The sequence below is a fragment of the Fusarium mangiferae genome (genome assembly GCF_900044065.1).
Source record: "Fusarium mangiferae strain MRC7560 genome assembly, contig: FMAN_scaffold001, whole genome shotgun sequence".
In the NCBI taxonomy this organism is placed as follows: Eukaryota; Fungi; Ascomycota; class Sordariomycetes; order Hypocreales; family Nectriaceae; genus Fusarium; species Fusarium mangiferae.
The window spans coordinates 3,279,847-3,416,456 of record NW_024573921.1 but is presented as its reverse complement, the minus strand read 5'-3'; the positions used below and the strand labels follow the sequence as shown (position 1 = coordinate 3,416,456).

At 49.5% G+C, this 136,610-nt stretch overlaps 36 protein-coding genes across 36 annotated transcripts in view; 19 read left to right on the top strand and 17 right to left on the bottom strand.

Annotated features, from left to right (window-relative positions):
• The window catches only part of FMAN_01573 (uncharacterized protein), a gene marked incomplete at both ends in the record, with an annotated part of 1,604 nt that extends 1,287 nt beyond the window's left edge, over positions 1–317 (bottom strand). Inside the window, one exon of the mRNA XM_041820478.1 lies at positions 84–317. Within this exon, the coding sequence (XP_041676914.1) occupies positions 84–317 (234 nt within the window). The remainder of the gene's footprint in view (positions 1–83) is intronic.
• A 3,960-nt stretch (positions 318–4,277) lies between these two features.
• FMAN_01572 (uncharacterized protein) lies at positions 4,278–7,291 on the top strand (the record flags this gene model as incomplete). Its single annotated transcript, XM_041820467.1, has 5 exons — positions 4,278–4,401; positions 4,468–5,025; positions 5,095–5,274; positions 5,323–5,867; positions 5,918–7,291. The coding sequence occupies 5 exons, from the start codon at positions 4,278–4,280 to the stop codon at positions 7,289–7,291; spliced, it is 2,781 nt and encodes a 926-aa protein (XP_041676913.1).
• A 3,676-nt stretch (positions 7,292–10,967) lies between these two features.
• FMAN_01571 (uncharacterized protein) lies at positions 10,968–13,335 on the top strand (the record flags this gene model as incomplete). The annotated part of the gene is made up of 5 exons (XM_041820456.1): positions 10,968–10,971; positions 11,211–11,235; positions 11,465–11,543; positions 11,620–13,243; positions 13,295–13,335. 5 exons carry the CDS (start codon positions 10,968–10,970, stop codon positions 13,333–13,335), a joined length of 1,773 nt encoding a protein of 590 aa, XP_041676912.1.
• Positions 13,336–13,891: 556 nt separating this feature from the next.
• FMAN_01570 (uncharacterized protein) lies at positions 13,892–15,697 on the bottom strand (the record flags this gene model as incomplete). The annotated part of the gene is made up of 1 exon (XM_041820445.1): positions 13,892–15,697. The coding sequence occupies one exon, from the start codon at positions 15,695–15,697 to the stop codon at positions 13,892–13,894; it is 1,806 nt and encodes a 601-aa protein (XP_041676911.1).
• A 1,135-nt stretch (positions 15,698–16,832) lies between these two features.
• Positions 16,833–18,853, bottom strand: FMAN_01569 (uncharacterized protein; the record flags this gene model as incomplete). The annotated part of the gene is made up of 4 exons (XM_041820434.1): positions 16,833–17,526; positions 17,580–17,596; positions 17,653–17,913; positions 17,963–18,853. 4 exons carry the CDS (start codon positions 18,851–18,853, stop codon positions 16,833–16,835), a joined length of 1,863 nt encoding a protein of 620 aa, XP_041676910.1.
• A 2,175-nt stretch (positions 18,854–21,028) lies between these two features.
• FMAN_01568 (putative peroxisome assembly protein) lies at positions 21,029–22,345 on the top strand (the record flags this gene model as incomplete). The annotated part of the gene is made up of 1 exon (XM_041820423.1): positions 21,029–22,345. One exon carries the CDS (start codon positions 21,029–21,031, stop codon positions 22,343–22,345), a length of 1,317 nt encoding a protein of 438 aa, XP_041676909.1.
• A 678-nt stretch (positions 22,346–23,023) lies between these two features.
• On the top strand, positions 23,024–24,936 carry FMAN_01567 (uncharacterized protein; the record flags this gene model as incomplete). The annotated part of the gene is made up of 3 exons (XM_041820412.1): positions 23,024–23,401; positions 23,455–24,317; positions 24,372–24,936. 3 exons carry the CDS (start codon positions 23,024–23,026, stop codon positions 24,934–24,936), a joined length of 1,806 nt encoding a protein of 601 aa, XP_041676908.1.
• A 6,047-nt stretch (positions 24,937–30,983) lies between these two features.
• On the top strand, positions 30,984–31,720 carry FMAN_01566 (putative APT1-adenine phosphoribosyltransferase; the record flags this gene model as incomplete). Its single annotated transcript, XM_041820401.1, has 2 exons — positions 30,984–31,506; positions 31,575–31,720. The coding sequence occupies 2 exons, from the start codon at positions 30,984–30,986 to the stop codon at positions 31,718–31,720; spliced, it is 669 nt and encodes a 222-aa protein (XP_041676907.1).
• Positions 31,721–32,388: 668 nt separating this feature from the next.
• Positions 32,389–35,607, bottom strand: FMAN_01565 (putative glycosyl hydrolase; the record flags this gene model as incomplete). Its single annotated transcript, XM_041820390.1, has 2 exons — positions 32,389–35,346; positions 35,404–35,607. The coding sequence occupies 2 exons, from the start codon at positions 35,605–35,607 to the stop codon at positions 32,389–32,391; spliced, it is 3,162 nt and encodes a 1,053-aa protein (XP_041676906.1).
• A 2,734-nt stretch (positions 35,608–38,341) lies between these two features.
• On the bottom strand, positions 38,342–40,060 carry FMAN_01564 (uncharacterized protein; the record flags this gene model as incomplete). Its single annotated transcript, XM_041820379.1, has 3 exons — positions 38,342–38,830; positions 38,881–39,816; positions 39,935–40,060. 3 exons carry the CDS (start codon positions 40,058–40,060, stop codon positions 38,342–38,344), a joined length of 1,551 nt encoding a protein of 516 aa, XP_041676905.1.
• Positions 40,061–41,965: 1,905 nt separating this feature from the next.
• Positions 41,966–42,206, top strand: FMAN_01563 (uncharacterized protein; the record flags this gene model as incomplete). The annotated part of the gene is made up of 2 exons (XM_041820367.1): positions 41,966–42,018; positions 42,071–42,206. The coding sequence occupies 2 exons, from the start codon at positions 41,966–41,968 to the stop codon at positions 42,204–42,206; spliced, it is 189 nt and encodes a 62-aa protein (XP_041676904.1).
• Positions 42,207–50,210: 8,004 nt separating this feature from the next.
• FMAN_01562 (uncharacterized protein) lies at positions 50,211–52,609 on the bottom strand (the record flags this gene model as incomplete). The annotated part of the gene is made up of 3 exons (XM_041820356.1): positions 50,211–50,536; positions 50,641–52,327; positions 52,391–52,609. 3 exons carry the CDS (start codon positions 52,607–52,609, stop codon positions 50,211–50,213), a joined length of 2,232 nt encoding a protein of 743 aa, XP_041676903.1.
• A 1,354-nt stretch (positions 52,610–53,963) lies between these two features.
• FMAN_01561 (uncharacterized protein) lies at positions 53,964–54,239 on the top strand (the record flags this gene model as incomplete). Its single annotated transcript, XM_041820345.1, has 2 exons — positions 53,964–54,102; positions 54,169–54,239. 2 exons carry the CDS (start codon positions 53,964–53,966, stop codon positions 54,237–54,239), a joined length of 210 nt encoding a protein of 69 aa, XP_041676902.1.
• Positions 54,240–55,000: 761 nt separating this feature from the next.
• FMAN_01560 (uncharacterized protein) lies at positions 55,001–56,487 on the top strand (the record flags this gene model as incomplete). Its single annotated transcript, XM_041820334.1, has 2 exons — positions 55,001–55,452; positions 55,506–56,487. The coding sequence occupies 2 exons, from the start codon at positions 55,001–55,003 to the stop codon at positions 56,485–56,487; spliced, it is 1,434 nt and encodes a 477-aa protein (XP_041676901.1).
• A 455-nt stretch (positions 56,488–56,942) lies between these two features.
• On the top strand, positions 56,943–57,288 carry FMAN_01559 (putative mitochondrial import inner membrane translocase subunit TIM10; the record flags this gene model as incomplete). The annotated part of the gene is made up of 2 exons (XM_041820323.1): positions 56,943–57,040; positions 57,096–57,288. 2 exons carry the CDS (start codon positions 56,943–56,945, stop codon positions 57,286–57,288), a joined length of 291 nt encoding a protein of 96 aa, XP_041676900.1.
• Positions 57,289–57,709: 421 nt separating this feature from the next.
• Positions 57,710–60,457, bottom strand: FMAN_01558 (uncharacterized protein; the record flags this gene model as incomplete). Its single annotated transcript, XM_041820312.1, has 2 exons — positions 57,710–60,167; positions 60,219–60,457. 2 exons carry the CDS (start codon positions 60,455–60,457, stop codon positions 57,710–57,712), a joined length of 2,697 nt encoding a protein of 898 aa, XP_041676899.1.
• Positions 60,458–61,279: 822 nt separating this feature from the next.
• Positions 61,280–62,678, top strand: FMAN_01557 (uncharacterized protein; the record flags this gene model as incomplete). Its single annotated transcript, XM_041820301.1, has 3 exons — positions 61,280–61,430; positions 61,479–61,612; positions 61,668–62,678. The coding sequence occupies 3 exons, from the start codon at positions 61,280–61,282 to the stop codon at positions 62,676–62,678; spliced, it is 1,296 nt and encodes a 431-aa protein (XP_041676898.1).
• Positions 62,679–63,493: 815 nt separating this feature from the next.
• Positions 63,494–64,918, bottom strand: FMAN_01556 (uncharacterized protein; the record flags this gene model as incomplete). The annotated part of the gene is made up of 3 exons (XM_041820290.1): positions 63,494–63,991; positions 64,045–64,507; positions 64,563–64,918. The coding sequence occupies 3 exons, from the start codon at positions 64,916–64,918 to the stop codon at positions 63,494–63,496; spliced, it is 1,317 nt and encodes a 438-aa protein (XP_041676897.1).
• Positions 64,919–67,898: 2,980 nt separating this feature from the next.
• FMAN_01555 (uncharacterized protein) lies at positions 67,899–70,139 on the bottom strand (the record flags this gene model as incomplete). Its single annotated transcript, XM_041820279.1, has 1 exon — positions 67,899–70,139. The coding sequence occupies one exon, from the start codon at positions 70,137–70,139 to the stop codon at positions 67,899–67,901; it is 2,241 nt and encodes a 746-aa protein (XP_041676896.1).
• An 896-nt stretch (positions 70,140–71,035) lies between these two features.
• On the top strand, positions 71,036–72,606 carry FMAN_01554 (uncharacterized protein; the record flags this gene model as incomplete). The annotated part of the gene is made up of 3 exons (XM_041820268.1): positions 71,036–71,112; positions 71,166–71,754; positions 71,803–72,606. The coding sequence occupies 3 exons, from the start codon at positions 71,036–71,038 to the stop codon at positions 72,604–72,606; spliced, it is 1,470 nt and encodes a 489-aa protein (XP_041676895.1).
• A 355-nt stretch (positions 72,607–72,961) lies between these two features.
• Positions 72,962–74,782, bottom strand: FMAN_01553 (uncharacterized protein; the record flags this gene model as incomplete). The annotated part of the gene is made up of 1 exon (XM_041820256.1): positions 72,962–74,782. One exon carries the CDS (start codon positions 74,780–74,782, stop codon positions 72,962–72,964), a length of 1,821 nt encoding a protein of 606 aa, XP_041676894.1.
• A 1,194-nt stretch (positions 74,783–75,976) lies between these two features.
• FMAN_01552 (putative RAD50 homolog uvs-6) lies at positions 75,977–79,962 on the bottom strand (the record flags this gene model as incomplete). The annotated part of the gene is made up of 2 exons (XM_041820245.1): positions 75,977–79,693; positions 79,756–79,962. The coding sequence occupies 2 exons, from the start codon at positions 79,960–79,962 to the stop codon at positions 75,977–75,979; spliced, it is 3,924 nt and encodes a 1,307-aa protein (XP_041676893.1).
• A 2,755-nt stretch (positions 79,963–82,717) lies between these two features.
• Positions 82,718–84,363, top strand: FMAN_01551 (putative zinc finger protein white collar 2 (wc-2); the record flags this gene model as incomplete). Its single annotated transcript, XM_041820234.1, has 3 exons — positions 82,718–82,840; positions 82,974–84,168; positions 84,224–84,363. 3 exons carry the CDS (start codon positions 82,718–82,720, stop codon positions 84,361–84,363), a joined length of 1,458 nt encoding a protein of 485 aa, XP_041676892.1.
• A 968-nt stretch (positions 84,364–85,331) lies between these two features.
• On the top strand, positions 85,332–86,410 carry FMAN_01550 (uncharacterized protein; the record flags this gene model as incomplete). The annotated part of the gene is made up of 5 exons (XM_041820223.1): positions 85,332–85,392; positions 85,568–85,702; positions 85,756–85,935; positions 85,995–86,176; positions 86,231–86,410. The coding sequence occupies 5 exons, from the start codon at positions 85,332–85,334 to the stop codon at positions 86,408–86,410; spliced, it is 738 nt and encodes a 245-aa protein (XP_041676891.1).
• A 156-nt stretch (positions 86,411–86,566) lies between these two features.
• On the bottom strand, positions 86,567–88,537 carry FMAN_01549 (uncharacterized protein; the record flags this gene model as incomplete). Its single annotated transcript, XM_041820212.1, has 5 exons — positions 86,567–87,616; positions 87,660–87,676; positions 87,726–88,212; positions 88,262–88,364; positions 88,416–88,537. The coding sequence occupies 5 exons, from the start codon at positions 88,535–88,537 to the stop codon at positions 86,567–86,569; spliced, it is 1,779 nt and encodes a 592-aa protein (XP_041676890.1).
• Positions 88,538–89,527: 990 nt separating this feature from the next.
• Positions 89,528–91,117, top strand: FMAN_01548 (uncharacterized protein; the record flags this gene model as incomplete). The annotated part of the gene is made up of 2 exons (XM_041820201.1): positions 89,528–89,579; positions 89,631–91,117. The coding sequence occupies 2 exons, from the start codon at positions 89,528–89,530 to the stop codon at positions 91,115–91,117; spliced, it is 1,539 nt and encodes a 512-aa protein (XP_041676889.1).
• A 395-nt stretch (positions 91,118–91,512) lies between these two features.
• On the top strand, positions 91,513–91,939 carry FMAN_01547 (uncharacterized protein; the record flags this gene model as incomplete). Its single annotated transcript, XM_041820190.1, has 2 exons — positions 91,513–91,760; positions 91,810–91,939. The coding sequence occupies 2 exons, from the start codon at positions 91,513–91,515 to the stop codon at positions 91,937–91,939; spliced, it is 378 nt and encodes a 125-aa protein (XP_041676888.1).
• Positions 91,940–92,900: 961 nt separating this feature from the next.
• Positions 92,901–94,851, bottom strand: FMAN_01546 (putative D-lactate dehydrogenase (cytochrome); the record flags this gene model as incomplete). The annotated part of the gene is made up of 3 exons (XM_041820179.1): positions 92,901–92,993; positions 93,047–94,494; positions 94,542–94,851. The coding sequence occupies 3 exons, from the start codon at positions 94,849–94,851 to the stop codon at positions 92,901–92,903; spliced, it is 1,851 nt and encodes a 616-aa protein (XP_041676887.1).
• A 969-nt stretch (positions 94,852–95,820) lies between these two features.
• Positions 95,821–97,916, bottom strand: FMAN_01545 (uncharacterized protein; the record flags this gene model as incomplete). Its single annotated transcript, XM_041820168.1, has 2 exons — positions 95,821–97,738; positions 97,801–97,916. 2 exons carry the CDS (start codon positions 97,914–97,916, stop codon positions 95,821–95,823), a joined length of 2,034 nt encoding a protein of 677 aa, XP_041676886.1.
• A 921-nt stretch (positions 97,917–98,837) lies between these two features.
• Positions 98,838–99,746, top strand: FMAN_01544 (uncharacterized protein; the record flags this gene model as incomplete). The annotated part of the gene is made up of 1 exon (XM_041820157.1): positions 98,838–99,746. The coding sequence occupies one exon, from the start codon at positions 98,838–98,840 to the stop codon at positions 99,744–99,746; it is 909 nt and encodes a 302-aa protein (XP_041676885.1).
• A 1,216-nt stretch (positions 99,747–100,962) lies between these two features.
• FMAN_01543 (uncharacterized protein) lies at positions 100,963–102,375 on the bottom strand (the record flags this gene model as incomplete). Its single annotated transcript, XM_041820145.1, has 1 exon — positions 100,963–102,375. One exon carries the CDS (start codon positions 102,373–102,375, stop codon positions 100,963–100,965), a length of 1,413 nt encoding a protein of 470 aa, XP_041676884.1.
• Positions 102,376–109,826: 7,451 nt separating this feature from the next.
• FMAN_01542 (uncharacterized protein) lies at positions 109,827–110,444 on the bottom strand (the record flags this gene model as incomplete). Its single annotated transcript, XM_041820134.1, has 1 exon — positions 109,827–110,444. One exon carries the CDS (start codon positions 110,442–110,444, stop codon positions 109,827–109,829), a length of 618 nt encoding a protein of 205 aa, XP_041676883.1.
• Positions 110,445–114,243: 3,799 nt separating this feature from the next.
• FMAN_01541 (uncharacterized protein) lies at positions 114,244–116,052 on the top strand (the record flags this gene model as incomplete). The annotated part of the gene is made up of 4 exons (XM_041820123.1): positions 114,244–114,377; positions 114,481–115,335; positions 115,388–115,682; positions 115,747–116,052. 4 exons carry the CDS (start codon positions 114,244–114,246, stop codon positions 116,050–116,052), a joined length of 1,590 nt encoding a protein of 529 aa, XP_041676882.1.
• Positions 116,053–122,177: 6,125 nt separating this feature from the next.
• On the bottom strand, positions 122,178–123,419 carry FMAN_01540 (uncharacterized protein; the record flags this gene model as incomplete). The annotated part of the gene is made up of 2 exons (XM_041820112.1): positions 122,178–122,377; positions 122,441–123,419. 2 exons carry the CDS (start codon positions 123,417–123,419, stop codon positions 122,178–122,180), a joined length of 1,179 nt encoding a protein of 392 aa, XP_041676881.1.
• An 835-nt stretch (positions 123,420–124,254) lies between these two features.
• FMAN_01539 (uncharacterized protein) lies at positions 124,255–125,824 on the top strand (the record flags this gene model as incomplete). Its single annotated transcript, XM_041820101.1, has 2 exons — positions 124,255–124,356; positions 124,427–125,824. 2 exons carry the CDS (start codon positions 124,255–124,257, stop codon positions 125,822–125,824), a joined length of 1,500 nt encoding a protein of 499 aa, XP_041676880.1.
• A 5,501-nt stretch (positions 125,825–131,325) lies between these two features.
• FMAN_01538 (uncharacterized protein) lies at positions 131,326–134,737 on the top strand (the record flags this gene model as incomplete). Its single annotated transcript, XM_041820090.1, has 3 exons — positions 131,326–132,192; positions 132,243–132,836; positions 132,890–134,737. The coding sequence occupies 3 exons, from the start codon at positions 131,326–131,328 to the stop codon at positions 134,735–134,737; spliced, it is 3,309 nt and encodes a 1,102-aa protein (XP_041676879.1).
• Between the last annotated feature and the right edge of the window lie 1,873 nt (positions 134,738–136,610).

Sequence of the window (136,610 nt, the reverse complement as noted above, 5' to 3'; positions counted from 1 at the left end):
GGGGGGGGTGGCTGGTACCTGGGTCGTAGTGTTTGACCGAGGACGAAAGACACGAAATACAAGATGAAATGGTGTGAACCTACCGAATCTCTCACGCGCAGAAAGCTATCTGCCTCAACGACGCGTTGAGGCATAACAGCCTGAGGTTGAGGAACTCCAACAGGAGGAGGCATGGGCATGGACATCGCAGGCTGAGGAACAGCGGCAATGGGCTGCGGGTGCTGAGGGTATTGCTGAATGTGCTGAGGAGGGATAGGAACGGGAGCAGGCTGCTGCTGCTGCTGCTTCTCAACAGCTTGCTTCTTGGGGCGAGCCATGATGATTCTGGTGATGATATTGGGGATAATGGGTAATGTTGTTATTTGAGCTTCTGGTGCTTTTCACCTGAAGTTTTGGGCTGACGATTTGATGGGACGCGTTGAATGAGTAGTGGGACGCGATGCGCTGTTCTGTTATTACAATGGAGTGTCAAAGCGTGCAAATCTAGGTGGTTTTGGTGCGTTGAGGGGAATGGAAATCCAGTGATTCACTGAGAAGTGCTGGAAAATGAGGGTGCTGGGAGTACTGAAGAACGGGGGAAAAAGAGAAAACGGGCGCGGGGTGGGCGATGCGCTGAATATGTAGGGGCCAGCACCAAGCGCAATCAGTAAATGGTTCTCTAGGCGGGGGCGCAAAAAAAAATGGCAGCGCCTAATAAAAATAAAATCAGCGCCCGCCTTCCTACCCGAAAAAAAGGGAAAAGCTGCAGCAGGCGCGCATTCTTAGTGGCCAACCACTCGAGTGACCCTCCAAGTCCAGCCAGCACCCGGAGCACAATGGCGAAAATTTCATCACCTCAGGGCGGGGGCCTTGAAAACGGGGCTCGAGGGGATCGAAGTCGATTTTCTCTTGGGACTACAGCAGCACCCACGGGCTGCTGCTGTCCACGATATTCCCGCGGCACCCGATACCTCTGAAGCCCAGTGGCCTCTTGCACCTCTCAGTAGCCTCACCAGATCCCCCCCGAGTCGTCGCCTACCTCCCCGTACTTCCCACTCTCGTCCAAAATAAGGCAACCCAGCCCATCCATCCACGCCTTCTATTACTAAGGACATAATGACCACCACTGTAGCACCTGCCTAATAATTACAACAGCAGATGCAAGTGCCAGCACTATAGGACAGAATGCAAGAGCGATTCAACGCAACTGAACAACATCGGTGCCTTACTCGTGACAAGCCTCCATGACTGAACCCAAACGCTCCAAGTTGGGATCTTTTCGCGTACATCACTCTTCTCTCACTCATACAGAAACCAAAACACAACAAACGCAAGCCCCCGACGCGCAAACGTTAACAAGGCCAGATGAACTTTTGCGCGGGCAGCGCTGACTGGTCAATCAGCCAGTCGCAGCGAAGGAACAAATTGCCCGCCCGCGCTCAGTCGTGCAGCCTTTGGGTGCTACTGATGCAAGTGCGGAATTCACAATGTTGTATGTATCACGACTGTACTCGTCTAATATTTTTCAGTATTGGGCTTCAGAATTAGGGGAGCTCCCTAGGTATTTCCCTCGTTGAGGGTGTTGTCATTGTGATACTACAGGTGTTGGCTGCTTGTGCATCGCAAATTCGTTGTCAATTTCTACTTGCACCTGCGTTGAGGGCCCTCGCAATTGCAATCCTTAGAGCTGTGATATTTCAGCGATACCAACGAAGGACTCCTTCAGCGGCTTTTCTAGCGCTTTACGTGACCCCTTCTCAGGGCATGCTGAAGCGATGTGTCACTGTCACACCCTACGGAGTGTGTTGCCCTCCACTCACCGCTTCTCAAAACCCAATCCGAGGGTGCCGCCACTGGAAAGCTGCTGAGGACGCTGGACGTATGTCCAGGCGGGGTCATTCCAGCACCTTCACCCTTGACCTGTATATTTCAGCACGGTGCATCCAGGGGCACATGGATGGAATGACGACCACCACCACGGGCGGCTCAAGGTTCGAGCCTCTTTTTCAGGCACTTGGCGCCCCCCCAACGTCTCGCTGTGCGACAGAACCTTCGCAACTCTCAGAAGAGCCCAACCCCAACCGGGCCACAGTCTTCCCATTCCACCTAAGTCACCTGAAGCAGGGAGGTTTATTGTTTGCTCCCGTCAAGTCCCATCTTGTGCCCTGGGCTTTCTGTTCTGGGTTGTAATGTCATTGTTGGTCAGAGTGCTGAGGTCCTGGTTTCAACAGGAGGGCTTCAGCACAGCCAGGCAAGTTTACCTTCAGTGCTCTCTATTTTCACATCACAGCCCAGTATTTTCGCCTTACAGCGCGGTCGTGAGAGTCCCGAAGCCACCATCAGACGATTTCAGCAGCTGCTAGCATCCTGTGAAGAGAACTGGCATGCTAGCCAACCTTTGCCTGTAGTTTCCAATCTTCCAAATACGTGTAGCATCAGATTCTCATCCACCTGGACGCTGATCAGACTACATTGCGTAGTGCCATAAACACTTATTAGACTTCTACTGTACTCTCGTCACTGGAATACAACGATAACTGAGATGCGAAACAACCATCTCATCACGTTGCTTTTCGTCACTTAGTATTTCATCCACTGCCTTGGTCTCTTAAGCCCCGGAGGGAAACACCTTGATGGTTCTAATCTACTCTTCTGATATCGTGTAAACTCTTTTACCTTGACAGACACCTCGACCCCGCACAGCCATAGATTGTATATAAAGGCATAGGTATGACATGTCTTTACCGAAATGGCCTTTCTTTAAAACTGATCCCGTTGTTCACATGGCGGCCCATACCGCCAGTAGCCCCATGTTCATTCAGAATATTGTATTGTTGCCTGACTACACCAAACATCCTATGAGCATAACCAAACAGTGATTAGCACATCAAACGCCAGCAAACGCGATGGCTTTTGTGTCCCGAGTCAACAACACACGTCGAAGCGAGGTTCATTCTTCATGCGCATAGTACTGAAATTTGGCAGTGAGACCATTGCTTAGCACGTCTCCCGCGTCTTATCAAATAGTTATACTTGTGTCTGGTGTCTATCGCCGATAGAAGTCACTGTTTCCTCTTGTCGCATCTACGTCTAGCAACCAGACGCGATGAGGGGTAGAACGGCCCCTCTATATCACCGAAAGAAAACCAGCAGATGGCTTGACTGGATCCTTGACATATGTGCTATGGCAAGGTAAGTATCGGATCTTCAAAAGATGGTCATGACATCCAAGGGCCTTTCTAATGTATCCTGATCAAGCTACATTTGGCTTATCTCAACCGTTACCGGTGCGAAAGCTAATGTTTGATCAGTGATCAACTACGTTATTCCTTCAGCCACGCGCCCTCTTAAGCTTGATTCGACGACAGTCCATGGTCCCGCCGGCTCGTGTTACAGACCCCTGCTACTGGTGAAAATGGAGGGGTGAGGTACTTGATCTTGCGTGATGATCACACTCAATGGCAATGTACTGGACCCCTGTCACAGCTTGCAAAAGCTCCCCCCAGCTCCTCTACCCCTCGATGATTCTCTGACAAAAGTTGCGGGCCCTAGGCGCGTATGATTTCATGCTTGGCATGATGAAGCAGACCAGACCAGACCATCCTGCCACTGCCGACCATGCCCAGCGGATCCACGGGAAAAACTGGACTTAGCAGGATTAAAGCTGCTATCGTCAGATCGAGCGAGCTTGGCATGAAGCAGGTCAGCTCGGGAGGGAGCCCACTACCGTCCGTCCGTCTCACCATTCTGCTGTGTTAGCGCTGGACATGTGCAATAGAGCGAGGTGTGGTGGTGGCTTGACTTGTCTTGTTAAGCTTGTCTTGGTCTCGTCCAAGGTTGCAACGCAATTGGTACGTATCCATGGAAATAGCGTAGGCAAATAAGGTCATGTCTAGTGTTTCGTTTCTGCTGGTTTGCCCTAGACTCCCACTGTCTGTTACTGTTATTATGGAGAGCACGGGCTTCTTTTATTCGGTTGCCAGCTGAAGCTGCGTCACTTGGAGGCCCGGCCAGACTGAGGTTGCCCCTCAGCTCCCCTCCTCCACCTTTAAGCATAAGACAAGGTAAAGCACCTTAGATCCCTACTAATCTTCCACCGTCTCCCTGTTTTTCCCCTTCTCCTCCTCCTTCAGAACGACCCTCCCCCGATCCTCATTCTTTTCCTGTCTTCAAACTGCCCCAAGATAATATCGTGTTCCCCTCTGCTAGCTCAGAAGGGGTTCTTTTCTTTCCTATCCTTGCAGCACAACTAGCTGACATCCTGGGACACTCCCAGCTTGAGGACGTGAACCACAGCCATGTCCACATTCAGATCTCACAGCCTCCTGGTGGGGCTTGTTATCCTCGTTGCTCTGGCTTCTCCAGCCTTTGCTTTCGGTGCTGGTAACATTGCTTCAATCTCCAAGGTCGAAGGCCAAAACTGTGAGTGATCATGACCATGACCAAACACTGTCCGTCCACGCAGTGGCTAATCAAGCTCTCTTCCAGGGCGTCACGGCGATATCACCGATGCACTCTTGATCCTTTCGCAGGCTAAGGCCCTCAATGGCAAGAAGTTCAACAAGATCAACGTTTCGCGAGTCTACTTTGGAAACTGGCTTCGAGATTACTCTCAGGCCATCGATGTCGGTACTGTAAAGTCGGTCTCCGCTGAGGCCATCCGTCTTCTACTCTGCGTCCTCGGGTTCATGACGTTCGGCTACGGCTCTGGAGAGTTCGAGGTCACCGCTGAGCGACTTGGATGCTACCGCCCTGAGGACCACATCGACAACCCCAAGGACTACGCCGAGAATGTCGATGCCCGCCAGTATGATGAACGCCTCCGTGGGCCAGTCGACGAGAATCGAGAACTGGCTATCGACCCTGAGACAGGAATGAAGAACTACATTGCGAACGAGCGTGCACGTATCATGACCTCCGCTAGGCACGTCAAGAAACTCTTTACTGGCACTATCGAACTTGGTCGTCGATACAAGGACTCTCAGCGAAAGGCAGACAAGTATGAGGCTCTCCGACTCATGGGAACTGGACTGCACTGCTTGGAAGGTCTGTCATCCCGATTTCTCAAGCTAATTGGCTTGTTTCTAGGGTCATATAAAGCTAACTTGTCTGCAGATTTCTTTGCCCACAGTAACTACTGTGAGCTGGCCCTCATTGAGCTCGGCGAGCGTGATGTCTTCCCCCACGTTGGTCGTAACACACAGATCGAGATTGAGGGTGCCCGTGGTCCCGTCTATCCTATTGTCACTGGCACCTTTGGTGGTGTTGACTTCTTGCACTCAGTTACTGGTGAAGGTCAGTTCTAATGCTCCATATGAACGATAGGAGAGCTAACAGGTTCAGTGTCCGACAAGCTCACTCAGAATGAGATTGAGGAGCTCGAGGGAACTCTCCAGCAGGGTGCCAAGTCTGACACCAGCATGCTCCGTGACCTTCTGGATAAGATCCCTGATGGCATCTTTGGTGATAAGCACCAGAGTGACCGTGTCGACGAGCTCCAGAACAATGCTGCTGCTGCTCAGATGGAGAACACCACTGTTTCTCCTCGTGACCCCGAGGAATTCACCACTTACATCCAGAATGTCTTTAAGCAAGTCATGCCTGCTATTGAATTCCATGACGACATCATGAAGAGCATTTCGGGTGCCATGGAGAAGATCCCTGTGCTCCCTAAAATCATCGAGCAACTGGAGGAGCAGCTCTCCGTCTTCATCTTTTCCATCATTGCTCCTTTCATTGTTCCTCTCATTCAGCAGATCCGCAATGAGCTCAAGACTGGTTCTGATGAGATCATTGCTAGCAGTGAGCGTGAACAGCACATTGTCTTCCACGACGATGATTCTAGCAACCCCACTCACTCTATGCTTTCCAAGGATCACTTTTCCAACGTAAGACAAACCACGCAATTCAGTATGTCCAGCGGCTAACTTGGATGTAGATCTTGAACGAGATTGCTGGTCGAAACGCTGCCGCGGTGGTGCAGTGGGTTGTTCCTCAGCTCATGGATGCCATCGATGACGAGAGTGTCGACGTGGATAGACTCCTCGACGACATCGTCAACGGTGTGATGCATCATCCTGCTCAGCGTGACCTCGGAAACCGCAAGGTTCAAGAGGGTCGTCGCCGCTCCTACGAAGGTGTCAAGGAGTGGTGGAACAACATGGGTGACCGCCAGCGTGACGATTACCGTCAGAAGCTGACCCGAGAAGGCGTTCAAAATGGTGAGAACCACAAGGAGGGTGTGGTGGACACTGGTCACGGCCACGGATGTGCTGGCAAGCTACAGATGCGAAAGCTATACGGCGGTGGCCCTGAGACCCTCGAGGACAAGATTGCCGGTGCTGCGGCCGACGCTATCTTCAAGGGCGCTACCGGCGCCATCTCTGGCATGGTTGAGCAGAACACCGGCTACAAGATGCCCTCTTCTTCCCATAAGGAGGAGAAGGAGGAGGGTGGTCTCAGCGGTTTCCTCAGCCAGGCCGGCTCCATCCTTGGCGGTGCTTTCGGCAGCGACGAGACTAAGAGACAGTCCAGCAGTCGCCGTGAGGATGATGGCTCCTACACTAGAACTGAAGTAGAGTATGGTCGCCACGGTGATCGCTACGGTCAGGCTGAGTATTCTCAGACACAGCGCCCTGATGGTAGCCAGCAGTCTGAGTACCGTCGATATGAGCAGCAAGACTCCTCGGACGGCCGTCACACCGGTGGCTACGGCTATGAGGAGCGAACTGAGACTCACCAGAGTTACTCTGGAGGCTACGAGCAGCGCACTGAGCGACATGAGTACTCCGGCTCGACTGAGAGTCACGGTCGTCGTCGTAATGATGATGACGGTGGCTACGGTGGTCGTCGTCACGATGAAGGCGGCTACGGTGGTGGTAGCAGCTACGGCCGACAAGAGGAGAGCAGCTATGGCGGAAACAGTGGTTACGGTCGCCAAGAGAGCAGCTACGGTGGCAACAGTAGCTATGGACGTCAAGAGGAGAGCAGCTACGGCCGTCAAGAGCAAAGCAGCTATGGTGGAGGTTATGGAGGAAGCCATGAACGCCGCGATGAGGGCGGTTACGAGCGTCGTGAAGAGGGCGGGTATGGCGGCGGTGGTGGCTATGAGCGCCGAGAGGAGAGCGGCGGTTACGGTCGCCGTGAGGAGGGTGGATATGGGGGTGACAACTACGGACGCCGAGACGACGGAGGCTATGGGGGAGGCTCTGCTGATGAGTATCTTCGCCAGAGCCAGGGAGGCCATGGACGTGAGCGCCGTGGCAGCAACGAATATGGCGATAATGGCTATGGTGGTGACCGACGTTGGTAAATTGTTGAACAACTCTACGGTTGGGGAAGCTCTCTGTGAGGGGAGCTCCAATCATGCTTAGATATCAGAATGTCGAGCCAAATGAAGGAAAAGAAATGAAAGTAACTATTGAATTAATTGCGTGTGAAGAAATATCCTGTCCGATGTCCCACGAGAGATTTGTGAAACGACTTTTCTCTACAGTTCTTAGATTATGTTTGAAGACGCTTCATCCGAAGCGCTTTTCCAGAAGACACATTCAAACCCTCAATCAATGCCTGAGTACACGAAGGCAAATGCAAGGCGTTAACTGAACTTGCAAGTTTGTATCAGGATACTGTAAATGGCCGGGCTTGGCCTTCTTACTCAGACTGTGCGTTGCTGATCTGTGCAACATAGACTGGAGATCTCGCTGCAGGCAGTGTCCTATCGCAGTGATCTCCTCTTTACCACCTGCACAGTATGAGTCTATGTTTGTTGGTCTCACGTCTCAGTGGCATCGATTGTCCCATCCATCACGCTTGTGTTGGCAGTCTCAATGCAGTGAGGACAGAATGCCAGTGTCATGAATCAGGATGTTATGACGAGTGTAGTTTAGATGAGAATTTGGGTCGTCAGAAAGTGTACCTAGTTTTCGTTTGAACGTCCCGATGTTCTCATGCTCGGATCCTAGCAAGGCACAGATCCTTATGGACGAGACCTTATCTCTGAGTGAGATTCGGCCCTGGCTGGAGGTGTCTGCCTCAGGCTGCTACGATCTGGACAGGATCGCCCGCTTTTGATTACGTATTACGTCAAGTGGCGTAGCACGAGGAGGCCGGGATCTTCTACCCTCGAACAAGCTCATACAGGGATGCGTCAAGGGGAAACAGTCGACTAGCTGACTTGTCCGAAGTTCTGCCTTTGCTAATCAGTCAGAAGCATGAACTGCCAGTATCTGCAGACAAACCAACAGTGGACAAGACTGTATGTACCAGTATGTATATGTATGTATGTATGTATGTATGTATGTATGAATGAATTGTTGCATTGAAAATTCTTTCACGTTTGATCGTCCTTTGAAACCCCGATACTTACTACATACGTAGATGCCGTTTGCCGAGATAGCTCCAGCCACAAGGACCCTCGAATAAATGATAGGCATTCGAATTGCCTGCCTCGGCTTGCTTCCAGGATATCGAATGCAGTGTAGTGAGTCGCGCACCCTGAACGTGTAGGGTCGTCTCATTACGAGTCCAGGGTTCGTCAAACGACAAGGTCCTTGAGTGGGCGACAGCGCTTGATTGCCCTACCCGTTTGTCTCTGACGGTTCGACGGGTGAGCTCTTGGGGTGTCAGCCAGTCATTGGCGCCCAGAGACATAACCCTCCTTATCCATCGGGCAGTAGGATTTTGAGTGCGCTGCGCCTCCCCGTCTCCGCGGAGGAGAAGAGTGACGGTGACACGAGCAGGGGTTTAAAAGAGAGTGAGGGTCAGGGAATGGGCCTGTCGACAATAGCCACGATAACTCACATCAGCAGTCTAGCAGTGGCCGGAATTAATTGTCATCGACGGATCAGCAATATGTACGTATTGCCGTTGATCATTGAGTTTAGGTTACAGTGGATGACTGAACGTGTCGCGGAAGACAAGCTTTGGTCACAGAAGCTTGGCTGGGTACAAGGTTATGTTAGGTTAGATCCGAACCGTTTCGTCAGGCCACAGACTTCGAACCTCGAATTCTTTCGAATGTAGTATTCGGGATGTGCTCTGAAAGCTTCGACGAGTCATGTAAACTCGGTGACGAACTGCTTTCTATCTCTGGAGAGTCCATTGATTGACTGGTAAATACTATGTTTGAAACTCGGCGTCGTACTAAGCTACATCAATTGACTATTCAACTGTTACCGTTACAGTTAAGCTCACGGCACCTCCCTTGTGTCTTAACTCTGTAAGGACCACGAGGTGATGGTGAAAACTCTTTCAGCCTGCATATCTACACGGGTTGCGTCCGAGTGATACGGTAAAACATCCATGTCCTTGGTGGTGAGAGATAAAAAAGGGACATTCAAGGATTACAACTGCGGGTCAAGTATCCCAATACGTTCAAGTCTTGACCAACAAGCTTTTGGTTTGTGGGGAAGCGGACGGGACAAATCTTGACTGCCTGATCTTATCCTTTTCTATCCTTTCCTATTCTGAGGCAAGTTGCTGTGATTGATGGAGATGGAGAGCATAAGCTTTGTTGTACCACTAATGCAGATTGCTCTGTTAGGTTATTCTAGACTGTTTGCTACTCTCACACTCGTCTGATATCAATAACACCAACTGGAATTTCGAAAACTGAGACATTGGCTTGCTCTAACTCACCTGGACCTGGCCAACTCCGTTATTATTCCCGACTCGGGCTTTTACAAGCATCCATCTGGTCTTAAAGTCCGAGCCAAAATATGAGGTGGGCTGTCTAATTGGTCACCCCTCAAAAGTCAATGAGATTATCAGAGACAGCTACATACCAGATCAAAAAAAAAAAAAAAAAATAACGACGAATCTCTTGATTTTCCTGTTTCCCAAATGCTCGGGTCGTCAAGAGATAGCCGGCTTGGCATCAGCCATCGCTTTGACTTCTTTTCCTTCTGTTGCTCTTGTTCCTGCACCTAAAACAGAGCTAGCTCAACGTAGCTGTAGCTGTTCCTGTAGCTCTCTTTTGATTTGGTCGATTTGCATCGTGGCCCCCGACACTTTTCGCACCTTTAGAGTTGGGTCTCGAATCGGGCTTTTATGTACGTGCCTGGACCGACTCGTCATTTCTGCCGGATCACATCGTCTCGCTTTGGTATCACTATTTTGCCATGGAGTCCTGATTCTGTCAATTATTAATTCCTCTCGATTCTTTTGCTCTTGAACGTAGTTGATTCATATCTCTTCGATAACAGTCCCTGCATAAAATTGTCTTATACCCTCACACCCTTGTTCCATCGTCACACTCCGAAAACCGAAACGCGCCACCAACGAAACTGCCCAAATTCACTCAATCGCTCAAACCACTCTCTCCACCCCCAACCCTGCCTGCCCTGCCATTCATCGAATCCAGTTTCCCAGTTCAGGACTCCCCCTCCCTTTTCGCGGCTCAGCAGGAGGCAGGAGACAGGACAGGACAGCCCAGGCAGGTAGGTTCACTGCACTTCAGTTCGTCACCCCCCAAAAACACTCACTCGCGCTTTCTCCCTTTCGTATTGCCTCTCCTTCCCCTTCTCCACCTTATCCATCCACATCCGCTCCCTCCCGTGCCTGCCTGCCTCTTGCTTCTTTCCCTGGCTTGTCCTTCTGTTCTTCCTCACCCCAGCGGCGGCAGCCACAATCAGCGTCCGGCCCATTTCCACCCTCCGTCCTGGTTTCCCAAACCCAAGTCCAGGTCAAGTCAAGTCCACCTTACTTACCTACTCTCGCTTGATTCTCTCGCTCTTTCTCCCCCCCCAGGAACGCCAACTCGTTTGCTCTTACTTTTTTTACTCATTCTCATACTCAGTTTCAAGTCTCAATTCCAATTTTCACCAGACTCCTCCAAACGTCACTTCGTCCTCACAAACTCGCCTAGGTACACCAGATAACTCATCATCGAATCCTCACTGTCACCCTGGGTCGTCACTTGGATTTTTGCGCCTTTGGTGCACGCCATATAATGCCTACGATTCCATGATTGAATATGTTTTAGAAGCATGTGTAAGTTATCTCACTCTCTGTTCAACCAACCTTTGTCATAACCTCTTATTTCCTCTCTCCGTCTCGTCTTGCACTACATGGCCATTAATTCATTCCTCATTGATCCTACCCGTTCTCCCCGAAGGGCGTCTGTCCCTTTCCGTTCCGTTCCTGCTCATCCGCGTCCGCGGGTTCGAGGCCAAGAACCTCACATCATACCCCAGTCTTGGCATCCCACGAACTGACATCAAATCGTCCAGCGCTCACCGAGATACGAAATGTCGTGTATGTCTTTACTCCATCCATTATGTCTCTTTACCTGCAATGTCGTTGTATTCTTGTGGCCGTTATTCTCATCATTGTCGCTGGCGTGACATAACGACTACGCCGCTCTCGACTCCCCGCTTGCACCAACTCGGCAAACCACACGACATCGCCTACGACCCTTCGATCAGACGACGACACTCGCCTTTCTTGATCAAAAGCTGTGAACATTGCTAACCAATTTTATCAGCCTCCTATTCAGTAACCCAGTATGGAGCGGCGCCAGTACGGTCCCGTCGACAATCATCCGAAACCTCACGGCTCTTTCGGTGCGTTGATCCACTTCATTCTGTTGCGACGAGGCAACTACAAGACTCGCCTAGCATTAACTGACCACACAAACAGTCCGACATAGCATATAAGGAGAGGATTTCCACGAACATCACCACACTAACCTCCACAAATGCCGACTCGTCTAATGGCCTTATCACCGGCCTTCTCTACGTCCCCGACCTCGACAACGATCGTGAGTGCGACCAGCAACAATACCAGTTTATTCCTCGAAATGTCACGCGCCGAGATAACCTCCCTCCTACCAATTACAACCTCATCGCTCTTGCGCCGTGGTTCAGCATCGACTGTACCCTAGCCTACCTTGCTTCTGCGCGTCTCGACCCCATTCGCGCTTTCATCTTTTACAAACCTAACAACTCGTCAAATCAACCGCAAGATGCGGACTCGCCTGTTTGGAATCTGGAAGATGGTGGAGCCTGGATGACCGTCAACAAATATCCGATTTACGCTATTTCTGGTCAAGAAGGCCAGAATATGATGCGACAACTCAGTTACTATTCAGGCAGCGTGGACGACATACCTTACGGCGAAAATATCAGCACACTATATGGCCCGAACCCGAAGGATTATGTCCGTATCTGGACCGAACTCAGCGTTCAGGACGAGTCTGATATTCCACCGCTATGGGCGTTCTTCCTCATAGTGATTGGTGCCTTGCTTGCCATATTTGCATTCGTCTCGATAACAATGCACCTTGTTCAGCGAAGACGACGTATATCACTTCGAAAAAGAGTTGAATCTGGCGAAGTCGATCTTGAAGCCATGGGAATTAAACGCCTGACAGTACCTGCTACCCATATCACCAGCTTTCCTCTATTTACTTACAACGCGGACCCGGACTCGACAGCGCCTCCCCCTACCCCATCTTCTACACGACGCATGCGAAGTAGCCGAGGATTCGATCAGCGCAGCGTACGATCCGGTGCCAGTGTCCGGAGCAAAAGATCCAACATCGGAGCCTCGGGCGACAACGCTGCTACTAATTTCCAACCTAGTTGTCACATCTGCCTCACCAATTTCGAACACCGAGTCACAATCATTCGGGAGCTTCCTTGCGGTCACATATTCCATCCCGAATGTATCGACGAGTTTTTGTCGAAGAACAGTTCTCTCTGTCCTATGTGCAAGCATTCGATGCTGCCCAGAGGCTACAGCCCAAGGATCACGAACGGAATGGTGCGTCGAGAACGTGCTCTGAGAAAATTACGTCAAAGAGTCGACCTCGAGGATTTGTCTGAGGAAGGTGATAACACAACGATGAAAGACTGGAGTAAACGACTATTCCGAACCTCACCGTCACCTTCACGGCCGTCCTCATCGCCACTTGTTAATTTGAAGCTACCTAACTTCAGACGACAACCTGCTACCAATACAGCAACAAATGATGAGGAACGAGTAGAATCGCCACCAGCATCGTCCACCCCCGCACAATCCCAAGAACTAGAGCCAGAAGCAGAAGCAAACGCCCGCCCACCAGCTCCAGCCCAGATTCCGAAGACAAGGAGACCTAGACCTCGACTTTTGAATATGCTCCCAACACAGCCAGAGAATTCCGAGTTGAATACGGATCCAACGCCAAGACGTGGAAGTCCTTCTTCGTTTGCTCGACAACGCATGCGTGAAATTGCAGCCAAGAACGCGCCTTTCGACGATCCGGACTCTCAAAGGGCGATATGTAAGTCGTGCATCTAAATGGACGTAAAAGCATACACTAACGTGATCACAGGGCTACGAGCACTCTCAAAAGTTTTCCCAGGCTATTTCTAATTCTGCTTTGATAAATATCATGGTCAGAAATCATCTCTTGCATTTGATGGGGCAGCATAGGTCAGGCGTTCATGTGATGGGCAGGGTTTTGGGATCTTGGCCGATCTGGTAAGGCCATTGATTATACGACTTTTTTTTCGGGTGCATTGGTGCATTGGAAAGGCATTTAATGAGGCGTTGGTTGGATTTACGAGAATTGTATATACAGGGTCTCGTTGAGACGGTAGGAGGTGCAGAGCAGTGGGCTAGCAATGGCATCCCATCTAATTACCTGTGTTGTTCACAATATGCATCAATAAAGCATATACCCAAGCAATATACAATCACGATATGAAACAAAACGAAGAGCACTATTAAATAACCAACATTTTTATATTGTAGAGCAGACTATCGTGTGTTTCCAAGTAGTAGCCATTCCCCTGCATGCACCAATACATATATATGAGGGGTCGAATCGTCCATATTTCTCGCTCTAGGTACGCTCCAAACGCCAAACATAATCCAAGTCCAATGATCCAAAGTTCCTAGGTTCTGATTTATGGTCATAGTGCACCGTTCAATTCCCTTCACCACGCTTTCCTTTACCCTCCAGCAACGGGTCATTACGGACTCCGCCTCTAGCAAGTGCATCTCGAACGCGATCATTCTCGGCAGCACGAATCCTGCTTCTTGCATCCTCCAGACGTTCGACGCCTCGATCAATAGTCTCAATATGCACGCTCAGGGGGATTGGGGGTCCACTACCAATACCATTGCGGAGCACCTCAGGCTCAGCGACACGGTCACGCAAATCGCCGAGACCGGCTTGAATGCTCTCGAGTTCGAGGATAAGCGCGTTGACCTGCGCAACTGCTGAAGAGCGCTGTGCGTCAACCTGGCGCAGAAGAGCCAGTTGGCGGGAGAGGCTATTGAGTTGGTTCGAGTTTGCACCGACAAGTGTCCAGATATTCCAGAGGACGTTTTCACGACGAGATGCTGTATCGGCAGAGGAGCGAGAACTGATGTCGTAGATGAGCATCAGATGATCCTCGGCTTTTGTAAGCAGGCGCAGAACGGCCTGCGCTTCAAGGATAAGGGTCGCGATACGATCCGAGACAAGAGCCGTATGTTCAATATACTTGTCTAGGAGAACTCGCTCGTTGAAAATATGATCTGTAGTTGGCTGGAATGGATGAAAGAGCCACGACGCCCAGCCAAGAATAGGTGAAGGTGAGGAAATCGACTTCCCATCGTCTGTTTCTGGGGATAGAGTATCGAGATAACGAGATGTCCAGCGATTGATGCTTATGACAGCATCAACAGCAGAGCCAACATGGGTGTTGAACTTCTGCAAGTCCGAAGATGTCTGCCTCGCCGTGTCGATGTAACCGTCGAACTCAAACAGCAACTCATCGCGAGCTTGTAGATCGCTGTGTCGCACAAGGCTGCGTAAATCTCGGATGGCCGTTTCGGATCTTTTCATCTCGAATGGGAGTGAGACACCATCAGAGCTCTTTTCAAGAACTTGCTCGAACTTTGACTGCACATTCATGAGGTCATCGAACTCAACGGGCGATCCATCACCTCCAGCAGGTACTATCGTATCCAGAGAAGGACAGAACGGAAGATTCAGTAGCGATGCGCCCGGAATACGGCAAAGAGGAGATAGGGATGCGGCGATAGAGCGAGTTGCCATGTTCTGTGCAATAATAAGACCACCAAAGCAAAGGTAGATAGCCAGTAGAATCGCAAAAGGTTTCTGAGCGTAGCGGAATGCTAGCCCGATAACGTTGAGAAACCATCCAAGTGTGTTGTATATCGCCGCTGGGACGCTTTGAGCGATTTGATTTCCAACTGTTGGCGGTGGCTGTTCGCGGTATTGGCGGCGATGATATTCATCCTCGGTCTCATATCTTGCGCGCGCATTCCTCTGCTTGGGGGGACTCGAAGGTAGTGGATTCCCTCTTCTCCTCACACCTTCATTGCCGCCATATCCTATTCCCAGTCCTCTTATCGTGCGCTCACTCCTACTACTGCTCTCACTCGCAGTATCGATGCGCGGCATGTGAAATTCTGGATCGGGTGATCGAAAGACTCGCTCTCCGCTTGCGCTCACACTTGCGCGCGAAAGACTCGGCCTGAACGGCTCTCGTAGAATTACCTGCTCGTCGTCTGGGTCTGCCCCAAAGTCGCGAATGCTGTCCTGCGATGCGAAGCTAAGATTTCCTTGGGAAAACGGTTGTGAGGGGACGTTGCCTGAGGATGTAGGTGGTGATGATTCCCCAAGCGATGGGAGGATACTTGTGTCGAAACTGTCGTTCTCCCCTTCAACAAAGCGCCAGGAGTCCTCGGGTCGAAGCTCACGCTGGCGCGAAGATCCCATGTTGTTCACCTTCGGCGCCCGAGTATGGCAGAGTCGCAGACGAGCAGACGTTAAGGTCACGTCACCTCAGTCCAAGAAGTATACGAACTCGACGTCCGGTCGCATCAGATAAGCGGGATGTATGGTAAAAGTGCCGTATTTATAGTGTAGAATGTGAGATAACAATATGCGCCAAGTTAGATCGTGAAGCGCTGACTGGCGGCGCCCTTAGCGTGGGCAGGTGGAAGTTTCAGGAGCGGTGAGTCATCGGCAGTTGTGATGATCATTCACGGTGATTATCGACGGGAGTGCGCTTGATGTTCCAGATCGTGAATGGGCGTCAAAATGAGGTTGATGTAGTTAGGTTGTTGTCTTTATAAATGATGTAAGAGCCAGGTATTGTTGGCGAGGCGGCAAATGGACCTACATGGCCTAGGTACCCACCAAGTCATAAGGTACCTGCGGGGAAGGACAGGACACTGAGGTGAGGATGGAAGGAAAGGTAGATGATACTGAAGTTTGATATTTATTACACTACCTATAACTCAGCTTCTGAGTTCAATTAACTCTATATTTAATATCAGGTATATTTAATATAAATTACAGTCCGCGGTTTGTTGTGGCCTTTACTGATCAATCGATACCTGAAGACTACTAGCTTCTATCTTATCACCAAGTATCTATGCTGCCGACCCTTGCCGCGCTGCCTACCTAGCGCCGGTCAATAGTGGGGACATATAGAGGCTGACCGAGACCTCGTGGCCAATTTTAGTAGTTTAAGTCTAGGGTATCAACGGTCACCATCTTAATAATTCGTCAATAAAAGAATAACCAACACCAACTTCTTTCCAGCTGTCAACTTACCAAGGTATTCATGGATATTACCGAATTTTCCTCAATGGTCAAGTTTACAGTTTTCAGAAGCTACAATATTGCCAATTGATCTCAAAAATATCTAGGTATTCGAGCCCCGTAGACAAAATTGACCCAGCAAGTATTTAAACGTAAACCGACCTTCCATTTCTCGACCATATCTCTTTTGTGTCATCAATTTGAACGCAACTTAGGAATCCGGGTTAAATTCACTAGCATTTCTCCTCCAGAGCAGGTCAAACTATTATCTAGTTATTTACATCCAACCAAGGACACATTGTCGTCACTTCTCTACTTTCACAGGAACTAATCCTCCCGTCGGCTTGTCACCAAAACACCCTGCTTCCATGTAAATATTCGGTACTGAACTTCCTGTTTCGGCTGATATATCCGGGGCTGTCATATCTTCGCCAGGAGCTTGAGTTAGATTTCCTACCCAAGCCACGTCTCTCGTCTCTGGCTCACATTGTAGCGAGTATGATGGCAGCCCCGACCAACCACCCATATGCTCTAATGTGGGCGACCTGAGCCAGAGAGAATCTCCTTCGGCTGTAGACGTAGGTCTATCACCAAACGCCGATATAGCTTGAGAAAGTTCCATATACACATGCTCATGACCACCTCTGCCCAGTGTCTCCATGAAAATGTCAGACAACACCTTCGACCTGGGCCAAAATTCCCCAGACTTTTTCAGGAACTCTGCCAGATACAAAACCCTGGATATGTAATCTGGCTGCCCTGCACCGTGGAGCACAGCATGACACAAAGGCGAGGCTGCTTGTTCCAGATCAAGTAGGCATGAAGGGGAGAACTTCTCTGGTACAAGCTGAGAGCCAAGAAGAGCCATCAGACGCAACGGTGCTTGGAGAGCCAGTGGCGACTGAGCGTCGTGTTCTGTAGCAGCACTGTGAAGTAATGAAGCCGCGTAATGTTCATCCCAGTGCCCGTAGAGATGGGCCTGCATCCGGATCTCGAGTCTTTGGAGAGATTTAGCCTTCTGAAAACGACTTTCTAAGGAGATTTGACTTACCCAAAGGAGACAACTAACTGCAAGATAAACTGTGAGTAGCCGAACTAGCTCCTGAACAAGTCAAAGAACTTACCGCATGATATAGGATCATATCAAACATACCATCTTCCCCAACGTGATATTTCTTCCAGTCGTTGATTCTAAATCGCCAGGAATCGATACGCTGACTTGCATACTTGAGGTTGTGCCGGGCTGCCTGACTACAATCATGAAGAAACGGGGCCACATGAATATCGTATATGCGAATAAGATCAACGAAGTAGGCCCAAGAAGAGTACTCGCGAGAGAGGCCGAGGCGATCGTACTCTTCAAGAGTTATTGGGGCTGGAATATTCTAATGGAAAGTCAGCGTGAAGTGGCTACCTCGAACGAGAAACACGCACACCGGTCTGGTAGTCCCAATCCTCACATGGAAGTCCTACCACCAAACTGGGCCCACGAGGGCAGAGTGTTGAATGAGACTGAGTCTGTCGCAAACCAAGCAACATCTCGTGGGTATATAATCCCCAGTATGTCCGGCGACATGATTCAGCGAGGACTGGATCTGTCTCTCCCTCCGCAAACTCCTTGCTCTGAAGTCCCATAGAAGAAGCCAGCGCCCAGGCTTTGTTGAACATACTTTGGCCAACATTAACATGCAGTTTCCCGAACGCTGTGACAGAAAGACACAGCAGTGCCTGAACAGACCAGATTGTTAAAGAGAGGGCGCCATGCGACATCTGGTAGGCATTCTGTTGTAGCTGTGTGTTGTCGACCTTGTCCAAGTAAAGAGACCCAATGTAGGTAACTGTGGCAATGAGGAAACGCAAGTTTTCTGGTTGCGTTTTGCAGAGATCCTCCAGTTTCTTTCTTGGGGGTAGCCAAGAGTGGGCGACGTGAAAGTTGGTGTAGTAGAGGTCGAATGGATGTATAGTACTGCAAGGTGTGGAAGGTATCATTTGGAGGAACGGAATGCCGGGCCTAGCAAGGCCTGGCGATGGTTTGCTCTCTGCAGTGTCATTTTGATCGTTCACCAAAGCTTCTCCTTTCTTCATACTTGTCTTCTTTGTGTTTCGGAACCCTCGACGTGACTTGGTATAATGACACAGTTTGCCTTCTTCTTTGCATCGAGTGCATGTCTCCCGGACTCCATCGCACCTTATATGCTTAGAACGGCAAGGATCGCAAGCTGAAGAGACACGCTTCTGGGGTTTTGAGGTTCCCGTACTAACTTGTTTCTGACTCGAGTTGAGTTCAACCCCATGTGAAACTTCGCCTCGTGGTGAACTTGCCATAGTTTGATCGACGAACCTGGCCTTGCAAGTGATGGCGAAAGGAGATCTCAAGACACCGTAAAGTTTCGCTTGGTTGGCAAACACCAACGGTAGGGCCTAATAGGTAGGCTAGAATCTATAAAGGATGTGTTGTGGCACCAAACTAAGCTTGCTTGTCAAGAAGCAACAGGTTGAACAGGTTTTGTGGCAAGTGCCGGAGCCATGGAATATATGCACGCATAGTAAGGAATTAGAAATGGGAAGAGGTGGATGGAACTACGAGTTCAATACAAATACATGGTACAGGTGCAACGTGGTGGAGGCGTAGGGCAGAGAAGATGGTCGTCAGGCTTAAACAAAAGCAAATGATCCAACGCATCATGATTGGAAGAGGTGGGTAGTTGAGTTAGATTCGAATCTCAGAACCATGTTGCAATACCTGACTCCTCCAGTCATGTTGGCCCAGGGAGGTATGTGGCGTGGATATATGTTCCCAGTCAAGGACCAGGTAGAGGGAAGATCTGTCGGAAAACGGCCGCCTGCATCTCCATTTCGGCCATTATCCATTGGTAGTTATGACAGCTGTGACTCAAGTGACCATGTTATTGGTCTCACGTTGTTAGGTTCGCAAATCAAGAGAGTGAAGAGGGGCCAAGAATGGGCCGCTCCCGACTCGATGATGGCAACCCTCGCACGAGAACCGGGTTGCTGGTACTTCTAGCACTCGGGGATTTTCACAGAGACATAGCAGACGGCGTACGCGTGTTGTTCGATTATGCGTTGAAGGGTTGTCGTTAAAGTGAAGTCTAACCAGCAAAAGCAGGCTAGTCTATACTGTTGGATAGCTCTTGAATCGCCGCTCGGAGCGGGCCTTTCAAAGCTCCCGTCTCTCTTAAGACAGTAGACAATATACATAGTCACTAAGAGCAGCCACTGTCTCATCAGCTAGCAACTCGAGCTCTGATTGTTTGAATGGTATCCACAGAGGAGGAGATGCTTGGTCGCCGGCTGGAGGATTCACGTTTCTGACGTGTAAGAAGTCATCAAAAGAGTCGTGATGCAGATGCAACTGCAGCACAGCCAATATAAAAATTGCCTTTTCCAAAGGAACTCTGTGTAACACAGTGCCCATGCAGCTAGTCGTCAGTCCCAGCTCCCAGGTGTCTGGGACATACTGGCTGCATACAGGGCTATCGGAGATATCATAGCGCCATTGATTGCTGGTCGCTGGTCAAGCCTCAAACATAGGTACGTCCATAGCTGAAAACTGCCAAGTAAGTGTGGCTTATCTTTCTCAGAGCCTGCTTAACGTTTGGTTTATCGACGATTTGTGATGCTCTAAGAACGAAGTGTCTCCGAGTTCCATGATTTGATGGAATCGGCCAAAGTTTGTTGGAGGAAATGTGCTTTCCGGAGGCACAGAAGTTTGGAGACGGTTTGGGACGAGTTGAGCCGCACTTGCCATCTCAAGTTCTGTGTAACTGCCATTCGAGCTATGGCACCCTCTCCTCATTGGAGCAAGGGGGGAAAGAGAGGGTCCCGGCTTATGACCCGGCCCCAGACGGCACAGTGGCTAAGGTACTAAGGTTAGTACGTAAGGTACGGAGTAGGTAGGTAGGAATCCAAGCCAGCAAAAAGACTTCGGTAAATTCAGTATAAATTCAGGAGACCTTAGGCTAGTTAGTTTTGGCAACTCGCCGCAAGCTCAGAAGTTGTCTCGCTCTCTGAAGAGTGGAAACAAGCGCCAAAGCAAGTCTCAATGAGCAAGGAGTAAGACAAGCGCGTGAAAATAAAAAGTCCCGTCCTCTACTCTTTTACGAGCAGGTACCTATCGGCCTGGGCAGAGAGACGGGAGGCACAAGGGAGGAACATGCACGCACGGTATGGTAAGTAGCCGATAAGGCCTAGGCACTGTAACACCTCGGCTCGGCTTCTGCTCAACAACCCCGGCCCTGGCGTCATGGGGGGATTTTAGCATGGGCCCGCACAATCCCCAGATGAGATCCAATGCGATGCGCCGAGACGAGCTGAATGAACTGCGTGCTTCCTTTTTGCTTTTATCACCTGCAACAAACGAATGCTCGCTCTACCCAGCTGTAACCGGATCAACCCACCACCAAATCGACCGATAGACTCCCAATCAAATACCCGAAACTCAACCAACGCCCTCATCCTCATGTGCATGCGCCAGGTCAAATGACCGACTCGAGCTTCGTCCAAGCCCAACGCCGCGTCGCTGCGCGTCGCCAAACCCGTGAGGCCGAAGCTGCTGCTCGCATCGCTGCACAGCGGCAATCTTCTCGACCTAGAGCCAACCTCGAGCGCTTACCTTACCCCCTGAATCGCATAGGATCTGCGTGGGATGCTGTGTCGACAAGGGAGGGCACGCGCCCTGCATTTCGAGTAGGACAAGTCGATGCCGAACTGCTCGATGTAGAGCTCTTGGACATTCTCAAGGACCAGGTTTGCGAGGGTCTCAAATATTTTGGTGGAGGGCATCTGCATGATGACTGGTCAGCCGAGATTATGTTGGTTCTGAGGGCGGTGCTTTTCAAGCTCACTGTCTGGGACCACGATGCCACATACGGAGCGGCTCTCCAAAACCTCAAATATACTGACGCCAGAAACGATGGGCTTATACTCAAAGCACCCTCAAAGGTGCAGAAATCACTCTATGGACTTGTCACAGTATTTGGAAACTATGCTTGGACGAGATGGGAGGACTGGCTTCTGGAGCATGACGATGGTTACGACGAGCCAAGTCCCCGAGTAAAGCGACTATCGAAATTGACATCTGCCCTCTCAACTGTTCACTCGGCAGCGGCATGTGTCTCATTTCTAGTCTTCTTATTGCATGGACGGTACCGAACCCTCCTCGATAGAATTCTCAGAATGAGACTTGCGCCACCCACAAGCCAAGTAAGCAGAGAGGTCTCATTCGAGTATCTCAACAGGCAGCTTGTTTGGCATGCCTTCACCGAGTTTTTGCTTTTCGTACTACCCCTAATTGGCATCCAGCGATGGCGACGCTGGCTGACCAGGACATGGCGGAAAACAAAAGACATTATCAGAACGGGGCCTCAGGAAGAGGGCAAGGCCAATGGTGAATACGCGTTCCTCCCTGAAAGAACATGCGCAATTTGCTACCAGGACCAGAATACGGCAACTTCTGAGAACGAAGTGATGGCAGTAGCAGCATCCACTGGTGTTATTGGCTCAGCCCAGACAGACATAACCAACCCATATGAGACAATACCTTGTGGGTGTGTATACTGTTTCGTCTGCTTGGCCACTCGATTGGAGAGAGAAGAGGGCGAGGGCTGGACCTGTCTGCGTTGCGGTGAGCATGTCAAAGAATGCAAGCCTTGGAGTGGTGACTTGCTTGAGCCGTCTACAAAGCATGCCTCGGCCAAGACGGTGGCTTTCTCAGATGATATTACTGGGGGTGTGCTTGTAGATGAGCAGGAGGATGATGAATCGTTCGTGGAGAGTCTGAGCACAACCTCAGAGTGAGGGGTTATGGGAGGCGTTGATCTGCGGCGTTAATGAACATGTATGGATAGCTATATTTTGTAATATCAAGCGCAGCGAAGGCGTTGTTGTTCTACTTGCTTCCATTTCTCACTACCCAGTTCTCCCACTCATAGTGCCACCGATAAAGGGTGTAGTAGTCGTTGCTACCCTTGACTGCATTTACTGCCTCGAAGCCCTCGGAAACGTAGACTTATGCGCTAGGAAAGCAAAGGAAACTCTTGATTAAGGAGTCACTTGATGAAAAGATATAAAAAGATATGGATTTTATGAAAGAGAATCTGAGCTGAAAGTCCACCCCAAGTTCTTTAAAAAGACCTGAAGGGACCCTGAAATGGCCACTAACACGGGTAGCGCATCATAGCAGGGGAGATGGAAACTTGGACCCCTGTTCTATTCCTACCATTGTCAGCCGAGATACGGACCAACATCAGCCCAATCTAATGCTTGGACAAAACAACACCAACTTCCAAATTCACGATACCGACATTTCACCATAATCATTCTTCTAATACTCGACGAATCCAATTACCGCGCCTTGGAGAACTCGAGACGCAATCCATCGACTTACTATACAGAATACGCCATAATATATAATCGAAGCCTTTCAATGTAGCCCGATATCACAACTCGATTACACCGACTCCCTCCCTTCATCCCATGCCCAGCTTCTTCCAGTTCACGCAGGGCACCGAGTCGCACGTCCGACCCAACGACTCGGCCCCTCTCCTAGGCCGCTTCCGCGCTGTTCCTCCGCGTCCTGGCGTGGTATCTCGAAGGCGCAGTCAACTTGGCCTCTTCTCGAATACCGCAGACAACAGAGGCAGCGTGCATATACTTGGATACGGTGCTTTTCCTGCAGATGATGACGATACGGACAGTGATTATGACCTTGAGGATGATAGGAGCTTGTGGCAGCGTCTTTGGCAACGATGGGTGTTGGATATTTGGGTTGATCCGAGACAGTCGGCGGTGAAGAGGGTCGTTGATAAGTGGTGGAGTCGGTATGCATTTTTGGTGTTGATGCCGGCCTTGTTGGTATGTGCTGGAGCTCCCATGAAACTACAAAGAACCAACTGACTCAAGAACAGGCTGTGGCGTGGTGTTCTATACCTTTTCCTCAGTATAGAATTCCCGACGACCATATCGGTGATGGGGACGAGGATAGACTCCCCGACGGATCTAAGACGCCTGGTCACGGAGCTGCTCGAGTCCAGGTCAACTTTTGGTTCTTTCTATTCGTCTACTATGGTTTCTACAACCTTACTGCTCTTATATGGATCACAAAGGTGTTCAACCTTTACAGCCTCAACTGGTGGCCCCAATCTCTGGGTTTCCCGCTTACCGTCTCACTCATCGCCATCTTGTCCATTGCCGTCCCCATACCCATGTACTACAATGACAGGGCGCGTTATTTGCTCGTACACAACACAGCATGGATTTCATGGACCTTCATCATCATGGCCTTGCCTGTCACGATCGCCTTTATCATTCTCACGACTAACGAGCGGCACATCGGGCTTCGTCACTCGCTATCAGAAACTCAACGCATCTTTACCACATCCTGGTGGACCGGAGAGCCAGACACGTTCAACGGTAGGGACCGCCGGCGTCGGAATGTCACGGCTGATCTATTCGACGCCGACGCAACTCAAGTTGAACCCGAGCTGAGGCCACAGGGCGTTAGGATGCGCCGACTGTGGTTGCCAGCAAGCTTTGTACGATTCTTATGGTTCTGCGTTGCTCTGTTTATTGGCCTCATGGCATACGTGATCGGAGAGGCATACGCAGAGATTTACCTCCGAACCTTACCGCACAATAACTTGGAGACAGTAGTGTATGTCTATGGCTGGGTAGCAACGGTGCACCTCCTGGACGCGCTAAGCGGCTGGGTGCTAGGAATTCGAGAGGGTGAGCGTGTTGGAAGTTATCCTTTGAGCTGGATCTTTAAACTGTAAGCCTCGATCGATGCAAATACTGTTGTTTCCACTGCTGACACCACAGCCAGATACTTCATGTTGACCTACCAGATGTACGTTCGTGCGCTATATGCACGACTGCGTTCACCACAACAATTCATAACCCTCCAGATCTTGTCATCAACAGGCCTGGTTGTCATCACACCCATCATGATGACCTCCTTTGTGCACAAGCTCTTGACAATTCTTGGGCTGAACTCGCAAAGCTTTGGTTCATACCAAAAGCTCCAGACCCGCAATGTCTTCATCCGCTTTCTTGCCGAAAACGTCTCAATGGTTGCATTCCTTGGAAGTATTCTAGTACTGCACTTCGGAGCCAACAAAGACGTTTACCCATATTTCGCTTTCGATACGGAGGGAGAGGACTACAATTTTGGTCTCACTTTCTACGCCTCATCGGTAACGTGGGCGTGTGAGTTGGTAGCGAGTCTCGCCGTGCGGGGACTCATCCGACTATTCTTCCAAATTGATGTCGGCTTGGAGGGGAAGCTGGACTTGGCTGTCTGGCCAGAGTTGATGCCAACCTGTGTGGCAGTCATGCTGCACGTGCTGCAGAACATGCTATTTTCCATCATCCGACTACAGTTTCAATGAGTGGAGAAAGGATCTACTGTGGTCTGGTGTGAGTGAGGACCGATAATCCAGGGGCTATTTTTCATAAGGATTGATGAGTGAGAGGGTCGGAACGGCCCGAGAAAGGTCGCCGAGAGGTGCGGCTATTCAGATGGTGCACCCATCGACACTCACACCCGCTCAATGGACATGAGTTGGGATGTTTGGCCTCTGCTTTGCTTTTTTCTGTTTTTGTCACTATTAATCTGTGAGCCGTTGTCTTGAGCTGTCTTTCACAGGAGCGACTTCTTTGCATACTTTGCGATGGCCTTGGACTGGGGAAGTTGTGCTCTTGATCCAAGTCGATACCCATTAGAACGTTTCTAGAGAGTTTTGATACGTTTCATCTTTGTTACAACGCATTAGATACCACATACTGTATGCCGACACGTTAGTCATTGCCGTTAATAGCAATTCCGAGTTGTAACTTTCTGAAGTGGACCGAGATAGCGACCATTCCAGATCGTTAGGTCGACTTTTCTATGCAGCCATATGGTTTCAGGACTTACAGGCTGACAATGATTGGGCGACGGAGTTCAAATAACCATTTCCCGTGCCCTGTGTTTCATAAAGTTTATCTGGCAGAAGCAAACCTGGGTCATGATTGGGTCGGTGCAGCTTCCGTAGAGTGGCCCTTTTGAAACCCCATGCTGAAGATTGAGATAGTTACTTGCCTACCTTACTGCCTGCTGTCTTTCAAAACAAAGGCCATGATGTGCTCTGTAGTAGCTACGGGATGCAGCAGCTCTTGAATTGCCTGACTCGCAGTCGGGCTGTCCCCAAACCGATCGCTCGTATTGTCTCGAAAGGAGTAGCTCAGATTGGCTGTGTGCTTATGTTGGTGCCTGCACAACAGTTGTACTGGTGCGACGGACCCAGTTCTATCAACATCCATCCATGGCGACATCGTCCATCAAGAAAGATGGAGACGCTTGTATCAAAATCTCGCGCCGAGCGGCCCGTAAGGGCGCCAACACAGAAACGCGCACCTGCGGCTAATGCAAGCCCCAGCCAGTCTTTTCTTCGGTGAATGAGTACAACAAACGGCGGTGTACGATATTCAAATAATATCAACAACCGGTCAATATGGCAGAGGAAGGAGAACTGATGACGCGGCGATGAAGGGGCAGCCGGTCAGCGAATGCTGGAGGGGAGGATATGCAAGACATTGGGTGGAGAGCTGGGGAAGCATGAGGCACAGCATATAAAAAGGAACTACTACAACCACAAAGACAACGCCAGATGGTTGCGCGATACCGATAAGGCAATGTATTCCGGAACGGTCAAGAGAGAAGAGAAGAGAAGAGAAGAGAAGAGACACAAGAAGCAAAGCAGGCAGGCAGGTCGATGCAGAGGGCGGCACGAATGCAGCCGAACATCGCATCGCATTACATTACATCGCATGGCATCGCATTACATTAAAGACGCAGAAGATTGCTGCATGTTTTTCAGGAAACGAACCTGGTGGCCGGGATCAGGGCTGAAGGAAGAGATCGCAGCGCAACACATGCGCTGGCTGGTGTGGTTTGAAATGGCTTGGTGTGGTGTCGGGCACAAGCTCGTGATTCGCGATAGTGACTTGCAGCGAGCTGAAGCGGTAATCCTCAACCGTCTTACATGTCGCCAGAGAGCTCAAGATGCGTCCTATTTCGATGGGTCGCCGGCTAAAAAAGGACCATGTCCTATCTTATGCGGGTGTAGCGTAGTGTCGTGTAGTACCTACGCTTGACAAGATAGACATCTGCCTGGTCTGAGTGCGTATAGTGTGCCTCATCCTCAGCAGCAAGAATCCATATTGGGCACAGAAACGGTCTCAGCTATCAGGGCCTGTGGGGTTGCATTACAATCGGCATGAGAGAGATAGCAACCGATCAGTCATGATTGAAAAGGCAGACGGGGTCTCGGTCGTGCAATAAAGACGAGATCAGCGTCTTTCAACCCTTGATAGGCCTTGAACTTGTGTTATCTCGGCATGATATAACGTCGTTCGGGAGCCTGACGAACCCGAGCCAGTAAGCCCGGCCTAGAATGCCCTCGGTTTGGCCGCAATGGACTCATCGAGATGCTCTCTGTCATGTTCGAATACCGGAGCAGAATTGCGATATCGTCTTATTTAACAAGAACAATAGCATGTGTCGCGAGACCCTCTTATGCAACAACGTCTGCCTAAGGTACAATGTAGATATGAACCCATGCAAGGAAACTTGATGTCGTTGCGTAGCAATGTGAATGGCACAGCTACATACAAAGAGCGAATGGGCGTGGGGAGAGCTTGATAGAGGGTTGCTAAGAAACACGGGTTTGGCCATTTAAGAACGCCATGAATGAGAAGTCATGCGATCAAAAGATAATAAGACTCCATGGCCCTTATTCTTTTGTCATACATATGTATACTTCTCCACAGATTATCATCGGCCAGAGACGGATCATGAGCGAAACAAAGCTCTCATGAGCCATGCATTTGGAGGCGCTATGGGACGATGGCTGGCATGGGTTTATGGCGCCGCCTCCGGTCTTGACCACGGAAACACAGTGGAACAACGGTACTTGAGCGGAGCAAGTGGATAAGTTGTAGCTAAAAGTTTCTCTGGAGGAACTCGTTCATGGATCGTATGTTGGGTATCCGTACATTGTTATGCATGTTAAATCAAGCGGGTAGAATTGCCAACTTCGAAACCTCCATGATACAGCTTCCGGAACGTATCACTACGAGAAACAGTGGTTCTCGGATGTACCTTGGAGAACTTCCAGCGAACTGATTACTAGGTAGTGGTGTGATGGTTGATATGGTTAAAACGATGGACTAACTTAGTACTGAGATAACATCGTATCATGGAGACATTTGTGTTAGACATGACAGCCCGGACAGGCTACAGCTGCTTCGTCTTCGGCCTTGAGGGTTGTCCACCAAATGGAAGCGGGAGTAAGCATGGCAGCCACTAAGAAACTACCTTAGACCAGTTGAAGAAGAAAGGGTGTCCAGAGACACCCATCGACGGTAACCTTGCCGCTGCTTCGATCCTTTGTTCGAGAGAATTGCCTAAAGAGGCAGTTCGTTGAACAACCTCCCTCCACATTAGTATTCATCCCTCCTAAAACAGAAATAGGCTGAATCTGCCTCGATTGTTTGTTATAGAATCATCTTGGAGGTACGTTCAGCGAGGATGATGCTAGGTTCAGACCTAAAGAGCTTGTATAAAGCTGTAATCAACACCTCATACTATGTATGCCAATATACGGCAAGGATCCATTTCGTTTGCGGGAACCTGGACCTAGAAAAACAACTTGGAGGTAATACGGGCCTGTCTAGAATGTGCAACACAAAGTTAACTCTCAAGGCTGGCCGAAGCTCCGCTGGGCTTACGTGACTTTGCTTCCACAGGTGTACTGTATCTCAGTCTCTTTCCTTCAGGTTCCGTCAAAAGACTCGTTTCATAGCGAGCCTCAGCTGTCATGTTATTAACTGGGGTTTCCTACCCGTGAATGTCCGGGTGGCTGTAGATGGATGCCGGAATAAACCCAGCAGCGCATATAAGACCCAATTGAAGTTGAGATTCCCTTGAAGCCGCTCCGAGGGCATGACCTGAAACCACGGGGATGCTCATAGTTTGCATTGGGCCAAATTCTATCTGGAGCCATTGCCCGTCCATCCGAGGCTGGCGGTATGAAATGCGGTAGCGGGAGGTAAGGCAGTGAAGTAAGCTTGGAGCGAAGAATTCTAGCGCGCCCTCCAATGGACGCTAGGCTCGCAGCAGGCCCGATACTGGGGTAAGATAATTAATTGGATGCTAGGGTCTTGTTCAATCAAGGATAAAGGATCAAGGGACGACAATGGATCAAGGCAATCGAGTGAGCGTGCATAAGGCATGGAACTTGATAGAAATACCTGGCACAACTATATTGATCTTGTACAGCCAAACTCGTATTCATGATGCTTACAACGAGCAAGCAAGAACAATGTACATATTTGATGTACAAGGAACAATACAGACCAACCATCATTCAACGGGGTCCATTGTGTGGCGGTTAATATTGAGTTGGACTTGGTCCCGCCATTGAGTAAAAAAAGTACTTGAATGGTACGACCTGGCTGGCATCCATGACATGTACAGAACACACAACGGCGGAGCTTTTGTGTTTGTCGATTTGTCGCAGCTGATGATACCGAGACTCTTTGTCTGCAACAAAGAGACGCGTGGAAAACATACATATCGTACTCCAGTCACTCAGTTCTTGCTGGCAAACGCTCGTGAATCGCATCACGACAGAGATTCGTGTTCGCTCGGCAGCGTAAAGATGAAGGCTGATTTGGCAAGTTGACTCATAGAGGTACAAAAGATGACCATCCAATAAGAGTGTCGATCAAGGGTTCGAGTTGTCGATTAGCATCTAATACTGCATTGATGCTACATTGATACTGCAATCATGCATGCAAACCGAGGAGTATGCATTATTTGTTTGTAAGAAAATGGCGTTTTGCATATCAGAATTCTCATGCAATCGTTGCGGTACTGTACCATTATGTCAACGGGACATACATACCTAGGTACTAACGAATGTTTCATGATGATACAACTGGCTGGCGGGGTACTACTCATGCTACCTATTTATCATTCTATACGACAGACGTGATTGCGCGTACTGGAACAAGCTGCAAACACACAAGAACTTACTTCCTCGAAACAATGCTGCCTGGTATGATTTGCATTCTCCATTCGGACATGGCTGCTTGTCGATATCCAATTGCACCATTGGTGCTTGTTGAGTCATGTAGTCTAATACCTTGAATCGTTGATATCTGACCTGGAGCTTGGACACCGAAAAAGCCCGCTTGACCGCTTGCTTGTCCATGGTTGATGACGATGGAAACCAGCTCCTGCTCCCAAAATCTCACTCTATCCATGTCTACTTGTTCGTCTGTCCCTGCTTGGTGAGATGCTTACAATTATCACATCAATCCGACAAACCAACCCCTAAGTCGAGGTGCCGATTATCACAGATAGCAACGGGTGGATATCACGTCACAGACATCCATCCACAGATCTGAGCCCCCCCCACAATTAACTCCATGTTAGGCACTGCTGGGGCCCATAGAGCAAGAAAACTTCTGACCTTAAGCTGAGGTGCCAGAATTAACCAATCTTTAGGCCTACTAGATAATACTAGCCCTATTTCGTCTTTTTTGTCATCTGTTCCAAGTTTTCTTGGCCCCCTGGGCTGGGTCCTGGGCGCTGGCGCTGGGCATTGATCACCAAAAGGCTTCTGTATCCGACTCAGCGGCCAGAATTTTTGCTGAGATCCATCGCTGCCATCGCTGAGAGAGTTTCGGAAAGGGAAAAAAAAAAGTTAATAAAATTTTCCCCTCCCCCACCTTGCATTTTCCATTTGCACCCCTTGGAAGGCTTCCAAATCAATGGGACCCTGTCGGGTTCCCCTCCCCCTCGCTCCCAATCGTTCAATCGTACCTGCCCTCCATTCCCCCACTAAGACCTCGCACGCCTGCGGCATGCCTAGGTTGCACCCCTCCTTCCTCATCGTCAATGCCACTGAAATTGATGGTGCGCATCCGCCGCCGTCTTTCTCGGCAGCCCTGTCCTAGGTAGGTAGGTAGGCAGGTAGGTTCACAGCCAAAACAAAATTACCTTGGACTCTTCCATTGTGCTTGTACCTGCCTCTCACTGTTTTGCCCGTCAGATACTAAATCAGCCAAGTAACTCTCGTAGACGGAGCACGTACCTCGTTCGTACTCTCTTTCCGTCTACCACTAAACCACTGTAACTACTTCTTCCGACGCGGCTTGACCACCGACTACCTTCCTTACCTGAGGTGCCTACCAGGAAAAAACCACTCGAGTGCTTGTGCCTGGCAACTGCCTCCGCTCACCCTTTCCCGACTTGCCTTGCCCTGTATCCCTCGTCTCTTTTCTCCTTCTCCCCTTATTCCTTCCTTCTTTTTACCGACCCTCCCACCCCTTCTTCTACCCTGCCTCTTCCCTCTCTCTCTCTCTCCTCCCTCTTCTTCCCTCCACAATGAGCGCTCAAGAACCCCTCCCCTCTACCAACTCATCCTCAGCGATAAACAACACCACGTCTACCGCTGTCGCTAGCCAAGATGCCTCGGGACGACAGCCCTCCTCCTCCGCCGCCGGTTCCTCCGAACTCTCCGGTGCAAAGATAAGCCTGCGCAAGTCGCTGCGAAGCTTCCCCGACTTCCCCATCCCGGGTATCAACTTTGTCGATATTATGCCTCTGTTCGCCGACCCAACCGCCCATGCCACCCTTGTCGATGCTCTCGAACTTCAGATCGCCGAGGCTTTCCCCACCAAGCCTGATGTTATCGTAGGCCTTGACGCCCGTGGCTTTCTCTTCGGCCCTGGTCTTGCGCTCCGTCTCGGTGTTTCCTTTGCTGCTGTCCGCAAGCAGGGCAAGCTCCCTGGACCTTGTGCTACCGCTGAGTACGTGAAAGAGTACGGCAAGGATCTGTTCCAGATGCAGGAAGACGCCGTCCGTGAGGGCCAGAAGGTCCTCATTGTGGACGACATCATTGCTACGGGTGAGTAAATCTGCCTGCAAAGCAGTATGCATGAGGCGTATAGGACCTTAACTGACATGAATCATCAGGTGGTTCTGCAAAGGCTGCAGCTGAACTCGTCCAGCAGCTCAAGGGCGAGGTCATTGGATACTTGTTTATTCTTGAGATCCCTGGTCTAAACGGCCAAGAGAAGCTCGGCACTGCTCCTGTCAAGATTCTTCTTGAAGATGCTTAAGCGGCTGATGCCAGGCTTCCTCTATTTTCGATCCCACTTCCAGCGATAAAGCGATGCCGGGCCATAGATCGACTTGTGGTGTGCCTCATCGCGGCGCATTTGTGAGAATTTTTGTTAGACCTGGAGAGTCTGTTTCTGCTCTATGTTTTTGAAGTGTTGGCGGCGGTAGTGACCAAATTTTACAGCAATTCACTTATTTTACTAAGTGAGATCTATATTGGTTGGCGTTTTGTGGATGGCTTTTTCACGACTCAACAACAGCAAAAGTCTTTTCGGGTTCGCGCACATAGAATGGGGTTTTGGAGGTTACCTTGATATAGCCATATAAAGAAAGATCGCAAACTAATAATCATAAATGTCAGTTTTGTCTGCCCATCTTCTGGCTGCTTTGCCATCATGAGACAATAATTACGTGTCTTGCTAGAGTATCATACCACCTACAGCTAGGATTATGATTCTCGAGATTATGAGTAGGCCAGGTTTGTAAGTCTCAGGTTGAGCTTACAGGCAAGGCTTTGATTGTTAAGCGTATCATACAAAGAGACATCTACCTCTGTTTCCCTCGAAGCCTGAAGGTATCGTACGCTATCAAAAACAGCAATATACAAAAATGACGATAAAAGCCACCAAAATAACTCCGAGACATGCATATGAACTCTATGCGTTCGTTATAAGACAATGGCGTTCTCTATCAACATCCCTTGACTCTCCACCACGTACTTGCGCCGCATGCCCACGCCCTTAGCCTCACCGAAACGTTCATAATCACCCTTGGCTCCACGCATGAGAACGAGAGGCACACCGTTGAGCCGCCCCATGCCTCGGGGCGTCACTTGCGCCGTAGTTAGCAGGGGGCGAACGATATCATCAGGGCCTTCTTCTGAATCATCGCCATCGTCAATGACAATCACAAGTTGTAGTGTATGTGGCGATGCTGGAAAGCTAGGTATGCGCTCTAACTTTTCGCTGAAAGAGCAGCCGCCGCGACGAATGACAATTATCTGATGTTGGCGAGACGATGACTCGGGCAAGGGGGCACCACATGCTTCACCACCGAGGAAGACGGTTTTCCATGGAAAGTTGGCGATGGGCTTGCGGGAGTTGTAGCTGGGTGACCCGACCATCGGCGTGTCGATAATGGGCGGCAGAGGAAAAGCGCCGGGGCCGGTAGATGTGTAAGCCGTCCAACGGAGGATAGTGGGGCCGGGACCATCCGTCTCCGTCTCCGGGAGATCGGTATATGCGGGTTCAAAGACGGAGCTCACGGCACGGAGAAGCGACTTGAGAAGTGATTCCGAAGGAAGAGCCGCATGGCTCGGAAGAATCTCACTGGATACATTGACGCCCTGGGCGGGTGCCGGGGCACTGGCATTCGACTTCTCTAGTGTATCGAGGAGAAGGTCAATCTCAACGATATCCTTTCGTCGAATACAAGTAAATGCATCGTCTTTGTAAGATCTCACATGCTCTGCATGAAAGAAGACACTCTCGTGACGACCAAGCTCTCTACTTGCGGCGTGTGTAATTCTCCATGATCGATCTGCAACCTTGCCGCCCTTCTGCTGTTCCAATTGAAGCCGCATGCCATCAAGGTTGCGGACCGTTGGTCCGTTGTGGCTGTACCACACGAGAGATGTTCCGAAACGAGACACAAGCGAGCTTGCCGTGTCACCGGGTGGAAACTCTATCCATGTCATGACGCGCTCGACGGGTGCGGCACACACGCCATCTTGTGGCAGCATCGTTGGCGGTAACGTCCATGGAAACATTGTGTGATTGGTTTTAGCTCTATATCTCGTTACATGCCCTTTCTTTCGATCGAAGACTTCTACGGCTTCAAGGGGTCCGTGGACATTGGGAGTATTGTGCAAGTCGACGAATAGTGCGACACTGAAAAGGTCAGGACGGGCAGCCGTAGCTGAACCGGAAAGACCTGGAACTATAGGTACCGGGCATGAATGCGTGAATCCCTCATCAATTGTGTCGTTCTTGGTTGCGACTCGTTTCGATAATGAGTGCCGCCGAGTCGGCTTCTGACGGCTGCGATTGGGTATAATAAGGGGGTGACCCTCTGTGGAAAAGACAAACGCAGCATCGACCTTGTTGAGAGCATGGTCTGGGTCGAAGAGGAGGTACATGTACTTTGTTGTTTCACCAAGGAAGAAGCTCTCCATGCGGTCAGAGAGCTCTCCTGTTCTGACATCTTGAAGACCAGCCCATCCACATGGAGCACGACATCGTCGCTCAATGTCTCTAAGAACCATCTCTCCGACATGCAAGTACCATGGGTCTTGTGTGGCACGGTATATATAATATGTTGACTCTATGAACTCGGGACGGCCTGGCCACCAACCGAGCCCCTGATCAACGGTGTTTTCGCGGACAGACCATCGCTCAGGCAAAGCAGCATACCGCGTCCAGAGAGCAGTATAAACAAGATTTGCCTCTACGGCTTCATCGACTTCGCCAGCCATAGCTAAGAGACCAGGATAGAAGGCACCCAAGCTATCAATCCACATAGTATATGGTTGCCCAGTTGTGCGATGATTATTCGAGTAGTAGGGGTAATGACTTCTGTCAGTGTACAAATACCGCTTGACAGAGGCGTGTGCCTGATGCCATGCATCCAAGAACGCCTCAGAGGTCTGTAGCTCAGTGGGCAGAGGAGGGTGGAGGACGTTGGGATCGAGCCACTCAGTGCTGCTCTGTCGGCTAGTGGTTGATTTGTTGGGCATGCCGTGTCCTGAAAGCAGGATATGGCTCTTCAAAGCATATTCGAAGAAACTATCCATACCGGCACCAATTCCGGCGTGTGGCCCTATCCACTGCCCACCCTCTGCGTCCAGACCGTTACCGACGAGTCCAATTTCACTCCTTCGTCCCCAGACTGCCCAAAAAGCCCTCTTGGCCGCTTGCTCGAATCGAACGTCTCCTGATAGACGACTGAGAACTGTGAACTCTAGGGTAAGACTTCCAGCGCCGGCACTGCAAGTCTCGGTGATCTCCCCCGAAGCAGCCTCAGGTTTGCCCTCCATGTGACGAAAGAGGGGCGAGTTTGTGTAGAAAGGAATCCCATGTCGAAGATTGACTCGAGGATATGGAATGCCGGTGTCTGTGTAAAAGGCTGGGAGAAGTCTTTGTCCAAGATCGAGGGCCAGCCTTAAAAGTTGGCCATCGTATTTGAAACCATTCGGCCATGTTATAGGCGCAAGTTCAAGGGGGTCATCGGCCTGGGTCGCCCAGGCTGGCTGCACAGTATACCCGCTGATAGGCAGCTCCCCTATGGCAAAAAGATGCGCACTGAGAAGGCCACCCAGTCCACGTATTACGGTCTCAAAAACCTGAACCTTGCTGTCGAGGTCAAACCCAGTCGCTCGAATGCCCTGGCCCGAAACACCTGGTCGTCCATCGCCATAGTATCGCACAAAATCCGCTATTCCATCTTGGAAATCACTCAGAGCTTTCGACCCTGTCCCCGACGCATCTTCGGGTCCTCCAGCGAGGATCGCAAGTGTCGATAGACTATCAATAAGTGTAAGGGAGTAATTTCCCAGGGCATCGTTCAGGCCGATATGGGCGGGATTTTCTCGATCTCGGGTCAGGGGCGAGCACGTCAAAGGTCGAAGCTGTAGAAAAAAAGACAGTCAGCTTTGAGCGTTGATCAGCTGCGGCACCAGACAAACCTCATCCTCAGGAAATGCATGTTTCATGTAGTTGCCAAAGCCATGATAGAACATATCAACTGTTTGTTGGCGCAACCGCACAAGGTGGTCCTGCCGCATTGCTTGAGCCGTCCATGATAGTGAGGCCCAGATCAAGAGCTGCACCCAGACCAATAACATCATGCCTCCTGGCTCAGATAGCCAATGCCTAGGCCTCCGAGACATTGGCCAAGGGAAAATGGCGCTCGAGAGCTACTGGGCTCATCGAGGGAAGCCTAAGAACAGCGAAACCAACTGTAAACCATACAGTTAACATACGAAATGCCTTGAAAACGACGCGCGACAGACGCTTGGCGTCGCGATTTGATAGTCTGGAAGAAATGAAACCCTCACGAATTCGTGGTGACAGTTGTTTCCTGTCATCCTTGCGCCACATGTGGCTTGGGTGTTGTGGCGGTTTGTGGCGGTTTGCGAACTGCGGTCCAATCAGATGCCGTGGTTAATGTAGGTTCTTTCCAAAACCAAGTCCCCGCGAAGTCAAATGTCTTGAGAGCTTCGACAGACCTGGAGGTTACTTATTCTTTACAATTCTAATCTCATAACAGATTATCTTTGCTTCCCTTCCGTGCATGCATGTAAACATTGCTTACATTTTCATACTCAATTTGATCATGGTAGCCTCGTCCCTTCCTATCTATCAGTCATCAAGATCACCTTCCTTATCATTCGTCACCCTGAACCTCAATGCAACACAAGCACTAAGGTAACGACGAGCCAACAGCATCATTCATAAGCAGAAAACTCTCTCTCAGCACTAGTTTCCATATGTTCACATCTTTACCCCTCTTGACTCCTTTGTTTCGACGCCTTCTCCGAAGACTTAATCTCACTAAATACAACCAAAATACGCGAAGCCCACACAAGTTTATGCCAAGATAAGAGGTCACGATGAGAACACCTCATGTGTGCCAGCACGTCACATCCCTGGCGCTAAGGCGAGAACAGGGAGGGTCCCTTGGATGAACGTCACTGTTGATCTAACCATATTGAAGCGTCAAGCGGCAATCGGCCAGCCGTCTGAAGCGCTGGCTGTAACTCAACGTTGGTTATGCCTTGAACTGCTCAGGCGATAAACGTTAAACGCGTTTCGAGTCATCAAATCGTCATCTCTCATCACACTATCACGCGCAATAGAATCCCAAGCGCGGTTTGGCTGGCGTTGGCCCCCTTCGTCCGTGATCACTCGCTGGTGAACTTTCTGGCCCTCAATACTCAAGGCGCCTAGGGATCGAAACATACGCCTGTCCTGTCTGTGCTAAGGGAAACAGAATCAGATCAGTCCCCACTTGAGTTCCTTTGAGGATCCTCTGCTACAGGATAGATTCATTGTTAACAGCAAGCCACGCGGACTGCTAGTAACTCCTAGCGCGTCATCGGGATCTTCGTTTCCGCTGAGTCTTGACCTAAGCTATATCTGGTTACTATAGCAAGCCAAAGACCCTGGAGATGCGATGAGAGCGAAGTCCGACATGAACATTCAGCTGCATTCTCTCTCAAATTACCTTGCTTCTAGTCTGGCAACACTGCTGCAAAGTTCCGTCTCCACCATGCAGTCCCTACGGCATGACTCTACTGTTCAAGTAAGAACCCAGAAACAGCAATTTACAGAGCTTCCTATTGCAACTCAACGACATTGTGTTGTTCTACTGCCACAGCGCAGTTCAACCACTGCTAAGTTCTTACTCGGCTCTTTTTCAGAGTGCAATATAATCTGCTGGAGTGTCATGCTGAACAATCGCTGGTCCTTCCAACAATGGAAACGTGGAAGTACCCTCACCATGTTTCTTTGAGTCCCTAGAGTCTTGTCAAGGAGCCAGGTCATCCATATCCTTAATTAGCAGGTCGGAATATCGAATCAGAACAGCTGAAAAATCGGGGTTTGCTGCCTTGACAAGCCTTCCCATTCTGAAATGGAGAGCTTCGTCCTCCCATTCTTGACATACTTCCCTCAAGACCCGCTTGCTTCTACTGTCACAGCTCCGAGTGGTTTGACTTCTGCCATTTTTGGGAAGAATCTCTCCTGGGTTTCTATTCTCTCAAGATACAACTCTACAATAATTTCACTGCCATTTTCCATTCTATTTTCGACTGCGGCGGTCAAGCAAAGGCAGGCCATCAGCCAGTTATTGGTCTCGTCTGAGGCTTGACATTGCCGAACTGTCAAACGGCGTGATCTGCATCGGGGGGGCTAGAAACCTGGATCCCTGGCGGCTAGGTTGAGGGTGTCCGCTAACGGGGCCACTAGCTTAGGCTCAAGGGGGCCCCGTCAAGCTTGTCTCGACACCCTCCCGGCTTCCGAGGGCACCCTGAATCCTTGCCAACCTGAACCCAGTTACCTGCAAGTTACAGCGAGAATCAAATTTACTTGAAGCGCAATTTTCCAAACTGTCGGGTCTACACAAGACCAAGTTTGTCAATACGAGCTATGTGTTGTCTCACTCACGCTCCGCCCCCTTTCTCAGTCTTTCCAGGTCTTTCGCATTCCCCCCTTGCTTTCGTGGCAGCGAAACACGCCATATTGCCAATTCCAAAATCGCCAATCTTAAGAGTACCCAACCAGATATTGTCTCAAAAGTTTGACCCCAGATTCTGTGTGAAGCCACTCAAGTCACTTGACTTCCCGCTCGCCCACACAATTACCTCTCAAACTTGGCAATATCTTCAGCAGCATACAAGACATAAATACATTCTACAAAAGTATTGGGGAGACGTGGCACGGCGCGGAATTCTTTCTTGTGCAAAGATGCCGGGATCTTCACGAAGCTCTATCTTGAACAATTCCTTGGGGTATATGGAGGGACTCTTATATGGAAAATACAAAAAAATGAGGGGCTCTTCGTTGGGAAGATGAAGTTGTCTATAATGCCATTCCCGAAAACAAGTCAGAAGGGTTTTCGTTTCACGACCCTCTGCGTCCTCCATACATCGTCTGTGTTGGGCTCAACCTCATCAAGGGTTGCATGCGATCGTTTTGTGGTGGCATTGCTCCCGGTTCCATCTTCATTTGTTGGTCCCACATATGTGCGCTCATCATGTGGCCTCCAGGGCCATCTTCTTCCATCTTGATATTGGGAAGGCCATGCACCTGGTTAATAACCTCATCTTCATGAGTGTTGTGGGATCCAACGCTCATCATCTCGTCGTGTTCGTCACCGCGTCCAGTGCGCTTCCTTGGTTGAACCGATCTGCGTCGTCTTCTGATGTTGAGATCCCCATAGGACTCCATGTAAATTCCCTCCTCAAGCTTTAGATCGTTGACGACTTTGACTTCTATGTCGCTGGCGTTCAATCGCATATTTCGGGAACCCCCTAATTCGTGGAAGGTGTCAAGAATCATCTGGTAGCGATTTTTCTCGACGATCTTGAAAGCCTCCCGAAGCAAGTCCTCCTAAGAACAGTTAGCAAAGCTCTCCAAGTTCTGAAACCAGAATGACTTACATCTCTGGTCAACCAGTCAATGTACTTGGATCGTCCTCGTTTGAATTTCATCTGAAGCATTTCCTTACCGGGGCACTTCTGGAAACGACTCTTATAGTCGCTCTGGATGCTCTCCCACATATCCTGACCCTTTTGGTTGCGGTGCTCCCAACGAGATTCGAATATGCAGCGCTCCTCATCGGGACAGGTACTCTTGAGTGTTGGTGGGACCTCTTCTCCAAAGCAATTCTTGTGCTCGTCTACAGGCTCTTCAGCAGCTGCACTTCTAGAGGCTCCTGGCCTCTTGGTTGTGCGCTTTTTGACGCGGCCAGGGGCGTGTAGGGCAGATTTTCGACGAGGGGATCCAGTCATGGAGCGTGGAACATCTGAAGGTAATCCGTGCAGTCCTGTATCTTCTGGACTTCTTCGGCGGTACTGAGGTGCATGATGCTCGGCCAGGAGAGGAGCAGGCGCCATTTCGCGATGATGCATGCCCATTGGAATATGATGGTTGTCCCTCATCATCATGTGGTCTTGGTGCTCAACAGGAGGCGCCATATTGACGTAATAAGGGTTACTCATAGGTTGTGGTTCCGGTCCATTTGAGACACCAAAGGCTCCCATATAGGGCTCTGGGGGTCCGGGGGTTCGACGTCCATCGTGGACATAATTGGCATGAAGGAATTCCCCTCCAGCGACCGGGGCTTGAGAGGTCATGGGCGAACTCGCTTGTGGGGATTGGCTATTAACGTCAAATTGTCCTGCCCACTGCTGCTGCTGATGATACATTCTGGAACTCCCAGGGGGGCTAGGGTGTTGATTAGGTGTGCTTGGAGGCGGAGGATATTGCGATGCAATTTTTGACACGCCGTGCAAAGGAGGAGATCCCACGACTGAGATGGGGGTTAAGAGATTTGGATCGCACTGGCCAGAAATGCTGTTGAAAGGTGAAGAAACCTGCAAGAACAAGCGTCAGTTTTACAAAAGGACCATTGGGGCCAGAGCTTCGGATCTATAACAGCGCTTTAAAAGACTCTGCCAAGTTCACGTCCACTCCGGACGAAGTTCGACTTACAGATGAGTAGGATGTCAGATCGTGGTAAGGGGAAGTCTCAGTTGGAATTGAGTCGTGTAAACTGGGAGCTCCCGAAAGACCATCCGGCTGGGTTAGACCTGGGGCAATATACTGCTGCTCGACCATGATCATGTGGGTATCAAGTTGGGGGATTGGACAATCGCAGTCCAAATCGGTTGGTTTATGGTATAGGCGGGGCTGAATGACAGAAATGGTTGCGTCTGTGAGTGGTGGGGAGCTGTTGATGCTGTGGCTGCAAGTTCAAGATTCAAACCGAGACTGATAATGGCACATTTATGACCAGAGAACAAGAAACTTCAAGAAGGCATCAAGACCTGGCGAGGCAGATATGGAAGAACAAGGTGTAAGACGATTCAGCCTTTTCTGGCCGCGGCCGCTTTTTGAAGACCTGGGGGTCAAAGATCGAGGCCAAGAGAGTGCAAGGGCAGGAAGGGTGAGTTGAATGGAAACAGAGCCTTGTGGGGTCATAGACGGGCCGGCCGCTTTGTATAAATGGTGTTTGGAGATGAAGAGCAGTGGAGTGCAGATCGTTGGAGTGTAGGTAGGTTTGATGTACATGGAGGTCAGCCTGAGGGACAACAGCAACGAAGTACCAGGACCTTTGGAAGAGCCGTTCTTTTGGCAAGCCCGGGAAGATATGAACGAGCCAGAGACAGGCCTCGGTGCCAGGGGCAAATGGGGGAAGGACTAGGGGTGTCGAACAGAGGGATCAAACCCCAAGTACAGTATGGGTACGGCCTGGCATTGCCTTGAACCTAGGAAGTGGAGGGCTCAAGCTGTGAGGGCTCGGGGCTCAATATCCTCCGCCATGCCAAGGTACTGGAGCTGTCGTGCATAACAATAGCCGCCGAGGAGTCTAAAGCAGCGAACGAAACGGGTTGGAAATAGAGGAAGACTAATGGCAGAACAGAGGACGTGCATGGTATGCCCGCGTGGAGATGACACTGGTATGGTTTAAAGGATGGAGGGGAATCATCGCGACCATCGCGGCTTCAAGGGTGTGTGTAGAGTGGGAGTGGCGTTGGATTTGGCTTTTACTTTGGCGTGAATATGGGTGTGGGCTTGTAAAACGAGTGAATATGGGGCGGGGGTGTTTGTTTGGGGGTGTTCTACCATCCCCTCCATCCATCACATCCAGCTTCAGTGCGTACATTATGGGTGTGAGACGACAGGATGGGATGGGATGGGAAATGGATTGAAAACAACACCGAAAAGAGTCGGATGTTTCTTCGGACGCTTCCTCGATTTCACCAGACCGTCACTCTTTCGTCAGTCAGGGATGCTTGGAACTTTTTCCACCAGGCAAATCCCACTTCACACGACCACCGCCTCGCATACGGTCTGGAGCAGTCTTCTATCCGACAGTCTGGATAGAGTATGTAATGGCAATCTCTGGCTATCAGTCTAGGAAGTGGTGAGGAGATTACGACTCAACTCGACTTGACTCAATTCTCATCCCACACGGAGCCGACCTGTGAGGTCTGCATTGGATCAACAATGACAGAGGGGAATACAGCACGAAATTGAAGAGCAAGACAGGAGGCTATTCAGAACCGCAACTATGATATATTGTGTCAGGTCAAAGACATCATGAGCTATGGCTGCACCGTCAATCGTGTACGCACTGAAACGGAGGGTTGACACGGGTAGCCAAAAGAGAGACGGATGCCCCGAGAGGGAAAGGCGAGACAAGCTGAAGAGCAGTTATTAGGTCTCTGCCAAACTAAAAGGCCAGGCTGAGCTAACGGGGACGAGAAATCAGTAATGCCCGAAGAGAACGAAAAGAACGGGGGCCTGGGGCCTAAACCTAGACCTTGACAATAGACGATAACATGGGCCATCGACCACTGACCAGGTACGCAAAAGAGAAAATATGTGAGCGATAGGAAACGCAGCAAGGTGGGGACAATAGTGGCCAAGGACCCTTTGTGTCTGGTCTGTCTGTAAAGAGGGAAGAGACAATCAGAAAGGTGGGAAGCTGGACCGGGTTGCGCTACCTGAAGGCTGTCCATGAGCCGTGCTTCTGATGAGTTTCTCATCACCTTCTTCGTAGACATGAGTCAGTGAGTTAACAAGTGACAAATCCATCTTGGGTTTGTCTGACCAAGTTATCAGAGCTGGGACGACAACAATGTATGACGGACAGCAACAAGGGCTGTCAGCAGGAACAGATACAGGTACAGGAACGCGGGAACTCATAATCCTGCGCGGGCCGTTTGGCGTCCATCGATCTGAGGATCGGCAGCTCTGAGAGAAGTGGTGCGCCAGTGACGTCCCGTACGGTACTGGGATGTTTGTGGAGGAGGAGGGCGGAATACAGAAAGTCAAGACATGAGAGAATAAGAAAAGACGCGATGATCTAAAGTGGGAGCAGGGGTCTGCCGGGGGAGCGCATTTGGGGCTGGGTGAGGCCTGGCCGGGCCAAGCCAGGCCAACACAGCACAGCCAAATAGCTCAGCCGACATAGAAGAAAAAAGGTACAGAACGGATTTCACCCTATTCCTGCTTTGCTTCTTAGCCTCGAAGCTATTTTGTTTTCCTTGTCAATAAGCAGCGAAGACAAGAGCGAAAGCGGAACGGCGTCGGAGACGGAAACGGAGATGGGCGACGAAAAGGCCCAAAAAAGACGACATGACAGAAGACAGAATGACCATGCCTGCAACAGCTTAGGCAGATCCCAGCGACTCCACCACTTTGCTTGGCACTCGCCGGCAGATTGCCTGCCTTGTCATTGTCATTGTCATGTGTGGGTGGTAGAGAGTATTGAGCGGAGCATTGCATTGCATTACACTATGTACATTTTATGGCTTGCGCACATGCTGAAGATTCTGTCAGTCAACTAACCATCCATGAAACAGTTCCAGGTCTGTAATATCGGTCGGTTGGATGCTAAGGTGTCCCTTGGCGCAACGACAAGAAGGAAATCTATAACCAACAACAAGCTTGATATTATACGCGCGCTACCTGGGACCATGATAGGACCGCGTGTAGCGAGAGGCCGTTGAGATGTGAACCTCGCCGCAAAATGGACGGTAGTGTTAGCCTTAAAAGGTCGCCTCGTGCCCCCCCTGGGGGTCATAAATTAACGACGTTCTACCGCGATACCTTGATCAGAGGCTTTGACTATACGTATATACATACTTTACAGGACGGTACGGTACAGTACCTAACCGTTTACCTTATGGTTCCCCACAGGTGGCTTGTCCTGTCGTGCCTTGTCGACTCTTCCCCTGGTCCGCGGATGCTAGCCGGCCTGAGCAAAAGCCGAGCAATGACGCCGCTGCACAGCATCAGCAAGCAACGTTCAGACAAGTTAATTATGTATTGACAGAAAACAGATGTGTGCAGAGGGCTCGCTTCAACTAAGATGAGCTTGTTTAATTAATTATCTTTCAGCTACTGCAGGGCTCGTCTTGGACGGAGAAAAGCAACGGGGATTATGATACTCAGAAGCCGACAATACCCCGGTTACCTGACTCAATCAGTCTCAGCTCCAACTCGATTCAGTTTCGAGGCTGGCTGGGCATGGTCATACATACACTACGGTACCACAACTGACGCAGTGTCTACACATCACGATTCATACTGTGCGTATCTAGAATGGCAGAGAGCAATGACCACGAAGACACGACTAATTGTCTAATAGCAAGTTCAAACCCACTTGCCCTGCTCAATATGCAACCCATAACATAACATGGCATGGCATGCGCCTCGCGGCGCTTGAGAGATGGCAGGGGTATCGGAGTTAGAGGGTGGCCCGCCCTGGTGCAGAAATACGGCCCCGCTGCCGGCCATTCAGCAATCCGTGCCGCAAGCTAGTGATGACGCTAAAAAGCTTAGCTTACCAGACTGTCGGGATCACGCTAAGCAGGCATCGATCCCTGTTAGGTTACTCGTCTTCCCAAAGAAGCATGAACCGAGCAGGGCAGGTCCTTGTTTTATAGCGGGAACAATGCGCTGCCATTGGTGGCCCAGATGATCAGCCCTTGCTCATGCCTGATGATTGCAATTGGGGCCAATGGGTGAAGGCTCCGGGCTCGCACGCTTTGCTGAATGCGGTATAGCGAGTACGCGCGCGTTTACCATGCGGTTGGCTGTCATTGGATAGCGGCTTGACTGCAAGCGAAGGTCCTGCCAACTCAACGCTGCTGCCCTGGGCCTGACTTTCCGTGTCTGGTCCCTGCACGCCCCCCCTCCTTGCTCCTTGCACATTGATTGCTCCTCTGATTTCCTACCTCACATCATCCATCAGAATCAATCAAACCCTCTTCATTCCACCAGCTTCGTTCGGCCTTCTTGTCCCGACAATCCATCACCGATTTACTCACCGATTTTTCGTTGGCCTTTCTCTTTCCTATTCTGCGATGCAATGGGAGCAACCTTCCCCACATCCCAATCAAAAGGCTCCATTGCCTCTCTTCTTTTTCCCATAAAGTTAGACTACGATTTGACGGATTCTTTATGAGATGCTGAGAGACATAGCCTGAGATTGGACTAACCTTATACTACTCCAGCATACGCAATTGGAGTCTTGCCGATTCCTATCGGTTGCATGTGCCATGTCATGATGTTACTTCCAGCATTTATATGGATTGCTCACTTGCTATCAGTCTATCACAAGCCAAGTGCCGACCTGGACGGCTTAGGCCCCTGGGCATCGTCTCCCTCGCTTGTGCGCTATAGGTAGCTCATCTGATATTAACGCTTAGCAATTAACTTAGCTGCCAACATCGCCCCCATCGCACGCCGCTGCCGCCAGATCTGGGGTTTTGGTTTGAGGGTTCCTGCAGATCCATTCTCGGATCTAGGTAACGTCGCGGGTGTCAAAGATAACACAGCCTTGTCACGCCATGTGTTTATATGGTATGGTCACTGAGGTATTCTGCCTAAAATAATTTCTACAGTGCATCGCGGGCTTCAAGGCAGTGAAAACGCTCCGCCCTGCTCCACCGTTTCATCAAGCTTGGCCTTGTGGGTTTCAGCATTGGCTTTGCCTCTTACCCGTGATTACAGTTCCATGGAATGCGGTTGAATTTCAGCGAGCAGGCATGTCTTGCCAAAGACCTCTTGCTCTTGGTTCTCAAGAATCAAGAGCCCCCTTGTCTGGTTATGTCCGTCCTAGCGGGGTGTCACTGGTACTCTTGATTTTGTTTCCGGTTTCAAACTTCTCCATCTCATTTACCCAACTGCCGGGACTCTTAACGCGTATATACTTTGGCCTGAATGGGAAAGTTTTGCGGGAGATTGCTCGATTCACCGGCTTTTTTGATGCGCATCTGACTCGTTAATGTCCACTCTAAGCGCTCTTGTCGCGTCAGGTTAGATGATCGCCCCCTACCACTTACAACACACCAAGCATATCGAAACTACCGAGGCATGTTTGCTAAGGTGTTTCTAACGAGCATGGGAGTGTTTGCCGCGAGTATTCCGCCTTTTTCGCAGGCTTAGCCGCGTTTTTGACGTCTCATATTTCAACTCAAAAGTTCGTATATGTCGGTCCATAGGGTCGCATTTCTGTCCGACCCGCTCCCCTTCTCCCAGTCATATTTCGAATCACACGCATGCTCATGCAGAGTGGGCGGTACCAGACTTTCGGGACCAGATAACGTGTTTGTTGCTCGTACGTTGCGAGCAGAAGAGGCAGGTGATGATACGGTTCATCAGCGTTGAGACAACCATCCATTACAGGTGTGGTGCCGTACATATCCGTCCGTCTGCAATGAATGGCGGCCTCCCCGCTGTGACATGGCTCTCGCTGGGGTGCACCTTGCCAATACCAGGCTTGACATTCATTGCTCAAGCCTTGAGCCCTGGCAGAAAGACGTTTTCGATTTGTTGCTAGGCTGAATTTTAGCGTTGCCTTCCGTAGCCAGCACAGGCACAAGGCGACGCCCCCAAACCCCTCCCTCCTCTTTTCTTGGCTTAGCAACCCATCTCATCTTATCATCTATCGGGCGATCATCGTTAATGAGGAACAAAACACACACCCTCGTCAGAAGTCAGAAGCCAATCTCGTGGGGTTCCGCACCCATCTTTTGCCCTGATTGCGCATGTCTACGGCCCGACGCCTCGACTTGTTTGCATCACGGTCAATTGCAGAGCATGTCATTCAGCGTCAATACACTCACCCACGGCGCAGACCTGCGGCATGCGCTGCGTAGTAACGAGAACAAGGGGATGTCCGATCCCCCTCTATGCTGCGATGGCACTTATGTTGTTCTGCTCGGCCAGGGTACGTGCGCTCTCATACATCATCTTGTAACCGCAATGCTTGGATACGCCCGCAACAAGCAGACCCGACATCCTTTTTTGGGTGTCAATAGGATTCTTTGCACCTCTGCCAAGTGAGCAGCTGATTGTGGCTACCTATTGTTCTTTACATGGACCACGTCCTAGCTCACAACTGTCATGTCTCCAGCTTGCTCTATTTGGCTTGGCAGCATTGCTGTTCTGTGCTCCAAGAAGACCAAATCTCCTAAGGCTAGTCGTCGGCTTTGCCGTTACGTGAATAGCTAGAGCTTATTTGCCTGAACTTTGTGTTATAAAGGCGCCAAAACGTGCGCAGCTATCGGACGTCTCTGCACTAGGACAAACACTCACCCCAAAGTTCTATCATGGCTTCTAGCCTGTAGTGAATGTTTTTCTTCATATCAAAAAAACTGAGTATAGGGACTTTTGTGGGATTTTCTCATACCGCAGCCCACTGCCATATCAGCCCCCTCCTTGATGCTTACCGCGAAAGCCGAACACATGGCCTACTCGGAGGAAAGCAAGACAGTCTCGAATCAACTACCTTGTACAACTTGAAGGGAACTCTTACCAGTTACTTCATGTATATGCTTCACCGACAGCTGCTAGCTCGCTGTAGCACTGGCTCCATGTTGGCCTGGAACGTTGGCCTACTGGCATGCCTCTATATCAGTCGCTGGCGATGGGGACCCAGAATTCCTGGCCGTTTGATCATTTCAAACATCTTTCCTCTTGTGTCTCTATGCATATAGCATGGAGTTACAGTGACGGTATCGTTTTCCAGGGCCTGAAATTCAAGAAACATCACAGTACTCGGCAAAGACTCTTGAAAATTGCAATGCAATTCTTAACACCAATGGCCTCAGCAACGTGATCTTTTGTCTCTATCAAGTCTAGACCTCTATAGATATAGGGCCTTACGGAACTGAGTCTATCCACATATATGACAAGTCTCTAGTTTCTTCTGACCAGGGGTTGATTCATGCCCTCGTTGGGAGCAGGATATTTCTCTTTAATTTCAGATTTTAAAAAGAGAGAATCACGGTACTGAAATAAGCCAACTCAAGGATTCATGGGGCCTGTGCTCTGAATGTAGGATCATGGTTGGTATTTTCTCCATCTCAAGATGGTGTTCTTGAAGGGAAATTGGAGGACGAGACGCCACTTTTCGGAATTGGCGGCGCACAGGCAGAAAATACAGTAGTTGCTTGCAACTATGGTCAAGAGGATAGAACTTTCAGAGCGGGTTGGCGCGTGACTCCCGGCACTTGAAAGCGCCGTCCAACGGCTTGCCGAGTCTTGCATTCTTTAGTGAAGCAAGCTGCGTGGAACTGGGCTGGGCTGGGCTCGGATTGCTCTACTACAGGCTGGAAGGCTTATCCTAGCGTAGATCGATGGCCAGTTTCATGAGCGGGCACAGGATGCAAGCACTGGATGGGGCTGGGAGGGGGCGTGTTGTTGGTTGTTGGTTGTGCCTCTGTTGGTTGTGTTTTCTCAGAATCAGCCAGAAGAGAGAATGACCGCCAGGGACCAAACTCGACGTGGTTCTCTGCAAGGGTCCGCTACAGCCCTGAAGAGTAAGTGGCTCGTCTTCCGTTCAGATACTAATAGTGGTTTCGTTCTCCAGATGCCCTTGTTTCTCGTCTATGAATGCTCACTGTGTCGACTTGGATCATCGGCCGCTACCCTCAGCATCCCTGCAATGGAATATCAATAGAGAAATCAAGATTGGAAAAGAATATCCGGAGCCTGCACTGCTCAGTTTCTAGAATATTTGGCTCGAGTATTACCCGCATTGCATGCTTTACATAGCCTACTGAGAACGCCTCGTCGAAGTGAATTCGACACAAACAACAATGGGCCATCATCGTTGAGAGTAAGTTTTCAGCCAACTCTTGTCGTCTGGGAGGCGCTTAATCCAGGTATTTGGTTTGTCTTCTGCCGCGCACCAAGGCCCCCAGCCGTTTCCGTTTCATGCGGCCATGGGTCTGCAGAATAGGCCAAACAGGGCATTGCCGGCCTGAAAATGCGGCCATATACTTTACTTGACGACATAGGTCATGTCATCTCTGCTGCGAGGCGTTATTCCAACTCTACAGTTGATGAATAGATTGCGTGATTGCTGAGACTTTCTAAGCTTTGCGGAAATGGTCGATATACTGTACTGCCCTGACGAGGCGTTTTCGGGACGAGGCGTTTTCGGGACAAGGCAATGTTCCGAATCACGAAGGCGGACAAGGAATGCATTCAACTTGGCTCTCTGAGGCATGGCCGTTACGGACTCCAAGGGCTTGTCACTCGTGGAATTCATGCTCAAGCCAGTGTCTATTCAATCGATATTAGCTACTATTGACTTGATGTCATTGACGCCCAAAACGGGTCTCTTTTGCATTCTTGAAACCCAATGGGACCTTTTACCCGTCAAGAACACCTCACCACTGGAAACGCCACGGCAACTTCGTTTCTGATGGATGAGGAATTCAGAAATAAAGTGAAGGCAAACGGCTGTGGCGTAGATTATTCTATTGTTCCTTACTCTCTACCGCACGTCGAATCAGGGCCATCGTCACGCAACCGACAATAGACTTGTCGACGCCGGGAAACGCCAGATTTGACCACAGATTCTTGGCGAGGGCTTCGGGGATTCTACAATGGCATTCACTGTCCTCAACCGTATCGCCACACTAGCTCGATGATGGGGCAGATGCGACTGACGGCTGCGAATCAACCTCCGAGAGCCGGGGTCCTTGGTTGATGAGCTGCATGCATCTTCGGCGATTGCCTCTCCAGGCTGACATCGGTGAGTCGAGTCATATATCGGTTTAAAGTTAATTAGATTGATCTACAGGTACTGTTTGTTTGAAACATCGCAGCAGGCAGAGGCAGAAGTGCAGCTCCAGTTCCCATCCTCGTGCTTCGGCTTCAGTCATGGTGCCCCATAGGGTTCTGAGAGGGCACATAGTGGTACGTGCCATTGAGACGAGAACGACAGAATGCTCCGATCCCTGTCCTCGCTGGCCCTGGACCTGGACCTGGTTATTACTGTCTGTCGCTTGTCAACGTCAATGTCACCGTAACTTCAATTAGACTCGGCTCACGGATCAAGTCCCCGCGTCTCCGTTTCCCTGCAACCTCGCCTTCGCCATGGTGTCCATATACGTTGTGAATGTGAAATGGCATGGGTCAGAGACGACTTCTAACTCGCTTAGCCAGATGCCTCGGCCTATACTTACTTAATGGGGGCATGTATTTCTGCCTGGGAATCTCCATGAGCTATCAGGTCTCCGTTCGAAATTCGCCCAAGTTGCAAAAGTGCTTCCGAACTTTGTCTCAATACACGAGAACGGAAACTGTACAAACTGGTAGAAGTCATGAGAACCAGTAAATTATTGGCTTTGCTGATCCTAATATTCATCAAAGAAAATACTCGCTCTTACCATGGGTCAAGACGAGCCAACTTCAAGGCACGATACGGTGTGTCTTGTGGCGAGGTCATGTTCTAGTGATCTTTTGTAGAATCAATACTTTTTCACATTATATGGCTTGAGCAATAATATCTGTATCCCCTTGTAAGGACATAGACAGCAAGAATGATGATTATTGCTTGTCTTTATTGAACTCTGAACATCTCGTCATACTGCATAATTACACGTAGACTGTCTTTGACCATTTCCAACTTCCATTTTATTTCTCAACAAGCTCATCCTGGCATGGAAACACAGTGGTTGAGCAGATCCTCCCTGGCTCAACAGTCTCAAGATTAATCACGATGTAAACAGTGCGAAACCCAAGATCAGAAAGGAAAATGAACCCGCGCGAAGACCTAGTGTCAGCAAAAGAGCAGGCTCGCCTCAGTGGGAGAAGGAAGAAAAGTTCTTGCCGCTGGCTTATGATGCTCCGTTACAGTGCCGAACCTCACGCCAGTTTTAAAGGGAAAAATTGCTCTCAAGACTATGCATGTCTAATGCACCTCTCACTCATAGTACCAATGTTGTTGATCACGTTCCTAGGCGCCTTCCAAGGGAGGCACGTATGAGTAGTTAAAGTCAAGTAGACCGTCCAACATCCAGTGCTGGGGGTCGAAGAAGTCGTAGTTGGCCGCATCTCCGTAACTGACACCAGCCATCATACTATGAGCTGACGATACAGCTGAGAGTCCTGTGGCCCCCGGTGTCAGGGCGCCGTTCGAGTTGGGGTTGCTGTTGTGAGTGTTGTTGGTGCTGAGCAGACTCGAAGGCGGGAGGGTGTGAGACGGTACGAGAGTGCTGTCCATGTGTGTTGATGATGCTGAAGACTCATTAGCCGAATCTGGATTTGTCGGTTGTTTGGCAGCTGTTGTCTGTATTAGCATTCTTGCAATATTTGCACAAGACAAATCAAGACATGCTCTACTCAGGGACCTTCACCAAAACATAGGGAGAGAGGGGATCACCTACAGTCTATAGTACCTCGCCCCGATGCCTGGAAGTCCTCCCTCCACCTCCAGACTGAATCGAATACAAGGCTCATGCTGTGACGACATCGAACCTTGAGCTGGAGGCTGTCGTCCATCTGGATCGGCGAGTTGTCGTTATTGTTGAAGTTATGTTGATTGTGTTCGAGTCGAGCGCCGTTCCACATCTGCACCATGAGTTCAGCCAAACGCCACTGAAGATCATTGTGAACAACACTGGTAGCCCGGATAGCGCGGATCGTCTGATGAAAGAGCGTCCGACCTCGCTGGAAGTCTATAGTCTTCGAAAAGAACGACCTCATGAGCTTGAGAAGGGCAAAGCCGGCTGCAACCATCATCTGTCCGATGTAGTTACTGCAGTGAAGAAGTAAGTGTCCGCCGACGCCGTCCCGGGGACTAGTGGCTTGATCAACTTCGAGGATTTCGTCGAGAAAAGCGACAGTGGCGCGCCATAGGCCCATCAGATCATCCATATAGCCTGGGGTCTTACTGGAATCGAAGAAACCGGCCAAGCGCATGTGAAGAGCCGCTGCTCGGAGATGCAAAGAGACAATGGGGCCCAGCCCTTGTGAAAGGATGGAAGCATTCAACTCTGCGTAATCTCGACGATAGACACGCATCAGCATTGCCCGGTGTTCATCTCCTGCAACGCCACGGGGATCGCTAGCGTTGCTGTACATCTCCTTCGATACCTTGTCACAGAATCTCTCAATCTGTAGCCGCGCCTCTAAATCTCGTGATAGTTGGAAAGCACTCTCTTCTCCGGCTCGTGAGGCCAGAGTCCAGTCATAAAGAGTTGATGCTGGCTGGCCGTAGCCAGTTCCAACAGACTGCGCAACAATGTTACAAACAGCCCACGTTGTCACACGGTCATTGAGTTGTTCCTTGTTCAACTCAACCGACACCCTAGAAAAGTCTTGGATATTATTGGGCCGGTGCAGACCTATTCCAGTAGCTGTTTTCATCATTACTCCACACAAAATGTGCGTAGGGTCGGACGAAGTCGTACTTGTGGGTAGTGGCCATGTGCACAGCAGACACATGGCCTTAACCACGTAGTAGTTGCTCGGGACTTCTCCTATCGTTGACCACAAGAAACGTGTCAGAGGTCCCGAGAGATTGTTGAGCAGATCGCTTGTGCTTGGTGGATTGTATCGTCGGGCAGCAACAGAGATGATGGACCAGAAGAGGAGGGGATGCTGTTGGTAGAAGAGATCAGGTGCCTGTGAAGGGTTGAGGAAGGGTAGAAATTGATGGTAGAAAGCCCAGAACTGTCGGAAGAGGTTGTTGACATCTTCTTCCGTTAGCTTGACGTTTTCTAGTTCGTGTGAATATCGTGGCACGTTGTAGTTCCCGCCGCGCTTGAGATGAAGCAGGGACGAGACAGCTTCGTCAGAACCCATTAAAGAAGGATTTCGGGTGTGAGTGTGAGTATAGGTAGGATTACTCGCAGCAATGGGAGAGTCCATATCGTCATCTGCTTCTGGAGTGAAGCCCTGAGACTTTGCGTGAGCAAGACTGCGACGCAGTCGATCGATTTCCTTCTCCATTTCGGCGTGCTTAGATCTTTTGCCTACTCTCTTGAAGTTTGATTCAATTTTGCACTCTAGTTTCAGGCGATTGCACCGAGAGCAACTTTGGAAAGGGTCTTGCACCACGTCGCATCGGAGCTATTGGAAAATTCTGTTCAGTACAATGGTATCTAGACGGTCTGTTCTCGGAGGTTGACTCACCTTTTGCTGTCGACACTCGTTGCAGGCCCTTTTGACGCCAGGCTGGCGCTTCTTCTCCTGCTCAGCATCGTGATCGTCAAGATTACTGCCTGGGCTACTTTCAATGCCAACCATGCTGCTCCTCTTGCGCTTGTTGGTGCCATTGCTGTTCCCATGGCCATGGCCGTGGCGGGAGCTGACAGGGCTCGTAGGACTCATCGAGGCCGCCCCACCAGCCATCATGGAACCGTCCATAGGGACGATGCCCTGAGCCGGAGGCCCGGAGGAGGAACGCGACGGGATGATGCGAGGCTGCACCGCCGCCGAGACGGACACGGACACGGGCAATCAAAGAATCGGAGGCTTCGAAAAGCAAATACCCGGAGTTCGTTGACCGGCCGGTGCCGGTGTCGGTGTTGAGAGCTGATATGGATATTTCGGGTCGCGGCGCTGAGTGGGCGCGTCGTGTGTTGGCAAAGACAATGCGCGTGAGCAAAGGCCGACTACGGAGGAGAGGGGTTTGTTTGTTAGGGAGAAGATTGCTTTTCGCTGGTTTCAAGGTGCGAAAAAAGGCGACTCGAATGTGAGTGGCTAATTGGCCTGGCCAATTACCAGCTTTTTTCACCGTCTTTCCGTGAAAAGAGTAATTCGCTTGACAATCTTAACTGGGAAGGTGCAGCAAGGTACAGAAACGGTACTCTTTCACCGTTGTTGCCTCATGCAACGACTTTTGAGCGACCTGACAAACTGGAGACGAGCGGGGCAGGCCTAGAAAATTATCCCTACGGCGGGCATTGAAGTCTCTGATTGGCGGGTCATCAACACTCACGTGATGTATGCATCATTCAGCCGAGGCCTATGATCATTGATGATATGGGGCCCAACTCAAAAGATATGGCAATTGGATATACTCAAATGAGGTCCTGAAAGAAGAACATGCTGCGCGAAGACTTGGAACTCGGGTAATTTCGTAAAAAATGTTTGGGTGGCGATACAAGACTTTTGACGCTGAGTACTACCTATGTAATGTGATCATCTCGTATTTATGAGTTCCACCATCTCATCACATGACGTTGACAAGAGTGTAACCAAAAGAAAGAAGAGACAAGAGGGAACTACTGGTGATGACCTTCTCATATTATAGAGACACTATTTTATTCGTTCTGGTGGTGTTATCTACAAGTCGAGAAGAGAAAAGTGTGACGATGTGCTGAGCAGTATATCTGAACCAGCCCTTTCATTATCGAAACCTCAACTTCTCTTCTAGGGATGAAACCACTGCAAACTATCATCTCTAACTGTAATAGTAATTTGAAATCACATAATGGTGATAATACCTTAGACTACTCCGTCCATCAAGTCGCAAATGCTATTTGTCCTTCCAATGAAGGGCATGAGCTGCTAAGCCAATCAGGCTCAACCACTACACAACGACTGCTCTGAGCGCATTCTGCTAAAAAACATATCTCCCTCCCTGCCTTACTTGCGTCAGATAATCAATCACCTTTGCTTTTTGCATCAAAACCACTTATCTTTTTCTTCACACATTTTTCTTCATCAACAACCATAATCACCCTTGCTTAAACACTTCATCATGTCTGAACCTGACAAGCCTCGTCAGTCGGTCAAGCGTCAGCTCAAACCCGCTCCCCAACGCCCTGGTCAAGATGTGCATTGTCCACGATTCAAAGCAGAGGTCCACTTTGTGATTCCAGGATCCATGCCAGAAATCGGTGGGTTGATCAAGGGAATAGTGTTAGTTGTTGATGAGACACGGTTCTGACGCTCTGTGTGTGTAGAGACTCTTCGCATTCGAACAACGGATGTTTCTCAGCCTTTCCTGGACCCAAATTCAATGCAACAGTCGTGATGCGTTTTACTACATACCTACTGGGCATGCGTTATTCAAACTTGGCTGATACATAACTGATACCCTCTTACAAATCTGAAAGCGCAGTCTACCTTTCCAGGCTCGACCCTGCATTTCTGTTTCGGGCCGCCCAAGTCATGGACCCTGGCCTGATGTACATCAAAAGAAGCGACATTTTAAAGGCGAGGCGGGAAATATCCGTTAGTGATCGGCTCTTCTTGTTCCTTTCCGAAACCTTCCACAGTCCTTATAAGTGAACATCGTTCAAATATTCCAAATTATCGGGAATGTCAATGCAATTCGAGTCACTTCCCACGCTAGACAAGCCTCGGACATGGCTACTTGATCTATCTAGGCCATGCTACTTGTCAAATGGCGATCTCCAGTCCAAACCCGGTGAAAGTGCCGAACAACACCACAATTCAGGATCCCCCTCTTATTCCGCGGGTCGCCCACACTCAATATGCGGGGCTGTGTGCTAGTGTCTAGGGGATCCTACTCCTCCTTCTGTGCGTCTCTTACCTCTTTCTTCCAAGTGGAGGAGCCGATCCGCATCACTAAGCTATCCCACATGCACTGCTATATGCCAAGGATGCATAGTAGACTACAATGAATCTAGCAAGTTACGTTCTTTTCATGGGCTTTCTCTCGTCGAAACCGCCTATATAAACCGTCATCCTGCCCGACTGTCGCCCCATCCAGCTTGACTACAATATCACCTACTCTCTAATCTGAAACTTGATACCCTCCCTGTCTTCATCATGGCGACCAAGCTTCATACTGTGCCTTTCCTCATCAACGGCAGCGATCACACCAGTGAAAGGGCTGTTGATGTCGTGTCTCCCGCCAGCGGCGAGGTCGTCCACCGCTACCACAGTGCTGACGTCAAGGATGCCAATGCTGCTGTCGAGGCTGCTGCTGAGGCTTTCAAGTCATGGCGCAAGACAAGGCCTAGTGAGCGCCGGGATCTCTTTCTCAAGGCCGCCGAGATTATGGAAAAGCGACGTGATGAGCTCCGCAAGTACTCCATGTCAGAGACTGGTAGCGATGCTACCTGGGCCGATTTCGATATTAGCACAGGCATTAGCCATCTGAAGGAAGTTGCCGGTCGTATAGGAACACTGGAGGGCGCCATTCCCACTGTGTCGGATCCCAACACAACCGCTCTCGTCTTGAGAGAACCTTATGGTGTCGTTGTAGCAATTGCGCCATGGTTCGTTTCTCGTGCCCGGATGGGTCTCAGGAGTTACTAACATGTCAATCCAGGAACGCCCCTTATATTCTCGGCACAAGATCTGTTGTTTTCCCCATGGCCGCTGGTAACACAGTGGTCTTCAAGGCCAGTGAGATTTCTCCTCGAACACTCTGGGCTATTGCCGATGTGTTCAGAGAGGCAGGACTCCCTGATGGTGTCCTTAACGTCATCTTCCACGAGAGAGCCAATGCTGCAGCAGTCACCGCCGCATTGATTGAGCACCCTGAAGTCAAGAAGATCAACTTCACCGGCAGCACACCTGTTGGCCGTATCATCGGTAAGCTTGCAGGCGAGAACCTCAAACCTGTTATTCTGGAGTTGGGTGGCAAGGCCCCAGCTATCGTGTGGGAGGATGCGGACCTCGACCTCGCCGCGCTGCAATGCACCCTTGGAGCGTTCATGAACTCGGGGCAAGTCTGCATGTCTACCGAAAGGATCCTTGTGCACAAGAATGTCAAGGACGAGTTTGAGAAGAAGCTGTCGGCAACCATCGAACAAGTCTTCTCCTCTAAGGCGGACGCACCGATTCTTGTGGCATCGGCTCCTGTTGAAAAGAACAAGGCCTTGATCAAGGATGCCATTTCTAAGGGAGCCTCCCTGGTTCACGGAAACCCTGATGTCGAAGAGTCAAGCAAGACCCGTATGAGACCAATTGTTGTGAGAGATGTCACCACAGAAATGGACATTTATAAGTCGGAGTCCTTTGGCCCTACGGTTTCTCTGATGGCTATTGAGACGGAGGAGGAAGCCATCAAGATCGCCAACGATACCGAGTACGGCTTGAGCTCTGCTGTATTCACGTCTGACCTCCAGAGAGGTCTCCGAATTGCTCGCGAGATCGAGACAGGTGCTGTTCATATCAACAATATGAGCATTCACGATGAGAGCGGTCTGCCTCATGGAGGAGCCAAGGCTAGTGGATATGGCCGTTTTGGTGCATCTGCTGGTCTTGATGAGTGGACTCGCACGAAGAACATTACCTTTAGGAATTGAATGACGGGATGATTATAATACCAAATAGCGCAATATGAAAGAATTGTTTATATCAATTGTAATTGGTGTGGTAGTCAAATAGTGAGGGTCAATTCAGTGAATGCCATGAGTGATAGCCGATCGAGGCTCCAACCAACAAGAAGACGTTGCTGCCACAGTATTTGTGTATTTTCTCTCATTCTATAAGCATAATACAATCTAATTATAACATCCGCATGAGAACAATGCAACTATAAGTCTTATAACACCCTGAGTCCATGCACAAATTGGTTCATGATGCCTTGGTGCAGGGTAGCTGGAACATGTATCCTTACATAATCGGCCAATCCGCGATAAGTGGAAAATTTCCCATTATCCAGTTCAAGGTCCCAAAACACCGTCATAACATAGCCTTTAACCATCACAGCATCTTAATTATACCGAACCGACCAACCACCTCCTTCAACACCGCCAAAATGAGTTTCCTCGGAATGGGTCGACCTCAGCCTACCTCGGAGCAAAAGATTGCCGCCGTTGAGAGCGAGATGCGCATGATGGCCGACACCTACAACCGGTAAGCCTCAGCGCTCACCAAGCACACGCATTGATACTAAATTGTGATGCCACAGTCTTCAGCAGTCTTGCCAGAAGAAGTGCGTTCCCAACGACTACCGCGAGGGTGAGCTCAACAAGGGCGAGTCCGTCTGCCTCGACCGCTGCACAGCCAAGTTCCTCGACACATCTATGAAGGTCAGCGAAATCATGCAGCAGCAGGGCCAGGCTCTCGGAGGCGGCCAGCAGGGCGGTGGTGGCATGTTCTAAGCGTGATGAGCGAAACGCGAACATTTTACGACCTCAACAGACCATTTAGAGGACGGGCCCCAGATAGGCTGTGGTTATGAATTGAAGCTGTGTACGATTACTCGGGAGAATTGATAGATATTGGGTCTGAATCGATATCTGGCGCTTGCATCACGAAATGATGACCGACGGTGCAACGGGAGGTGTTGCTGTATTATATATGCCTGTACATGAACGAATCCAGGTCAGGCCAGAGATGACGCTTTGGTATATGGATAACTAGATTAAGTTTATTCAGTATGACCCTAAAAAATGCCTTGTACCCAGGGGTGTGCTATGCTATGTTTGATATGATATCGATATCCCAAAACTCCGTGCTGATGACCATTTAGGGGAATATCATCCCCAAGAAAACGCTCTTTACCCAACATCAACCCCTGGATCAAGACGGCGACCTTGTAATATCTGGACCTGTCCCGATCCCTGTGACAGTTCTGAACATCCAGTGAAGCCACCCTTCGGTCTCAAGCTCGGCCTTCAAAGCCTCAGCTCTCTTCTCCATATCCTCCACCTGCCTCTCAAAAGTAACAATGCCATCTTCGACATCGACCACTTTTTGTAATAGAGCATTGATTTCATAGTCGAGACGAGCTACAAGCGCCTCAACCTCCTTAAGGCCCTCCAAGAGGTGAGACCGCTCCTCGGCAAGGAGCTCATGAGAAGTTATACGTATACGCTGGCATGCCTCGTTCAGCTGGTAGTAGAGTGCATGCATTTCGTCCTTGTCTTTTGCGTAGCGTTCATCGAGAGCCTCGACTGCACTGAGCTTTTCCGTGACCCATGGCTCAATACGGTGCTTCATTTCCTCCAAGCACTGGTTAAAATGCTGAGCTAGGTCGTTGAAGGCTTCGATATTGGCAAGACCATCCGCTACATCTGACACGTCGATGAGGGGTTCCCACTGCAATACTGCCTCTTCAGCATCGCCAAATGACATTCGTCGTGGCCAACGATTTTCGTTGAGAACGGTCATGTGTGGGCACTGTGATAACTGAATACTGTGTCGTCGCGAGAGCCCCCTTTTGGATAGATCATCATTGAGTTCTGCATCCAGAACAGGCCCTTGGAGGTCATGCTCATCAACAAGAGATCCAACAGCGGAGGGTGCCTTGGACAACACATCCCTGCGCACTTCCACCCCAATATCAAATAACTCCCCGTCTTGCTCGCGCTTTTGTGTTTCCACGGGAGCCGAGGCTGGCTGTTTAATGTCAACTGTCGAGGTGGACGCAAAGTGCGAAAGCTGTGGGAAACCTGCTCCCCCTTCCGCGTCTGCTCGTTTCATCGCGGCTAGATACTCCTGCGGTTTGTTGTTCCATGTGAAGGCTCTGCCCACTCCTTGTGTGGGCGCTGGTGGTTGTGTTGTTCCTAGAGTGAGCCCCTGACTTGAACTTCTGGGGCCCGATTCTAAAAAGTCATCTCTCGTTGAAACCGAAGGTCGACTGGTGTGACCACGTAAGCCTCCCCCAACGACATCCTTGATACGTCCAAAACCAGACCTAGCGTCGTTCATTTTCCCAGCGACACCTTTGAAGATGTTCTTCCGCGAAGCCTCCTTATCACCTGATCCATCAGCGACACTAACGGCGGAACCAGGTGGGTGGCCCGAGTAAACATCAGGAGTCTCATCCAGTCGCTTCGCATCCAGTTCGTTCTCAGCAGGCGCTGAATATACGCGTTTCGGGTTTGGATTCGCTTCTTCCTCTTTCCAAGGTACCGCGCTGCTCAACTCTGGACTGTGATGTGGTAGCTCAGCGACGCTCCTCCGAGGCTTGCCATGCCAGAGCCATTTGGCCCGTTCGCCATATGCTAAGCTAGCAAAAGTGCCAATGTCGAGTGTCTCGATATCAGCCAGTCCTCCTTTGTCTTTTCCTGACACCATTCCCATTACAAGCTCACCCCTCTTACCTCCGACTTCTGTCAGTGTTGACTTCACAGCCCTCTGTACACCCCAACTTTCTCCAGCAGCAGCCTTGGCAGACACAGTGTAGAGCTTGAGAAGAGTTTGACGGTCCAGCCTTCGCGTCTTCTCGAGCTTTTGTGATTTTTGGAAGTGACCAATACCACGCTTAGTGTTTTCGAGGTCAAATACATCCTTTGACACCGGGGCTCCGTACCAATGGAGACGATTTCGAGCACCCATGAACATGCCCAGTAATGCCGCCACCGTACTGGGGCCTAATATGCCATCGGTAGGCTCAAAATTATAGTGTTCAGCACCAATTTCGATCCACCAGTTGTTGATAGCCATTTCTGTCTTGTCGCAAAGCAGCCCATCGATGTATTGGTGCCCCAGCTTGTCAAACATGTATAATGTGACTTGACAAAGCTTGATGAGTTCGACTACAGCTTGCGGAACAGGTACTCGATCGCTCGTCCTGTAGAGCTGCAAGAACTTGAGCTGCGTTGCTTCAGTTGGATCTGACAGAGTCATGCCTGATCGCCCAGAACATCCTAATCGTTTCAAATCCTCATTGACAATGAACGAGGAGCGATATTTTCGGATATCACCCTCAGGGACCATAATAACGGTGAGGGCCGAAGGGAAATTACTCAGATTAGTAACCATAAGCTCTCCAAGCTCAGTTTCCTTGGGCCGCGCATGTGAATCCTGGAGTTGATCAAAGTAGAAGCGTAGCCTTGGAGGCCAAAGACTCTCGTCTATTGGAACAGAGAGCACACCGACAACGACCGAGTGTTTTTCGTCTCCGGTATAAGTGACGATCAGGAGTGTTGGTGGTTTTCGACAACACGCCCATTGTTCGACTAGGTACGACTCGTATCCGCGTAAAATGCCACGGCGCTCGACAACGACAACATTGCTGCCTTCCTCGAGATACCTGATGCTGTGTTAGCCTTGGAAGCTTCAGGAGTGTTTGTTCGCGACGCACCGAAAGGCGAAAGGATCGGCAAAGACAAGATTTTTGCGCCTCGGCGAGGGTAGAGGTTGAGAATCCGCAGCTTCATTGTATGCGGAAACCTCTAACGGAGGAATACCGTTGGGGGGACTTTCTCGCGTGGTGCTAGAGTTGGAGGTGGTCGCTGTACGGGCGACAGACCCCTTGGCGGTGGTGCCTGTCGAGAGTTCATCGTCGACTCGAAGTCGAGGATCTGGAAATCTGAAAGCCATGGTGTCGTCATTGGCCCGTGTATTTGATAGACGCAGTCTCGAGCTTCATCCTCACCCGTGGTGAGCGAGGAGTAGCAAGAGGACGTCTCTAGTAGTTTCGTTTAGGCGCGCGTGTCTTTGGAGGCCTTTTTTCGGTGTTGAACAGGTCTGAGAGGCAACTAACATTACAGGGCCTTCATGTGATGCAATAGCTCCCAGGTTAGCTCTCGGTACCTGCTTCAAGTACCTACCTATCGCAGACGCAGCCGAAGACTTTACAAGCTAAATGCGGGGCACTAATTCCCTGAAGCCCCACGTGAATCCCTGGGGGAAGACTGGGGTTACTCGACACTTTCGTCGTCACTTGCTATATGAGGAGGATGATTCAATATGTGGTACGGAGTAGTTGCTGTGGAAAGTCGAAGAGGAGACAACAGCTGCATATGTAAATTGTAATTAATAAAGGGAAGCTGTTGTCAAAGCGTAAAGTAGCCAAAATCTACTCTCGTTTAATTGGCCATCATTAAGCGGGAGAGCGAGGCCGATCCCCTTTAGCAGCAAAGCCTCGGTATCCTCCTTATCGATAAGCGATAATGTACCCGCCTCCCTCTTATCTACTTACCTCAGGTACCTGAGCTCGGATCGTTCCGTCACCGTTGAATCCGCAAACGACATCAACATTCAACACAACCGGCATTTTGACGTCCACCCGTGGAATATCCTAGCTATTGGATGAGCCCATGACTCTCTTTGGCTTTGGAAGCTTCACTTCGCGTTAAACATAACTCTCGGTCTTGATCATACCTTCTACATCTGATTCAAAACCCCACATAGTCCCCAGCCATGGCGGAAGTTGATAACGATTATGTCTCGCCCTTTGCACCACTCATGGTTGAGCTGGCTCGTATGAGGAACAGAACACTCAAAACCGTGGTCGATGATGTAGATAAAGTCATTGACCTTCTTACTAATGCTCGTGAGAAGATTGCTCAAGGTGAGCTGGCTTTCCTCCGATACCATCAACAACTAACCACTGTAATAGAGCAAGACGCCACTCGAACCGGCATGGCCATGATGACGTTGCAAAATCCAGTCAAAGCCCGCTTCGAACGAATCAACGTAGACCTAAAGGATATCACCAAAGCGCAGAAGTCCTTTGGAAAGGCCCTCGACAAGGTTTGTCTATAACCTCTAGCTTTTGACGGCAACGATATCTGACTGACCGACACAGGCTCTTCCTCACCGAGAACTCCCTATGGAGACTGATGCTATGGCGGACCACCCGCGACTCATCAACCGTGCGATAGCCATGCATCTTCTTCGTGAAGGTCAATTTTCTGTCGCCTCGACATTTCTCAAAGAAGCTACAGACCACCCTCCCGGCCGCGAAGCCCATACCATTTCACAAACAGACGAGGATGGAGATGATGATATGGAAAGCGAGGATGAATTAGAAGATGAAATGGCAGGTCTACATTCAGAGCATTTACAAAACAAGTTTGCGGAAATGTATAGCATCCTTTCGCAGCTCAAGGACCATAATCTCCTACCCGCCATCAACTGGGCCCACGCAAATGGCGTCCATCTCGAGGCCAGGGGAAGCACACTCGAATTTGAGCTTATAAAGCTTCAATATGTCTGGCTGTTCAAAGGCCCATCTGTCAACGGTCTCCCTGACGAACCTGCGACTAATGGACTCGGCGGAGCGATTAACTATGCTCGCCAGAACTTCCCTCGTTTCCAGAACCGTCATCTGCTAGAGATACAACAACTCTCCAGCGCTGTGGTATTCGCCCCTAACCTGGCAAAATCGCCCTACAGCCATATATTCGAGACAGATTCAGCGTTCGAGGACGTAGCCATGTCGTTTACTCGCGAATTCTGCTCACTGCTTGGCCTATCGGCGGAATCACCTCTCTATATCGCCGTTACAGCAGGCTCCATCGCTCTTCCACGGCTGATCAAATACACAACTTATATGCGTGAGAAAAAGACAGAATGGACGACAGAGAACGAACTTGCCTTCGCAACACCCTTGCCCGAGTTTATGGTTTATCATCCCATCTTTGTCTGCCCCGTCAGTAAAGAGCAGACGACTCAAGACAATCCTCCCATGATGCTCAGTTGCGGTCACGTTCTTTGCCGCGAGTCTCTGAACAACATAGTGAAAGCAGCACGGTACAAGTGTCCCTACTGCCCGACAGAAGGTCACCTTAAGGATGCCATTCAGATCAGACTATAACATATTCTCCCTGCTAGCATTATTACATGCATGGTCATGTTACGTATCAGAGCGCACTGCCACATTGGGCAAGATGGACTGGCGTTTATTTGTCTTGAACGAGTCCAGCAAGGACTCTGCTTCGGCTTTGGTTCAAAATCAAGAATGGAAAGCGGGCGTTTTGGCATTTTGTTTTAGAATTGTACCTGTTGGGATATTTCCTTTGCCTCTTAGACCGAAACGTCGATCTTTTCTCCAGCATAAGCCATGAAACATGCAACGTCCTAGCTACACTCTTGTCTCGCATCATGCTTCACAGAGTTGAAACCAGTGAGTGTATTGAGTCAGAGTCCTGATGGTTTCATGACGTGATTCACATATGGACAGTCTCATAGACCACACAAGCACGGGCCATTTTGTATATGCCTGATTTCACTATTCAATTCCTGTCGGATTATCTCATCATGAGAACCCGCAATCCAATTGATCAGGGGACAAAGTAAAAGTAACAAAAGAACTATGTATCAGCTCCTGGATCTCATTCCATGTGGTGGAGCATTGAACGCCTAATATGGTTGGGTCTAACATAGGAAACAAAAAAACAACCAAAGTAAATAGAATAAAAAAGTCCAAGCAAGTTTCCGACACCATGGGATATCACTTCGTCGCCTTCTGTTCACGCCGCACCCATTTGGTCACCGTCCATCCTGAGCCTGCCCTTTGTGACTGGTGCCATAGAAAAGGGAAAATTTTTGTATCCTTTCGTAAATTCGTGTCTTTGTACAATGATGCCTCCAGAATATTGTTTTGAAGAATCATGACTTGCGAGGGGCCGCTTAATCAATGGTCATTCGGCTGGGAATTTGAGGCTTGACATCCTGCATGTTGATTGAGTTGATATCAGGCTTCTCCTCGACCTTGCGCTTTCGAGACAAGGACTGCAGATGGGGCTTCAGGCCCTTGCCAAAGTTTCGCATGCACACGATGGCGTTGGTAATGGTGAGAAGGATGAGAAGAATGGTGATGACAGCAAATGCGGTCAATGATCGACGAACGGCTTCGTAACTATCTCGGTGTCCAGGCTGATAGATTCGTACAAGCTTGAAGATGAAATAGCTGAGACCTCCGAGATAGAGGATGATGATGCAGACCATGCCGATCTTATTCTCTCGTCGAGTGAAGAAAGCGGCGGCGAGAAGGATGAGGATGGTAATGGGGATGGTGACGATGGTTAGGGCGAATTCAGGGTCATCCTTGTCAGCAACAACGACAACGAATTGAACGATGAAGCCGAGGAAGAAGAAGAAATCGAACTTGAGCAGAGCGATGTAAATCTGGTCCGAGTTAGGCATTGACCAAGGAGTCTGGGTGAAAGAGTGCAGCATACCTGGTAGTGAAGGAATCGCTTCTTCATGCGATAATCGGCACCAATGTTCTTGAGAATATCCCACGCATACTCCTGGTAAATCTTCCACGAGAGGAAGCCCATAACGAGAGTAGCAAGGGCGATGATGGCAGGAATAGCCACCAGATAAGGCTTCACATCGTGCCAAAGCTCGGCAGCAGTCATGCCACGCTTGAGAGCATTGTTCTGCTCGAGAATATCAAAGGCCTCGGAAATTTGATCAACTTGGATAGTCGTGTAAACCATAAGGGCCAGGTTAGAGAAGCAGACACCAATGACTTGAATGGTGTTCTTTTGTCGGAGAGCATCCCAGACGACGACCAGGGTGTAAAGGAAACCAAAGATGAAAAGCGTCAAGAAAGTCGGGATAGTCTTGTACTGAGATTGAACCTGGGGAGCGCTGATATGGGTGCCAAGGTTGACCTGGAACTTGCCGAACACATAGCTAGATAAGGGGTCAGCAAGAGGCACAGATGCCCAAAGATACGGAGATGACGTACGCCTCAAAGCAAATGCACAGAATGGCCTGGAGAAGAGAGACGGCCATGAAAGAGGCAGGCCATCTGCTCTTCATGAAATCGATCTTGCCATTCTTCATACTCTGCGCGGGAAGCGAAGGGGTGAGGCCTTCTCTATAGGCGAAGCCCTGGTTGTATGCGGGTTCAACCCCGGCGTCGGCAAAGTTGGGCTGGGCGAAGGCGGCAGGCTGAGGAATAGGCTGTGGAGACGGGACTGGAGAAGGAGCGTAACTGTTGTCTCCGTAGGAGTTGTTGTATGAATGGCCTCCGTATCCGAAGCCGGTGTCAGCTCCTAGGAGCGATTTGCGAGATTCTAGCCGGGTAGCCACGGTGGACATGGAATGACTCCGACCGGGAGTCACGGGGAAATAGTCGAAGTGATGAAAACACTCGTCGATATCGCTCGACGGACGATGATGAAAAGTTGCTGTTGTTGATTGAAGAAAATTCGACTGCGACAGACAGTAAAGACGCGGTGGTTCGGTTGGGGCGGTCGTGTCTATATTAAGGCACAGGGTGCTTTGCTCACGCGGATGGCCACGGGTACCGAGGTGAGCAAGTGCACTACAGTACAGTACAGAACAGTAGTCGAATACAGTTATACGAAAATTGGACAAAAAAAGGAGTCGCGCGACGAGAAAAAGCGGAAGAGAAGCGAGAGACGGAGTCGCGATTACGAGGGATTTGTTGTCGAGTTAATTGGTGGCTGAAAACGGCCTGACCAGGGAAATAATGGATATTGTTGTTGTTGAGAAGAGAGAAATGAGATGAAAGGAAAAAGAAGAAGAGCCCAAGCGTTTGTAGTAAGAGGATGTCAGCTTAGTTTAGTCAAGAGAGAGGCAGAACAGATGGGAGTGAGTTCCTTGACCTCCATAAGATTGGGTCGCTGAAACAGCCCAAGCAGGGGGGGTGGGAAGAGAGGGCGGGCTAACTTAAAGAGCACCTAACCGTGGACGGGCAGAGAAAGCCTGGGGCGGGCGAACCCAGCCCAAGGTACAGTACTCCGTAAGGTAGGTAACCTGGAAGGTCAGCTAAATGGAAGTCCGCCAAGCCCAGGGTGGCAGGGCACAGGACTCCAGGGGTTCAGGCGTTCTTTTTTCGCCTAGGTACTCTTTTCTGGGGTGCCCAGCCCGTAGCGATAACTGATGGAACCCCACTGGCAGTGAGGTGGAGCGCCCTGACCTGGGCTTTTCGTCGCTACCAGATCCTGAATTGGAGGTGGGTTCCTTGATTTCTGGAGACATGATTTGGCCACAGTGGACGGGTTTGCTGCAACTAGCATGTCTCAGACTACCTAATGTTGCTACTGTTTACGTCGGATGAGGCAGTCTTGTCTTGTCTTGTCTTGTATAGTCTTGCGATAATTATACTATCATGAATTCCGATTTCAGTATGCCATGACGCATACGGCCAAGAGCGACGTGCTTGATGAACATCTCATGCAGTCCCTCGTGTTACTGTCTGGTCCGTACATACGAACTGATCTTTACTGCACATTTGACGGACGGGTGGGGTCTAAAATGAGTTGGATGGAACCGTAAAGACGGGACGCAGCATCCCGCCTCCAACGGCGGATTGCCTTAGCTTTCCACTAACGTTGTGCCTGTGGATGAACTCAATCAGCCTTGGGAGGGATCCCACAACACACACTTGCAGAACTGCCGGAGTCAACAAAGGCAGTGCTGGCCAGTCACTGGATGGTGTCTCTGGATTTGATTAATATGCCGGCCTCAGAATAAAAGATCACATCATCGCACTCCTCCTTGCCAGGCATCGATCGGTATGACATAACTAATACTTTGCTGGGCTATGTTGATGAGGGAACGGATGCAGATTGAGATGGAGGACTGCGGCAGTGCAGTTATGCATGCATAGGTAGTCCCTACTGTTAGCGCACATCCCAGCCATCCACTGAAATGACACATAAACTCACAAGCTAGCGTAACAATTAATACTCTGTCTGCACCATGCAATGGAAATGTCCGTCGGACTCAGCCCATTCGTATAGCCACCTCCCTCACCTTTCTGAAGGTCTCTCTCTGCCATCCATCTTGATTTAAGGTTACGGACCCTCTGAACTGGGATAACGTGATAAAATGAGGCCGCTCCCTTTTATGCATGCATCCATTGTTGCAAATGAATTAATCAGTTTCTGTATAAAACAAACAAATAAAAGAAACAGTAATTAAATGGCGGGTGATCATCCAGACTAGTGTATCTGATCATGAATCCATCCGATTCACCACTAACCGTATTTTCCTGCTTTTTAGCTATCTATCAAATTCCCTGCCATTCCACGATATGCAGCCATCATCAATCAAGATTCAGCCACTGTCAAACCATCAATTCCTTCATTCCCTACCTAATTAGCCAGCACAAATTCATTGATCTCAGTGAACTCGTGCTTCACTATGTACATCGCTATAATTATCACCTCAGTCATGATCGCTGACCATATGGCAAAAAGCCAAGGATATCTCGTGTTCCTGGCAAAACACCCTGCAGTGGTAATCTCTACCGATCCACAGAGGACAGTTCCATAAATAAACCTGCAGTCGGTCCACTGAATAAATATAGTACGTGCATCCATCCAATCCCGTCCTTTTTGGTGCAATCAGAGAGTCGCTACAGAGGCATGTCAGCGGAGGAAAACCCACTTCCATGTTAATTGAAGCGTCGTCATCACCGAAGTATAGACAGATAGACAGATGTACACTTCTCACACATAGTAATAATAGATCACATATGCAATCCTCTTGTATTGGCCCCTCCACACTTCCTATATGCCAAACCTCTTCAATGGTGTGAACTCAAGTTCCAATTCAGCATTAGTTACGGAGTAGTAGCTAGAGGGGTCTGTCTGGTAGGGCTGGCAGAGCCTCCAGCTAAACTAAACTCTGTCCCCAGCCGTTGAGGCCCGCAAACGACCTAGAATCGAGGCTGTGCCGCCGTTGGAATGATATGCATTCTATTCAATCAATTGAATTTGGGCATCGTTAATCTTCAACGGCGGGAAACCTTGTCCGTTCGCCTGCGTAAATATTGATCATGTATAATCCACCAGTCGCGATATCGTCAGGGTCTGAGGCTACTCCACGCCACTCCATGGCATGAACTGATAGTAGAACTACAATATTACCCTTTAACCAAGATTTAAAAATATAAATTAGTTGAGTTATCTTAGATCGAATACTCTTCCTTCCAAAATGCTCACATTGTCCCCAGTGTCTATACTGGTTATGTGCACCAATTCTTTTTACTAAAAACATTAGAATATTATCTATCCGTACACCGGGAGATATACATGTATTAACTCGCTTAAAGGAAGTCAAGATCCCATGAACCCCATCCATATCCTAGTACCGCCTCTTCATTAACTCCCCCAATACTTGAATCTGCTCCATTCAACCATAGTGAATTGGTCGACGACTGTTGCGTGGCTCCGATCTGCCCCATTCTTTCAACCTCTTGAGACTCTTGTGCATACTCGATTGACTGGAAGCATGTCGCTTTACCCAGGAACTGGTGTAGCAGCCCTGTAAAACTAGCGATGCACTGCTTGACGAGCTCTTCTATAGTCTCGCCATAGTACGCAGTGGCCATACCCCCTTGTCCTGTCAACACGCCGGCAAACTGCTGCATGATGCGAGCTGCTTCTTGTGCCACTGTCCATCCCTCTGGAAACGCTTCGAGAAGCGTGATCAGTAGCACGACTTCTTCCCGGGCCGATGATGATGCTCCATCAGCCCTATACGATGCTACGAAATCATGCATCAACAACAGACATACTGGCAATAACCGACTCAGGGATACTCTGTTTAATGGTAGTTGCCGTTGTTGAAGGAGCGCTGAGTTGGCTTGGAGTTGCTTCTGAGCAAACTCAAGCTGTTCCTGACGAGTAACTGCTGCTGCAGAGCTGTTGAAGTGGTTCGGAAAGTAGAGAAGAATTAACAAGTGGTAATACTGAGCACTCAGCCAGGTGATGCTGCTGTGGATAGGCAGATTATCTGCTTCCATGGGCGACATGAGGCACCCATTGCTGTACCAGTCCTCGATTTCAGACCTCAAACTATTCAGTACCGTACGCCTATCTGCGGGAGCTAGGCGTGCAGTTTCAGAGTTTTGTTGCAGGTGTACCGCGTGAAGAATTCGATATTCGAGTTGCCGGAGCTGGATGACGTGCCGACTAGTCTGCAGGTTCCGAGCATACACAGCTCGGTCCGGACTGGCAAACTCTTCCACCGTCAGTCCCGGGAGCGGCACATTAGCATGCTCATCTGTAAAAGCGGCTGGTAATCCTTGGGACGCCGACATCATACGGTCAAGGACGAAGATACTCCAGTAAAGTCGATGTCTGAGTTCGGTTTCCACGGCCGTACGTGGCTGCTCATCTGGTCTAGTCAGACCGATGACCATGGCTTGTCGTGCGGCAATACCGACGATGAAGTAGGCTGAGGTTGCTGCTGGATCAAACAAAGAGTATAACCCTAACAAGATGAGAATCTGTACAGACTCGATGGTTTCGTTCGAGAGACACTCTTGTATGATGTCTGGGTATACCACATCGAACCGATGTGCCGTATCACTGGGGATCTGCCCAGCCCGTACCAGCGACGTGCATCCAATGGCCATGACGAGATACAATAGAGTCATGGGGGGATCCTGGTCAGCTGGAGACGCATCGCCCAGAAGTTCAAGATCTCGCCGTATTCGAGTTTGATCGACGAATGGATATGCCCTGTTGACGTGACGAAAGAAGGCATCGACAAAGCGACTGGGGGCAATGTCAGGAGGGAGGGCTTGTCTTGCAATCAATCTTCGTTTTGTGACTGATCCGTCTGTTGACTCTCCATAAGATAAACGACTGCTTGTGGTTCGCACACTACCAGGATCCCTTTCCTCTAGGCGCATGTCAACACTCTGTCTCCCAGTTGAGGGGTGGTCTTGTCCACGCATAGAGGGAAGAGAGCCTATGGTCTCCAAAGGAGAAGCCATCTGACCTGGCACTCGCGATAGAGGCGATGATACTGTCCCCGAAGCTGCGATATTACCAATACCGCTCCGTGGCCCATGGCCTAGTGCAATACCCAGGTCGGATCCTGTCTCGATACCTTCTATCACATCTTGTCGACCTGGCGCAAGGATGGCCTGTTCAATGTATTGGCTCAGCCATTGTACTCGAGAGCGCAGCTGATGGACTTGCGCCTCAGCATTGGCAACAGGGTTAGTATAGGAACACCTCTGGCCAGCGCTGGCACAGAGAGAGCAGACAGGAAATGTGCGACTGCACTTCTTCTTGAAGCTGCGACACCTATCACAGGCCGGGGCTATGGGTCTCCCAGTCGCGCTCCGGCCCGCGACGACAGTTTGAGATTGCTTTTGCTGATCCTGCCGCCGAGCCTGCGCCTCTCCCTGGGGCGCATCCTGCTGCTGCAGCCGCTGGTCAGGAGATACCGGTGGTGAAGCGGACCGGGCCCGACCGACGTCCCTCGGGGATGGAGACACCCTGCGGAGGCGGAAACGGTGGATCGAAGCCTTCATATCAGATGCAGATGCCATTTTGGGCAATTGGCGTCGTCAAGAGTAGCGAGTGGCATGGCAATAAATGGAGACGAGAGCGTTATCAATATACGATTGATATCGCGACTGTACAAGAATGTATGCAGAGGTTTTGAGATTGCACGTCATTTACAAACGGAGAAGCATCGAAAAGGAAAACATTCAATCACCTCATTCGCTGATAAGATGAGTCTTCAGAGCAGCAGATAAAGATACGCCATCGTGCCTATTGTTGAAGGATGTTGATGGAGGTGGACCAAATTGCGTGCTTGCACGAGGTTGAGGTGCTATTCCTTCAATGGGCAGGGCCCTCACCTACGTACGTTAGTGAGAATTCGCGGAGCCGCAGGGGGAAAAAGTCTAATAGACCCTAATGAGTTATAGGCGTGAATACAGAGAATTCAAAAACTGTGATATGAGGGTATCGCGAATTCACATATTGAATCAAGTTGAATTGTCTCATTAGATAAGGTACTTAGACATGTCTCAACGGGTCAGACTGGCAGCGCCGGGTCCTCCGATGCCCGGAGTCGGGGTCGCGCGGAGGCCGACCGGGATTACCTAAAGAGGCAACCATACTCACAGAGACAATCATTCGACAGCGCCGAGCGGATGAGGCTATTGTGCGGGATCCATCGGCAGCGTCTTTTGTCATTAATCGAATGAGACGAGGAGCCGTTCATGAGAAGAGAACTGAGCTGCTGAGGGTATTTATATATTACCTTGCACATCCCACATCGTTATCAAATGCCTGCATCCCACTATTGCCAGAGCTGTTTTGTGTAATTACTCACATTGTTACATCACTGTGACTCGGGCGTACGTGTGTCTTATCGTTTCAGTAAAGTCATATCCAAGTCCAGTGTTCAAAACGACGACTTGGAGATAGAGAAAGAATGGCGTTGGCGGATAAACTAGACGTTCGTCGCATCGCCATCATCGGCGCTGGCCCAAGTGGCCTCGCAGCGGCCAGGTAATCACTGATACCACTTACACATACAGCCAAGTCACTGACTCTCACCCTAGATACCTTCTTGCAGAGAAAAGGTTCTCCAAAATCCGAGTCTTCGAGCAACGTGCCACACCAGGAGGTGTTTGGAACTATACACCTCTAGCCCGAGAACAAGGCTTTTCAGTCCCAAGAACCCAGCCTAGTTTCAGCCCAGATCAAGCCCTGTGGCCTAACGACAATGGCGACGTTGAGTTTATGTCACCAATCTACGACCTCCTCGAGACAAACATTCCCCATTCTCTCATGAGATACTCCGATAAGGAATTTCCCCAAGGCTCATCACTGTTTCCCCGACATAGCGTTGTGCTACAGTACCTGAAGGAATATGCCCAGGAAATCAATCCTCACATCTCATACCAGACACAGGTGTTGAATATTGAGAAACCTGGTCCAAGCCGTTCTCAGCCCTGGACGGTTGAGGTGCTTGATCTCAAAGCCAACAAGGTCATCAAAGACGAGTATGACGCTGTTGTAGTGGCGAGTGGCCACTATAATGATCCATTCATTCCCGATATTCCTGGCCTCGTCGACTTTGATAAGGCATACCCAGGGGCTATATCACATTCCAAGTTCTATCGACGCCCCAATGACTTCAAGGATAAGGTAAGGATGCTTGTTCGCCCTACAGAACGTTGACTAACAATCGACCAGAAAGTCATTGTTGTCGGAAACTCTGCCTCTGGAGTCGACGTGAGTGCACAACTGTCTACTGTTGCAAAGCAGCCCATCTTTGTTTCTGAAAAGGAGAAGCCCACCGTGATACCACCAGCCAAGGAGCCATGGGCCGCTGGCGTTCCCGAGATTGTCGAGTTTCTCCCTTCTCAACGTGGTGTTCGCTTCGCTAACGGCCAGATCGAGAACGACATTGATGCTGTCATATTCTGCACCGGTTTTCACTACTCGTACCCCTTCCTGAAGTCTCTTGACCCAACTGTAGTTGTACCTAGTGGAGGCCATGCAGCACATCTCTGGGAGCAGATTCTCTACACTGCGGATCCTACCTTATCATTTCTCAGTGTTCCACAGCGAATTGTTCCATTCCCTATTGCTGAAGCACAGAGTGCACTAATTGCTCGCATCTGGTCCGGGCGCTTGAACCCCCCTTCAGAAGCTGCTATGGAAGCATGGGTACAGGAGCAACACGAAGAGAAGGGAGAAGGCAAGGCAATCCATGTCATGGCGTTCCCAGAAGATGTCGACTACATCAACCGTTTGTACGAGCTGAGCAAAACCGCGACCAAGGCCCCTGAGCTCGGCCTTGAGAATGATGGCGAGGGCAAGAGACCGCCTTACTGGGGACTAGATAAGCGATGGGTGAGGGAGAGAGTACCAAAGATCAAGTTGGCGAGCAGAGCAGCGGGCGATAAGAGACATGAACTGAGGACATTGGAAGATCTCGGATTTGATTATGAGGAGTGGAAGAGGACGGTCGAAGAGGGGGAGAAGTTATTTTAGACTCGATCCCATGAATTCCTTGTGCGATTAACAATCGCTTGAATCAGCCCAAGCCAGCCTGGCCGAAGCCGTCGTGGAGATAGTCCTCGTTATGAATTCCTTGAATCATAGACTAATTACTTCAACGATACAGTTTGGGGCCCTTACAACACCAAGTGGTTCTTCACAATTACAATTTACGTATACTTTCGGTAGTACTTCTCGAAATAAATTCAGTAGCAGCAGTCTAATTACAAACGCTCGTATGTTTTATATCCAATAATAAGTGCTCATATACCGAAAAGCAGTGTCGTTTCATGACTGCGGGTATGTTGAAATATCCTTAATAACACAAGAACAACAAAAAAACGCCATTTTAGTTGTCCGTCGTCTTTTCGTTACCTGTCGTGACACCCTCTGCAGCATCAACCTCCTCCTTCTCATCATCGCGTTGCTTTAGTGATTTGAGACCTGTCTTGTGCTCCTTGTGTTCCTTACTGAGGTTGACTTGCTTGATCATCAGACTGATGATGAGCGACAGCCCTGCAAAGCATGCATAGACGATGTACATTGTTTGCAGACTCTTCCAGAAAGCTGTCTTGGCGACCCTGCCATCGTGGCCCGTCAAGGAGCCAACGAGCTCGACGCTGCCTGCTGCGTTGGAACCGGAGAGTCTATCTGCGAGTTCCGAACCGAGTTCTTCCTTCAGTTTAGGGTACTGGCTCTCCATCTTGTTGTTGAAAATGACACCTCCTACAACAACGGAGATTGATGTGCCCAACTGACGGATGAAGGAGAAGCATGAGGTTGCAGAACCAATGTCTCGAGGCTCAACATTTGTCTGGAGTGCAATCAGAGGAGCCTGGAAGTTAGGACCAATACCGATGCCGGCGATGATCTGGAAAATGATAATCTTGGCCCAGTTGGCGCGCGGTTCAAGATTGATAAACAGACCGAAGCCAATGACGGTAATGATCAAGCCCAAAACGATAACGAGCTTGTAGTTGCCTGTCTTCTTGATGTAGACTCCAGCACCAGCCGACACAAACGACAGGGAGAGCACATATGGGAGCAAATAAACACCAGAGAGCAACGAAGATGCGCCGAGGACTCCCTGGTAGTAGAGTGGAAGCCAGTAGCTGCCTGACATGAAGACGAATGCGTGAGTGAAACCAACTCCATAAGATGCAACACTGTTTTGTGTGTGAAAGAGGCGAATAGGGAGAACGGGAAACTTGGCGACTTTCCACTCGTATACGAGAAAGAGACCAACGACGAAGATGCCAAAGACGATGAGGCAAATTGTCGTAGCCGAGTCCCAGGGGAAAGAAACACCACCGAGCTCAAGTCCGAGCAACCACATAATGGTACCGCCAATGATGAGAATACTGCCAGGCCAGTCCAATGCCAATAGACCCTCCTTCACCGGTGTTCGTGGGTTGTGGAGCTTCAGGACGAAGACAAGGATAACGATGGCAACGGCTGAGATGGGGAGGTTGATGTAGAAACACCATCGCCAGGTGACCTGGCTAGTGAAAACACCACCGAGAATAGGGCCAACCGCAGATGCTAAAGCCCAGACCATACCCAAAATGCCAAAGTACATTCCACGGTTTCGCATAGAGAAAAGGTCGCTGATGGCGATATTCGGCAGGACGATGAGACCACCTCCACCAATGCCTTGAATGGCACGCGAAGCGATGAGCATTGGCATGCCATTGCTAACAGCACACAGCAGAGATCCAATCCAGAAGATGACAGCCGCAGCGAGAAGAACAGGCTTGCGACCAAAGATATCTGAGATCTTGCCCCATGTCGGCACGAATGCGGCGTTGCCCAACAGATATGCACTTCCTATCCAGATGTAACCCTGACTTGAGTGAAACTCGTTGGCAATAGTAGGAACGGCTGTGGTAATAATGGTCGTATCCAAAGCGGCAAGGAAGAGCGCAAGACATAGAGCGCCAACTACCAAGATGGTCTCCGACGTGGTCCGTCCGGCCTCGGGGTCACCGGCCTCAGCTGCTCCGGGAGATGGGTTACTGCCGGCCGGTGTCGTCTCCGCTCCCTCGGAAGTTGGTTCGGCGGCTGGAGGGTCTTGGGAGTGTCCATTCGCTGCATAGGCCCCGTCTCGTTCAACATCAAGAGTACTATCTGAGCTAGTCCTCCGCTCCGGTGTTGGTGGTGAAGCGGCCATTGTTGCGCAAGAAAGCCCAAAAGGCTAGATGAAAAGATGAAGCCCCTACTTCTCTTCACCTATTTGAAATGGTGGAATGAAAGTCGTCGACGACTATAGTAGCTGTGAAGATCCTTGTCCGGAAGCCGGCGTTGACCGCAACGGTGATTGCTAATCAGGAACCTGTAGTTTTCTCAATACGGTTGTATTTGGCTTAATTACTCTGCGTTCAGTCTACGCCGGTGAAGGATTTTCATATGAGGATCCTGGTCAAAAAGGGGAGAAAGAGATTGAGGTGAGTTGAGTTGTTGATGTAGTCAAGTCCATTGTGATCCTTTCTCCGAAAACGGGGACCACGCACGCAATAACCATGACCGCCGTATTCATTAATTAAATCCGAGGCGCGAGGGCGAGGCCAGGAACTTTTTCGAGCAATTCGGCAAAAGGAGCCGTCTGGTCTCTCTTGGAGGGTGGAGAAATAATTCCATTGCAGTGAAATAAGAGCGTCAACGACATTCAAGACCCCAAGAACAAGGGTGTGTGTGGAGTCCGAGTATTATTGCCGGGGCATAGTTCCGTACACTTTTACGTACTCGCGTCCAAGATGATCCTCCGGCTTATTTATTGTATGTATCTAACGTATGTAAGTGTTAGCTTGAGGAGGCCGCCATGCAATTGCTCACCGGAATGACTCTTCTGTTCCTGTGCGTGTCTGGTCATCACCTTGCTTTGACGAGGCATCGGAAACTAGGTAGTTTGATTTCTCTCTTGTTCACCTAGCTTGAGACTTGTCCAAGATGAGCTAGAATGAACTCCTCGGAAGTGCATGACTAACAGTGTGAGTTCCTGATATGATTTATTCGTATCCCTTATTCGTAATGAGCTGACGTCCTTGAATGAGACGGCATCAAACCAGCATTTATTCTAGCATCGTGCATTTTGGGGCGGATTTACGTCGGAGGATATCATTCGATCCAGCTGTGCCCAATATCGAATGAGGCCGTCGATACAATCGAACGTCTGTTTACCCAAGTGTTACAGAAGCAACACCAGCATATCGCAGGGCACAAACAATAAGCAAATATATGATGATATTTGTCCACGGCCCCTAAACGCCAAGAACAATGTTTTGACGCTGATAATATCTCAGCCTATTTTACATATTTGTCCGACATCAAATCTCAAGTCGTCCTGTTTGAGTACTTGATACATCCATTAGAAGATCTTTGTGATGCTTTCTCTCGAGATGACACTGTTTTGTCGTTCATCTCGCTTGACTCTGAAGAAACTGTCACAGAAATCGCTACACCTCATATGTCGCAAAAAGTCCTCGTCATGAGTAATCACAATGAGCTGGAAATTGCTCTGTGCCTGTCGGGCCTTGATGATCATATGTAGACTCTCCGCCAGACTCTTGATATTGTCGCGATCCAAGTTTGTGGTGGGCTCATCGAGTGCGATCAGGCCACAGTTGACGCCGAAAGACTCAGCCAGAGCCAGGCGAATGATGATAGACGCGAGAACCTTTTGTCCAGCAGAACATCGACCGCGCATGTCCATCTCAGTGTCCTGCTTCACCATGCAGAGTCGGTAGTTGTAGCTGCGTTTGCCTGTGTTTGACTCATTGTCTGAGCGGATGAGAATAGTATCAATGTCTGTTCCTTGGTAGGTGCTCTGCCACAATTCGCCAGCAATGCGATTCACTTCGGCCATCTTCATGGAGTGAAATTGCATCACAGCTTTGTCCACGGCCGAGCTACACTGCGCCAAATCTTCGATAGCAGCCTTGGTCGTTTCCACGCGAATGTGCGACTCGCGATACTTTCTCTTGGCGTCCTTATAGTCCATTTCCCACTCTTGAAGGAGTCTCCCAAGTTCTTCATCTTTAGTTTTCATAGATCCCATAACAGAGCCTCGCTCGGCAAGAAGGCGGTTATAGTGGTTCTCTTGCATGCGAGCTTCAGCCTGGAGGCGTTCGTAATCCTCATCTGCATTGCGATCTTCCAACTCAGCAATCTCTTGACGGATAACGTCGATCGTGCGAAGGTTCTTGCGGTAGTTCAAGTTATCTTTGATGTTTTTCTTCTTGCGGTCTCCATTGTCAATGTCCTGCTTGAGCTTGTTCGTGCGAACAGTAAGGTCTGTGACCTCCTTTTCAGTACTCGCAATTGCCTTCTCAAGTGTGGCAATAGATCGTTCATTAGATACCAGATTCGAGGGTCCTCCTCGGTCGATATAATCTTGAATATCAGCATCCATCATTTTCATCTCGTTGACAGAGTTGGCTACGGCATCACGGGCCTCAGCAATGACTTGCTCCTTGGCCCGGCCGCGTCTTAGGACTTCATCACGGGCAGACCTTGCTTCAGTAATGCTGGGCTCAATGGTCTCCAACTCCTCGTCAGCTCGCTGGATGACGTTTCGTTGATGCGAAGCCTCTTCTTTCAGTGCCTGGATCTGATTCTGGAGGTCCTGCTTCTTGTCTAATTGGCCCGCTGCTCGGCTGATCTTGTTTCTTAGCTCGCTCTTTTCAAGCTCAAGAGAGCTGAGCTGATCTTTTGTGCGCTGGCGATCCGTAGTCAACTTCGCGATGCGATTTTTCAGGTTCCTCATCTGGTCCGATAGGCCAGCTTGAAGCTCATGAATCTCGTCGGGACTTCGAGTAACGCCACCTGACATTTGCTGAGACATGATACGGTCAACCTGGTTCTCAGACTCTGCAATATCCTTGACAGTTTGTGCAATGCTGAGGACAGTCTTTGACATATCTTCTAGGTCTTTCTGCTTCTCTTCCTCAGCCGACAAGACGGATCCTTGTTCTTCCACTTGTCTCTCAAGGGCATCAAACTCTGCTTCGGCAACCTTGCACTCTTCTCGAAGACTAGGCAGTTTGGCAGTCAACCGCTCATACGTATCATAAGATCCCCTGACGGATCGTAGCTTTTCCAAGTTTGCGACAGTATCCTTGAGGTCTTTTTCTGTATCAATTTTGCCTCTTGGGTCAAGGTGCTTGTCGATCCTTTTGCTCAAGCGCTCCATGCTTGCGGCTTGGTTGTCATCAAAATGGCGATCACAGAGTTGGCACTTGCGTTTAGTATCAAGCAAGCGCTTGCATTTTGTATAGTAGTCCACGAGAGCGTCGAAGAGGCTCAGCTCATTCCTGAGCTCTTCTACCTGTGACTCAGTGACCTCGATTTCCTCTTTGTAATCCTCAACGGTAGCATTATCGCGAACGGCAAGAAGAGCACTGACGACCTGCTGTTGGCAAGTAGCCGCCTCCTTGGATTTTTTTTCGTGGGACTCTTTAGATGTTCTCAACTTGAATTCCACTTTCTGCTGTTTTTGGCGGATTTGTTCACGGCGCTTCTGGGCCTCACTGACAACCTTGCTCTGGTCCTTAATCAATGCCTGAAATTTAGAATCGAGTGTTTCCGGCTGCCAGTCACTACCAAGAATTTTATCGAGCTTCGGCTTCCAGGTGCTTGTCAAGGTATCAAGCTTGCGCTTGCGGTCAGCAAGTTCCTTCTTCCTGTAGTCAAGCTGGGCTCGCTCAGACGCTAGACGAGTGCGTTCTACAAGTTCCCGGCCTAGCTTATCGTTCTCGTTCTCGAGCTGATGCAGCTTATCGTTCTCGTCAGAGATTTGGCGGTCCCAATCGGCGTTCTCAAAGGTCTTCTGGGTTGTCTGAAATCTGCTTTCAAGGTCTTGCATCTGCCCATCAAGCACAGCCTTGGCACCCTCATCCACGTCTATCTGGCTTGACTCGTTCTGGAGCACCGAAGTGCGTTTTTCAATAGCGCCCATTCGTTGTTTCGCGGACACGCGGTCTTGTGTGCGAGCAGCTTTACGGCCTTCAAGCTCAGTGATGACGCCAGTGGCCCGGTCGAGTTCAGCGGAGTTGTCTTTCTGCAAGCGCTCCAGGTCCCGTTTCTTCTCGCTCAGAAGTTTTTGAAGTCTGTCATTAAAGGATTTCACATGGTGATCCGATAGATCGCCGTCAAAGCCCGAGAAGCCGTAAGACTGGGCGGCTTCCTGAATGGTTTCCATGCGTATCTTCAATTGACGCTCGTACTTGTCTTTGTCCGATTGGTGTTTGCCCTGTTCGGAAAGCTTGACAGAAAGATCCTTTCGTGATTTTCCTAATTCGGTCTGCAATTCGTTATACTGTGCTTTGTTCTGGTCGGCCTCATCCTGAAGATGCTGCATACGGTCTTCGTAATGTGCTAGGTCACCCTCGAGCTTTCCGTCATCATCGGGCAATTCGTCGATAGTGGCCTTCAATTCTTTGACAGCCTCTTCTCTGTACTCAAGCTGTTCACGCTTGGTGTTGAGGTTCTGCACAATTGCAAGGTGGCTATTCGCCGTTTCTCGGATGTTTCGGATCTTGTCTTGCGTTTCCTCCATTTCGGAACTGATAGACTCACAAGTTTCTCGAGATCCCTCAATTTCGGCTTGCAGGGCTTTCATCCTCTTCTCGGCCCTGTCACCGCGATCCTTGTTCACCTTGTTATGAGCCTCGTCATTCTGAAGCTTGCCGAGCTGCTCGACCTGTTTCTTTCGGAGGACCTTGAGGTTGTCGATGGCTTTCGTATATTTCATGGCCTCGAATATCTCGTCAAATCGTTTCTTCAAAGCAGCAGGCTCACTCAATGGCCAGAGGGATTCGTCTTGATGGCAGAAAATGACAGCATCAAGAATTGCAGGAGAAACACCAAGACGCTCCGGGATCATTTCATCTAGCTGAGCTTGCCGAGTAGAAGTTGTTGTTCGCTCTCCATTATTGACTACAACTAGGGAGCAGTCTAGGGTTTTCTGAGAGCGGGTGGTCTTCTTGACGGTAAGTTGTAAACTTCGAGTAGCGACATGTTGACGGTCATTGATCGATCGAAATTGGAGTTTGACCTGGGCCATAACCTCCTTCTCACCACAAAGCTACGTTATGTTAGCATCAAGATCTGCTTGATCTGCTTCTGGGGAAATGCGCATGTCGGCACCTTTGGATCATGAATGAAAGCGCCGCCCTTGCTGTTAGGCGGCAGCTCGCCGGTCGTGGCATATTTTAGACACTCAATGATCGTTGTCTTTCCCGATCCATTGTAGCCGACAATGAGAGTCAGAGGCGTATTGAACTGGATAGCTTCACGGACTGAGGGGCTAAAGGACCGCACACCCGAGATCGAAAGCTTGTCGATTCTGGACATGGTGACTACTACCTCACCTGGGGAACGCGGTAACGGCAGTGTCGATTACGTAGATTAAAACATTGACTAATAAGAAAAGCTGCAGTTCACAAGTCACAACAACGTCGAGGCCTTGAATAAGGTAGACAACAAGTGTCGCTCGTTAGCGTGGATCGGGCAGCTGAAGTCAAATTGGCGGGTAACGCGACGTTAGATACGAAGACGCGTTGAGAGGTTCAAAAGCTAGGAACAGTCGATGCGTAAGCACGTGGTTGGCTGGTTTAGCCGGAGTTCTCGCGATTCACTGGGAAGAGAAGATGGAAAGTACCATGATCCGATCCAAATCTAAGGTAGGTACCTAGGTAACGTCCATAGACTCCATACTGCCTGCCTACATGACTTGTTCACTAATCATTTCTCCAAAAATGGCCAGTTTTGAAAAGCTATTTGAGCTCAACGATATCTACACTCCAGCATTGTTTCGACGTTTGCGAAAGTGTTTCATTTTTGTCATTCTCTTATTGGCAAGTACAAATTTGTGACGTTTCATCAATTGGCGAGATCGACTAGAAGATTACGTCTTTTCAACGTCAGCAGATCATCAAGTGGCAAGTCTCCAGAGACCCCTAAAATCAAGACCTCCAAAATCCCTGGGCCAAAACACAAGCAAACCCACCCCAGTCCTGGCGCCACTCCGCTTCGGGTCAGTACGATGTAGACCCGAGACCCCTTACATCTGGAGCGACATTGCTTGACGATTTTCCCTGAGAGCCAGAGAGCCTAATAAGGGCCTCGAAGGGTCTAGAGAGCTGCAGAAGGAACGAAATATAGACATTTTAGTAGAAGACAAGAAAACTTAGGGCCCCTGTTCTAAGTGACAGAAATATTTAGGTAAGTTTAGTATATTTTGGTTGGTCTTTAGACCAGTTGATCTTGGCACCCTAGGTTCATGTCAGAGGTTTCCTTGTACCCTGGGGCACTCAAGCAGTTCAATAGCGTATTTTTTTTCTTTTTGGTGATAGTAGTTGTGCCATGACAGTGACATATTTCTGCTTTCCTTGCATGAAAAACTGAGAAAACAGCAGGCTTTAGATGAGGCGACAAATTTGGGAAGGATTTGCTTACGAGACCTGCAGACGTGCAGCCTACTACATGGTTTTGAACAAGACATGGTCTTCTTCTCTTCGCCTCTTGGGCATCTCTTGTTCCCCGATGCCATTTTCTTTCCCGATATCTCGATCACAAATCTCTCCAACAAACCCCCGTAGCTGGCCCGCGATGATCCCCCTGAATGTCAAACTAATTAGACATCATGAATGCCCACGAGAATCGATACTTCTCCTCCGAGGCGCCTCGAATGAGATGCGACAAATATTGGTCAGCCACTGTGGATGGTGACCTACCTTGGCGCTTGGCTTGCGCTACTGCCGCTGGACCCTTTACGCTGGAACCCGCTAAGGCGATCCAAGGGTGCGCTAAAACGGACTACGCCGATGCAGTCAACCAATAGATCCGGCTGGAGAAACTCCTGTGAGAAAGCAGCCCGCTTTTACCGGGGCATAACCTCCGGAACACTGGCTCAATCGTTGGACAAGTTCCCATGAGGCTAAAGACAAGAACAGGGGGTGTTGCCGAGCAGTGCAGATTGGACAAGAGGTGACGTTTCATGCCCCATTCAATCCAAGGCAGCCCAAATTCCCATGTGTGAAAGAATCCAATTCTCCAAAAGTGCCATGTTTTACAGTGGCCAACTCCCTGATAGTCCCTGGCCACACTTGCTTTGCTGAGCTGCCCAGTCTGCCATGGCAGTCTATGGACTAATTGAGAGGGACACACACACACACACCACAAGCCTGTTTGCTGCCCTGTCATCAGACCCAAGCAAGGGGAAACAATTAAAAGTCGCTCTCAACCTCTGTCTCTGCTGTGAACCTAAGGATCTGCACCTTTCAAAGCGATCCTGAGCCTCGCCTTGACTCAGAAAGCGGGCCATTCTTTGTTATCCAAAGACGCTACTATAAACCGTGGTGTAGGTAGGTGACATGACAGATGGATATGTGTTTGCTGATATCTCTTCTCATCTTGCCCCGTTACAGCAAGTTCATCCAAAACCTTTCACAATCTTGCCTCGCACATGTCCTAAACCTTCTTGCTATACCGGGCGTCCCATCTCTCTGAGTACTGTCAGACAGGTAACTCCAATCTGTGCCCGTGCCCACGCAACATCTCTCATGCCTTGTTTTCTTTTAAGCCCCTTCAGCGCTGCCTCTTCATTTGATTTCATCACGCCAACGGCATTTTCAATTTGTGTTGTTGTTTCTAACATTTTGTAGGCGGCTAATAGGGACCCCTTCAACTTCTCTACCACTTTGTTCCTGGCCGATTACTCGATGCTCTTTGCTGTTCAGTATCTCACTGGATAGTAGAGAGGGGAAGCTCGACATCCATTTCTACGTTTCGAGTTAGATGTTGAGCTCAAGAATTTGCCATCGCCATACCCAAAAACAAAATTGAAGGATAAAACACACCGATACGACCCCAGAATACCTTATTCCGGGTATATCTTTTCGTTTTTCAGAATTTCTCATGGTACTCAAGCCATCGAAACAATATTTCCAATTGGACAACTCATCCCAGCTCTTATCGCTGCTGTCGCATCCACTCCACTGAGTCGAGCGCTGAGGAGACCACCAAGGCCACTGGAATTGCCCTTTCCGGGTTCTCGCCCATGCAGCTTTGAATACTCGACTGCCACATGAATGAATGCGCCGCAACCATGTCCCACGGACCACCTCCACCACCTCCTCCGCCCCAGGGCGCCCCTCATCCGAACAACTTCAACAATTTCTACGGTTTCAACCTCGATATTGGTTCTCTCCCCGACATGACGGGTGGCCAGGTCAATTACCACTCCCCTCCCCGCGACGCCGACGCCGACGCCGGGGCTGCGGCCCTATCTATAGCGCCCCCCCAATCGGCCAAGGCCAACGCAACCTTGATCTTCGATCATTTCGGCTAACCCGATTTTGTAGATGGGCGCTGATGGTCAGGACAACGATCTTATGGCCATGCTCGATAATAGTATGCTCGGTGGCATAACAGACATTCCAATGAACCTCGAATCCGCAGATGACTCCAACATGAGCGGCTCTTTTGGCAATGGGCAATCGACCACTGAAGAGTCTGTCGCGAGAGCTGAAAATCAATTCAACACAGCAGCCAACAATGTTCCTGGCGCCGGACCCCTCCCCGCCGGCGCCTTTGCTCAGATGAATCTCGCTGGCGCCAGCACCCTCACAGAGTTCACCAAGCGAAGAAATTGGCCCGCCAAGGTCGTGGAAGAGCTCAGAGACTTTTTACAGATTCTCGATGCCAACGGTCGCATCAAGTACGCATCACCTAGCATTCTCCAGGTCACTGGATACAGTGTAGAGGAGATCCAAGATGTGTTTCTGAAAGACCTGATCCACCCAGATGACCAAGGTGTTTTTGTCGCAGAACTCAACGAATCCATCGCATCAGGCAACCCGCTACGACTTTTTTACCGTTTCAAAAAGAAGGACGCCGAGTACGCGATATTTGAAACTGTCGGCCATGCACACATTGCTGGCGCCAAGTTCGCCCCCAATCCAAATAACCAGTCGCCCTTCTGCCAGGCCGTGTTCATGATGGCGCGACCATATCCCACCAAAAACGCTGGACTTCTAGACTCGTTCCTTGAGCATAAGATCGAAAATGAAAGATTAAAGCGCCGTATAGCCGAGCTCCGCCGTGAAGAGGAGGCCGAAAATGATGAGGCGCAAAAGCAGTGGCTGCAGAGTCAATCGGGTCGGTCAGACATGACACCATCTGAGGGAACTGGCGTCTCCTCGGGAACCTTTTACCGTCCGGGTAGCGAAAGAGGAATGACAGAGGCCGATCGAGCAGCTCTCAATAAAGCTCTTACACGCGAGAATCTCGAAGGCTCAGTCGCAGGCGGTCGGCAGGATTCGCTGAAGGATAAGATGGCTCGTTACGAAGGAGCATCGCACACAGACACGATTGAGATGTTAACGGGATTGCGATACATTGAGGGCGAACGAAGCCGGGGAATTACGACTGGTAATGCTAGCCCGACCCTGATCAAGGGCGATGCAGGAATTGCCATTCCGATGGAGCGGGACCCTCGAACCGGCGATAAAAAGAAGAAGCTCAAGACGTCTGAGGAATATGTGTGTACGGACTGTGGTAAGTGGTTCTTGTCGCCGTAAGTGACCTGTTTAACAGTACTAATATAACACAGGCACCCTGGATTCACCGGAATGGAGAAAGGGACCACAAGGACCGAAGACATTATGCAACGCGTGCGGCTTACGTTGGGCCAAGAGGGAGAAGAAGAGAACCAGCACCAGCCATCCTCCTACGGTGGATCAATCTGTATGATCACGAGGCGACGAAATGGCTTCCAAGGAGTTATCGATCTACCGGCCTGTAAGGTACATGACACGACCGAAACGAGGGCAGCAAGTAGCAGTGTTTGCCATGATATAAGACGAGCTGGCTAGAGACACGGTGCCTGGGGCACGACGGAGTTTGGGCTGAAATTGCTGATTTGAATGGCGAAAAGCGGGATACACGAGACGCTCACAGCCGGTTGTTTATTTGATTACTTTCTTTTTGCAAACTCACGACTGAACTGGATATTTGATTTGTCACGACTGGGACTACAACACAGATACCTGGAGCGTAGGGAGCATTTGGGCAGACTTAGCTGACGTGCGCGCCCTTGATGCGCCACGAATATGAATTGACGCATTGTTTGTAGTGACTGTCGTGACTAAAAGATGCAACGACATGAAACCCCATTTCCCTCTGGCTATAGTCCCTAACCCACCATATTCAGTGTTGGTCAATACAGTCAGTCAGGGTCTTGTTTCCATACGTGACGATGTACGTAGCTGAGCTGAAGCTATGATCCATGGCAGCTGAAATAAGCAATAGCTAATGCTACAGGTCCCACTAAAGACCAAATGGATTGCGTAGGTCCCGTCGTGACAAGCTCCCCATAATTATGAGGAGAGCTGTAGCTTGTACAGCTGGGTCCACGTCAGACACTTCAATGGCAATCGCAGCAAAGTATTGGATGGATAATACGGCATAAGGCACCTAACACACAGTGATACACTCTGGTAGAGGGTCAAGTAACAGTAGAGGCTTTATCAATTGAGCTGATTGGACGTCTGTTCTCCGACCTCAAAGTACACACAGCACCTGAGACTTGGACCCCTCCCTACCTATTTCAACTCAATCCTTTGCATCATCAACCTCTCTCTCATATACACTTCCCTCTCGAAACTAAACAAATTCCAATACAAACCCATTCTCCATCCTCTCACACTACAATCGCAATCATGGATAAACTCATCAACGCCGCTAAGGACTATCTTGATGACGACAAGGACAAGCGTCAAGGTATGTTAATATCTACATCCTCTTGTTACCCCGCCAAGAATCCATGATGCCCCTCATACGACCTCAGACCGTCGAAGGGGGTTTAAAGCAACAGTTAGCCGTTGTTTTGCAGATCTCGACATTTCAAACATAACTCAAACTTCAGATGACTTCGGCTAATTGATATTCTTTCTAGAACACCAGCAGCAAGGACACGGACAGCAGCAAGGTTACGGAGGCCAAGACCAGGGCTATGGCCAACAGCAAGGCTATGGACAACAAGGGGGCCAGTATGGCCAGCAACAGCAGTACCCTCCTGCTGGTGGCATCCGTTAGTTATTAACACAGGCTGCCACTCGAGCGAGCGAATCTAACAATACACAGAGTCTCAGGGTGGCGGTGGCTTTTCCAGCTTCCTTGGTGGAAACGTCGACTTTGATAATGCCAAGGAGGAAGCCCATCAGAAGGCCGGATCTTCTGGCGACAAGGACCTCTTTGGAAGCATTCTAGGATCTCTCGGGCAGAAACAGAACAAGCTTGCTGATGAGGACCTTGATGAGGAGGGTAAGTAATAGATTTCTGTTTGATGAGCAAGACACACGCTGATGACATATGACCACCAGATGCCATCAAGCAGCACAAGAACACTTACAACGACGACGACTCCCAGCAAGACAGCAAGAGTCTGGGTACCGCTGCTGCTATGCAGGCTCTCAAGATGTTTACCCAGGGCCAGGGCCAAAGCAGCACTGGTGCCAACAGTCAGACAGCGTTCTTGGGACTTGCCTTGGCCGAGGCCAGTAAGGTTAGTTTTGAGGTACAGTACAGTTATAAGTCAGCGTCTAATATGAATTTATAGCTCTTTGACAACAAGGCCGCATCAGGCAAGGTATCTGAGGGCACGAGCAAGGAGAGCGTCATCCAGCAGGCTGGTGAAGTCGCTTTCAAGATGTACCTCAAGAACCAGGCCGGTGCTGGTGGACAGCAGGGTGGTGCTTCTGGTCTTATGAGTCTTGCTTCTAAGTTCCTGGCTAAATAAGCCTAATAGTTGCTACGACATGTAGTCATAAGGGGGTGGGCGCTAAGCAACACCCTTGATCACCACATGCTAAATAACAATTAAAAGACTGCATGTTCCATTCTCATTTTGCGATGTAAGTGAAAAACAGCGAGTCATCATCTTAATACAACGGGTTTATGCCTTCTGCTTAGCCAGATCCACAACATCCAACCACTCATCAGGTCGACGGCGGCCAGACTCTGTAGCGTTATGCAGATATTCTTCTGCCTCTGCTGCCCAAGCTAAGAGCTGCTCCTCGCTACCCCATTCTCCTGTAGCCATCAAGCCAATAGAGACCTTACCCTCACCCTGATCCGGATCTACGTATCCCACAGGAGCTGACACCGCAGGCGTGCCGGTCAAGTTGGCCAAAAAGACGTAGAGCATGTTTCGAATGGTCGTGTTGGTATCACTCATGCCGTAGGCTTGGTCACCAGGGACAATAGGCCATCCAATCAAGGGACTTGTAGGTGTCATGATAAGAAGGCCAGGGTGCTTCTGGAATAAGTAGGCGAGATGTTGCATGATGAGCTCTCGTAACGCACCATATTTGAGCATATCAGCCGCAGGAGTCCTGGTACCGACAGACATCACGACCTTGTTAGCGGGCCCTACCAGGGAGAGCCAGTCAGCGGGATTGGGAGTTCGTCGGCGGGCTGACTCGGCCATTTCAGTGATACAGACAACACTGTGTGCAAGTTGCGCCTCGGGGATGTATGGGATAGTGATGTCGATGATCTCATAACCGCACTTGTTGGCGAGGTAATTGACCGCCCTGTCACAGACCTCCTTGACACGAGGGTCAGCCTTGTTCCACCAGTCACGGTAAATTCCCATGACCTTCTTCTGGCCCTTCGGCGGTGGGTCAGAGCGAGCAAAGCGGCTTTGAATATGACAATCTGGGTTTGGCTGGGACATGACGCGGTAGGCAATAGTCAGGTCTGATACAGTAGCGGCGATAGGACCGGTGATACACATGGTGTTATTCATAAACATAGTTCTGTTATGTGTGGTCTTGAGTCCGTAGACGCCATTGAAAGTGGGAGGGATACGGATACTGCCTCCCGCGTCCGTGCCAACGGCGATAGGGACAACACCAGCTGAGACAGTGGATGCGCCTCCTGAGGAAGAACCGCCAGGATAGTAGGATTTGTTGAGCCAGTTGGTGGGTGTTCCTTGTGCAGCCTGGATTTGTCAGTGGTGTCTTGTACAAGGGGGCCATGCTTACATTGCATCCGCTGGTGTCTGATCAAGGTCAGTAATTGTATTAGAAAGACGTTGTATATGGACTCACCGGAGCCAAGCTCATGCATAGCATTCTTTCCAATGACTACAGCACCGGCTTCCTGGAGTTTCTTCACTGGCCACGACGATTCTTTCTGCTCCTTGAAGGTTTCAATGGAGGGGTCATATTTCATACCGATGTGGTTATGAAAACCCTTAACATCAGTATCATCCTTGACACCGATAGGCACGCCGTCCAAAACACCCAGTGGCTTGCCAGCAGCATAACGCTCGGTTGATGCTTTGGCAGCCTCGAGGACTAGGTGATCTTTGCCGTGGTTATCAACCCAGCCATCAGAATACTTTCCATCTGGTCTGGAGATTTGGGGGAGGAGAGCTTCAGCGACTTGAAGAGGTGTCACTTGACCTGACTTGTACATCTCATGGTAGTCACTAGCCGTGTAGTAGCGTGCTTTGGAATCTGCATACTGGGACTTGAGTAGCGCGGGTTCAAAGTCAAGCATAGGCTCTGTAGGGCCCAGGGGAGTTACGGTAGGCTGAGGATGTTAGCTATGTGGGACTTGGTATGGAGTAATGACCGCTTACATGAAACCTGTAGGGAACATCATCAAGAGCAGGAATATCTTTGATAGTGCCAAAGTGGGCATTATCCCAGAAATATTGTTGAAGGAACCCAACTTTGGCGATGCTACAAGATTTAGCTTTGGTAAGGATGTGAGGAACAGGATATGAAACTCACAGGTCAGCACCAATTACGAGAGGAATGCCTCGAAATGTAGGGTTGTTTTCGACTGTGGGATTGTATGTAGCTGCTGGAGCCTCGACAGGCTTGGGATAGTCGGCAAAGTCGGAGGGGGCCATGGTGGAAGATTCGGGCCCGCGATTGTGTTAGTCTGAGGAAAGATTCTGGGGCAAGGAGACCTGTAGAGTTTATATAAATGGCAGAAGCAGCAGCAAGAACAAAGGGTTGTGTCCTAATAGAGCAGGTCTGGAGATAAATAAGAGGTTCAACTCTTTCCTAAGCTAAGCTGAGCTTAGGCTGCATCTGCTGTTTACGACCCCTAGAACGCCAACCTAGGCTACCCCACACAAGGTTCATGAATGAGATGCCATTTGCCGAGGCTCGTAAAAGATCGATCATGAAGAGAAACTAGAGAAAGTATTCAGGAACAATCTATTTTTGCATGGAGCAGTCGATTTTTCGATACGGAAAGACCAATCACACTAACTCAAGCGGAATTCAATTCATTGGACCGCGATTCGTCCATCACTTGAATCAGACGCCGTCACAAGCGATACAGCGTCCATTGTTTAGAGTGACTAATCCTTGCACATTGAATACCCAAGCATTTACGCGTCTGACGCAGAATTCATATAGACCAAAGGGACGGGTCGGTCAAATAAGACGAACAACGAACCAATTTGAATGAATGATTAAAACAATAAAGTCCTCAGGCAAGACGAACAGCATCTAATGGAAGACCATGTGGTTGCCTTACGTCATCCCAAACTACCTCACTACTCCGTAGGTACCTCCCTTTAGTGCGTTTAGTGCCCCGCATCACAGCATCGCATCACATGGCATCTTTGTCACTCCTCACTCGATAGGTAAGCTAAACTCCAACAGCTACAGACACCGTGACCGGGGCCGTGACCGTTTTCTTTTGATTTGATCTCATAACTCTCCATGGCCTTGCTTTCTAAATCTTTCTCCTAACAAAAGACTCATCCATGGTCAGCAACATACAGTCTACAAAGCTCTCCTAGGAGCTCGGCTCTTACACAGCTCAACCCCTCCAGGGATAGCTTCGCGATAAGCTACCTAGTATCTACAACATCATCACCATCAACATGTCGCTCTTTACCGCGCAGCTTTATCCTGGCCGAGCACTAGGATTCCTAGGTATGGTAACAACATCAGAAGACTTGGTAACATCTATTGACGTATTTGCAGTCCTCGGCGCAACTCTTCACGATGTCCTTACCCGTCTTAAAGCTGAACCCCAACGCTTCCAGAAGATCGAGCTACTTTACTCCCCTGACCGACCTGTCACCGAACCCGTTGGCGTCGAACTCCCTGGGAATGGCATACGATTAAGATTTGACGGCCCCGAACAGCGTCTGCGTCTTGTCGAGGTTACCGACTTTACCAAGAATCACATTACCTTCAAAGAGCGAGATCTTGTAAAACCATCTGCTGGTACCCCTGGATCTCCTTCATCAGGCGACTCGACATCAGGACCGACTTTCCGACATATATACCATAAACTTCTCGGCCCTACGTACGCCGGTGAATTTATTCCGCCATCTAGTGGACACGATAATGGCATCTATGTCTTGTCCTATCCCGGTGTTGCCTTTAACTTCGCACTTAATCCTTCCGAGTACTCGCCCGAGAAAGACGTAGTGTCGACTTTCGCATCGGCATCTAGTCAAGTCGCAACCTCGATGGCTATCTTTAGTGGTGATTCCTGGGCTGATGCTAGACCGACTCTTTGGACTGAGATTTTGCCCAGCATCAAGTCAACCACCGTGATTCCTCGAGGTAAAGATGTCTACCCCGACGAAATTTCGCTTGTTCGATTACATGGAGCTGGAAAGATTCAGCTTTTCAGGAAATGGACCAGCAACTCTTTCTGGATCACCCTTGGCGAGACGACACCTCAAGATCTCCTCATGGAGTTGGGGCCTCCGAATGCCATTTATCGCAAGAATGATCAGAAAATGGTTATTCATAAGATGCGTACCGCAAGCAACGCCAAAGGTCGTCCAGATGCTGCTGATATAGGCCGACCTGAAGATCTCACCGATACCGATCAGTCTTCCATGCACGAGGGGTCTGATGCGTCCGACAATGAAGAAGCCGTCGATGATCAGATCGGTCTTAACACAAACGGCGAATGCTTCTATAATTATTTCTATCTTGGGTTCGACATATTAATATCGACTCGTGTACCCCCGTCACAAGCTCCTCCTGGTAGCTTAGGCAGCGAAGCAGGAGGTCAGAACGGCATCATATCCCATTCTCCCGATCGATTAGTAGCCACAAAGCTGGTTCTACATGGTAACATACCTGGCTCATACGAATTCAATCGTCATCGCCGTTGTCGCTGGGAGATCGCTTACCTGGACTCTCTAAATGATGGCAACGGACCGACAGATTCAGAAACGCCTTTCCCACAAATAGAGGACCGTATGAATGCTGCATGGGCATCTGCATTCCCACCAAGCGACTCTAAGCAAAGACAACGCGGCATGGTTCTTAATCGTGGCTGGGGCGATAGTCCAGGCAGTAGTTGTGAGTTCTTGGGAGGGTGGGAGGAGAGCGGCGCAAGGAGAGCAGAAACAAACGGTGATTCCACGACCACGCTGTATGGTTTCCCAGGGCTGGTATTTGAAGTTTTGAAGAATGGGCATGTCAACACTGTCACAGTGTTTTGATCTACGGTGTCACATCTGGGTTTTGTTTGGGGGAGTCAGTATATGGTGTTTGGGAAGAGTCGATATGATGGCTCATTTTCGTTTGCTTCGATACCTTTGTGCATATGATCTTAGATTCCCTGTGAATTTATATTGACAGGTCTTTATTCTTGTATTGCTCTTTACTATGTTGCCATTGCCTACCTAAGTAATTTGATGAACGAGGCACGAGATGCCGGAAAGTGCATCAAGGGAGGCAAGAGCTTCCACAACTACATTGCTCAATGCACTGCCTTTATTCACTGCCAACCTCAACTCTCTTCACTCTCGCTTCCCCTCGCCAGTTTATACAACTTTCTACAGCAAACATCTCTCTTCTTCATTCTTCATTCTTCATTCACAACCAAGAAATCACCATGTCGCCCACAGAAAAGGAAAACACTACAGAGCCAGTCGACAAAGAAGCCATCCGGAAGTTGATCAAAGAGCTCGAGGGCAAACTCGAAGCTCTGTACACCCTCAGCGACGAGGTCAACAGAGGTATTCTCGAGAGCAAAGATGCACTCGAAAGTCTCCGCGAGAAGCGCGTCAAGCTTATCAGAGCGCGATTGGACCAGATCTTCCAGCAGTGGAATATCGGATCTCTGACTAGCAACCATCAACCGTATGTTACCTTTGACTTCTGCGAATCCGATGCTGAGTGCGGTTTTTAGTTCAACCCAGAATCAGGGTCAGAATCAGAGTCAGAATTTGAGTTTGGGTTTGGGCCATGTTCCAGGATCGAGCCAGGCTCAGACTCAAGCCGGGATCAACCAACAAGGGCAGTTCGGTTTGCCATGGTAGATACTAGGTTGGTCGGTATGTGAAATATCTATCTTTTGTGATACAATGACGAGGCTCTTGCTAATGTTGAATTGAAGGAAGTACATCCAAGGAACTCTCTAGTAAGAAGATGGTGGATCAGACTATGAGCCAGTGAGCCAGTATATTGCGTTATAGCATAGAAGGAACAGGCCATTATCAGCCTTATATAAGTCACACTCCGAGATCACGAGATACTTATCGATATCCCGTAGTAAAAGGTCCTGAAGTGTATGTTGTACTCCTATATTTCATCTACGCAAGTTGGCCTTTCATGGTGCCCAAAGTAACTGGAAAGGCACAACTATGGGGAAACAGATCCCCATTAGTAAGGCTATAGCCTCGGTATTCAAGTTATGCTGTTTTTTTACTGTCGATATGATCATTTATTGCGCTGGATCAACCGAGGTGTGTATGTTTTCGGGCATCTTAGATAGGATCTGGGGGAAGAAGGAATTTCTCGATATCCTTACAAGTCTGACTCAAGTCTCATGTAAAGATTGACTCACAATATAGTTATGCAGGCAGCCCGTGCCATCTAGGAGCTGACTGCAATAAAACCCTAATAAGTAATATGAACTCAAGGTAAATGCAAACAATTATACTGACTTGGAACTTAGGTGCGGTTGCCGAAGGTCATAGGGCCGGCCTTGAGCACTTTGAAAGCAATAGAAGAAGAGAGAGAGTACATTTCCGAGTGCAACACATGACTAACAACTACATCAACTGCTAAGAATCAATAATGCACCATCGTAGAAAAGGATCAAGGGTGAACTTTGTCAAGGCTTCTGCTAAACTGATCTTATACACAAGCTTTTGTAATGACGAGTCTCTGTGACTGCCGTTCAAGCCATCTATTACTACATCGTACACGCTACGCCAGGTATCATCATGCTCCTTTTCCTCCTATCCGTTTCCCATATCATGCGTATTTCATAACTCTCTACCATTCGTCGACCTCTCCCTTCTTGGGTTTTTGTACCCGCACAACTTTGTCACAGTTGAGCAAGCATAGAGGATCGAAGGCTTTCTTGATCTACAATGACCGTTAGCAAGCTGCTCATTTCAATATATGGGCAATATTCTTACCTGTCGCATCGCGTCAACTGTAGACTCGCCAAGCTCATGGGGGAGATAATCCCGCTTGACAAGTCCAACACCGTGCTCACCCGTCACGGTACCCTCCATCTCAACAGCCTTCTTAACCATGCGATGCACAACAGCCTCGGCCTTTGCACGCTGAGCATCGTTGTACAGCAGAATGGTGTGGAAGTTGCCGTCACCGACATGTCCTACGATAGAAGCAAACAGGCCACTCTTTGCCATGTCCTCCTTGGTCTCCTCAATCAGATCCGGTAGCTTGCTCATGGGTACAGCAACATCACCTGTCCACACGTGGTCGCCAGGCTTCTTGACAGCTGTGGTACTCCAGAGAGCCTCCTTTCGTGCACTCCACAGCTCGTCCTGCTCTTCTTGGCTCTTAGCAAACTCAAAGGTCTTGCTGCCAGCCTGCTTGGCAAGCCCCTGCACTTGGGCAACCTGCTCCTTGACACCGGCAGGAGTTCCAGCGAACTTGAAAAAGAGTGTTGCTGCCTCTGTCCAAGCTCGCGATGTCATGCCCGCATCGTTGATGCACTTCATCTGGTTGTCGTCGAGAATCTCGACAGCAGCAACGGGGATGCCCTGGGCCACGACCTTGCTCACACAAGTAGCAGCATGACGGATCGAGGGGAAACTGCAGACAGCGACGCTGGTAGACTCAGGCTTGACGGTAACCTTGAGAGTAGCCTCAGTCACGAGGCCAAGAGTACCCTCGGAACCGATGAACAGCTTGGTGAGATCGTAGCCAGCAGAGCTCTTGCGAGGTCGCTGCCGGGTCTTGATGACAGTACCATCAGCAAGAACGACAGTCAAGCTGAGAACCCATTCGCGCATAGTACCATAGCGATAGGCGTTGGTGCCACTGCACCCAGTGCCAATCATTCCTCCAATCATAGCACCAGGGCCAGGGTCAGGAGGGAAGAAGAGACCCTCATGCCCCAGGTGGTCATTTAGAGCTTCCCAGCCCATCGCGGGCTGGACAACGACATCTAGATCCTCCTTGTGAAGATTGATAATCTTGTTCATACGGCCAAAGTCGATGGAGATGCCCTTGCGGGTAGGTGTAAAGTGACCTTCGAGACTGGTACCGCCGCTATAACCTGTAACGGGAATCTTGCGCTTATGGCAAACCTTCATAATCTCAGACACCTCTTCAGTGCTTGAAGGATAGACAACGCAAAACGGACGGTCTTCGGGGCCAGCCTGGTGAGAGGACCAGCTGGATGTAGCGTGGTGTTCGAGGTCGTTCTCGGCGGTGCTGACATTTTCTTGGCCGACAATCTTGACAAAGTCGGCCCAGGCAGCCTGCATGTTCTCGAGCTTCGTGTTGTGCTTGGGAGCTTTGGATTTGTTGAGGGGTAGTGTCGACGTGGGCTCGGGGTCTCTTGGCCAATATGTACCAAGCCAGTATGAGATACCGACGCCCGAGAGGAAGACTATCATTTGTTAGACTTCTGGTCTTTAAAGGAGTGGTTGAACGTACCAAATGTCACCATCCAGTTCCTTGTAGGGTCTGTCATGTTGCGCCACTCCTCGTACTTCTCTCTCTGCTCCCGCTCACGCCTTAATCGAGATCCAATACTGCCCATGACCTGTCCTTGGAATGTCCTTCCCACCTTTGTCTCGTTACTCTGTCGGGCGGGGGTATTCTTATTCGGCCTTTCAGGCTCGATCTCGGTAGCGTAAGAGCGGGAGAAAGAAGCAGGTAACCTCGTAGTTCGACAACTAGCTGTGGTGGGTGTCCGCAAGCTCCGGAGAGCAGCACGCTGAGCGCGCAATTGAAGAGAAGCCATTGCGATGTAGCTTGTGCGCGGGGCGAGGTTGAATGTCAGTAGCAGGTGTAATTAAGATATATAGGTCGTAAAATGGTGTAGAGGAGCTGGTCGAAGCTGTAGGAGTGTGTCGGGATAGGAATTAACCGACGAGGAGACGTCGATGTCGAGCTTAAGTGTTGAAGTCGACGGCAATGGAAAATTGTTAGGACGGAGTTGGAATACCGCACTATAATTCCCGAACCCCACACCACGGGGCCTTGTTTCGGACGTCTTCAGGCCCTGAGATCGGCTTCGATTAGATCTGCTACGGCGTGGAGGCTTTTGTCTAATTCTCATTGGTTGTGTTATTCTATTTCCTCTTATACTTGCCTTTTTCGTTATTGTTTCCTCGGTATAATTCAGCAGTCGCGCTGTGCAATGTCCGTCTTCCCATATCTACGATACCGATCCGTACCGGCCGGGCCCGGAGCTTCTCACTCAGTCTTGTAAGATAGGATCTATCGATGGCTGAAAAACTGACCAAAGTGGATGCTCAATGTGATTTCAAGGATCAATATTGACTATAGAGGGGGCACTTTGAAGAGCAATTATCACATCAAAGCACGTCACCGCCGGCCTCGGCCAGTCTCACTATCATGTATTACCAATCCTGTTCCAATGAACCTCGAATCAAGTCTTTATCCTGTATTATATGTTCTGAAGCAGTGAATGCTTTCACGTATCCATATAATGAATTACAATAGCCGAGACGTCAGATCTTCGGAGATTGGCCACCGCCGTTGATGAAAGTCTCAGCCGCATTCCCCAAAAAATATCGCGGAGACCAAGTCCGCTCTCCCAATGCTTCCATCCCGACGCCCAGAAAACTATCAAGCCTGCCAATCATATGCTGTGTATTGTCCCGAAACTCCGTCCGCCCGTTTCCTTGTTGTCATTGTTATCATAAGTACCATGGTAGCTCTTCGGATTCAAAGGTACAAGAAGTGATCATATGCTGCCGTGTTGCACAAGCTGAACAGTAAAAGTCGGTGTTCCACTCTGCATATGGTCAAAATAGGCTGCCAACTCATCATCTCCTTGTATCTGAAGGGGTAATTCGTTGCCCTTGGGGTCCTTAATGATGCCCTCGATACGAACACACATCGCTCCGGGAAACTTAGCAACCGCGACCTGTCGTAGCTCTTGGATTGACTGTGAAGACATTGTAGATATCCACAGGCTGGCATTGGCTGGATATGTTGAAGTAGGGTGCAATCGCATGAATACTGCAAAAGAAGATGGTACGGCAGGCACTGAAGGCACAGGCGAGAACATTGTATTAGACGCCGATGCCGAGAATTGGTGCTGCACGTATTGCTGCTGCATGTAGTTTGCCTGTGGTTGATTCCCCAAGTACATCGATGAGCCGTACTGAGCGTCCATGGACACGGTGTTGGTAGCGGACGAGCCCAGCATTCTATGGGGTTGGGGTAGGACAGCCTGAGAAGTCGGCATGCCCAGAGCCGGCAATTGTACCTGTCCTGGCCGTTGTGGTGCTGGTAGTTGTCCGGTTGTTGAATAGGCAATACGTGAGTCGACTGGCTCATGGACAGGCTCATACCCATTGTCATCCATGGGCTGGTCTATCATCGGATGCGCAGGTGAACTGGACCCTGGGGCTCCCCTCTCTGACATTCCGAAGGCATGGGGGGTCTCTGTTGCTCTTTGGGCTTGTTGTTGATATATGCTTGGTTGGGCCTCAGTGAGTTGCGAGTCCTGGACAGTATCTCGTGGTTTGTCATTCTGAGACTTGCGCTTTGGTGACTCGTTCTGCTTGGGAGCTTTGCCACTTTTGGTGGTCTTGGATCTCTTCTCGTCGCGTCTTCTCTTGATCACATCTCGAGCGACGATCTCGACTGCCTTAACTTTTCGGCGAGATGATTCATCGTTTCCATGAAGGGGAATTGACCTCATACGTTCTGATTTCTCGAGCCATCGCTTCTTCAGTTCTTCCCATTGCTCTGGTGTTCCATCAGTTTTACATGTAAACTTTGCATCGCATAGAACTTCATGTAAAGCAGCGCGGATTTCATGAGACTCTTCTGGGTTGAGACCTAGCTCGTTCTTTGCATCGACGAGAGTCATTCTGGTATCCTGGTTGCGTAAACGCTTGGTCACGTCAGTGCAAATAACGTCCAAGGCAAGCTGCTTTCTCTCGAGGTCCTCTTTGGAAAGCCAAAGGGCCTGTTGCAGGTGTGGACGTTCATGGATCAGGCGGTTCTTGACATAGTCCCATCTTCCTGGTCCAGCTTGGGTTTTCTTGAAGATGGACTCTTCTTGACAGATTCGAGCAAAACACCCGCGAGCCTCTGCGTAAATGGTCGCATCGAGGCCGAGGGCTTGTTTGGAATCGTTCAGGGTCATTTCAGATGGGAAACGGACAATGTGTTCTGATTCAGTGAGATGTTGACGATTCCTTCGACTTTGTCTTTTGCTAATCTTGCGTGGTTTGGGCGTTGTTGGGACAGAGGTGGGATCTTCTTGCGTTGGGTTCTCAGGAGCATATGTTGTTGGCTGGTTGAGATCTCTGGGTTCTTGGTCAGGCAGTGGAATGGTCACGTCTCTGTCGTCTAGTGAAGTATCATCCTCGAGATTCTCATCATCAGGCTCAGCATCACCACCAGATCTTGCTCGGTCACCATTTCGAACTCTAAGAAGCCATCGATTGCGGGCACGCACTCTCATGAGTTCACGGGAATTGATGTCAAAGCCATCCTCATCAGTCAGGATTCGTAGCATTTCATTTTGAGGGACATTTCTCTTCCAAAGCTCATGGATGCGATTCACAAGTCGATCATCCTTGTGTTTTAGTCTTTGTTTGGTAGGAAACTTCCATCGACTAAACTGAACTTGAAAAGCGCGTTTGCTGAAATAGGTCGTGTAAGTCAAGTCGAGAAGAGCGGTCACTTACACTGAGCGAGCACTTACCTCGGCGTGAACTGGTAAACATTCTTCATGTGCACCATGATATCCTCGAGGGACCGACGCTCATTGATATAGAGTTGGTAGCACACATCTTTGTGTGGTTCCCATTGATAGACCATGATTCAATACTCGAGACAGCATAGTCTCTCTTGTGTCTGCGTCTTTGGTCAGAACGGCTCAACTAAAACTTGGAGCTTGTGGAGAGACTTTTGCATTGCTGGTTAATCTGGGCTTCCGGAGTTTTTTTTGGCTGGTCAACCAAGGATTAGTCATGAGCTTACAGTGTGACTAGTGAAAGATGTACTGTGTATGCTAATAACTGCTTGATGATGAACTTGTAATAAGCGATATTATTGAGATATGATGATTGAATACGCAGAAGGTCCAAATACTGCATGAGTGGTCTCAGTGTATAATTCATGGATTAATATTTATTAGTAAGTGAAAACATTAACAGGATACAACACTCAAAGATAACTTTGAAACCCATTTGTACTTTAACGGCTATATTGGACCTTAGAATAAGCACCTTTAAAGTAAAGATGTGAGAACAGCCGAGGGTTAAGTTCGAATAGATAGCTTAGAATGGTCCCGTTCACATTTTTTAAGTGGAAATGATTCGAATAAGTGCTCTTTTTGGTTCTCGTCAAGACAACAGTAGGCGGAATTCAAGCCGCTTAACGATGACACTGACGATCTCGAACTAATAAGGCCAGTAACCTTTCATGTGATATTGGCATTCACATGCTCTCTCATTATCATTCCTCTGTCATTCATTTTCACAATCTTCTTTGCTTACTTGAGAAGCTAGGAATTATATACAACACCGGGGATAATCAAGCGACACTCACTCGACATTTCTGCGCTTATTTAGATTGCACCTCGGCTCAACCTTGTAAGTCAAGAGACGCTGTCACCATTCCGCGGCTCAACTGAAGAAGCCCAATCAATCCGTCGCACTCTAAATCAACATCGTCCTGACCTCAGCTTCACGCATTCATACCATACTTCGTTTATTACTCACAATACCAAGAATCGCAATGACATCGCCTTCGCTTCCCGACAGCTATGCAACCCTCAACCTCCCAGCCCTACAGCTCTTCCATCATCCCCCCTCTTCCAAAGAAGTGACACATGTCATAGTCATAAAGCTTCACCGTCCTGAAGCCCGTAATGCATTCACCGACACAATGGCGGCTTCGCTCTCCCATGCGCTCAACACACTCTCTGTTGATCCTCGCGTTCGCGCTATAGTTCTCACTTCGTCGGATCCCAAGAATCGCATGTACTGCGCTGGTATGGACTTCAATGAGGAGCATGCATTGGGCAAAGACGCTGCTGATCATCGCGACTCCGGCGGCATTGTCACTTTACCCATGTATCGTTGCAACAAGCCTGTCATCGTCGCCATCAATGGCTCTGCTGTTGGCGTGGGTATCACAATGACCCTCGGCGCCAACATCCGCGTCGTGAGCCGCGACGCCCAGATCGGCTTTGTGTTTGGTCGCCGTGGTTTCAGCATGGAGGCATGCAGCAGTTTCTTCCTTCCACGCCTCATCGGAACCAGCCGTGCACTTCACCTCACCACCACTGGCGCTGTCTACCCTGCCACCCACAAGCTCTTTGACGGTCTCTTCAGCGAGATTGTTGCACCTGAAGAGGTTCTTCCCACAGCGCTCAAGATCGCGGATGAGATAGCGGCCAATGTAAGTGGTGTTTCCGCGCGGGTAATGAAGGACATGATCTACAGGGGTGCCTCGTCGCCTGAGGAGGCGCATCTACTTGAGAGCAAGATATTTTGGGACTTGTTCACAGGTAAGGATGCGAAAGAGGGAATGAATAGCTTCTTGGAGAAGAGGAAGCCGGATTTTACGGGGACCATGGACAAGAACGCGCCCAAGATCTACCCTTGGTGGACGCCCGTTGATATTGCCAGGCCAAAGCTGTAGCGATTCACTGCTGGAAATGTGTTTATTGCTGTATATTATGATCACTTTGATATCTATGCCTCACAAATTGTACTCCCTCTGTTTTGGTGCAAACTCATCACCAAACTTCTACGAATACTGCTTCGTGATGCCCATAAATGCATTTCTCCTCATTCCTTAGTGAGACAAATATCCGCATTCATCTCCAGCAATAACGCTCTGTCTCATAACCCCAGATTAACGTCTCCATAGATAGGACTCGAGCAATAATTTAGCACTGAACCATCAAAAAGAGGTCATGAGATCCATGCCTTCAAGACCCTTGTCCAACTAAATCCTCCCCACACTTAGGATCTCCGTTAAGCCGACCCACTCTCTGCCAAAGACCGCAAACGAACGTCATGTGCAATTGATCAATGTCATGTGAAAGGGAAGCAGAGGAGGCAAAGCTGAGCCACTCTGATTCACACGTACGATGGATTCGTCTTCTTCTTGGCCCGACACTCGAGTCACAATAATTGGGGGCTGTGCCACTTCACAGGATGTTTGCCAAGAGAGGGAGGAGACGTAACGTTAACGTGAGTGAGGCAAATTGCCGGCCATGTCTGTTCATGTTTTGATCCGGTTCTATGGTAGAAGCGCCTAAGCCGTTCCATCCGATATGCCACAGCCGTACAAGCCGGGCTGGAAATGATACTCGAAAAAAACAAGAAACAATGCAACAAATCGTCCCAAATCAAAGAACAAAGTTCTTGAGTTCATCCCGCGTAGCTTGAGTCCCTTGATGCAACCATGCATGCCAATCGTAGAAGTAGAAGAAGAAAAAAACAAAGTGGTAAACCCCAACTCCTTGCCTATAAAATGTCAAAAGATAACGTTCCTCCTGGTCGTGAAAACTCGCTCGTTTCCATGCCACATTGCTCCAAAGGCCGTGAGTGCGTGTGCGTTATACGTGGGCGAATGGGAAGTGAGGGATATACTGCTTCCTGTAGGTGAAATTCAAGGTATCGTAGTGAAGGATATGGCTAGCTGTAAATTTGTGCTCGCCGAGTATCTGCCGAGGAAAGCATTCGTAGATTCATCGGCGAGGGGTATATGGTGATGAGCAGTATGCGTCAAAGGCGCTAGTCTGCTGTCGCGGCTGGTATTGCTGATAGGGAGTTCTGACAACGAACCCCTTCTTTGGGCCAGAGAATTTAGTCTTGAGTTTGGTCTTGGTCTCGCTGGTAAAATTCTCCTATCTTCGACCAAGCTTGAGCAGTCGCGTTCTCAACCACAGAACAAAAGCGGTCCAAGCACTGGTGGTTTTCCGCTTGGTGGTTTTGGTTCGGTGAGTCGATTGAAAGTGCACATCGTCAGCTCTAGCGCCAGGTGTCTGGCCTGTAGGCACAGTGTCGTAGCTGCGGGTACCAAAGTCGACCTTCTCGTTCTCGGTGGTCAAACCCAGACCCACGCCAGTGCCGGTAGTCTTGCGAGAGATCGAAGGCCGAATGTCAGTACTACTCGACACACGATCACACGAGATTCGAGATGTTCCAAAGCTGCCCTTGCGACCATTCTTGTTGAAGCGGTGGGCTTCGCGAGACTCTGCACGTTCCTGCTTGCGGATCTGCTCACGGGCGTACTTTTCCTCTTTGGCTCGTTCTTTTTCCTCAAACTTGCGGCGGGCCTCGCGGACGTTCTCCTGGCGGGTAACAGTGTCCACCTCGCTGCGTGAGCGGAGGCGGAAACCGCTCATGTCGAGAGAGCTCCGGAGTGGCGACATAGCGTTGGAAGATGTAGACGCAGCGATCATCTGGGGTGAAACAAAGGAACCAGAAGGTGGGCTGGTGCTTGACGCAGAGTCGAGAGCAGTGGTTGAGCCTGTGTTAAGGTGGAGGTCAGATCGGCTGCGAGTCACGATGCTATGGGGCTTTCGCGCAGATATTCCTGGGGCGGCGCGGCCGTTGGTAGTGATGCGCAGCGGTTGATTCACATCTGATAACGAGCTGGTGCGCTGACTAGCAAGAGAGGGACGGCGGGGCCGGGAACCAGAATGATAGGCACGAGTCGAAGTCTGAAGGCTCTGAGAGTCGATGTTGTCTTCGTTCTCAGTTATCGTGGGAGAATAATCGCGAGGTCCGGTGGTATTGTCCAGGGATGCGAGCGAGTTGGCGTAGGAGAGAGGTGGTGTTGAGGTGCGCGGCGTTTGCTGAAAAGGATGCACAAAGGAGCCGTTTCTGCCGCCGCTCGCAGAAGTCGCAATAGAAGCATGAGAAGTGCCACTGGTAGAGCGAGCATGCCCGTGCGAATATTTGTTTGAGCGAACACCTCCATTGCTCAGATCCGTGGCCGATATAGAGAAGCTGACATCGCGGGCGCGGGCGGCAGGTGTTGGCAGTGCTGATGCACCTGCCGTATAAGACGAGTCGTCGCCGTCCACATTATACGAGGAATAACCAAATTGACCCTGCTCGTCCCAGCCGCGATCCAAATCGAGAGAATTCTTTTCCGAGTGGGAGTGGTGCGATTGCAGTTTCTTGAGGATTGGCTTCACGGCAGGTCGACTGCGAGGTTTTGTTATTTTAGCATGCCCATGGCCGTGTTGATTACCATGCCCGAAGCCGTGACCGTGTAGGTGACCCGGTAACGAACTGCTGGTCTGCGCCATTGCCATTAAAAAGCAGGCAATAGTGTAGAGGAGAGGTTGAAGAAGAACCCGAAAGGGTTTCAGAGGGTGTCAAAGAGGTATACGAGGGGTTTTGTGTTGTTGGTGTTGGTGTTGTTGGGCGTCTTGTCGCCGTTGCACGGATACGGGCGCAGCGCAGGCGGAGGGTGAGGAGTCTGTCGCACGCCCAGCGTATCTCAGAGCATCATGAAAGAAGTTGACTTCTCTTTTCTTTCAGGTTGTACAATGAACAGACAAATCACCTCCAAACACACACGCACAAAGGGTTCTTCACAGAAGATACACTCTCTTCACTCTCTCAACGACCAGCGTATGCAAGTAAGTAAGTAAACAAGATAGGAAGAACTGACGAGCGACAACAACAGGGAAATGTCGCAAAGAAAGAGAAAAGACTCGGACAGGTCGGGTCGGGGAGGCCTGGCCTTAGAACTATCAGGGGTGTTCCCAGGTCCTAGAGAACCGAGAGTAGGTACTCCGTAGTGGGTGGGGTTACTGCTGTCAAGGAGGAGTCCGGGCCCGGCGGTAGCGGTAGCGGTAGCCTGTAAGTACTGACTCTCACTTCTGGAGTCGAGTCCCCAAGCCAAGGAATACCAGAGTTTAATGCGGCGACAAGGCCAAGACAAGAGTCGAGTTTTTGATTTGGAATGATACAAATGAAAGAAAGTCAAAAAGATGAGGGGAAGGAGGAAACAGGGAGGGTGAGACGGTAAAACCTCCTCTGTCTGTGTCTTTTCTTATTCTTCTGCCTGTGGCCGTGTAAGAGGCGGCAGATTACGACGGTGAAAGCGGCGGAGGCAGTGGAGGTCGACTTTGAGAATGGCGGTGCGGCCGGAGGAGGCAAATACCGGTCAAATACCGCTGTACTCTACCTAGCAATCACTATCACTCAGCACTAGATCAGCTCAGTGTATGGGAAGGATACCTACAGCCTGGTACTGTACCTACAGTAGGCTCTTCAATCAGAGACACTCTAACCTTTGGTGGTAGAAAAACTGGGTTTCGGTGGCAGCGAAGCCAGGTGATTGAACCAATGTCAGGACGTTCTAGGCCAGATTCAGCCTCATCAAGCGCATTGGCACGTGGGGTTTAGTGGAGAGGGTTCTTTCTTGTTGAGTCCTTTTCACTCCTCTCTTCTCTAGACTCTTCCTCTCCGTCCACAGGCTGTGACGCTGACCAGGGATTGGCCAGGGTATCTTGTTCCGTGGATATCGCCAAGCCAACGTCGGTCTGCGGTCTGCGAACCTGTGATGATGTGATCGAGTGCCGATGTCCCGTTACAGTGGTAGTCGCAGTAGTATTCGACTACAAGTTGTTGAGAGGCGGTAAGACAATACAAGAGATGTGATATGCGGGGGTTACAGAGGCCAAAGAGAGGTCGAGGCGCTCGGGTCGCAGATATTCACATCAATCAATCAATGTCTTGCAAGGCCACCTAGCCTACAGTAGAGTAGTGGCAGATAACGACACGGATAGATAGACGTGAGTGAGATTTGGGGGCGTTTGCGGGGGTGATGAATCCTTGGAAACTTAAGATGCAGCAGACCGTATCTGTCTCGATAGAGGGGAGTATCGGTCCAATAGGAAGAGTAGGGACAGATGATGATGCGCTCAAGTCTGAAGCACAGAATGTTGTGTACAGAAGAAAAGAAGACAAGATATGGAAGACCTCGAAAGAAATGCGGTTCCGAGGGACATGTCACTCACATGCGATTGTCCCCTCATGGACTCGAGAATTACCTACAATGTACCCCGTAATATCAAACTCATGACGCTTCTGATCAGACGAAATTGGGCGATTAATTACTCTGTCAGGAAGCGAGCAGCCAAGACAGAGCGAAATGAAGTTCCCAAGGTTCAACCAACCTATTGGTTCGCCAATAGTCTCGCCAGCTTTGCAAGGATAAAACTGTTAGGTATGTAATCTGATTCTGGGCACACGCAACTCTGATATTGTGATTCTTGGTGTGTGTCGTGATTTCGCTCTCCTCGAGTCATCCACTAACAATTACACTCACGTTTTATCGGCCCTTCTCTAGTGCATCCATTTGCAATAGCCAAGGAAACAACATGGCCTACAACTGTTTTTCAGCCTTGTTTCTCTGTCATGTTGTATGGGTAGATCCGTCACAAACTGTTCCCCCTCGTTGCATCATGTACTGTTTCATCCGTGTTGATCCCCCGGGACATGAGCATCATCATCCCGTTTCATATCCGGATCTACCAGCAACGCTTCTGTTTGCGGGGGGTTGTCTCGGGTCCTGTAACGCCGTGAGACCAACCGGCTAAAGTTCACGACTATAGGTTGGTTGGTTCTCTCTATTCACTGATGCCTGGACAGTTTCGTTTTAAGCATCATCATCAAACTTTTGACTACGCGATTAATTGATACTTTCGCTTCTCTAATTGCCTCGTCTCCCGTTGTCCCGCGTTCCTTATCTTGGTCCCGACCTCGAATTCGTGGCTCTCGACCCCTTGTCTCTTGGCACTAGTGGTCGATCACTCGCTCTAGGCCAGTCCAATTCGATGTCATCACTGATCCTTTTTGTCTCATACTAGGAATTGACTATTGATGAAAGCGGGAAACGTGGTTTATGGAACTTATGCATCTATCGCTGCACAGTTCTGAGTTTGATTACACTTCATCATCATCAACAACACTGCCTGAGATTAATTACGAATCCATTGACAATATTCAACAATGCCTTTACCCTTTCGACAACTGTGTGTTCGTCATTCCTCGTTCTCATGCTTATTCAAGAGGAGGGTAATCCAGACTGCGCCACCAGGCACCTCGTCATCAGGTACAGAAACGCCATTAACCGTCGTCTCCTGGCGATCACTTCTAGACTTGCTAGACAATTCTCAGCCAAGTGAGGCATCCAATTCAAGAACCCTTCTTGGAATTCCATACATTTGTCAACTAATCCAAGGTCACGCGACCTCAAGTCTCGGCTGAACACCACATGTTGTACATACAAGACAAGGTCTTCTAGACTTTCGGCCTCGTCAGTTCATGGTGGTCTCACAACTACTGTGTAAATTCCCCTCAAAAGGGTCCCTCAACTGGCGTCTTTAAACTTGCGCCACAAGTCGATAGCGCCGTCTTTCTCCTCATTGCCCCTCTCTTCACGATGGACCCCTCCCCCGCCTCCGCTTCTCCTCTCACCTTCGCCTCAATGGATTCGCAACTCGTCTCTCGTGATGAAGTCAGGTTGAAGTGGCAGTCAGACTAAGTTACCACTACGCCTAGGTGATATTTGGCCTTCCTAACTGACTATTACGTGGCCTTCTGCTTGTGCATTACGTTACCCTCTTAGCAGGTTCCAGTCCTAAGTGGGCGAGTCTGCCTCCGTAGCTTATTGTTGGTTGAGACATACAGAAACATCTGCAACTCTCTCCAAACGCCTCGCGAGCATGGAGTCTCAATATCAATATCATTCCCCATGGGATCCGTTCATCTTGCCCTGTTATAGTATTCGGAGTGGGGAGCTCCTTGGCCATCTCCATACTATGATGCTATTCCACTAAGAGCAAACTATAACTAGTAAAATGACATTTGTATCCACCAGCTAAAGAATTATCTTTAGGCCATGACCTCACAGCTAGATACTAGATGGACTCACAAGTAATCCTCTGCGATTGACTATCATTTGCTGTGGAGACCAAGTCGTGTTATAGTTCGAATTGGAAACTCAGTGAGTTACGCCGGAAACATCTGAGACATGCAAAACAAGTTTCATGATGATCAGATATCGGCAGTTCTAAAAGTCAAATCATTCAGGCCCTCGCTTGTATAAAGATAGTATACATGGTATTACTACGACTTCAATACAGGCTCGATTGAAAAGACACGGCTATATACAGGAGTCTCACTCATTGAGTCATCGAGGTTCAGGCCAGCGAAAACGTCAATACTTTCGAAGCTTTATGTAGTTAATGACCATATATATCAGTAAGCTCCGGACGGGAGAGCTGATTATGCTATCTAGCAATATATCTTGAACCATCTTGAATTGACTAGGTATATACTCAGTCCTACGTACACGCATCAACCATCTTCATGACTCTATCTTCAAACACGATGCCCCCCATGAGAAGCTCCGACACTATGTTTTGTGACACGGAAAGGCCCGCCTTGGCTCTTTTGTCTGCCGACGTTACCTGTCTGGTCTCGAAACATTTTCGGTGTTGGTGTTTCATGAGGTGCACTGGGGAGTCCCTGATATAATATGCAAGTCTGGACTAATGACGGTGGTATTTCACGCATAGCTAAGCTTAGAAGGAACTGCTACATTTAGATCTATTGATATAAGAATAGAATATCACAAAATTGATTGTATCTTGAGCTGCACTGGTCTTGAATTTCAATGCCGGTCACCGCTTCACACGATGAAATTAGGAAGTCAACTTCTAGTAAGCTTATCTAGACACAATTACCTGCCAGAATGTGAACATATTACGCACTGAATGGCTATAATGTTATTGGATAGGATCTATTCCGTACAGTGGTTATGTCAACCCAGAGTGAACAAATAACATGTCCCCCATCAGGATGGAGCTATGTCACTAACGAATGTCAATCTACAGGCCACTTTACAGATTGTAGTCCTAGAGAGAAATATCCACTATCTGTTCTTAGAGACCTAATCCATCTAACCTTAACTCTCTTGCCTGAGTGGTCCGTGATCGGGTTCTATGGGGTGAGCGATGCAGCTTTGCCATTACGGCCACCACTCATTACTGTGTTCAACAAAGCCCTGGACCTTGGATAGTTGTTGCATGTTATATAGCTTTAAAGCTCTTTTTCGTGATTAAGTGCTGGCGGGGTTCCTAGCCTGTCTTATCTCTATTTAACTTACATTAGTATTCTGCCTCAGCACAATATGCATTAAACTCCTTGAAACTGGAGCACACAAGTATAAGGCCGCTATAATGATCATACACTTGTATAATTAGTGCTGATTCATTATCGGTTCAGCTTTGTTTGTGTAGATCATGCTGTGTTATCGCCACGGCTCGACATATCTAACACTTCTCGTCCTCCCGGCGTTTAACCTGATAGACCTTCCAGTAACTTAACAGTACCGTACTCACAGTCACTCTTGTGGTTTGAAGAAGCTCCAAGACCAATGCAGTGTATGTAGTATTGACGCCTGGTTGAAACCTTGGATATGTTGAGCTCTATATATGAGTTTCTCGCGTACAGGGTAGTTGGTATTAGATGTTACAGTTCATGGTTCCAGGTAACTTGAGCGGCAATATAGATAGAATTACTCTATAGGTGAGGCAATATGCTTAAATATACTGACTGTGACGTTGCGGGCTTCGTGAGTGGGCGTTGACTGTGTTCTTGGACGAGGAAATGTTGTATTCAGCGAACCTGGATTCGGAGGTCTAAGTGTTATACGCAACTTCGGCCTAAACCAGGAATATTACCGAACTATTGACCACTGGAAAGAAAGCTGTATTAGGAACTAGTTACGGGAGTATCGATTTTTATCTTGGATATGGTGTATCAGCTTCGTCTGATATTTCATACACCAACTTTCACTTCCTGGTGCAAAACACCATATCGAAATTTCGTGATGTGTGACTTGGCGCCATAGTAGACTGCGGGAAAAAGGCATTAGTGCAGGTACAATGAGCTTTGACCTATGAAATCGATCAGTTATGACCAAGTCCACGATGGTAGCTCCCATGCTGCTGCATGCTTATTCCGACAGCACATCCGGCAGCACCTCGTGCTTCCCCGAAGCATGCCAATGCCCCGCCATGGCCCGGTACGATCTGGGAACAAAAGAGCTTCGTTAATAGCCGTCCATACGAAATATATATGTATGTGCTTACGACACAAGAGAGAAGTTCCGACGGAGACATTGTACGAGCGGTTATAAACGTCTTAAGGCAGACACTTGAGATCCGAATGGCTCCTTTGCACCCACAAATTACCGTCTCAAACAGGAGCCTTCCTACTCCCTCAACATGGCTCATACTTGTGTTGTATCTGACTACCTATATTGGAAGCTTAAGTTGACAAGAACTGCCTCCACGTCAGTACAGAAGTCTTGCAGTATGCGAGAAAGAAGGCTCAATGGGGGTTTGATGACCAGGAGCGACAGACAAAATTGTATGTGAGTATAAAGGCATCGAATATAGCTTCGCATCGGAGAGTACGAGCTCACTATCTGGTAGACGACCTTATATTAGAATCCTGTTTGAGGAACTCTCGATGGAGACTTCATACTTGATGCGTCGACCCATGGTTTGAACGAGCTGCCCTTTCCTGCTGACTGACATGTACAAACGTCCTCATGCATAATGCTGCCGTGTGAATGACACCAAGGCCGTCAAGCCGTTGGGCTTCTTATCTATGTATTCCTTTCATCGAGGCCTGCCACTTGAATCGAATCAAGGCTAAGGTGCATATAAATGAATGCAACAGTATAAATTCTTGACTGGAAACTCTTCGAATATGTTAGTTGCGCCAACGTAGATGTCATTTGATCTATACATGAACATGCGGAAATATGAACTATATTGAACAAGAGGCTGAGGATTCAGTACAACGACGGGATTTTGACCAAGTTGACGTTGCAGAGCGACAAGGAAAAAGTAGTCTATTTGGTTTGGAGATGTGACCGTCAAGATTCAACCCTGTCGACGTTGGTTTAGCAAATGCTCCGTGCTTCAAGCGTTTCTCCCCTGTCTGTCTAGCTAGCCACCCTGGCCTCCGAGTAAAGCTAGGGTTATCCCGGCTCCTCCACAAGTTTCGTAGCACTAAAAGAATAATGGCATGAAGATCGGCTTCGTCTTCCAACATTTTGAATGTGATATCACCACGCATTGTGAATATGGCCTCTCTTGAGGCACAGCTTTTTATATACCGGACCAACAACGCCCGGGGCCGTTTCTTGTCACTGCATGGTGGCGAGGTTACTCAAGATCTGCGAATGAGGGAAAAAATACCTCGAGCATGCGCCCATGAAAATGACAATGGCTCCATAGCGGCAAATCAAGGTGTAAATGTGAGAGGGTTCAACAATAAACGAGTGGCATCAGGATCAGGGTGCAGTGGGGATCCCTGCAGTCTTGTCTTGATGGACAGACTCCCTCCGAGAGAGCCTGTCTTGAAAAATGCTGTAAACAAAAGGTCTGACCCACCATGCATTATCGATTGGCTTTGATTGAATCATAGCACTCTTGCTACCTGTTGCGTTGCAGGTAATGGTAAGTTGTCTTTGAGCTCTTGATGCCATTCGAGACTGAATTGCAGGCAAGCAACCTCAAGCGCAGCAGTAGGAGCACAGCAGCACCTTTTTTGTGAACAGCTGCAGACTGAGTGACAGTTATGTCTCAACATAGTGGCCAAAGCAACGCTATTCGGATTGGATGTTCTGAGTTGCTACGTTAGATAGCCAAGCAAAACTTGAGACCTACAGGAGCCAACCAGCGAGAAATATGGCCGATGGTCTGCAGTAGTCTGCAGGACGATAACTATTGCCGAAACTGTCGAGCTGCGTTGCGCCGCGTAGAACTTGACTCAACCTTAGACCAACAGATGCTGGCTGATAACTAGGAGTTGATTGAAGGCTCCTAACAGGACAGACGTGCGTATAATATCCACATGCTAGAGCGCACGCGCCAGCCTCTGTGAGCCTAGATCGCATATGGTATGGGCTCGGGATCTGGCGAGCTTGATTTGTTTGTCCAGTGTCGACTGAGCAACAATTACAGTGGCTCTTCGCTGACAGTGGAGTCGATTCGATGAGGAACGAACGGCTGACCCATTCTGCGCCAGGCGTAGGAGAATGAATGGACGGATCATTTTGCGGCTCATCATCGATCACGAAGGACTGGGACAATGTGCAGTCGACAAAGATGAACCAATTGGAGTATATCATGACCGACATGCCACTAGGCCTCGTTGCTATCGATTTCCGCATGTGCACAAGCAGGTGGTAGTGCTGAGCTATTTTTGCATTGGATGCAAGTTGAGCAGACCTTCGTCGTGTCTGTAGTTCCCTCTTTTGGCTCAAACCAGTGGTGTTCATTTGGCCCCAGGCGTTGTGGCACCCTCTTGGCTGTCGTACATGGTACTACACAGAAGACCCTTGTGGTGCCTGTCTCAAGCAAAAACCAACAGCAGGCCATGTGGGTTTGAGCATCGCGAAGAAGTAGCAGATCCGGGTATGGTGTGATTTTACGGGTTTAGTTACCATCTGCAATTGCGCACGACTCCTCCAGACCCTATGCCCGTATCGTCAGCAAGGTAACTCCAGCGAGGACCAACCGCATAAAAGTGCAGCTTCATCATAAGAGGGGTCCAATCTAAGAAACAGAATTCAGTAATTTGCTGGGGTAATCATAAAAAGAACAGCCACAAACGGCCAGGAATTCCGCTTCCCAAGCAGAACAGCCATAAGCGCAGTGAAGCAAAACAAGGCTGTGTTCTGATAGACAGCGTAGTGGCATATTGTACCAAGCCATCCATACAGTGACATCTGTCATATTACACCAAGACTTGATATCTGAACAGATAGCAGCTAGCCACAGATCATCGGCTTTTGGTGCGTTGCACCGTGCACTGACTCTCAAAGCTGCCGATGCAGGTAACACAACCATCATGACTGGAAGAGAGAGACAAGGGGCCAGCGGAGATGATGCAGAAGCAGATTCTTGGCTCTTCTCGGAGTCTTTCAAAATGTAAATCTCATCAGCCAGCCGAAGCCGAAGAGGATCCGCAGCATTGCAACCCTGTCGCCTCTGTTTAGCTGTCGGGCTGGTCGATCTGCGGTTTTGTAGTGTCCGCTGGTCGGTTGTTTTCTCCAGGCCGGTTTCCTCCCACCGAGCATAATCGGCCGCGGGCCCTTACGAGTTCCATTGGAGGTAGGCGACGCAACGCGGCAGCCGTTTATGGGCGGAGCGGATCCAATCTTGACGACTCGAGAAGGCGAGACAATGCGAAGTGATGTGATGATGCGTTTCCTCTGGCCACTTCATACATGCACTGTCCTCTCTGGCTGTCCTCTCATTGTCTCTTCCTGCGTGGATAGGGCGCGGGAATCCTCTCTGCACCTCAAGCGACTTTATTACTTGACTCGGAGAAAGATATCCATGCTGATCCATGGTGGTTGATGTGGAGGTGCATGTTGGCGATAAAGAAAAGCGAAAAGAATTCGTAACATCACAACGGATGTTTGAGTGTACCAGGTTGTTATCTAGACGATGGGAGTGACATCTGAATCATTATCGAGGTACCTCAGCACGAATTCGATGAAGCCACCAAGATGTCAATTATCAACTAGGAAAATTAGAAGACGTGAGTTATGCAACCAGGAAAGGCACATAGGTACCTAGGCGCATTACATTACCTAGGCCTAAGTGCTAAGGTGGGTTCCCCACCATTTCTTTCCTCGACAACTACCTTACCCTGCTACCTAAGCTAACGTTGACCAGACAGGGACCTCGGATTTGAGGTTATCTGCACCTTCTGCACCACTTTCCTCCGGACTATCCATGATTTTACCTACAGGAATCTGCCCAAAGAGAATAGAAGAAACTCACTAGTGCTGCTCCTCCCCCATCTTGTCGATTGCACTTGCCTCGAGATCAAGATTGATCTTAGCATGGACCTTCCCTACCCGTAGTTACCTCAAATGAGTTTATCTCATTGCCACGGAAGGAATCAGCCGTCTTCCGCTCAGCTCCCTTGTACATTGTGTGATATCGCTTCTTCGACCTACATGCTGCATCTTCTCCATACATACGCTAACATCTCCATACTTCGTCCAGTAGCTGGCGCGCATCAGGGCCCAGTTCCTGCATTCAAGGATTCTTAGCCTGCACGTCCATGATATCCGATATCGAAGACAGTCCTCTGTACCTCGTACAGTAGCTCGCTCGCCAATTGTCCCTCCAGTCAGTGGCTCTTGGTTGGCCAATGGATCAGTGATGTTCTCCTCATCTGTCGATATGCAATCTCGAAATACTATACGTACGTAGCTGTATCCAGCCTCTCACAACTGCAGCAGCAGAACTGCAATTTGCTCATTTGTCCAATGCATTCCACTGGATTCATTCTGAACCTCAGATGCAAAGGTGCAAGGCAACCACCTCTTGCTTCTGATACGATGAGCCGGCCTGTCGCACCACAGGCGAGCGGCTAATGGACTGGCATATCTCCAAGTCAGGTTATGCTTTATGCTTTATGTTGCAGATTGATGAGTCCCTAGATACATGCATACAATATCCTAGTTCATGTCCAAGCCGCCTCCAGCTATTAACCCACTCCCCACCAGATCCTCACCAAGGTAATGCAATGCTGAATGGTGGTCTTGTTTTTGTCTTGGCTTCGTTGGACTTTACTCGCTCGCGCCAGCAGCAACGAGATCCACACGCTAAACACGAACAAGGTCCCATGTCTCCTCTCCCGTCCGTAGCCATCGACGCCATCGAGGTTTGTGTGAACCCTGCACTTTGGACCCCAGAGGCAAAACAACGAAACGACAAGGCTCATGATGTGCGCCGCGGGCCGAGCAGCACTGGCCAAGTGCTATTCAATACCTTGACATGGGCTGCTACGGGCACGAGACGTGACTCTCATGCGCCAGCCTAGAATCGGCGCCACGATGGTAGGGTCTCGAGAGAAGCGAACGGACATGCTGGAGTTTTCAGGCCAAGGCACTGAGGTGCCTAGCAAAAGATGCTAATGTCGACTCCACGCTTGCGAGCCTGCGCCCCCATGCCCTGTCCTGAGTATAGTCGCAGTGCTCCATGTCTACAATGTACAGTCACCCCGCTTGCTCAGTTGCTCCAGTGTTTCTCGACAGCTTGCAGCAGTAGCATGGAAATGGACAACAAGAAGAGACAGAAAATAAACCCGTACCGTTCTCGGTAGTAACGCGGCCGGGGTCGGCGTCGAATGAGACTCAAATGGCTCTCAGTAACACATCTGAAATAACGCGCGCCAGTCTCTTTTCTCTTTGCTGTGATCTCAATACACCCCCTCCTCCAATCCCATGTGCGCTACTAATTAGCTACATAGTTGTGCCCTCTTTAATCCCCCAATTCGAGCCGCCGCCGCCGCCATACATGGCCCCTCCAACCCTCTCAAATCATCCAACCCCTCGCTCCCCACTGGTCCTGGTCCTAATGCAGTGAGCGCAAGACCAATACACCCCTGCTGTCTTGTCCGTTGTCCAGAACAAGATCAAATCTCGACAGACCTGCGCGCTTGTCTCTACGTACATAGTTGCCGCCCTACCAGTGCCACCACAACTAGGTACACACTACGATGGCCCACGACCTCATCAAGGACCCTCACTACTCCATGTTCATGCATGGTCCGTTTTAGAGACGGGTTTTGGTTTAGGTATATATCATAGACCCGTTCCCCGTCTTCACCCCAGGCTGTTATCATCGCCACTACCTCTTTTCCTTCCTCCTCGCCCTGCTCCTACCGGCCAATTCCTCTTGTCATGGCCATCTTTGAATAATTCCTTTTCCCGTCATTGTATATTATTCCGGTGCCTCGAGCCTTGCAACGGTGCGACTGTGTCTCTCTTGCATAGTGTGTTTGCTTTGGTACTTCCAGCGTCTCTGATTCACTTTCACCACAACACAATCATCTTGGACGGTCAACCACCATCAATTCCAGATTACGAGACACAGAGTCTTGTTTTGAAATCACTTGTAAACCCCTCCTCGCCTTACTCTTTCGAATCTCTATCCTCGTTGTGCAATACCCATCAACAGCCGTGTATCACAAGAACATTTCTTCCCATCGCGGGACCAACAGCACCTCCTCCCACCTCTCAACCTCATTGGATTTCGACAATTAACAGCTTCAGCATGTCTGACTCTGAGACTCAAAGCATTGGGCGCAGCCATTTTCCTGGTCTTGCTGGTTTGTTAGCACTGCCAATGCCTTCTTTCAACTTTTGGTATTCAACGACCTTTTGGTTGTACCTTTTTGTAGGCCTTTGGTAAGTCATTTTCAATATCTTGAGATGAAAACTGCTTTTTTCAAGAAGGCTTTTAGGAGGCCATAAATCTCAGCATGGCCAACTAGTTCTGACATGATCTCAGGGTTCATCGCTATCTCCGTCTTCTAGTTCATTGCGTTAGCCATTGGACATATAAGTCGAAGCCCATCCCCAGCAAACCGACATTCACGAGTAAGGATGTGACTGTGGTTATCCCAACCATTCACAATGCTTTCGAGGAGCTGCGCCCTTCTATTGAGAGCATTCTTGCTTGCGAGCCTGCCGAGTTGATTCTGGTCACAACGCATGATAAGCGAAAAGACCTCCAGCGCCTGGCAGACTCCCTGGTTTTCCCCAAAGTCCGTGTTCTGGATACTCCTATTGCCAACAAGCGCCTGCAGGTGTGTGAGGCGCTCCCCAAGGTCGAGACTCCCATCACTATCATGGCGGACGATGATGTGACCTGGCCCTCGACTCTTATGCCCTGGATCCTCGCTCCATTTGAAGACCCTCAAATCGGCGGTGTAGGAACTTGTCAACGAGTTCGACGGGAGCATGATGGCTCTTGGTCAACCAAGGCCTGGAACTGGCTGGGTGCAGCTTACATTGAGCGTCGAAATTTTGAGATATCAGCCACCCACAACATCGATGGCGGCACCTCATGCATGTCTGGTCGTACCGGCGCCTACCGCTCTGAAATCCTCTCTAGTCATGACTTTCTCCACGGCTTCAAGAACGAGAAATGGAGAAAGTGGATTTTGAATGCTGACGACGACAACTTTGTGACTCGTTGGCTGGTAAGCCACCAATGGAAGACATGGATCCAGTACGACAAGGAGTGTGAGATCGAGACAACTTTGGAGAACAGCACCAAATTTCTGTACCAATGTTCTCGTTGGGCCCGAAGCAACTGGCGAAGCAACTGGACCAGCATGGTAACTGAACGCTATATTTGGAAGTGAGTAAAAAGAATTATCCGCGTGAAATTTGTTCGATCTAACAAGAAATAGGCAACAATTGTGGTGCACATATGCTCTTCACTTCGCGACTTTTACTTCGCTGGCCTTTGTCGTTGATCCGCTTCTCCTAGCTTCATGCTGGTGGGGAACTGCGGACTGGGATGTCCAGAATCGCCGATACGCGTTCTGGGCTCAGTTTATCTTCATGTTTGCGTTCACGAAGGTAGTCAAGCTGATGGGTCTGTTTATTCGAAACCCAAGCGATATCATGTTCCTGCCCGTTTCCGTCATATTTGGATATTTCCACGGATTGGTCAAGCTGTACGCCCTGATCACTTTGAATATGGTACGTTTCGAACAATAAGAAAAGCCCCCAGTACCGAGCAATCAACTAACCATCCATTGTTTAGACCTCATGGGGTAGCCGAGCTGACGGAGATGCAAACGATGAGCAGCGACTTGCTCCCGCCCCTCAGCCTTCAATCGTTTTGAAGACACCTCCTGGTAAGGGATCTCTAATTCGATATAACGCTCGTCAAAAGGGACGGCAACCTCAGGCACAGCAAGTCGCATGGGAAAAGAGCGACTATGCAGCCTATGATTCAAGCACCTCGTATGTGCCCATACGAGTGCATACACCAATGGCAATGACGCCAAACACCACCAAGCTGCACACGAACGAAACTTCGATCAATTCACAGTGTTGGGTAATCTGACCTGGCGAGGAAACGATTTGATGAGGCCATGAGTAACGTTTTCATTTTCACGTGGGAAGTTAATTGTCCATGACCAATGGTTAAATGGAACGACGAAAATCTTCCTACCTCTTCTCTTTTCTACTTCTTGCACACCACACCACAGCCACCACCAAAAAAAAAGGACGGATTGGGGACACAGATGAGAGGCCTTTCAAGAGGCCGATTGGGCAAAAGTTCTTGCTTCTTAGGGGGATGATGATTATGCTTTTCCAGTCGACGGCCGCTGACGAGGTTGAGAGTGTCACCTCCTTGGGATGAGATATTTCCGAAGCAGATGAAAGACACGTGGTAACCTGAACAGCGAGCTTTGCTGGACCAAACATTTTTGGTGGGAAAGCAGTCAAGGCTATCATGACTACTAGCTTCTTGACTTGCTAACAAAACCCGAGCAAGAGTCATCTTCCCTCGTTTTGTAACAATTTGGGATCATTTGGGACTATGGGTGGAGGCTATTCTAGGTGGTGTGTGAGATTCACAAAGGGTACACAAAGCATAGCTAGCTTTAAGGCATGTGAGAGTGATAATCAAAACATTGGGAGATGTCTCCTACCAGACAATTACTTGTTTGTTTACTAATATGGCCTCTGTGATCTGACTTTGCATACTTGGTTCTGACTTCTGAGGCGGGTATAACGGGCGCAGACATTTCATACCCAGTTAAACCCACATCAAAGACAGCAACCTGTTAGTTAGTTGGCAAGGATAGATACAGACTCAGTAGAGACATTGAGTAACCCAAAATGGCATCGTTGGCACTAGCTTCGAGTTTAGTGATGACAGCCCTAGCCTAAAGAAGAGAGTGAAGGATGGTCAATGGACTGGCAATTGGAGATCCACAGCACCACCCACAAAGTGATTAGTTTCATGGTACGACAGCTCAGATGGTTTGCAGGCAGGCCTCGCTCAGATGTGGCCTTGGTCTTGAGTATGGCACACCAAAATCTTGCATCTGCTCAACTGCAGCAAGCTATATTTGGCTTAGGGTTTGACGTGTTGCACTCGCATCTCGCGCAAGTGCCGGAGGTTGATGAGACAGGTAGCCACAAAGTCAAAAGGGGGATTAATTATCGCATCATCTCTGAAGGTTTTGATGCACACAGATCCGTAAAGCTCGGGATATCCAGGGTCCTGCCCTGTTAGGCAAATACTATGTATGTCCCAGTTGAAACAACGCGAGTCGTAATATGTGGCATCGAGGGCAAACAGGAACCACTTTCGTGTCATTGTCAGGCCGGGTTTCCCTGATCACCGTTGCATCTTCAGCGGGACTCGACTCAAGATGAGGTGCAGGCTCAGACAAGACAGGGGAGTCTGGTTGGACAAGACTCAGAGTCAAGAAACAAGCCTGTAAGCCCCCACCAGGTATACACTCCGCTTCCCCTCCTTGTCGGCCGAACCAAGACATCGATCCCATTTTCAATCTCCGTGGCCGTGACAGCTATCAGGCTAGATCATGTGTGTCAACCACCCAAGGACCTCGCAGCATAGCGAGTGCGAATCACGAGCACAGCCAGAAATCTAGGGAACAAGGCAGAATGGAAACGTAATGAGCCTGCTTGTGTGGGGAGGGGCTTGATCGAGTTTACTGGAGGACGGGTGCAAGATAGACGCCAAGCACAGAGGCTAGAGTTTTCAAGCCAAGCTAAGCACTTGTGGACAGCGATCGTCTGCACTTGGTCCTTTTTGATATGATATGGATTCTGACGCGGGGTTTTTTTCCCTTGATACCCACTTACGGAGTACAGTAACCACAGGAGATATCATGATGTGAGATGGACAACGCAAGGTACCTGGTGTAATTGTGGTTAGCTGAATCTCAGTCTGGGGGTAGCGAGTGTAAGCCAGGCTAAGCCAGGATCACTATGATGCGACTGGCTTGTTAGCTTGGCATCTGCATCGTGATTATCCTTCTACCGTTCGTTGCATTATATCTTGTTGAATCTAGTAGTACGTAATGCATGTAGTAGTGTATAGTTGTATATGCATAGACTACCATCTGCAACAAGAGTCAACATGTCTGATGGTGTGGGTGTCGAATATCATCGCAACCTTTGGTGCATGATGAATTACGACAGTTGTCCACCACAAATGTATGTCGTTCATCATCGTTGTCGTAATGTCATGTTGGTTCTTGTCTAGCTTTCTGCGGGCCTTGGGGCTCTGCGATTTTGGTGTGCGTCTGGCATATGGCCGCCATTGGACCGGCTCTGTTTGAGAAATAATGTTCTTTTGCCAATAGCAAGATAAGTACTGCATCAGAACTTGTTTTCAGATGCTATTGCTGGCGTAATGCCTTGCGTGAGCTCATGAGGCCCCTTGGGGGTTGCAAAGCTGCATGTCATGTTGGTTGACCCTGGAGAAACATATCCTAACGATATCCACAACAACTGATGTCTGTGACGATGTATTGCTCCTAAATCCACCTCACCAAAGGACCGATCCTGCTTGTGTCACCAACCCAACCTTTGGCAAAGGTTGCAAATACCCCCATAGCCTTGAATCTTTTGTTTGCATAACATCATCTTACATCGAATTGGATGCAGGTCCCTGGTCGTTAATCCTCCGGGAATAGTCCATCCTTTGCAGATCTTTCGTCAGTCAGCGAGTGACCGATGCCGTTGATACAGAAGGTTTATTATTACTGGAGATTCCTCTTCTCTCGTCGTATCGCAACGCTCATGGCACAACCAGCCCCACGGGATGGGACGGATAGCCACATATCAGAAAAGTCACTGGGTAATCGACATTGCACAGGCTGAGCCTCGATCTGGCTGTCGAGTCACTGTCCCTGTTGTGTTTTGTCCAGTTGCTGCGCCATGGACCCTTGCGAGTAGCCCCGTTTCCCCTCTCTGATGGCGAAGATATCGTCGTGGGTCTAGAGCTCGGACTTCAATCGGCAATAGCAAGGATGGCACGGGTCAATCGCGTTCGTGATGCCAAGGAAACCCCTCCGCAACTGGTGACAGGGTTTGTTGTTGATAGAGAACGACAACGGCTAACAAATAGTCGCATCAAGCGTTCCTGGTGTTTCGGAATCGCATAAGGATGTGGTTTATCCTGCACAAACGATGCCCCTCTATCATACACTGAGACCTGCCGACGTTGAACGCACATAACTACATGAGTATGCATACATATGCATGTCTTGGACTTTTGAGGTGCTCAGTTTCTGTAGCACATGAATAAATCACATATTTCTGCTCAGGCGGCCCGGAACCCGATGAGGTGATCGAGATGCTGAAGTATTGGCTTGGTTATCTGCATCCTGCCGCAAGTGCTGGTGGCTATAGTAGGTGAATCATCGAGAAACGGCCATGCCTGTCGAGGTCTAACGAATTATCTCTCATGTTCAGTGTTGGTTGGTGATAGGTTTTGGTCCAAGGTCGAGATGCCTAATCGAGTGATAGCAACAAGCAATGGTCAAAGCTTCTCATGGCTGATTGCCTGATGAGGCAACTTGAGATCTCGTACCAAGCGGGATCTAGATGACTAGATAGGTACACGGTACATCATTTCCCTCCCTGAGGTGATGCCTACTATCTTTGGGTGCTACGTAGGTTAGTAGATTGCAAGGCACTCACTCTAGGTACTCAGGTAAGGTAGACAGGTAGGTAAGGGTTGTGAGGAACCAGTTCGATCGACCCGGAAAGTAGTTCGCAGTACGTATCTTCTCTTGGCTGCTCATTGGGCAAGGACTTGATTGATTCATCAATCTCCGTTCTCTCTTCCCGTCTCCATTCTTCATCCCTACAAGCTCCTCTTCTGCTACTGTAGAGATGGCGCAAGAAAAGACCCCGGCCGAGATGGCGTCTGACGATTATCGACCCTCTAATGCAGTTCTAAGATCGACAAGTCTGTTCGCTCATCGCCCGTCAAGTGTACACCCACCATCCATCCCCATATGCTTAGCTGCAGCTCGCTATCGGCCGGAGGCGTCACATCGTCAAATGCCTACCCATGACCAGCAAAGGGACGTCTTGGTGTGAACCCTGCTGTTTTCTCAGGCACACCAACGCAATCAGAGCCAAGAGTTAATACTTCAGATTCCGTCCCTTCCCGGAAGAAATGTCGCATAGAGACTGTGCCCATTGCTTGTGGCTACAGCCAAGCTCAATGTATCGACTGCCGTGCATTGTTGAAACGAAGCAGAACGAGGAAGAAAAGATATCGCTTTGAAAGGGAGCCGGCTCTGCTTGACTTCTGATCTCTCCCGGCTGCCGCAACTCACCTATCACATCGGGCAGATATATGGTCTTATGCGTTAATTACTTGGCCATAACTGTCACTGGCTCACATATAACTCTGCAAATGCACTGAATTACTCGCGGTCTTTGTTGTTATGCGCCGTTTTCACAAAGCCCACCCTAAAACGGTGGGCTTAGGTGCGGCGGCTTACCATCGGTCGGCCATCCATCGCCCACTCTTCGGAGGTCCGCTTCAAGTCGCAAAGCCGCAATAGCCGCCGGGCCGGTCCATTTCAACATGGACCCTGAATGAAACTCTATGTGTCGCTGTTGTGAGGGACCTCATCCACGTTTACGCATTATCAAGACTCGATAGACAAGTATGCGGACCGGGGTTGAGCAAGTCTACGGCGCAGAAACTGCTAACCTACCTAGTAGCGAAATGTTTTCTCCTTCATCTACTGTTTATGCAGGTTGTTGTCTCAAAATCGACTGTTGAACATCCTAACTGCGCTACCTGAAGAACCTAGCCCAAAATACACGCGATAGATTTTAGTGCCACCAAGAACCCTGGCAGCGTCAGGCCAGGCTAGAGGGCCACACTACAGGTGTGTTTATATCATCAGCGTCCGAGCGTGCATCCTGCAGGCCATGCTTGCGTCGCGCCGTCCTTCTCCACTTGCTGAACCAAGCGAAGCTGGCATTCTGGAGGGTTCGTGTCGACAACACATCGAGCATTTGTGGGGGAGGGGACCACGATAGGCTGGGAGTGAGCAGGTGGCAGATAGGCACGGGCTTGTTCTTTGACCACCATCGTGATGCTAACCTAGCTCCAGATGTCATAGCTTTGATCTCTTGTCAGTGATCTTGTGGGCACATCGCGTGATATCCGATGCAGAGACCGTCTGAGACATGTGAGGGCCGACCGAAATCGTCCCCTCGGCCATTTTCTACACCAATAACGCCTTCTAAATAGGGTTGGTCTTCCGCACCAAGCAGACTACCATATGAATCAACCGAGGCAGGGCTTTAACACCATGATATGCATTATCGAAACCTGGGGTAGCTGAGTTATGCTTCGTGCATGGCGATGCAAGGTCGCTATCAAGAACAGATTAAGGAATAAAATATAACAAAGAACAAAACGTGATATGACCTTGGCCTCCTTTATATACTATCGTTCGAAGATCGAATATGGATCTTCTCCTATGAATTCACCATACACGGATAATATAGCGATCGCTTCAGTCCACGGCTCGGTTTTCAGGCTCACAAAGGACGTTTCTTGTTTATGATACGTGATTTTAAAAATTAAAAAAAAAAAAAAAACGGTCTATTTTCATGACCATATAGCACGCTACAATGACTCAAACGTTCCCTCTACATAACATTTCTTTGAGATTTTTGGTCGACAGATTCACACCTTTCATGGTGTTTAATTCATAATCTCTGCCACGTGAACGACGTGATGCTCGAAATACACATATCTCAAGGGAAGTAACCAGCCCGAAAACGCATCGGGGCAAAAAGCAACAAGAAATGGCAGCTTGAAGACATCATACATGAGCCAGGTCCTACCTATGCCAGAAGGTCAGCACGGCCCGATGAAAGCCGTATGCAACTCGAAAATGAAGGGCTGTCACTATATGATACAGCCCGAGAAGGTCATTCTTATGGTCTCTGCGTTGAAGTGATCGATGCCCCTTAACTTCAGTGGCTGTTGCAGAAGGAATCGGGTGGAAAAGAATGGAAATGTTGCATTGACTCGCTGGTGACACCCAAAATTACGAGAAATATTGAAAAGTTCCCTCCCATAGTCCAGTTGCCTGTCAAGATCTGATGTCCAAGAAGTTCGAACATTCTCACGTACCAATGTCCTTGATTTGTTCTCGTGTTCCTCTAGACTGAACCCCCAAGATACAAGATGTTCTGCTTGATGGGCTCTGTAAGTGTGACTCGTCCGGTATAAACATGTGCGACAGTGTCCGCCCAAGCATGCGGATGTGGGAGGGGGAGCTCAACCGTGTCGCCAGGATGAACGTGCTCAGAAAGAATGACAGCAGCCAGAACTGGAAGGTATGTTCGAGCATAGCTGAGACCTGAGAAAAGTTAGACTTGGTTCGCGGAGCCGTAATGTTGAGGTTCAAGATTCAAGTACTTACGTATAGAGACAGGGCCGCAACCTTGGCGGGAGCCTCTGCGCTCAAAATCCGGCGAGGGCTTTGCATCTACTCTAGGAAGAACACCGTGGGAATGACGTCTCTCGTGAGAGACTCCGGGTGAAGATGCTCGAGAGCTGACAGAAGGAGGTTGCAGAGTGACAACTGATGCCCGCCTATTCTCTTTATGTCGTTCAAGAGGGCTCACAACTGGAAGTGTAGCTTGTAACTCGTCCAAGTCGAAGGTTCTAGAGAGTATAATTGACTTCCGACCACGCGAATGAACAGCCACACGGGTAGTCAAACGTCTCTCTGAAGGATAGGGCGAGGACGCTTCTGCATCACTGGAAGATAACTGAGACAAGCGACGAAGCTCAACAGGTAGCACAAATACCTCGGGCTCACGAGATCTGTGCGAAGCTGCAATCCATCGCCGACGATGATGTTCTCTTTGTCGAGCAAGGTGCATAGCTCTGGCGTGAAGGGGGCCACCAGGGGCAGATTGTCGGCGCTCATAGTCGACACTGGGGTATTCACCACCTTGCTCTGCATCTGATTCCTGAAGCAACATGCTTCTTGTCTCATCTGCTAGAGTAGGTCTTTGAAAGACAGGAGGAGCCAGAAGTGGCGCAGAAAGGGGAGAGGGCCAAGATGGCAAAGTGCTGGGGCCTGGGCTTTGGAGAGAAAGAGGTGCAGTCGGTCTCAAGGAGACATTGCGTAAACCGGACTCAAGCTTGGGAAGATCACGCTTTCGGAGTTCAAACCGATCAACTTTTGTATCAACATCCTGCTTCATATCATCATCTTTGGGCTCTCGAAGTTGTGGAAGAGGTCGACTGTGTGGTGATAGGGGCGAAGGGGTCCATGACGGACTCTTCTGGATGATACGGGATCTTAAAGATCGGACGTTGAGACCAGGGCCTGAAGTTTGGATAGGTTCTATGGGTGGACGAGGTCTGGCTGAAGAGGAGACTGTGGTCATAGTTGATATAACGAAGAAGGAGTTTCACGAAGATATTGGACAGGCTCTGGGCAGGCAGACAAGAATGAGACATAAACAAGAAGTTTGACACTGCTGTTTCTGGGAGATGGGAGAGTGAAGGTTATGAGGAGCAAGGAGTAGCCCTCTCTCCCATGGTAGGATGATAAATATTTTATTATTAGAGTAAAATGGCGCTCCATCTTAAAGAAAGGATGACATATGCGCTGCTCATTTGCCCCAGCATGCTCTGACTTCAGAGATTTCAACACAAAGGAGTTAGCCATATGGCGTTGGCGTAAATCTTTGACGAAGCGAAAGAGTGTGCTTGCTAAGCCAGAGAACAAAGAAATGCGGCTTGCTCTAGGCAATGGATGCCGACATGATGAGTCTGCGTCCGCGGGACAGAGCCCGGTTTTGGTTGGCCTCCCCGGCCCAGCGGCCTGAATGAGGCGCCGATGAAAGCCTGACCTGTCGAATATCGCAAGGTTACAGTGTCTGTTGGTGTGAGGTTGAAGACGGAGACTAATAATACTGTGTATAAGGCGTATGAGGTTGGTGGTGAGGATACACGTGACAGGGTGTCCTGTCTCAGGCGCAACGTCTCATTGGCTGATAGGTCAAAGCTCCCTGTCCCCGTACCTTAGCCTCGGGCCCCTCCATCTCAATATCCTACGACAACTTTACTTACACGTCGTTACAACGTGGTAACTTCAAGGCTGACCTTAACGTTACCTGTCGACTTTGACAGATCTACTGCCTCCACCATTTCTTTGTGCCCGAACCTCTACACTCTCCTAAATTATGCGCTGAGGCTTGCCGTCATTTGCCGCTGGCCATGTCTGAACCCGGGAGCTACAAGCAACGAAAGGAGGACTTTGTGTCCAATCTCTCTGGCGGCTCTGTCGCAGAAATCAATTATGTTACATCCGTCGCGGCTGTCGGTGCCCCCATTCCGCCTGCTCATACCATGCTGTGTATGAAAAGTTGTTAATCTTGAATTGTTACAGGTAGCAATTATTCTATGGTCCGTCCTCCAAGCCCGCCAGTCCTTCTTCGAACCGTATACCTTACTCGCATTCGCTGTTGATTTCCTTCTCAACGTTGGAGCCATTCTCCTGTCAATAACTCTCTATTCGAAATCACCGCTTCTTCTGAACCTTCTTCTCACTACGCCTGCGATTCTCATCTTCGTCCTCCCACCTCAATCTGCGAGCCGAAAGAAGAAGCTCAAGGTCCCTCCAAATGCGCGATCCAAGGAAAATTCCGGGCAGCTTGATGTCTTATCAACGAAGCCTTTTCTTACAAACTTCCGCGGTTGCATGATGATTGTCACCTGTGTGGCCATTCTTGCTGTCGATTTCCGCTTGTTTCCGAGACGGTTTGCCAAGGTTGAGACATGGGGTACTTCTCTGATGGACTTAGGTGTTGGATCCTTTGTCTTCTCAGCCGGCCTTGTTGCAGCTCGTCCTGTATTGCGTGAGAAAGCGATCGGTCGCACAACAGGCCGGGCAACACCACTTTCCCACCGGATCGTGCATTCGCTGCGCCATTCTATCCCACTACTAGTGCTTGGGCTGATACGTTTCCTGAGTGTCAAGGGTTTGGACTACGCCGAACATGTGACAGAATATGGCGTTCACTGGAACTTCTTCTTCACCCTTGGTTTTCTTCCCCCATTTGTTGCCATCTTCCAGTCAGCTCTGAAATGGATTCCTTCATTTGCAGCTCTGTCGTTGTTGGTGGGCGGTACATATCAAATTCTGCTTGAAACCACTAGTCTAAAGGCGTACGTCTTGACGGCCCCCAGGACCGACCTAATCAGCATGAACCGGGAAGGTATTTTCAGCTTCATTGGATACCTGGCGATTTTCCTTGCTGGGCAAGATACGGGCATGTTTGTCATTCCCCGTAACATCCCTCCCAAAAGTACCGCCAGCCCTGGAGCCCAGAGGAACACCCTTCTGATGACCATGGCTGTTTGGGGTGGTGTTTGGACTGGACTCTACTTGCTCTCCACGAATTATCACTATGGTTTCGGCTTGGCAGTATCCCGTCGCATGGCAAACCTACCCTATGTTTTATGGGTTGTTGCCTTCAACACCTTGCAACTGCTGGGTTTTGCGGTCATCGATACGATATTCTTCCCTGCCTTCTATAATGCACAAGACGCAAAGACGGAGAAGGAGGCTTATACACAGGCCACCAGTCGTGTAATCCGAGCATACAATCGTAACGGATTGGCCATCTTCTTGTTGGCAAACTTGTTGACTGGTTTGGTCAATATGACAGTCAACACACTGGATGCTACCCCCGTACTGACAATGGGAATATTAGTTGCATATACCGCAACGATCACAGGGGTCGCGGTAGCATTAGATGCTTATAATATCAGCATCAAGCTTTAAGCATCGCATCTGGCATTTTGATCTCACATATCTAGCGCAGCATTTCGTCGGCCTTGTGGTCATTATAGAGGATATTTAATAGAACGTGGTCAAAGTACGCAGATAATAAGCTGAACTTATGTTGACTCCATTGGTACACATCAATGCAAATGATTTCTAAACTTTTAGTGGTTCATGGTTAGCAAATGCCCTAAGCATTGCGCATGGCTTTTAATGCATTTAGAGGTGAGTTGCAACGGGTTTGCATACCGTACTGTTTCCCGTTATACGCCTGTCTAAATACCCAAGCAAGGTCAGAGAAGTTGTATCCCTGCTAGACGACATGAGAGAAGTTCATGCTTCTTAAACTGATCTCAGAACGGACACTCCTCTTTCTAGGATACCTCAAGACAGAACGAAGGGCTGTTCAATCATGAAGGGAAGGCCCCTCACTTCATGATGATTCCAACCCAGCTTGCTTGAAGCTCAGAGGTAAGTTGGATACTAGTTTGAACATATGCGAACATCACCATCGCTGGTGACGTGATGGATTCAGTTCCTGCGGAGATTGATAAGTAGTCCCATATGCAGAGTACCTATATCGCATGAGCAAACCTAGTTATGACTGCTATGGGAGCATGATTTATCACAACTATCGATCGAGAGCGTAGATCGAGAGGGGAATCAGGGCCATGACCAGGATCTAGTCATGCGTTAGAGATGAACTGTCGAGTGAATGTAACGCGATCTTCACTTGTGCAATTGCAATTGCGATTCAAGACACAAGCATATTTGAGGATCTGGGTAAAGATCCAAGGCGTTATCGACGACTAGGATTACTGGCCCGGCATGTTACTTGGCGGGCTCATGATGACCAGGATGGACGCGTCGTGACAGGAAGTGAGGGGTGATTCCAAGTTCAGCTGAAATGCACGTATATAACGTACCATTTATACATGACATAGTGGCTCAGCTGAGAAGGGACCTACTGAAAAGCAAAGGTTGATAACCCATCATGACAGTGGAAGCCATGTCTATGAGATCCGTACCAGGTTTGACGTTCATGAACCAAACACTTGGACGCGAAAGTTGATCTCCAGTTCCCGCATCGATTCTTCCAAAAGAAAGAATCTGTTTCTGGAGACGGCGACGCCGGAAGATGACGTCTGAAACGAGGAAAAGAAGTCAAAGCAACCTTGTCAAGCTCAAATCCACGTCAGATGGATCCCTGTCTGCTTTACGCGTAGCTCATCTCCGGTATTAATGCTGCTCTTAGTCTCTTAGACTTCAACACCACAAGCGCAGCCTTGTTGTGCAAATTCCCATCGAAAAACAGTCGTGCACGTTCAGATGGCTTCCTCAACGTGTGCTACTTCCTCATCTGCCTTGGTCTAGCACGTCAATGTTAGATAAAAATATATACCGTGGCGTCTAAGTCGCGGGAAAAATATAAGATGATATTAGGGTGTTTCAGGAGTCCGTGGGGGAAAAAGGACTGTCTCGGGATAAATGGTTAATATCAACATAGCCTGAGAAGCACATGCAATAATGGAATCAGTGCTTGTAAGCCGCAACTGAGATTTTGCTGTTGTTGAAGTCATCAAAAGAATTTGGTTGTTTGGTCTGGGGAAATGAATGGCAAGCGAGATTCGACGCTGATCAAGTGTGCCCAACCCAGAGCATGAGAATCTACGGATATTGTATGCATGACATTCGGTTTAAGCAAGGTCAGGGAAGAATCCATGGGCTAACCCCAGGGAAGATGCTGTGAGCATGATGATGGCCTGAAGATCCTAAATTTGCAACACATCATCTCACGTTAAGGCGCAATAAGTCTTGGGACTGCCCAGATCAGAAATTGCTATTATTGTGCCAAACTCCAGAATCCTCTATGTTTTCCTTTATTGTTACGCTGTTGCAGCCTCTTAACCCATTATTCGCTGTAGGTGAGCCATCGCTGTAAGATGATCTCCTCGTCGGTATGTGTCTTATGTGTGGTGAGTACCTAACTTAAAAAAGCTCCGCGCCATAAAAAGAAACTACTTCCGACAAATCTCACAGCGTAGTAGTATGTATATAACTCCAAGAAGTAAAGTGTGCTCGTGACGAACCTAATGATTGTGATTTGTATGTATGCCGAGGTGCCTAGGGAAGATGGTGTCGAGCTTGAACCTTGAACCTAGACATCACATCTCGATAGCTAAATCAAGGTTACATTCTGTAAAGTGAGAGAATTACAGAGTCGGGTTATGGGGAAAACTGAGTTGCTATTGTTTGATATGCTTCATAGTACTCTGTATCATAATAGCATTACAGGCTCGAGAATACAGCCATTTACACCCAGCTGAGTTGGACGAGCGGAGCAAAACCTCAACCCTGAAATCGTCTTCATGTATATTCTAGAACCATAGCACGGTTTGGCTACTTCCATCTTAACTTCTCGAAATAAGTGGAAACTTGGCCTCGAGCTTCCTTTGTTCAACTTGGTGCGGGCTGAATACGAGGAACAAGACCATGGACGGGCCCAGGCGAGACGGACCGTGGGATGAGCAGTTGGAGCTGGACAAGACGGTGTTGAGCAAGCTGATCATCAAGTAGCTATGGTACGTTGCTTGCCCTTGATGCGGACGAGGAACCAGAAGGAGGGTTGAGTTGATGCACCCATTTAATACAGTTAGTTGGCTTGGAATCTTGAACTGTCATCCATCCATGTACATACGCTATCATCGACGGCCTGACCGACAACTTGCTCAATGCTCTCAACATGGTGACGCGGGTTGCCGTGAATGTCATCAAGAAGAAGAAAAGCCAAAGCTGAGACCACCCACCTTCAGAGAACAACCCCCTCGCAAAGCCCACTTGTAAGATTACTGGTCAATGCCTCGCATCACATACCGGACGTTTTGTCCTTGCCTTGGATGTAATAAAGACCTCCCTGATTGAGCTGATGCTGCTGTCAGCATGCGATACACACGCACGATATTGAGTTGATGTCCGTAATGACCGACTTTGAGATTATTGGCTTCAGGCACCAAATTCAATTCCCAGGTACGCGACGTCAGACGAACAGGGACCTGAGAGAAGGTCTCGGCTGGGCAGAACTTAGGTTGGACTAGCTTCAGACGCCTCGAAACAAGGGTCAAGGGTCAAGGGCACGAGAAAGGTCAAGAGACTTGATGGTGCGAGCACTAGCCGATGGCTTTCGGTTGAAGCATGATATCCAATCTCGAGAAAACAAGAGACATGAGGATCAGAGAAGGGAGAGTTGGTGAAGGAACAAGAGGCTTGTTTTTGTTTTCCTTTGCTTTGTTTTATTGGGTCAGGTAATGGTTCGTCATCGTTATTCAATAATCAATATCTCCATGTAATAAATGGGCCATAATCTATTGAGCCGAAGGTCTGAGTACTTGCCATTTTAAAGTTGATGGCCATTGTAACTCTGTAAGTTCTTAGTTGCGGAATATTGTTCTCTTGACCAGCTGATAGCGCCAATGTCGGGAACTAACAAGGTGCTGTAATGAGATCAAGAGCATCCATCGGATGAGACACGGAATGGTGACAGAAGATGCAGCTGGAGTTGAAAGATGGAACACAAAACTGTATCCGTACCGTACCTGCAGGAACGACAGCGCTATATTCAGGGGTACTGCAGTGGTACTCTGTGCTGCGCTCGATTCAGACGCTACGTACCCTCATAATGGATCTTGATGCGTTCAAACCCATGCAGAGTCCCCCTTCCAGCCAAGGTTCTGTTTTCCCCTCGACTCCTTGCATTGGATCATATACAAGGTCAGGCAGGGCATGCATGGATGTATGCGCGGGCGGGCATCTTGAGACTTGACAGATTTCGACTGCAAAGTCTCACAAGTTTCAATGCTCTGACGCTTTTTCAGTTCAAAGAGCGCCCTAGCTAGTCTAATTAATGGGTCGGGTCAGTGTTGTTTGTTACTGTTTACTTACTGGAGTTGATGAATTGACCGATTGTTTTTCCCTCTCTCCTCTCCATTGGAAGATCCGTCATTCGAGGGTCCCACACCTGCAGCCCAACGTACCTAGTAGGTACCTCTACCCTAGTCTCATAGTCTCTTAGAACGTCTCATATCGTCCTGGCGCCCGAGTCTTTGAGTCTTGAGAGTCCCATCTGGGAAATTGATGAATGGCTTCCCTTCTCTCGGACCGGGGTGTTGTACATGAAAATCGCATGTTTATCCCGCATGAAATTAAGTACCTCGAACCCATTTAGATCCGATTGACGCTTGTTTCTGCTTCCCTCCCGTCCACTAAATTTACTGGCTTACAAGGGCATGTGGCTGCAAAGTTCCCCCTTCAGACTCAGACTGACTCCCTCCACCTCCAAGTTCCAACCTCTCTGTCTGACTCTGATAGCGCGAGAGGCCCCGACTCAAGACACGGTCCTCACCCCATTTTGCTAAACTCACCTAACGTTAGGAGGGACCTGGCTTGTTTGGTTTGGTTTGGTTTGGTGGTTGGCAGTTGTTCTGTTACCACATCCGTTTAATTGAACCTCGTTCCCGATCGACTCTTTCCCTTCTTCTTCACTCGCCTGTTTCTGGCTGGCGACTTTGATATTTCACGTCTCCTTGGGCGTTGCGCGTCGCTATTATCGCATAGCATAGCATAGCATAGCATCGCACTGCATTGCGCGTTAGGTCGAACCGACGATCTCAACTCTCTTTTGCGCTCCATCGCGCGCCCCAACCTCCAGTCCAGTCAAGAAGTCCCGTCTCGTCAAGCCCAATTGGATCCAGTCCTATCAAAAAAGGGGAGTTAATTAGCACCTGCAGGATCCAAGGCCCAAGACCAAGGCGCAGCGAAACACAGGGCATCAACACAACAACAAAAAAAACAATCCATACCTACATTCAGTTCAGTGCCATCCGCAGCCCAGCCCTGTTCGGCTGCCAACGCATCCAGCGTCGGCCGTCCTCCAATCCTGATCCGCCCGTCGCGGCCGTTTAGCTGCACCTCAGACCGCAGAACTCAGCTTTGTATTGGATCAGTCCCGTTCGCCCCGAAAATATAATCAGAAGCCAAAACAAGCGAGCAAGAAGCAAGCAGACGCAGCAGCAGAAGCAAGAAAGCGGATACGACCGATATCGAGTAATTCGCAATTCATCGCGCGCGCACCATGAGATAGTCGAGACACGCACGAACTCTACTCGGCTCTACTCTTCCCAACTCTTGCTCAAATTCACTTTTAGTACTCCTTCATTGACTTGGAAACGGCTTCCCCCGTCTTTGTCGCTTGTTACAGCTGCTTTGCTTCTCTGGCGCCGCGTACATATTATCCCCGGTTCAGCGCTTCCCTAGACCGGGCTGTCTGAAACTGCCAGGTATTTCGACCTGCATATTCGCGTCCGCCGCCTGGCTTTTTTTTTTCCTGAGCGCCACTGCCAGAAAATCTCAACTCTCGCGCACACCGTTGTATTGTGTGTTTTAAAAAAACGCTCTGCCAAACGGTTTGATCCGTCAGATTTATTTTACGCGTCTGGGCGTGGAAGATGTCGTCGGCTGCCTTACAGACGGCCCCCCATCAACACACCGCTCTGGCCTCGTCCCCCTTGAGCACACCGTCGTCCCGCCAGTACAGGCCCTCGCACTCATCCCCTAATGGTAACGGCCAGGCGTACAATGCCCAGCAGACCTCGACCGCTTCTTCATCTTCGCGACGACCTCCTTCACGAAAAACGAACGACAACGCTCCCTCACCTTCTTACCATCTAGCTCCCGGCTTCGGTTCACCCGTCACCGCCTCGGCGCCTAACGATCAAGAACCTTCAGCCTCTGCCTCTGACTGGCAAGGCAACATGCCTCCCGTCGCTCCCCCAAGGACCTCGTCCAACCACCAAGGTGGTAGTTCGCGCAGGTCTCAGTATTCTAACGAAAAGTCGACCAATTCTCCCCGTCGAAACGAATCCACTCGAACTGGTTCGCGTGGTGATTCAGCGGCTGCCGAGAACGGTCACCGAAGCAGCAAGGCTGACACTGCTGCCCGAGCCAGTAGCCGAGACGGCAGGGCCGCAACCACTTCCATGCCAGTCCGATCCGCACACAGCACGCCCTCGAAACCCGTCCACGATGCCACTGACAGCTTGACGAAAGCAATTGCAGCTGCTCAAGATACCATCGACCGGGATCGCAATCATGCTGCAGCCCAGCACAACAACGTCGAAGATGCCGCAGCGCCGCCTCCTGTTGTCGCGACGGGTGATCACCATGAGGAACGACGAGGACAACGAAGTCGGCACGATCATAGCCGAAGCCACAAGGGCAATACCAAGTTTGGCGATTTTATTCTGGGTAACACTATCGGTGAGGGTGAATTTGGCAAAGTGAAACTGGGTTGGAAGCAGGACAGTAGCGTCCAGGTAAGCTAGCAATTAGTCTTGTTGGGGACGCTCGACTCACAATATCGCAGGTTGCTATCAAGCTCATCAAGAGAGACAGTGTGGGTAGCAACCCCTCTCGTTTCGCCAAGATTTACCGCGAAGTTGCCATCCTTCGCGGAGTCCAGCACCCTAATATTGTGCGCCTAATCGACAAGGTCGAGACAGACCGACACATTGGTATCATCCTCGAGTATGCGTCGGGTGGTGAGCTTTTTGACTACATCCTTAACCACCGTTATCTCAAGGACAACGCGGCTCGTCGCTTGTTTGCCCAGCTCGTGTCTGGTGTTGGATATCTCCATAAGAAGGGAATCGTACATCGGGATCTGAAACTGGAAAACCTGCTGCTCGATCGAAACCGCAACATTATTATTACCGACTTCGGCTTCGCCAACACCTTTGACCCCAATGAAGAATTGAGTAAGGAGGAAGAGCTTAATCTCACAGATAAGGAATTTGTGAAGCGAATGGGCTTAGACCGGGTTAAGATGAACGGATCTAGGAAGGGTGACCTCATGCAGACAAGCTGTGGTAGTCCTTGTTATGCTGCGCCTGAACTGGTTGTCAGTGATTCTCTTTATACTGGACGCAAGGTGGATGTCTGGAGTTGCGGTGTCATTTTGGTAAGTTGTGCGATTGACACAGAACGAGAGTTTTGACTGACCATTGTTTACAGTATGCCATGCTCGCCGGTTACCTCCCCTTCGACGATGACCCCGCCAATCCCGAAGGCGACAACATCAACCTTTTATACAAGTATATTGTGACAACGCCTCTAACCTTCCCTGAATACGTCACCCCTCACGCTCGAGACCTCCTCCGCCGCATACTCGTGCCCAACCCTCGCAAGAGAGCGGATCTATTCGAAGTTGCTCGGCACAGCTGGCTGAGTGAATACGCGAACCTCGTTGAATTCATCACAAGCTCGACAACGTTACCATCAGAAGTCCCCGATTCGGGTGTGTCACCAGACGATTACGCCGAGGCCCCGACGATTGCCCGAAGCTCTTCTGTCCGCGAAGCTTCGAAGCAAAAACAATCTCATCCTCCTGTTGTTGGAGGACTGGCGAAGACTCATGGCAGTGTTGATCCGGAATCTGAGACTACTCATCGCAGCACACCGAAGGATGCAAAGCGAAGAACAGTCCAGGTTGAATACGTGGCCCCTACGACGAAAACTCAGCGTGGTGCAGATGCCGCGCCTTCAAAACCTAGTTCACATTCCCTCCAGCAGCAGGCACCAGTGGATGTGCCTGAAGCCAATACTGAGAAGCCTCTTCCTCGTGAACCTCCTATGACAAAGGACAACCCTTCTCGTACCCAGTCAAGACGTCCACAGAGCTCGCACAAGAGTGCTGTCCCCCACAGGCCAGCTCGCGATACCCGCGCCACTTCCGACAATGCCTTTATGACTGGGCCAGCCAACACAGCAAGGCCAAGGACCCAGGGCTCAATGCAATCTTCTGCATCAATGGGTCTGCAGTCTCATGGGAACTATGGTCAGCCTGCACCTCCCACGATTGCCGACACAAACGCACACGGTCGAATTCAACAGCCTCAGAATCCCGAGGATGAGGAGAACATCGCCAAGACTGTGGGTAGTGTTCCGCCTAAGGTGATGAAGATGTCGACTTTCCAGAATGAGACGAAGTCGACAGGCAGAGGTCACAAGAGGTCAAACACTCTGGGTGATCTTGGTAACAAGATCATGGGTCGCAGCGGGTCAATCTTTGGGGGACGATCTAAGAAGCGACCGGAGCAGCAGCAGCAGCCTGACAAATCAAGGAAGTATCCTCCCGTCAGTATGCCCACCACCATGATGCCAGGTGAGGAAGCTGGTCCCAGGCCCTCCATGGAATCAAAGGCATCCCGACGATCATTCTCTCTCGGCCTCGGAAAGAAGCGTAGTGGCAGCGTTCAAGGTTCTAGTGATAAGAAGGACCGTCGGTTCTCTCTGGTCAAGGCGATGGGACTTGGCAAGGACCAGGGAAGTGTAACTGGATCTGAGGCGGATTCACAGCAGGATTTGCCCATCCAACATCCTCGAGCTGAGCAGCTTCGTGGCTACAGCGCCCACGAAGAGGCTCGACATAGCGAACCCTACTTTGACGCCCCCTACGAACAATACCCCCAACGTGATACAGCACAGTCTAGCCCTGTGTACCACACACGCCATGCGAACGCTCAACAAGATGGCCGGAGACCCAGCGCAATCCCTACATATATTCAAGGTAGTCATCTGAACACAGGCTCGGACTCATCAGTGGATGTACGGCGACCTCCCACTGATTCAAGGTCTCGCCCATACCAAGCGGATTTTTCAGAGTCTGAAGGTTATGATGGACGACCAGTCGGAAGCAGTCGCGACGACCGATCAAGTGTGCTTCAGAAGAGCCACAAGAAGTTTGCGGATGCGTACGATGGAGAGAATTATCGTGGGCACGAAGGAAGCAGCGGAGCCGCCAAGCGGGTGATGGATTTCTTCAGGAGACGCGGAAAGGCGAGGGGTGGTGAGGACCGGTGAACAGAGCATGCGTTCAGCACCAGGAGTTAACGGCGTACCGTCTGAGTTTGAAGATCTCTTGTCTGGAAGTTCTGCACCAATGTTCGCAGTTGGATGCCATAATTGTCATTGTCTATTATTTTTTTTGCCGGGACGCTAAACACCACACACATTCATCTACCAGTAATGAGGGACGAACACCAAGGGCTCTCGACGATGCCCGTACGCAACTTGGAGACCGCCTCGGGTTGGTCCTCTCCATAATGCACGCACATACCTACACATACTCACATCACATCATGGCGCAAGGGGATACGAGATTGAGACTGGGTGGTGGTCCCGGATGGTTATACTGCTCTACACTCTACTACATACATTTACTCAGTTAAGCAAAGTTTGTTGTTTCATAAGCGGTAGATGGGGGAACAAAGATGTGGGCTGGATGACCCAATGTTTCTGTACATTCTGAATCGCCGAAGAAGGAAGAAGAGAAGAAAAGAGAAGAGGGAGGGACGGAAAGTGTTTTATTTTATTTGTCTGTTCGTATACAACGCATCTCAGCCAGGTTTGTCTCAAAGAAGGCATCAGCAAGCGAGGCCAAAACATTCCAGTGACATGAAATCATTTGGCTTGTGACTTAATTGTTCCATTTGCTTTCAACGAGGAGATTGAAGGGTTTGATCGACGTTGATCAAGTACGGGGCGCTCTGACATGTGCCACAATATATTTAAGCGGTTATACATATGTGAGATATTGAGTATAAATCTATGTAGACAATTACTCTTTTTAAGAATTGAGATTTCTGAGCTTTTCGTTCACAGGTATCTAAAAGCCGAATTTCTATACGTGAATTCGTTGGGAGACATATATGTTAAGTGTTGCAGTTAGCGTACTCGGTTATTGTCATGCCAGATTTTCCGTTTGCTGGTTGCATTTCTTTCATGAGAAATGATCAAATCTCATATATGTTCATTGCAATAAGACAGCCCAGGAAATGGCAATATCCACTGTTACTTAAACATAGCATCCAGTTGGTATACAAGTATCGTTTAAATAGAGTTCGCAAATGCCCACTGGTAGTACTCACGTCCTTCACCACAGCTAACCTAGAGTCACGCGACGAGTCATGCTTAATAACGCAGTGGGATATCTTTGCGAACCAAACATCCTTTGTGCAACGGGTAGAACTAGATTTGCGTGTAATTTGCGAAGATATCCGTTGTCCCACGATTGAGATGTAGTGCTCTATGCCTATAAAGACCCCTTGGGGTTTTGAACGAGGAACCTAAGCTACTGAAACATTTGAGTCAATAGGCGTGGTGGTCTTGGGATAGCTGGATTCTTGTAAAGGGGGCGAGGTGCTTAACAAACCAACTGCTAGCCCTTAAACTAGTCACTAGAAGGAAGATGATGTCGTGCTGTTAGTATAATAGTGTTTATGTGATCTATATGTTAACGTCAGGTTGGTTGGCTATCCTCCTGCAAGTTATATATTCAGCCGTCAACTCTAAATACTATATCTAAGAAGAATAAGTTTCTAACTGTTCTCTAAGAGGTAAATTACCTACGCTCTTTAATTCTGAATATCTGACCCAAAGACAAGTAATACCTTGGGCATCTTAGACCAGTTGTCGAGTTTGAGCAGCCAGCAACAAGTCCCGCTCAGCTTCATTGCAACTGCGTTATCCCCTGGCTGGAAAGTAGTCTCTGGTGGGTTGGGTTACGTGGATTGTATTGCGTTACCAGGGGCGGAGTCCACGAAGCGTATCCGACGGCGCATTAACCAATTCACCATTCGGCTCCGACTCGAGTTACACCCGAGTGGTATCCCCGTGCCGTACACGCTTTGTTGTCATATTGCGTCACTTGGAGGGATGGACTTGTCCTTTCTTA